Genomic DNA, 130,388 nt, shown 5'->3' with positions numbered 1-130,388 from the left:
GCTTACTGTTCAGGGCACCCCAAGAGAGCATCACAACACTACAAAAGCACTTTTTTTTTTCACTCCTCAGGCCTTTTGTGTCCCTGATGTGGACAGGTTTGGCCAGTTATCAACTCCTTACTCAAGCCAGCCCCAAAATACCCTTCTCTAGCCCCAAAACACGAGCCTGCCCCAAAATACCCCTCCTAGCCTCCCAACCCCATCCCACCGCAAAATGCTTCTCCCTAACCCCAAACGACACCCCCAAAACACCCCTCCCTAGCCCCCATAACCCCATCCTGCGCCAAAATACCCCTCCTAGCCTCCTAACGCATCCCACCACAAAATGCCTCTCCCTAATCCCCAGCTACATCCCCAAAACACCCCTCCCTAGCCCACAAATCCCAGCTCCAGCATACCTTTCCCTAGCCCCCAGCCAGCCCCAAAGCACCCCTCCCGAGGCCCCAACCCCAGCCAGCCCCAAAGCACCCCTCCCTGGGCCCAGTCTCCACCCCATCAGCCTGACCCCAGCCCCCCTGTCTTATCAACGCCTCTCCATCCCCGCTCTTTACCCCCAAGCCCCGCCCAGTCTCTCTGCTGACCCTACCCGCACACTGCAACCATTCTTGCTTCCTTCCCGCTTTTTCCTGGCTGGGATAGGCCTCCCGCTCGCTCGGCCCGCCCCTTGCTAGCCACGATTGGTCGTTCACTCTCGGGTAGCTCGCAAGCCGGCGCTGTGGTAGGTGCTTTGGGAGACCAGGCGCGCTCCGTTGGCTGGAGGGGAGAGAGTAGCAGGTTCGGTTCAGCCGGCGGTGTGAGTGAGCGCGGGCCAGCCGCGCACTCGGCTATTGTTGCCAGAACAGCTAGTTACCGGGGGGCTGCCAGGACCGCGGCGAGAGACAGGCCCAGTGGCAGCCATGAGCGGCGGGGTGTACGGGGGAGGTGAGTGCCCGCCCATGGAGCGCCACCTCCGAGCGCCTGCTGCTGCTCCCCCAGGGCTGTTCCCCACCAGCCGCCGCCCGCCCCCCTCCGAGCCCCTGCCTCCTGCTGCTGCTCCCCCAGGGCTGTTCCCCACCAGCCTCCGCCCGCCCCCCTCCGAGCCCCTGCCTCCTGCTGCTGCTCCCCCAGGGCTGTTCCCCACCAGCCGCCGCCCGCCCCCCTCCGAGCCCCCGCCTCCTGCTGCTGCTCCCCCAGGGCTGTTCCCCACCAGCCGCCGCCCGCCCCCCTCCGAGCCCCTGCCTCCTGCTGCTGCTCCCCCAGGGCTGTTCCCCACCAGCCTCCGCCCGCCCCCCTCCGAGCCCCTGCCTCCTGCTGCTGCTCCCCCAGGGCTGTTCCCCACCAGCCGCCGCCCGCCCCCCTCCGAGCCCCTGCCTCCTGCTGCTGCTCCCCCAGGGCTGTTCCCCACCAGCCTCCGCCCGCCCCCCTCCGAGCCCCTGCCTCCTGCTGCTGCTCCCCCAGGGCTGTTCCCCACGAGCCGCCGCCCGCCTCCCCTCCGAGCCCCTGCCTCCTGCTGCTGCACCCCCAGGGCTGTTCCCCACCAGCCTCCGCCCGCCCCCCTCCGAGCCCCTGCCTCCTGCTGCTGCTCCCCCAGGGCTGTTCCCCACCAGCCTCCGCCCGCCCCCCTCCGAGCCCCTGCCTCCTGCTGCTGCTCCCCCAGGGCTGTTCCCCACGAGCCGCCGCCCGCCTCCCCTCCGAGCCCCTGCCTCCTGCTGCTGCACCCCCAGGGCTGTTCCCCACCAGCCTCCGCCCGCCCCCCTCCGAGCCCCTGCCTCCTGCTGCTGCTCCCCCAGGGCTGTTCCCCACGAGCCGCCGCCCGCCTCCCCTCCGAGCCCCTGCCTCCTGCTGCTGCTCCCCCAGGGCTGTTCCCCACCAGCCTCCGCCCGCCCCCCTCCGAGCCCCTGCCTCCTGCTGCTGCTCCCCCAGGGCTGTTCCCCACGAGCCGCCGCCCGCCCCCCTCCGAGCCCCTACCTCCTGCTGCTGCTCCCCCAGGGCTGTTCCCCACCAGCCTCCGCCCGCCCCCCTCCGAGCCCCTGCCTCCTGCTGCTGCTCCCCCAGGGCTGTTCCCCACCAGCCGCCGCCCGCCCCCCTCCGAGCCCCTGCCTCCTGCTGCTGCTCCCCCAGGGCTGTTCCCCACCAGCCTCCGCCCGCCCCCCTCCGAGCCCCTGCCTCCTGCTGCTGCTCCCCCAGGGCTGTTCCCCACCAGCCGCCGCCCGCCCCCCTCCGAGCCCCTGCCTCCTGCTGCTGCTCCCCCAGGGCTGTTCCCCACCAGCCGCCGCCCGCCCCCCTCCGAGCCCCTGCCTCCTGCTGCTGCTCCCCCAGGGCTGTTCCCCACCAGCCGCCGCCCGCCCCCCTCCGAGCCCCTGCTGCTGCTCCCCCAGGGCTGTTCCCCACCAGCCTCCGCCCACCCCCCTCCGAGCCCCTGCCTCCTGCTGCTGCTCCCCCAGGGCTGTTCCCCACCAGCCGCCGCCCGCCCCCCTCCGAGCCCCTGCCTCCTGCTGCTGCTCCCCCAGGGCTGTTCCCCACCAGCCTCCGCCCGCCCCCCTCCGAGCCCCTGCCTCCTGCTGCTGCACCCCCAGGGCTGTTCCCCACCAGCCTCCGCCCGCCCCCCTCCGAGCCCCTGCCTCCTGCTGCTGCTCCCCCAGGGCTGTTCCCCACCAGCCTCCGCCCGCCCCCCTCCGAGCCCCTGCCTCCTGCTGCTGCTCCCCCAGGGCTGTTCCCCACCAGCCTCCGCCCGCCCCCCTCCGAGCCCCTGCCTCCTGCTGCTGCACCCCCAGGGCTGTTCCCCACCAGCCTCCGCCCGCCCCCCTCCGAGCCCCTGCCTCCTGCTGCTGCTCCCCCAGGGCTGTTCCCCACCAGCCTCCGCCCGCCCCCCTCCGAGCCCCTGCCTCCTGCTGCTGCTCCCCCAGGGCTGTTCCCCACCAGCCTCCGCCCGCCCCCCTCCGAGCCCCTGCCTCCTGCTGCTGCTCCCCCAGGGCTGTTCCCCACCAGCCTCCGCCCGCCCCCCTCCGAGCCCCTGCCTCCTGCTGCTGCTCCCCCAGGGCTGTTCCCCACCAGCCTCCGCCCGCCCCCCTCCGAGCCCCTGCCTCCTGCTGCTGCACCCCCAGGGCTGTTCCCCACCAGCCTCCGCCCGCCCCCCTCCGAGCCCCTGCCTCCTGCTGCTGCTCCCCCAGGGCTGTTCCCCACCAGCCTCCGCCCGCCCCCCTCCGAGCCCCTGCCTCCTGCTGCTGCTCCCCCAGGGCTGTTCCCCACCAGCCTCCGCCCGCCCCCCTCCGAGCCCCTGCCTCCTGCTGCTGCTCCCCCAGGGCTGTTCCCCACCAGCCGCCGCCCGCCCCCCTCCGAGCCCCTGCCTCCTGCTGCTGCTCCCCCAGGGCTGTTCCCCACCAGCCGCCGCCCGCCCCCCTCCGAGCCCCTGCCTCCTGCTGCTGCTCCCCCAGGGCTGTTCCCCACCAGCCTCCGCCCGCCCCCCTCCGAGCCCCTGCCTCCTGCTGCTGCTCCCCCAGGGCTGTTCCCCACCAGCCGCCGCCCGCCCCCCTCCGAGCCCCTGCTGCTGCTCCCCCAGGGCTGTTCCCCACCAGCCTCCGCCCGCCCCCCTCCGAGCCCCTGCCTCCTGCTGCTGCTCCCCCAGGGCTGTTCCCCACCAGCCTCCGCCCGCCCCCCTTCGAGCCCCTGCCGCTGCTCCCCCAGGGCTGTTCCCCACGAGCCGCCGCCCGCCCCCCTCCGAGCCCCTGCCTCCTGCTGCTGCTCCCCCAGGGCTGTTCCCCACGAGCCGCCGCCCGCCCCCCTCTGAGCCCCTACCTCCTGCTGCACCCCCAGGGCTGTTCCCCACCAGCCTCCGCCCGCCCCCCTTCAAGCCCCTGCCTCCTGCTGCTGCTCCCCCAGGGCTGTTCCCCACGAGCCGCCGCCCGCCCCCCTCCGAGCCCCTGCCTCCTGCTGCACCCCCAGGGCTGTTCCCCACCAGCCTCCGCCCGCCCCCCTCCGAGCCCCTACCTCCTGCTGTTGCTCCCCCAGGGCTGTTCCCCACCAGCCTCCGCCCGCCCCCCTGCGAGCTCCTGCTTCCTGCTGCTGCTCCCCCAGGGCTGTTCCCCACCAGTCTCCGCCCGCCCGCCCCCCTCCGAGCTCCTGCCTCCTGCTGCTGCACCCCCAGGGCTGTTCCCCACGAGCCGCCGCCCGCCCCCCTCTGAGCCCCTACCTCCTGCTGCTGCTCCCCCAGGGCTGTTCCCCACCAGCCTCTGCCCGCCCCCCTCCGAGCCCCTGCCTCCTGCTGCTGCTCCCCCAGGGCTGTTCCCCACGAGCCGCCGCCCGCCCCCTCAGAGCCCCTGCCTCCTGCTGCTGCTCCCCCAGGGCTGTTCCCCACGAGCCTCCGCCTACCCCCCTCCGAGCCCCTGCCTCCTGCTGCACCCCCAGGGCTGTTCTCCACGAGCCTCCCCTGCCCCTTCTGAGTTCTTGCCTGCTGCACCTCCAGGTCTGCTTCTGAGCCCTTGCCTGCTGCTGTATCCCCAGGGGTGTTCCCCACAAACCTCCCCCCCCGCCGCTGCCTCTTGCTGCTCTCCCAGGTCCCCCTCCAAGCCACTGTCTGCTGCACCCCAGAGCTGTACCCTATGAGCCTCCCCAGGCCCCCTTCCGAGCTGCTGCACCCCCAGGGCTGTTCCCCATGAGCCTTCTCCTGTCCTCCTCTGAGCCTCTGTCTCCTGCTGGTCCCCCTCTGAGCCCCCGCCTGCTGCACCCCCAAGCCTGTGATCTAGTTTGTCCGTTACATTTGCTGTCACTTCCCACAAAGGTTTGGACTGTCTGCAGCTTCCCCACCCCCCATCCATGAACTTTTCTGTTCCACTCTTCCCCTGCAGCTCTTCCCCACTTAATGCTGCTGCAGTTTCCCAAACCATGAGCCTCCTTGCAGTCGTTCTGCTGCAGCTCCCCATTTCCTGCAGCTCTTCCCCTTCCCAGTTATTTGCTGCTGCTCTGGTGCACAAAGTGACAGCTTTGCTCTAAGCAGTTCTCTCAGCTGAAGTACAGCTGTATTGCTCCACCCATGAACACCTCTCTCTCTGTTACAGCTCTGCTTTATAAAACTTAGTTTTCCCCACGTAGTTCTTCCCATCACAGCTATAACTCCATTCAGGTTTCTCTGCTACGGAAATGCACAATGCTTCAATATACCTTGAAAGTTTTCATTAAAATGAAAAGCCTAACTAGTTTGAAGGCCTTAGTATCTGTCTTTGGTAAATTTCATTAAAGCTTTTCCTACTTCTTAGAACTGTCAGACAGCCAGATTAGTGGTGTCAGGCAACATTTGGTGCTGTTACGTTGCTGGTGGGAAATTCAGGTTAGCACTACAAGAATAAAGATTTATTTGGAAGCCAAAGTATTATAGTCTTGCACCGGAGCATCTCCTGTACCCAGCGCTACAAGATTAAAGATTTAATTTTGCCAACCTGGACCCCAATCTTGTTGAGCCAATACAGAGCCTCTTTGGGGATCAGTGCTTAAAAGAATGAATGTATTTCTTAATTTAAACACAAGTGTCTATAGACTGTTGCATCTAGTTTTAACTTTTTTTCTGATTAATTTCTAATAATCCAAGGAAGTAGAGGCCCATGTAACTTGCTGTGTGGGTAAATCATAACACATTCTGAAAATCTCTTCCAGAAGATGGTTCAATATTTTTTTTACTCTGCAAAAATTGCCTTTTTTGTTTATTTTGAATGAAAGTACTTTATTGATTATTTAGTTAAAATACAGCTGCTTTTTTGGATCACTCTTGTGCAACTTAAATTTCTGATAGAAAATGTTCTGTTCTTTGCCAATTTTAAATCCTGGTTAAAAGTTGTGGTGGTGATTTGCACACATGTTTAACAAAAAGTATCTTGGCTTGTACATTTTAGCTGGTAAGCACAGTGATTTTAGTTTTTGTTACATGACTGTAATAATTACTGACTGCCTGTTTACTAATAATTCTTACAGATGAAGTTGGGGCTCTTGTTTTTGATATTGGCTCCTATACAGTGAGAGCTGGCTATGCTGGTGAGGACTGTCCAAAGGTAAGAGTCATTGTGATTGTATAAGATTAAAATGTAAAAAAGTATTATACGAGCTAGCAAACAAGTTCTGAGTTAGTAGAAAATGTTTTTTAAAAAAAGTATAGCTGAAATGAAAATAGTACTTTAAGTAAGTAAAGTACACACTGTGTAATTGCCATACCCTGCCCACATTTTACATTGCAGGTTGACTTTCCCACTGCTATTGGTGTGGTACTGGAAAGGGACGATGGCGGTACCCTGATGGAAATAGATGGTGACAAAGGCAAACAAGGGGGTCCTACTTACTACATAGACACCAATGCACTGCGAGTTCCAAGGGAAAACATGGAGGCTATTTCACCCTTAAAAAATGGAATGAGTATGGTGCTCTGTCTTTTTCTTCTTGTTCTTAAAATCTGATCACTAACTTTATATTCAGCTGCAAAGTTACATCTGTCATATACAAAATATATTAACATTTCATTTGCATGAATACTCTTGGCCTAAAAGTGAAAAACATTTTATTCTAAAGTTATTTTAATTATCAGGCTGTGAACATTTGCTTGATCTGAGGAAAAACTATAGAGGTTTTCCTCCATGTAATGGGTTGGAATGGGTCCCATCTGATGATGGTGGTGGGGAAAAAGAAGGGGATGAATATTATCGGCACAGTAAGCAGTATAGAACTTTGTGAAGCTGCTGAAGTGTGTGAATTTTTAAGACTGCTGCTCAGTAAAAAATTGGTTGGTTGATCTATGTTTTTAGATGACTCACTTAACAATGTGTCTTTCTGAAAATGCAATAATATTGTCTAAACTTCTGCAACTGCTTTAACATTTTTACAGTTGAGGACTGGGATAGTTTCCAGGCAATTTTGGATCACACATACAAGATGCATATTAAATCTGAAGCAAGTTTGCACCCTGTCCTAATGTCTGAAGCACCAGTGAGTAAAAGCATATTTCCTGTTTTGAAATGTCATAATGAACAAATTGTCATTGGGATTTAGGAATGTTCTAGTCTTGTCTGTACAAACTTTATACAGAATTGTAAGTTAGGAGTGCTGAAAATTTTTAGAAAATTAAGAGGAGGTAACTAGAGCCCTGTGCGGATACAAAATTTGTATCCACATCCAATCTGCAAACATGGATATAAATCTGATGTCTGCAGATTTGCAGGGCTCTAGAGGTAACAATTTAAAAATACTCTGCCGGATTCTTCTCTGTGTTTTATTTTTTGTTAATTTATTTTTTTGTCAGTAACTTGAAATGATAACCACTCTTATGATATAGTACATATTGCCCGCTCTCTGCTCAAATGAAGATCGCATATTTCAAGCTGGATTTCCTCTTAGAGCCTTTGTTTTGTAATAGCTTTCTCTTGTTTCTTGGGGAGGGTGGGGGAAATGTAAAATTGTAGGTGATCTTTTATTATACTAACTAAAAATAGAGATGTTTTTGAAAATCATTCATTACATCAAGCCCTTCAAAAACAGAACCAGGGGGAGTAATACATATATTGGCAAAGCTTTTACCTTGGTTCTCTGGATTACTCAGTGGCTTCATAGATCAAATAAAAATGTAGGAGTAAGAATTTAAGTAGACACGTAGACTGCAGTTCCCCACCTTACTGTGCTCTAGATTACAAGGCACAATACAGGAATCGAATATAAACCACAGAGGGTGTATACAATGAAGATGAAGCCTCCTTTACATACAATTATTGCAAATAAAATTTTTCCACATTAATGTATTGAAAGTGGTGGCTTGAAATGGTCTGGATAGGTTCAGGTAGGGGGGATTGAATTGAGAATGGACGCCTTTCACTTTTCAGCTAGCAGTTGAGAGGCACTTGGATATTACAGGGAATGCATGCTATAGAAGTATAAACAAAAATAAATCCACCCAAGGCTGGTACTAAATTCAAGTTGGTGGTGTTTTGAAGGCTGTGAAATGAGTTCTTGGTTTCACTCTAGTTCTCTGTGTATAGATGTCCACGTAACAGAACATACCACCACAGTTGATCTACCTGAAACTGTCAAGAAAGCAGCTACTAAATGCATAGGGAGACTATGCTACCCTCCTACTCCTAAACATGATCCCTCTAGGAGGGTTGAGGTTCAGTGATGGAGTATGGAGCAGTCTGCATTGGGGGTTGCCTGTTCAATAGTTAAATGAAGGTCTTCAGTCGGACTCCTAACATGAGGGCTAAACTCACTTAACAATTAACTTAGAAGAAGTTCACAGTAAAATGGGACTTCCAATCCACAGGTGTGTCTTAGCACATTGTGTTTGCCTTTGCTTCAGTAAAGCTGTGGTAAGATGCTTTGAAAGCTGGGAAATCTGAGTTCAGTTTTCTCCCTTGGGCAAGCCACTTTACATCTGTGTACATGTACATTTCCTCATGTAAAACAGGGGTAACACTTATTTCACAGGAGTGTTTTGGGCTCTTTCATAAAGAGCTTTGAGATTCTGGTATGGAAGGATTTCTAGAAATTTATTATTTTAATAGCTTAAAGTTGAACCCCCTAGAAATGCATGCTTTTAAATTACAGAAAGTCCTCCTGTGTTTGTGTATGAGTCTGCAATGAAATGCTTGTTGCACAAAAAGTGAATTCTCATCTAACGAAATAAAATTCCAAGAATATATATATTTGTTTTGCTTTATGTAACTTTGCAACTGCTCTTAAACTACAACTGTAATAATCCTAACTTTCTTTTTATATCTTTCTGGCATCCTGTGAGCATACAGTAATAAATATAATGGATCTTGATGTAAACATAATATTTCTGTTTTGTCTGTTTACCTATTTTTTTTCTCTTTTGTAGTGGAATACCAGAGCAAAGCGTGAGAAATTGACAGAACTGATGTTTGAACATTACAATATCCCTGCTTTTTTCTTGTGTAAAACTGCAGTTCTTACAGCGTATCCTTGAAATGTTGATCCATGTATTTTTCCAAGAAATAAAGCAAGCTTCTTCAATGTGGTGGTATTAGAATAAGATAAGTTACTCTTTTCTTTCTAACCAAAATGAATATTTCGTTACCATCCATATGGCTGATGTGAACAGGATAGGATAGCTTCCACTTCTGTGTGTTCTCCTTAATTCTCAACTTTGAAAACCCCTTGGTGTGATTCCTGTCCTGGGAGACAACATCTTCTAGTGTATATTTACAGCCTATGCTATTTGTTAGAGCTCAGTATGCCTAAAATGGCTTTGCTCAGATTACTAAAATGCAGTAATTTCTGTCTTCTGCAACAGAAATCTTCTGAGATCACTGATTAAGCCTTACACTGCATTATGTAAATATCTTAAGCTAACATGTACATTTTAATAGGCAGTTCAAAATCTAAATAAAATGGGAAATATTTTATTTAGAGATTTCTGCAGAACACTTGTTTGATTTTTATATAATTTCTCATCCAAGGAGCTCAAAAATCAGTTTGCAACCATAAATAAATTAAATCTTAACATGTATGCAAGGTTGGTACTTATTACCCTTATGTAGAGGGGTAAATGGATGAACATAGCAAGTCACTTGTGAGGCTAGGAATAGAACCTTTAGGGTCCTCGTTGCTAGTTGTGCTCTAACTATTTGACAAAACTGTCTTCCAAGTAAAAATTCTGTCATTCTCCCTAATCCTTTTGATTAGCTTTGCTAATGGTCGATCCACAGGCCTGATTTTGGACAGTGGGGCAACTCACACCACTGCTATTCCAGTGCATGATGGATATGTACTGCAACAAGGTAAAAAGTTTCACAGATGTAATAATTTATATACTGTGGTCATCACATTAAGAAATGTGTTTTATTACTAATATTAAAAGAAAATGTGGTATCTTTGAAAAGGGAGAAACTTGTGTTTGTGGAAGGTGGGAGAGGGGCTATTTTTGTTTCAAATGAACAATTTATTGCAGACATTTTGTTCTGTAAGGTTTTGAACGTAGTCCAAAATTCTATTTATATTTTGTAGGCATTGTAAAATCACCCCTTGCTGGAGACTTTATTACTATGCAGTGCAGAGAACTGTTTCAGGAAATGAACATAGAGCTAATCCCTCCATATATGATTGCATCAAAGGTGGGAAAGTTAACTGGATTTTAAAAGTGTTCATTTTTCAGAGTGTAGATTGTTGACTGACTGTGTACTTTTCTACAATCACAGGAAGCAGTTCGTGAAGGATCACCAGCAAATTGGAAGAGAAAAGAGAAGTTACCTCCGGTCACGAGATCTTGGCACAACTATATGTGTAATGTAAGTAAATCCTTTCTTCTCCCCTGGCCCACAAAGAGATCCCATTTGCTACTGTATATTCCAGGAAGCTTTATGTGTGAGAAAATTAGAAAACTTTCTGCCTAAAAAATAGGAGAGGACATTCTTCTTCTTTTTGGGGGTGGAGAGAGGATAAATTTTTTAAAATCAGTTTAGCTGCTCTTTCATCTTTAGAATATAATTCCATCAGATAATCTTTTTGTCTCCTGTTTAAAACTTGCGAACCCTGAAAATTCTAGGGCATTAGGGCTTTACTTCCTGGATAGGCTTGTAGGAGTGGTTTTAGTTCGTGCTGATGTTTACAGTTAGATCTGATTTTTTTTTTTTTTTAATTTTAGTGTGTCACAATAAAATAGTTACAAGGGTAAAAGCATGGAGCGTGTATGTATCAAATCTTGGGCACTCATACTTGCCATCGCCTTTAGTGTTCCATTTTTTAATGCAATACAGAAGATCATTGCATGTGATGGGATAAGTTCCTAACTAAGGAGTTACCATACTGGGGTGCACCTTTGTAATCCTAAATCAGATTTCTCCTCCCACAATTCCTTTGTGGGGAAACTGAAGCTCTGTCTTGATAGTCTGCAGGTCTGGTCTTTCGTGTTGTTGCAGTGATATTGCTGAGCTCTTGGTTCTCCACTAGTTAAATCTTCAGCTCTCAATTAGGCTTTTATCATCCAATCATATTCCCAGACAGACATCGCCAATGAAAATCCATGATAGCTGTGATCAGTCCAGCCTTCATTAAAAATTCCTGAGGGGAAATATTCCGCTGTCATTATGGGAGGTGCCCTAGTTTCTGACTTCTTTAAAACCTATTGTGCTTGAAACAATACCTCTTATGATTGTGAACAATCCTTAGTTTCTAAGGATTTAGTACAGCAAATTACCTATGTACTGAAATGCATTCATGGCTTTTTAAAGAAGCTTTGCACATATTTTGTGCACTCAGTGTTTTGATTCCAAGTTTACTTGCTTATTGTTTAAGGCTTTTGTCCAGTTTCACATTTATATAATTCTAACATAGTACTGAATTCTGAACTGGAATCCTAATAACACCTTTTCCTTTTATTCTTCTCTCCATAGTGTGTAATTCAGGATTTCCAAGCCTCTGTCCTCCAAGTGTCAGATTCAACCTATGATGAACAGTAGGTCATTGTATCTTTGTAAAACTAGTAGTATGTGTATGTCAAATGTATTTATCAGAGTAGGAGTCCATGGTTTCTATTGTAAGGCTTATTGCAAAAGTATGATGTTACCCAAAATCATTTATTTTTGGAGTTAGGAACACTGTGAATAGCTGGATTAGAGATTACACTTGCCATGCCAATGTGCATAAATTCTAATAACAATCAGAAAGATTGCCAAAAGTACAGTCATATTAAAATTTATTCTATAGAATTCTTTGTTTATGATGCTGTTTAGACTATTCACTGCATTGTGATTTAGCATCTTTACTTTCTGACCAATGTTCTGATCAATATCAACCTCCAGGGTAGCTGCACAGATGCCAACCGTTCATTATGAATTCCCCAATGGTTATAATTGTGACTTTGGTGCAGAGCGTCTAAAAATTCCTGAAGGACTATTTGACCCTTCCAATGTAAAGGTAAAACCATGAAAGTAGTACATTAAAATTTGCAGACATATACTTTATTATGAAGCCCTTCTATGCAGCCTTTCCCTTTATATGTGGTCACAGTATGTTATGATGGCACAAAGCATGAAACTATGAAGCTATGTTTGTATTTACACTGTATGCTCTCCAGGGCTACCTATGTTGGGGTGCGGTCATAGAAATGCAATTCAAGATATGTGGTTTTCTTTAAATAAAACTCGTGGTGCTGAGATCATGGTGATGTGTGAAATAAAAATTTAGATAAATTAAAAGATTTGTCTGCAGAACTTTTTAGACCCTTGTTCATTCACTGCTTTAATGGGCCTTGCTGTTTTGAAGCACTGATTTGTGATTTACTAATTTTGTTCCAGGGCTTATCTGGCAACACAATGCTGGGTGTTAGCCATGTTGTCACCACAAGCGTTGGAATGTGTGATATAGACATCAGACCAGTAAGTGTTAGTCAGACAGAAAAATATCTATGCTTAAAATAATTCTTGTGTGGTTACAATATATTTTAGCTATGAAATTTACTGAAGAGGCATGGACGCTTGCCATCAGTTAAAATGGAAATCTTGACCTCTTGAGGTTATGCTTAGGTGCCTATACATTATCATCTACATGTTGTGTAGCTATTAGGGGAATATGCAGATAAAACATAGATGAAGATAGTGTTTCTCAAACCATGGGAACAGCTAAGTCAGATTCTGACTTCTGTTGCACTGATGGAAATGCAGAGACTCCACTGAAATCCTGAGTTACTCTTGTTTCACACTGGTGTAACGAAACAGATAAATAAAATGGCATGTTAAATATCCAGAGTTTGATGACTCTACAGTGTGCAGTGGGTAGCTTCAAACTGTCATTTTATGTTTATAGCTTTTTGTGATTATTCATCCCCAAATATCTGAAGATTAAATAGTTTCTGATATTAACTCACTGTATGGTGCAGGTGGAAAAACAGAGCATAAAATTAAACTTCTCCGTTTTTGCTTCCACCAACACCATCTGTTGAAGAGCATGCAACATTCGGCTGTGTGCAGTTCTGATGTTGGCTGCACATGGGTTGGTCCATCCATTGCACTTCCTTAATTGCAAAGTCAAGCTGGCTGGGTAGGCTGTGTTCCGTCTTTGGCAACTGTCATATTAGTGAATGGAAATAAAATATTGATACTTTTTTTCTAATGGGGGAAAAAATCCTTCCTTCATGTGTTCTTTGTGGATGGTATATCTAGTTGTGCATTCTTATATCTCAGTGTGGGGTGGGGGGGGAGATAAGGGGGAGGTGCACGCAGAGGAACATGAAAACAAGCTGATCTAGAAGTACTAAAGGTTAAAACAGTAAATAAAAGCCATTTAGAATCAGTCATCAAACTGCCTTTTCCCCCAATGTATCTTTTAAAAGTGTTTTTTACATGGTAGAATACTGATTGTACTAATAATGGTGTAACTTTGTCTAGATGTCAAGTGTACTTTTACTGCTGATCATATATACTCATGGCATTTTCTTTTCTCTATATTATGAAAACAAACAAATGTTTCCAAAATATATTCAGAATGAACTCTGTGTGTCACATTTTTCTCTTTCCAGGGCCTCTATGGCAGTGTGATTGTAGCAGGAGGAAACACTTTAATACAGAGTTTTACAGACAGACTGAACAGAGAGCTCTCTCAGAAAACTCCACCAGTAAGACAGCTTATTAAATTACTGCTTTGGGTCATTTTTTGGTCTGTTTTTTTCCTTGTACATGCTGTTGCATGGTATGCACACCCTGTCCTCCTTAGGGTAGGTTGGGGTAGTGATACCACCACAGTGACGGTTCTTAGGCTGAGAGCAGCACGGCCTAGAGGCCGGAGTCATTATGGCAGCCCTCAAATACAGGACTGCGTGGCCTAGTGGCCAGAGTCAGGGAAGTGGGCCACCACCTCAGGGTGGGTAGCAGCCGGGTAGGGGGACCCAAGCCCTTCCTGTCCACTGGGTCCCAACCCAGGGCCCTGTTGGTGACAGGAGTGGCCATCACCCAGTCAGCAGGGAATCCTACTGCAACACACTGACTTTGCTTGGTTGTTAGATACCACTCCCTCCACCTTCCTGGGCCATTTCCTACCGCATCTCCCATGGGTAGCAATCCATACAGTGCCTGGGTCTTCAGGTTCCCTGGCGGGGGTAACTCCCTGGAAGTCCAACTCCTGGGGATCTGCTGGAGATAGCAGTCAACCAGTCTGGTCCCTGGGTTCTCCGGTTCCTACAGTCTCTGTAGCAGCTCCTAGCCTGGAGCCTCCATCAAGCATCTTCTCCCCTCAGTAGTCAGTCTAGAACGAGCTGGGCTGCTCCCTTTTATACTGAGGCAGCAGTTAGAGCATGCCCAGCACAGTCTGAGAGGCGGACTTCTGCTGCCCTTAATGTAGAGTTAACCTTCTATTGTCCGGTGTGGGGTATGCACACCCTGTCACACATGCCTATACAGGCACTGACTGCTGTATTGCAGCTTTGATTTCATTAGGATTATGCAGTGGCCATGGAATGCTTTTTTTTTTTTTTGTAAAAGGCAGAAGTGAGAGATTCACTGAAGTGTTAGCACTTCCATTGTGTTTCTAATTCTCAGTTTTTTTGCAAATGTAACTAATCTGGTAAATAGGTAGTATTATCCAATTAGTATGTATTGGGACAACTGAAGGTCAGATGTCACAATTATGAAGGCTACAAAAGTAATCGGTGTAATCGTCAAGATTGGAACATTGGGGCTTGCAGGCAATCCAGTCTTGTGCTCAGACTGTTTGACCAAGCCCCTTTTTAGCTTTAATGACTAAAGCGGGGTCACAAGTTGCAGACTGTTGAAAAAACGTATCCTGTTTCAAAGAAACTCAATGCAATTTGAAAACAAGTAACAGCATGAAGCAGACTTCAGCAAATACTTAGCTAGTTTTAAAATACTGCATGTCTATCTCTACTTTCAGATAACGATTCTGGTTATTCTGGGCTGTGTAACTATTCCGAAGCCATGATAATTTCCCCTAATCATCGCTCACTTCTGTTGTGTTGCAGCTAACCCATTTCCAAGGATATTTCACTGATTCAGTTTGAGCTCATATTAATATAGAAGATTTTGTTCTCTGTGGATTGCACACACAAGTCACAGGCTACCAATAAACAGCAACCTGCTACTTTATTTAACCTGTAATTTTGGGAGCACTGGACTCCAAAGTGCAAATCAGACAAGCTCCACATTAGAGAAAATGTAATAGAACTACCGTATATACTCGTTCATTAGCTCATTAGTTTATAAGTCGACCCCCCAAGATGGATAGGTTAAAAATAGTAAAAGCTGTATGACCCTTTCATAAGCCGACCCTGTATTTCAGGGGTTGGCAATCTTTGGCTCCTGGCCTGTCGGGGTAAGCCACTGGTGGGTTGGGACGTTTTGTTTACCTGGAACATCTGCAGGCATGGAGCCCCTCAGTTCCCTGTGGCCGCGGTTCACTGTTCCCAGCCAATGGGAGCTGCAGGAGGCGTGTCCCGCAGCTCCCATTGGCTGGAACGGCAAACTGCAGCCACAGGGAACCGAGGGGCTCCATGCCTGCAGACGCTCCAGGTAAACAAAACGACAGTGTATTAGATATTCAATTCAATGATTTCATAGAGTTTAAAATCATCAGATTTTGGTGTAGACTTGTTTATAAGCCAACCCCCACTCTTTGATGCGTCACTCTTTTACCAAAAATATTCGGCTTATGAACGAGTATATACGGTAGTATCTTTGACCTGTGTGTCAACAAATGAATTAAACACTTTGAATATTTGTCTGTAATGCAGTCCTAAGACCTCTTCCTCCCCATCCCCTTCAGGGGAAAAGTTTTGAACCTTCAGTTGAGCTACCTATCAGTTTGACCTTGCTAATGTGTATTTTTTTTCTCTGTTCAGAGTATGCGGCTGAAGTTGATAGCAAACAACACAACAGTGGAGCGGAGGTTCAGTTCATGGATTGGTGGTTCCATTTTGGCTTCTCTGGTCAGTAAACATACATAGCTTTGGGAAGGGATGCTCAGCAGCATCTTTAGCTGAAAACCTAATTCCACAGGAGTCTTATTAGTGATGAAGTGAGCTGTAGCTCACAAAAACTTATGCTCAAATAAATTGGTTAGTCTCTAAGGTGTCACAAGTCCTCCTGTTCTTTTTGCGGATACCGACTAACACGGCTGCTACTCTGAAACCTGTTGTTAGTGATTTGAGTTTCATAGCAGCTGCTGCTCCTGTAGTAGCTCTGCTGAGCATGGTGTGGGAGGGGAGAAACCTGATGATAAAATAATGAATACTCTGTGCATAAACCTAAAGAATCTTAATTAAGCTCCTTTCCTTGCCCCCAGAGGGGAAGGAGGTGGAGCTCCTGAGGTATTCTCTTGCTGGATCTTTAGAAAACTACACGCCATCTAGAGCATTCTAAAAGTACTAAACTTGAAGGATCAGGCCCAAAAATACATCTAAAAAGCAAGTTGCTGAGCACACATGAGACAAGGCTAGCAGGGAGTAGTTTAGTAATATCCAGAGAGGGCGTGGAAGCAACAGTTCATGTGACAATCTTCCCTAGTTGCTTAACATGCAAAACCCAGTTTAAAGATACATTTAGATAGCTGGAGCCATAGTCCTGTGCTGCATCCTGAAAAATATAAAGGCTGGTTTGCTTTTCATGCGGTCAGAGCTAATGATACCCTAGGTACAGCACTGAGTTGTTGTTTTTTCCTGTTTTACAGGGTACCTTTCAACAGATGTGGATCTCTAAACAAGAGTATGAAGAAGGAGGGAAGCAGTGTGTAGAAAGGAAATGCCCATAGACCTCACACTGTGAGAAACTGCTGCCTTCCCGATGCTCCTTATGTTTCATAGCTTTAGTGTACTCAGGAATGGGATGGAATCTTTTGTAGAAAGTTTACACAGTTTTGGTTTTTTGCATACTTCAAGATCCATTTTTACAAACCTTAGATATTGTTTAAAAGGCTTAACTGGTCCTGTCACAGAAAATGGATGTTTTATCCCTTGAAATGCAATAACTCTTATAAGTATTTTATAATTTTGTATAAATGTCTATTTTCTCTAAAAATCTTTTCCTGTGGGTAGCTTTACAGGTTAGCTGGTAGATGCAATACTTTGAAATGCCCTTGCATCAAATTTATTAAAAAAAAAAAAAAATCTTGTCTACTTTTACAGATCAGTCTTCCTTGTTGATATGCTGTCCTTAACAAATTACTCTAATTTCTTTTAAAAAAATAAAATGGTCCTGTTTTCACACTTTGAGCAACACTGTTTTTCAGCAAGCATTCATACTCTTCTGTAATAAATAATCCAGATGGAAAACTATTTTTTATACTGAAATTTATCTTAAGCAGCCCAGTTCAACATAAATTGTGAAGCTGTTGCAACAGCACTAGTCTTGTAGCGGAAAATGTTCTCTTGATACTTTCCTCTTTCATGCTGTACTATGAAGTAAAGGCCTAGAATATAGGCTGTGTATAAATTTGTTTCTAAAACTACTATGAATAGAAGTGATTTCATTTCAGTGAATATTTGGCATATACAGTGCTTTCCACCTTCAGAGGTATGAGAATGTACTTAGCTTAGACAACGTGTGTGATCTAGGTAAGTAGTGTCCTCATTTTAGAGATTGGGAACTTAAGGCAGAGAACAGTAACTGCCTAAAGCCACAAAGGAAATTTTGTGTCAAAGCTTGGTCTACAACTTGAGACCACCTGGCTCTATTCTGTATTTCGCCTCCACTCCTGCCATAATGAAGTTTTTGGTCCTGAATTTTAAAATTCCCATTTGAAAATCACTACCTTTTTGTTCTTTAAACAATTTAAAATAGCCATATGAAAGCTCTTGACACCCTAATGATTAGGTTTACAATCTAAATGATAAACCAATACCATAAAATAGTCATACAGGAAATAAATGAACACAACTAGCCAATAACTTAAAATCAAAATGCCCCTTCATCTCCCAGGAACAGACCCCTTAACCTCCCTGCATGCCTCATCAAGTAAATGACTTTAACAGCATGCCTTGATGGTCATCAGTTGGGCTATTTTGGATCAAAGGGAGAGACCAAGTTCCAGATTCTCAGGGCTGGTGGAGAACACTGCTAGCACTGCCCTCTCTCGAAACAAGGCAGGATCCAACTCAGGTACCTCTGACTGCAACTGCAGTATGGCATACAGAGAGGGGAGATCATTCTGGCAGTCAGGGTGGGAGAAACAAACTAACTAGGAGAAAGTTAAATGGTGAAAGTAAACAAGACTCTTATAACTGTACAACCACATTCAAGTGCCATTAGTGAAATGTCAGGATGTATGCTGGCAAAAAGGTGAGATGAAGTTGACTTATTATTACTTCCTAAGCTTAAGGAGGAAAACACTGAGGCAGAATGCCAGAGCCTGTTTGTTGTGTGTAAATAATGGAATAATTTATACCCCTCAATCAATTATAGAGTGAGGGAAAGCACACTGTGTACTTTCTTCTAAGGACAGAAAAAAAATTATAGTATAATTAAAAAAATCACTCATCTGCAAACAGTTAACTTGTGGCTTTCTCAGAGCAAAACCAATTCACCTCCTTAAAAACAAACCACTCCCTGCATTTTTTGCTGTTCATCCTTTATGCTACAGGGGGTATTTAGGAAGGCTAATTTTTTCTCAGGTATTTGATTCTATCACAGCCCATCCTATTTTATTCCATTACTTTTGTAGGTGGTGGTGTTAAATGTAGCTAGTTTTGTGGAAGGTTATCATGTTTATAAACAGTGATTCTGCTTTAATTTTGTAAAAGATTAAATGAGTGGCTATTGGTATGCAACTCAACTCCTGTTCACTGTGAAATAGAGTACTAAAGATGAATAAGCTCATGTCTCACCTTCTCTTTCTAGGTAAAAGTAGAGTTTCACTTAGACAGGAATAAGTTCTCTTCTGCCTTGACTGGGACAATTAATTGAATCTAAGGTGGTTGTAGCTGCATATAACATGGTTGAATCTAGCCACATTTGTCCTTTCCTTCAAAGCTACTTCTTTCAAACAGCTACTACTAACTGCACTCTTAATTTTTGATTTATTTCTTAACTAAACATTCTGGAAGACTGAAAGTCTTTTTTGTAAGGGAATAATTGCCTTCTGTACAGATACAGATTTTAGGCAGCTCAAGTTACATACACATTTTCAATGCTGTAGAATTAATTTGTCCCCTGTCAATTAAGTCTCCATAGTAGATCCCTGTACCAGTTGTATTCAATTAATTATCAATTAACAGCTAACAAATGCTTCTGCTACAACCATATGAAAATATTTCACTTTTCTAAATATCTTTATTATTATACCTAAACTTTAATTAGCAATGTTGTCCTTAACTTGTTACTTAGATGTCAAGTGTTGTGCTACTAATAATATAATATTTGAAAGCTTTCCCCTGCCAGGAGCTGAGTTAGGGCTGCAGGCTCTAATGTGATAAAGCAAAGAGCCAGTAACTTACAAAAATAAGTATAAGGCTGTTAGAAAATGCGAACATTTCCACTGAATCTACCAAAGATAACCAGGAATCTAGCCTATGCTATCCTCAAGCTACTCCCTCCTTACTAAGAAAACTTGGACACAGCTATTAAGCCAGATTTAAAATTAATTTGAGAGAGAACTTCTCAAACTTACCATTACTTTCTGTAGAGATATTGCTCTTGAGCTTTCTATTCCTTTCCTAACCTACTTGATTTTACTATAATTTCCTGCCTAATGCATTTGTTTTGTTGTACTTAAATAGGACAGTTGAGTGCATTGGACAGCTGCTATAGCTTGTATAATATGCTACACTAAGTGTTAAGTGCAAAAATAAAGGGAGAGAAGACCTTCATTAAAAGCTAAAGCAGACATGTCTACAACTGCCTTGATTGCAATCTCTGTCTTGCATATGCTTTTTTACTGTTAAGCATACAGGTCAGCTTTATAGTAAATGACACAATGACGCAAAGCATTAATTTTCATCACCTGGCTGATAAAATATTACTTTTCCAGAAATCAGTTAAATGACTCAGGACAAGTTTATATTGTTTTGCTCTGAAGGTCTCACAACCCAGATATGAATTTTATTTTTCGGGTTGAGGAGCTTTATTTGGGCAGGGAAAAAAAAATCAAAGAACAAAAAACCCTCACAGGCAGCCCTGTTCTTTATCTGCTGCCCACTGAAAATGTTCACACTACATGCCAGTCACATGTAGCATCTTAAGACTACTGCAGTAAAACTATTACTTGCATCACTCTTCCAGCTTGATATTAATTCTGTGATTGTGCAGCAAGGTGAGGGAATTTCTTTTGTAAAAGGAGCTGTTTCTTTTTTTCTAAGCTTTTCATCCTCGCTTGTTTTTTCAAGTGTTGTTCTATTCTGAGTCTGTAATGAAGAAAAATAAGCATTAATTGTTAAATTTCATTATAGTCTAACACATTTCTCCCAGTCATATCACTTATGCCTAAATTTTGAAGATTTTTTTGTATCACTTTATTGAATTTCCTAAGACTTTCATAACTTTTGAACTGGGTACGCTGGCTTCCATTAACAAGAGTTCACTTGGAGACTCAAGTTCAGCAATCAGTATCAAGAATTTATATCAGAGGCTTGTGCTGGCTTCAAGACCTGGGCCCAGCCAATACCAATAACAGTTGCTATGATGGGTAGAAGCTGGAAATAAAGAGGAGAAAAGGCCCCTACTTTATATTAGCAATAATGAACTAGGCCAGGTCCCCACTGCTCCAAGTCTTATGAACTCACCTTTTATTCATGCTTTTCCCCTGCTAGTCACAGGGAAAGGGCAGTTCTGCCATAGCTCAAACATGAAAAGTATATTTCATGCAAATTGTTTCAAATGCTTTACAGTAATATAAGATGCATGGTATATGTATGAAGTATAAATGTCTGAAGTGAACAAATTAAGAAAGCAGCAATGAAAAATAAAAGGAGAAAACAGGCTCCCAGGGGGAAATACATGAAGTTGTTTTTAGTTTACAGAAGCTGCAGAGAAGATGTTTCTCCAGTTAATCACCCCTCTAAACCAGGAAACATACCAGTTCCTGACAGTGGTTTTCAGTAACGGGAGTACATTCCCTACATTGTGTTTAATAATGAAACAGTGGACATAACTGATTTCAAACAAGTCCTTGATACTGTAAATACAACAGATTAACAGTTCAAGATGAAGTAGCAACAGTGAAGGAGTTAAGTTGTTTTAGGAAAAGAGTTACCAGTAGAGATATAGTCCCAGGTCAAAATAATAAGCAGGAACTGGGTTAAGTTGCTTTGTGGTAGTGTGCAATATGAGATCTTTTCTAGTGACTAGACTGGAGCATGTTTAGATGGATACTAGGAAAGTCCAGACAGGAGGATTATCAAGGTATGGAGAATGGATAGGGTCATCAAGACAAATGTTGTATAGGAAGTGAAAGGATTTAGTATTAGCCTGAATACAAGAGAGTTAGAAGTCCAGTGAAACTGAGGTTGATAGGCTGGTACATGGGAAGGACGAAAGAATTGACCATGAAAAAGAAATGGTGCAGAGTACGTTCAGTCTTTGCCATCCTGAGTTTGTCAGACAGTTGCAAGCTTGACTAGAGGGGCAGAGATTGGGATGAAGATGGCATAAGGTTGAGGGAGAAGAGAAGGGACCAAGAATGGAACTCTGGAGTAATGTAAGAGTGAAAAGGAGAGGAGATGAAGCCACCAAGGGAGCTGCTAAAGAACTAGTCAAGAAAGCATAGAGGAGAGAAGTGAGAAGGAGGGGTTGGGTGACAGTGGCAAAAGGAGCAGAAAAATAGGATGGATCAAGCCCTTATAATACATGGTCAGAAAGACGCCACTGGTTACATTAGCGAGAGCAATAACAATATTAACTTTCACTGCTGTTAGCAGAAATAGTCAGCCATCGTGGGTACAGTAGCACAGTTTTTTCCTCCACTCTGAATCCTACAGGTAACAAGTGTGGGGGGGTGTTCATAGGAGAAAAAACCTTGGCTGCTTTGCACATAAAATAACTTTGGAGTACAGAACAATTTTGCAGGTGGATAAATTTGACAGAAAATGGGATCAGAAAGGAGTAGAGCAAGCTATAATTCAGAATGACTGATAGATGAGGCTTATAAATGGCTAAGTAGCCCATGCAGTTCAATCTGCAGAAGTATAACAAGGAAAAAACATTTTGTAATCTACATGCAAACCATCCTAATTACAGATGAGTGTGTGGCATAGGAGTGATTATGCATCAGAACCATCTGCATAATATCTGGCAGCAGTAAAAAGGCAAATGATCTCAGGATTTTACCAGAGATTCTGACCATAATTAAGCAGCTGGTGTTGTGGAACTGTTAGGCAGATAATAATAAATAAGGTAACATTCAGATTATTATATACAATTCTGGGTCAGCATGGCATGGCTGAGATGGGAAGAGTGCCACTGAAATCAACCAAAATACCATACAACTTAGTTTGTATGAAAGAAGCTGTACAAAATTTTGAAGCGATCAGATTCAGGGTTATATAAGCTATGGCCAGACTGAATTTATTAGGAGACTAGAGGAATGGTCTTAAGCATTTTATCATAATTAATATGCATAGCACCAAATGTAGGGCGGATGCTTTGTGCAAATCATCATCTTTGGAATTCTAACACTGCATGAAACTATAAATTAGAATGCAGGCAGGGTTGACTCATTCCTTCATCTTTCTGAGAGAAGTAAGCTCGAGTTCCATGTAGTGTGCTATGTGGGCGGTCTTTGAAATTGGTCTTATCTCTGCTCTGTGTATATTAAAGAGCCAGGGTACTTTCAAAAGAATAAAGATATGGCCTGGTATACATGGCTCAGATTTTACCATCACACACTTAGCGTGCTACACATCTGGAAGGGATTCATTCATATTATTGGTAAAAGTCTTCTGGGATTAAAAGTGCTCTGTAAAATATTACCAGCCAAAATTTCTTTAAGCAAAGTCAGACCCAGAAGATAAATGGTGACAACTTCAAAGAAGCTGGGATACAGTATAAGACACCATGTCATCTCCAACAGTTATTCAGCTGTACCCAGAACCAATTATACACTAGGAACGTGACTTAATGACTGTGTTCACAGAACTGGGACCTCTTACAGACGTGCTTAGCTTTAAACAGATAAATAATCCCACTGGTTTCAAGGGGACTACTCACATGCCTAAAATTAAGCACATGCCTAAGTGCTTGCAGAATCAGGGTCTTAAACAGTTTTTGTTCAGTGTCACCTCTTCCCCATCCTGTAAAGGAAAAAAACAATCCACAAGCTAGAAAAAGCAATAAGACTGTCCTTTACAAGGTTCGAAGACCTAGACTAGTACACAACAAACAGGGTCAGAGAATTTTCCTTTCCATTTCAAATTACCTGATGAAATGTTTTACACGTGGCGAGTAGAAGAATTTCCTCCTGTTGTATTTTTTGTTTAGGTACCAAGGTATTGGCCACTCTTTGGCACTGTACCTGCCAATGACATACAAATTGATTACAGTATCATCCAGCATTTAGATTGCTGCATCTCAGTAAATGGATTGTAACGAAGCTGCTCTTTTTTGTTCAAGTGGGTAGGTACTGTTGTCTAGTCCAGGGGTTCTCAACCTTTTTCTTTGAGGCCCCCCACAACATGCTAGAAAAACTCCACAGTGGCAGGGGGTGTCTCAAGGCTCCAGACTTCAGCCGCTGGGCGTGGGGGAGCTCGGGGCACCAGGCTCCTGCTCCATGGGGCACCGGGTGGCCCTCCATAAGCATAGTTTGACTTCCATTTTAGGGGGCCAGCTCTGCACAGCAGGGCCCAGGGAGAGAGCACCACCTCCACCCCTTGACTCACCTCAGCATGCCACCCAGCTATCTGAGTTTGGGGGGGAGGAGTGTGCAACCAAAAATTATAACTCAAAGAAGGTGGAGGGAGGTTCTTTCTCTATCTCCTCAAACTCCTGTCACTCCAGTGCAGAATACAGAAACTGTTTCTCAAAATGCTATTACACTGAAGGTAAAATCCTGGCCCTATTAAAGTTAGTGGGAATTTTGCCATTGACTTTGATAGGGCCAGGATTTCACCCTGAATCTAAGTTTACTGGAGTTTATTGGATATAGTCTACTTTAATTTACAGAGTTTACAAACAATTTAAAATACTTGTCAACAATGATAGGAGATCCTGAATCCATCTACATGTAGTCCCATCTACACTGTAAGTCCTATAGTTTTTGGAAGACTAGGTTACATAGTTGCCCCTGAACATGAGGGTGGCCATTGGCCAGGTCCAGTTTTCAACCGAAAAGCCTGGTCAAAAAGGGGACTTTACGGTTTCTGGTTACAAAGGGCGGGGGAGGCATCCTACTCAGCCAGGGAAGCCTCCTACCTGTGTCAGGCGGCTGCAGCTCCCAGCCCTGGCTCTGCAGAAAAGTCCCTCCTGACCCAGACAGGAGGTGGGAGGCGGAGCAAGCAACAGGGGAAGAGGAGCGAACGAGGGGCAGGGGAGGTTCCAACACTCCTGCTGGAGTGTCCGTTTTTTAAATAATACAAAATTGGCAACCCTACTTAATACAGTGGTCTTGCAATGCAGCTGAGAAAAGTCCAGGTCTATAGCACAATTTGGAAACACTCTGAACTCATCGGCACAGCAAGACTGAACCATATTTCAACCACGTCAGGGGACTACCATATTGTAACCAGGTCCCCCAATACAGTAAAACTTGGAATATAAATGAGACCAAGCTCTGTTTGCTGTTTATCCGGTGATTTATCCATGGAATTGCGAGAGAGTGGTTACCACCACCCCAGCACAGCTAACGGCTTAGCAAAGTTGCCAATGATGAAACACATCCTCAAAGGTATTAATGTTGTTTAGTAAATATCGCTTGTTCTTGATAAGGTTACAAAGATGCTTTTTCCACAATAGACACGTTATCTGACTCTTTTTCTGTAAGATGATTCTGGTTTTGATAGTACTGATACCTCCTACAGCTCTGCACATATAGAACAGTAATCCTCTTTCCCATACCAGTAGGTGCGTCCTAAGAAGTCATTTCTCCACTCGCCAGGTCGTGGGTTTTCGTGGCCTGTTTGTAACAGCCGCAGAGCAACTTCTCTTTCTTTAATAACTAAGTCTATTCTTCCCATAGACTTTTCCACCTGAAAACAGAATAACCATTTCAACATGACACTGAAGCCACAATGTTGGCTTCTGATCTGTGCTTAAACTGAGGAACTTTTAGTTTAGGTGCCAGCTGGCTAAGGCTCAATCCAGACAATGAGTTGATGCTGGTAGGTTGTGGAAAACAACTGGAAATATGCAGATTTTATCTGCATTTCTGACAGAGTTCATGGAAATGGTTTGTCAAGCTGGTTGGCAACTTGGGGTCTGGTTAGAGACTCTGTTCCTATTAGATGATCAGAGAGCAGCAATGGCCAAACTATAACATTTGACCAGAAGCTTCTCAACACTTTTCCAGCTAGAAACCTTGTTACCATGGTTCATGTGTGAGTAGATGAAGTCTGTAAGGTTAAGGTAGGGAGAGAAATGTGTAGGCAAACAAGGTCAGAAAACTGAAGGCAAATGTTAGAGAAGGAGACACTGAAAGAGAGTGAGAGAAATGAGAAAAGAACCAAGAGGTCAGAGGTTCATAGAAGCCCAGGGAAGATAGAAAACAAAGGAGTTGACGGCAGAAAGTTCAAGGATAAGCATATGGGTGGGCTGCAACCTGGGCCAGGAAAAGATACCAGAAATGACTGTGAAATCAGTTTCAGTGGAATGAAAGAGGTGATTTAATATGAATATGATTTAACATAGACTCATAGGAGTGGAAGGGACCTCAAGAGGTCATCTAGTCCAGTCCCCTGCACTCATGGCAGGACTAAGTATTATCTAAACCATCCTTGACAGGTGCTTGTCTAACCTGCTCTTAAAAACCTCCAATGATGGAGATTCCACAACCTCCCTAGGCAATTTATTCCAGTGCTTAACCACCTTGACAATTAGGAAGTATAGGAGGTGAGAAAGGCTTTGGAACAAGTTAACTTTTACATTGCTACCCTAAGCAAAATGAATCAGGAACATAATTCTGGGAACTGTCTTTTACAGGTTTGCAAACATTGCATCTTTCACACAAAAAGTTTACCTGCAGTGATGTTTTTAGCTTATATGAAAAAGTTACCTTTTCTAATCGTTCCGGACTTGGCATAGGTAAACTCTGTCGCTTTGCTTCTTGCTCTAGAGTTAAAAGCATATTTTTCTCTTTCAGTAGGACATACCTGGATCAAAGAACATAATAGTACAATACGGTCAGAAATTAGAGTTAAGTTTTAGTGCTAACATGCTTGTAAATTATTCACTTAAATAGTGATTCTCAACCGCTGGGAGTACACGATTTTGTGTCTGGTACTCTGGGCTCCCAACGTCAAGTTAAAAAGTCTGGGTTTTTTTGTTTTGTTTTTCTAAATTCCTTGCCTATGTTACTTAAGTTGTATTGCTAAAGATTTTGCAATGCTAACCATCTGATTTACTTTTAACAGGGCTTTTTCCCTCTGTGATTTCACAGCACCTTACAAAGGATGGGTAAACACCATTATTTCCTGTTTTTACAGTTGGAGAAACTGAGGGACACAGGACTAAAGTCATTTATCCCAAGCTCACATAGTCAGTGGCAAAGGCAGGAATTAGAACCCCCTGTGTCTTAACCCCTAGACCCATCCTCTGTCCATGAGATCACACATTTTTATATAAACCTTTTAAAAAACATCCTTAACTGATGGGCCACGTTGGACCCTTCTGCACTGGAGCCTAATTCACCACTTCTACCTGCAATACACTGTACATACTCTGACCAGAATTAGAACCCCAGTGCAGGTTAGAGTGTGCACAACTGAGTGGGAAACTGAGTTCACTGGCTAATACAGCCATGTCTTTCATATGAAAACGGGCACAACTGCCCCAAAAGGATAGGAAACACTGCACTAAAACACTTACCAAAGTTTGTGCAAATCTTCATTACTCTTGTTTCTTAGATGTTTTGCATGCCACTCATCCCCTGTAAAAACAACAGCAACAAAAAACAGTGATTTAATCTAAAAATGATCCATTTTCTAAAAAAATATTTCCACCTGCACACCACGTTGATTCCCTGGAAAGAATGTCAAATTACAAACACCAATTTTTGCAGCTTTTTCCTTGTAGATGACATTGAAATACTGACCAGACTCAATCTTGCTTAGAAAACAAGACCATGCTCAAATGTGAAAGAAACTGTACTGTTCCCTAATACTTGTAGCAGGCATTCAGAACTAGGGAAAGTTGTAGGCAGAAGCAGAGAGAGAGACAGACAAAAGCAGCTTTAGGGATATTATCGTTTTCGTTATTCGAATAAAGTTCCTTGTTCAGAGTTAGAAGTGCAACCCTTTCTGTGATCTCACACAACATGGTTGAAGACTATATGCTGGGCTACAGGGCTTAGATGTTTTGCCTCTGCTCTGCATAATAAATGTTCCACTTGTATTAACACAGAATTAAAATAGAAAAAGCAAATGAATATACAAGAAGTGGCATGACATATTGCCACTAAATACCTTCTAAAATCCTGCATATTAATTTGCATATTTTTAACAGCAGAAGTATATCAAAGACACCAAACCCAAAAGGTTAAAAATAACTCACCAGATTTAACTACAGTTTCTCCCCAGTTTTTTGGGTCATCGAAAAACTCCTCCAGTCCTTTCCGTGATAAAGTAGTATGGAGAAACTTACACTGATAGATGGGCTCTACTTTAGTAGTGTTCTTATGGAGCAGATTCAAGGTTAATCTGCAACAAAGGTAAAGAAAAATATATATTTGATTAGGAAAAAGAAAAATCTGCTAAATACGAACTTTGCCCTCCTGTCCATTGTCATGGACACCTTCCTATTCTGATTGTAACAAGTTTTCTATTTGCAGGTTCTCCAACACTGGAGGCTGCAGGGTCCACTGGAGACAGAGTCAAAAGACATGGGTCAGTTCCTGGCTCTGTCAATGTCAGACACGTCATCTCTATTTTCATTTCTCCTCTCAGTCTGTGTGTGTCTTGTTCTCATTTGTTTATAAGCTTCCTGAGCAAGGGATTGTCTCTTATGCGTTTGAGTAGTGCTGAGCACAAAGAGGCCTGGATCATGATTGAGACTTCTAGGCACTACTATGAAACAAATAATAAATAACTGGTAAAAACAGCATTTACGAAAAACAAGAATGACATGCAGAAACAAAGCAAGTACTGTGTTTCATAACACTAATATTATGTGCAGGAAGATGCCGTTATTACAAAAAATGCTGAAGGACCTTTAACATCGACATAGAGCTTCTGTCTTTAAGGTATCACCTGTGGAAACTCTAATATTACCTGGAAATAACTAACTACTTCAAACTCTGTCAAGAACCTATTTTTCAAGGGAGTATAGCTACTGCAAACCTAATGTTTAGGCCAGAGGTTCTTAAGCTGTGGTCTGTGAGCTCCATTCAGGTGGTCCATGGATAGTTCCCTCTAAGGTGCGCACCTTAGAGAATGAAGGGCCACCCACCTAATTACTGGAGCCGCACAAGCATGGCTCCACTAATTAGGTGCCTGGACCCTGGAGAAGACACACATGTGAGAGGGGGCAGTGGGGTGAGAAAAGGGGGTGGGGAGGAATTTGGGATGTGCAGGGCTGTGGCGGCCAGAGAAAGAGGCGACTCTCCCCAGCTCCAGACCTGCAGCTGCCATGGAAAGACGGCCCTCCTTTCCAGCCCCAGCTCGGGGAGAGAGGGAGAGACCCCCTCCTTTCCAGCCCCAGCTCAGGGCCTGCCGCAGCGGGGGAAAGAGGGCACAGCCATCACATTAGAAAGGTAAGACTACTGATATTAAAATATGAGTTGTGTGCTTTTATTTATAGAACAAAAAAACAATTATTAAGATTTTTTTATATAGTATTTTTATCCAAAGTGCTTTACAATAGTTAGCTAATGGTACAAACAATGTTTGGGAAGCTCCTTAAGTGGTCCGCCAAGACCCTCAGCAATTTTCAAGTGGTCCACAAAAAAAAAATGTTTGAGAACCACTGGTTTAGACTATCAAGTTATCCCTCTCGTAGTGACTAAATTTGATAATACCCTAAATTGATATTCAGGGGCCTTTGTGAAATGAGTTGGTAATATGTCTAGTTCTAGTGAGCAAGTTCCATCACAGCCGGCATTCTTGTTGGCACTCTCAACAGCAACTGTAGTAAAGAAACTAGACCTTTCTGATTTTATCGGCTGAACAATAAAGTAATGCCTCTGGCTACTAGCATGGAGAAAATGTTTGTTACAAACTTCATTATCTTGAAATGCAAGCTTTTAATTTACATGCCTAAATGTGCACTGGCCTGCAAAACCCCAAATTAACGGACATCAATAGCAAATCAGGGAGTCCCATATATTGGCAGATTAATTTCTTTAGCCTGTATTTTTTTGTTAATATAATGTCAATTTTCAAGATTTGTTATTTCTGATGTCAGTTCACAATAATAAAGAGAACACCTATTTTGTGTGGGATGGAAGTAAGTGCGGGTCAAAAAATTAATGTAATCCCTTCTGACAAGGTACAGCTAAGACATATTCCACAGTTTTCTGTAGCGTAACTTGGATTCCATTACAACCAGCTGTACTAAAATCTAAATGTAAAATTTCAATACATTATTTTGAGAAACAGATGAATGTTTCTCAGATATTAATCATTGTGAAATCTCACTAAGTACCAATCTGGGTTTAGTCAGAGCTTCATCCTTCTAAAGAGAGGGACAAATTATCCAAAAGAATGAATGCATACATAGTCTTGCTTGCTGCATGCGTATATTAAAGACCGTATAAATTATTATTCAAGAGGAGGACTTTGCCCAATGGCAGTTTCACACCTGATTGTCCCCAGGAGGAGAATGAATTTCATTAGCACTTGGTGAAACTATTCCTTCATTACATAGCTGATAAACTAGATGTTGAAATATTATGGGGATAGGTACCGTAAGGACCTGAACAGAATATAGTAAAGCTCTTTGCAAACAAATAGACTGAAGATTTTGCTGTCATTTTGACAGTGGTTTTTAGAGGCGGTCCATTAGGAGCTGGATTCTAGTTGCCAATTCATTTCAGAGAGGCCAAAGCACAACATCCAGCATCAATCTGGTGCACCACTCTTCTGGGCTGGATTTCGAGGGATGAACTGCCCTACGGCTGCTAGGCTTACCACATTGTAAGGGCCATAATCCCATTCACTGCAGGCTCTGCGTGCAGAACATTACTGGCACGCTACATCAGAATGGCCCTAGGTTTGCCACAAAGCGTAGCTATTTCCAATGAACAGAGTAGCAGTCGTGTTAGTCTGTATCCACAAAAAGAAAAGGAGTACTTGTGGCACCTTAGAGACTAAAAAATTTATTTGAGCATAAGCTTTCGTGAGCTACAGCTCACTTCATCTGATGTTGTCATCATGAATAGGTAAGAATATGAACAAGAGGCTGCTAGGCAGCTCTCCAACACCACATTCTACAAGCCATTACCCTCTGATCCCACTGAGGGTTACCAAAAGAAACTACACCATCTGCTCAAGGAACTCCCTGAAAAAGCACAAGAGTAAATCTGCACAGACACACCCCTAGAACCCCGAACAGGGGTATTCTATCTGCTACCCAAGATCCATAAACCTGGAAATCCTGGACACCCCATCATCTCAGGCATTGGCACCCTGACAGCAGGATTGTCTGGCTATGTAGACTCCCTCCTTAGGCCCTATGCTACCAGCACTCCTAGCTATCTTCGAGACACCACTGACTTCCTGAGGAAACTACAATCCATCCGTGATCTTCCTGAAAACACCAACCTAGCCACTATGGATGTAGAACCCCTCTACACCAACATTCCTCACAAAGACGGACTACAAGCCGTCAGGAACAGTATCCCCGATAATGTCACAGCAAACCTGGTGGCTGAACTTTGTGACTTTGTCCTCACCCATAACGATTTCACATTTGGGGACAATGTATACCTTCAAATCAGTGGCACTGCTATGGTTACCTGCATGGCCCCACAGTATGCCAACATTTTTATGGCTGACTTAGAACAACGCTTCCTCAGTTCTCGTCCCCTAATGCCCCTATTCTACTTGCACTACATTGATGACATCTTCATCATTTGGACTCATGGAAAAGAAGCCCTGATTTCAACAATTTCCATCCCACCATCAACCTCAGCCTGGACCAGTCCACACAAGAGATCCACTTCCTGGACACTACAGTGCTAATAAGCGACGGTCACATAACCACCACCCTATACCGGAAACCTACTGACCGCTATACTTACCTACGTGCCTCCAGCTTTCATCCAGACCACACCACACAATCCATTGTCTACAGCCCAGCTCTACGATACAACCGAATTTGCTCCAACCCCTCAGCCAGAGACAAACACCTACAAGATCTCTATCAAGTGTTCTTACAACTACAATACCCACCTGCGGAAGTGAAGAAACAGATTGACAGAGCCAGAAGAGTACCCAGAAGTTACCTACTACAGGACAGGCCCAGCAAAGAAAATAGCAGAACGCCACTAGCCGTCACCTTCAGCCCCCAACTAAAACTTCTCCAGCGCATCATCAAGGATCTAAACCTATCCTGAAGGACGACCCATCACTCTCACAGATCTTGGGAGACAGGCCAGTCCTTGCCTACAGACAGCCCCCCAACCTGAAGCAAATACTCACCAGCAACCTCAGACCACACAACAAAAACACTAACCCAGGAACGCATCCTTGCAACAAAGCCCGTTGCCAACTGTCTCCACATATCTATTCAGGGGACACCATCATAGGGCCTAATCACATCAGCCACACCATAAGAGGCTCATTCACCTGCACATCTACCAATGTGACATATGCCATCATGTGCCAGCAATGCCCCTCTGCCATGTACATTGGCCAAACTGGACAGTCTCTACGTAAAAGAATAAATGGACACAAATCAGACGTCAAGAATTATAACATTCAAAAACCAGTCGGAGAACACTTCAATCTCTCTGATCACTTGATTACAGACCTAAAATTGGCAATTCTTCAACAAAAAAACTTCAAAAACAGACTCCAAGGAGAGACCGCTGAATTGGAATTAATTTGCAAACTGGACACCCTTAACTGAGACTTGAATAAAGACTGGAAATGAATGTGTCATTACACAAACTAAAACTATTTCCCCTTGTTTATTCCCCTCTCCCCCCACTGTTCCTCAGACGTTCTTGTCAACTGCTGGAAATGACCCACCTTGATTATCACTAAAAAAGGTGTTTTTTTTTCCTCTCCTGCTGGTAAATAGCTCACCTCACCTGATCACTCTGGTTACAGTGTGTATGGTAACACCCATTGTTTCATGTTCTCTGTGTATATAAAATCCCCCTACTGTATTTTCCACTGCATGCATCCGAGGAAGTGAGCTGTAGCTCGTGAAAGCTCATGCTCAAATAAATTGGTTCGTCTGTAAGGTGCCACAAGTCCTCCTTTTCTATTTCCAATGAACACACTTTGGCCCAACAGGCCCGTCAGCCTACCAAAGACCAACGGCCCCTTTCCTTCAGCTGTTCAACGGCCACCACTGCCCCCGGCCCTCAGCCGCCCCCGGCGCACAGTGCGCGGACCGGGCCAACCCCAGGGCCCCCAGCTCAACAACCCAAAACGCCCGCCCAACGCAGCCCCCCCTGCCACGGCCGGGGGTCACCACATGCTCCACACCCCCTTCCCAGGCCAGCTCACCTCCCCGCCCCACGGGAACCAGTTACCCCGCTCAACGGGCCCCTACCTGGGAAAGCAGGCGGCTGGCGGGGCCTGTAACACTCCCGAGACCCTCAAAGCGCTGAAGAAGCGCCGGCAAAGGGTAGCCGCCATGATGCCCACAATGCCTTGCGCCACCGGCCACTTTCGGCTGCGAGACCGGAAGGAGAGGGCTTTACGGGTACAATTACAGGACAACGTGCCCGATTCCAAGATGGTGGCGCCACGGCTTCGATCTCATTGGGGGTAAATGGCCAGCGGCCCCGCCCCTTGCCAGTTTCACACATGGCCGCCATGAGCCTCCTGCTGCGGGCCGCGGCCGCTTTGGGGACTCGCAAAGTCCTGTTCAGGGCGGCAGGCGGGGCACGCGCCTCGTTGCTGGGCAGAAATGTCGTGTCCTCCGGCATCATCGGTATGGAGCCCCCAGGCGGGGGGAGCTCGGTGTCCTCTGTAGTGGGGTGACCTTGGGGAGCGGGGTGGGGGCTCTGGGGACCGGTGTGTCTGCGGAGGGGGCGGGGAGCGCGGGGGGTTGGGTAACTGGGTTTCCTCTGGGGAAGGGGGTACTGTAGGAAGAGCGGCTCCTCTGGAGAGGGGGGATCCCTCTGATGGTGGTGGTGGTGGGCTCTCCTTTGGGGAGGGGCGAGGGGGGCCTGTGAGGAGAGAGGGGGGTTTCCGCAGTAGGGAGGGGGGTTCCTCTTTCTAGTGGTTAGACCATCAGTCTGGAGGACCTGGGTTTTATTCCTGATTCTGCCACTCGAGTTATGTGACTGATTGTGAGATCCAGGCCCATGGGTACCAGCTGGCAAAGGGTTCCACTCCTATCAGGCCTGATAAACTCACTGCACCTAATACACTGCTTTCATAGTATTTGTCTATGAAGACTTTCATGTGAGGCTTTAAATGAAAGCCAGGATCATGCTGATCATTAATATCGTTGTGAAATGTACAAACGCTACATAAAACGTTACGTATGTGTAATGAAAATGTTTTAAGGTCTGTGTCCAAGGCAATGCTGACAAACAGGTTTTGGGTCAGACAAAGGATGTTGATTGGGATTCACATGTCTCTCTTTTCAGAGTAGCAGCCGTGTTAGTCTGTATTCGCAAAAAGAAAAGAGTACTTGTGGCACCTTAGAGACTCAAAGAGAATGCTCAAATAAATTGGTTAGTCTCTAAGGTGCCACAAGTACTCCTTTTCTTTGTACGTGTCTCTCTGTTGGCCATGTAGATTAAGCACTGTAAAGCAAAACAATGAAAGCTCTGTTTACATATGGAATCAATAGGAAAGGTGCATACAAGAAAAGAAAACAAGCCATAAGGCTTAGCCTGGCCATGTGCAAAGACAGTGAACTTTGGGACTGTGAGTAGAAGGCAGAAAAATCCTTCACCGAGGAAGGAAAAGGGCAGTGCTTTTGGCATTTATGAAAGAGGGATCCCAGCCTTGTTGGTTGGAGATGCTGAAAGAAGGCTTTGGTTGAGAATAGACTGCTTTAGACAGGACGGTAGCCTGTTAAATTAAGTGTAATCTCTAAAGTGTGTTATAATTTTGTTTTATATGTAACTTTTCTGTTTCCATTGTCTTTACTTGCTATCACTTAAATCCTAGCCTTTGATAATAAACTTATGATTGTTTTCACTGTAAATATATCTCAATGCTAAGATGTTATATAGGAGCTGACTTTCAGTTAAGTCAAACATGTGTATATACTGTCCTCTTGGGGATAGCGAACCTGATATTTCTGTGAGTGTCCAGTGGTTAAGGGCTGGACACTACAGGGAAATGATTCAAAGAGGACTGCAGTGCAAAGTAACAGCTAGCATAAGCCCAGAGAAGTGATGTTGGGTGGCTGAAGGGCTGGCCATGTCAGAGACACTCCCTGCCTCTGTGAGGGGGAGACAAGGTGACACAATCCTGGGCACCCTTAGAAAGGATCACAGTGACCTTGGGCAAAATACTCATTTTTGGTTTCCCTTTGTGAAAAGGAGCTAATATGATCCTGTGTTACGGGGTGGTCTTTGAGAACTGTAGATGGGAGCTGCAAGTTGTTTAATTTTTTCTTGAAACAGCTAGCTAGGAGGCCTTCTGGAACATCTTCAATTCAAGTCTGTTGTTAGGGACAGTTGGTTGTGTTGTATGCTGCTGCTACTCTTTCCTCTTGCATGTTCTGTTGCTAAAGGTATTTACTTGGAAATGGAGAATTTTCTCATTACTTTAGTCTTGTAATGTGTACCAATGAGAAGGTCCTTGCACTGAGCCACATTGAACCCGCTGGGATTCTTTGGTGGTGCAGAGATCTGCTCATGCTGAGCTAGTGGCAAGGTTGGAGCCTAAATGTCCAGCAGGCCCCCCCGCTTAATGTGTAGTACAGCCAGATATATAAACTTCCTTTTCAGTATCTTAGTCCTTGTGTCTACCTGCTGATTTCATTTCTGTTCATAATGCAGTGCAAAACTGAGAGAGCTTGTAGTCATAGGCGCAGGTGTCCACTTAAGAGTCAGTATGTCACCTCCACTCCTGTTCCACGATTGACCTGGGGGGGTCAAAATTTTGGCCACCCCAGCCGAAACCTAGTAGCATGCTAGTGTGTGAACTTACCTAACTGTAGAGATTTTTATATGGAAGATTCTTGTGCAAATGAAATTTTCTTCAACTCATCTATTTTCCCTCTATGACTTGCTCCATAGAGAGAGTTTTATCTTGGAATATCACCACTTCTGTAACATACAATTGGGGCTAGCTCTAGGAGTCCTGCTGTCCTAGGCAAAACAATAAATACCCTTACTAGCCTGCAGTTACCCACCCCTTACTGAATGTTTTACTACTTTTTTTTTTGCCTGCATTGCAGAGCTTCTCCTGTACATAATCACTGCAAATAGGAAAAGGACATAATAATACCCTGGTTTAATTTTGCAGCTCCAGTACGACATGGAAGCCATGGGAAAAGAATGTTTGTCATCACGCCAACAGATTTCTATGATAAACGATTTCTGAGCTTGCTGGTAAGTTAATTTTTTGTTGTTGCAACTCTTAATGTAACTTAAATAATTTGTAAATGATGGACTGTGTTTAAGGCATTAATACACTCATTCCTATTATTTACAATGCAGTAGTATCCCAAACATATCAGGCACTAGCCACACAAACAAGATTTCCTAGTCCCTATCACGAAGAACTTGCCATTTATAAAGACAAAGATGAGGCAAAGGGATATGTCATACCAGCCAAGTAGTCAGGATGGTGATTGACATCTGTTATGTTAGTGACCTTTTTTCTTTTTTAAATTGTGTGTGTAGTATATGTAAACTAACTATCTTCAATTGGCCCCTTTTAAGCTATTGTTAGTTAACTGCTACTTTTTTATTGTTACTGCTTTAAATCCTTTCCTGTTGTCTTTTTTAATTTTAACTGTCATCTGTTTTCCAGGTTTAGTAATATTTTAGCTCTTGGCTGTTTTAAGTCTTGTAAAACTTCTCCCAGTCCAGGAGCCCCCCATTACTACCCCATAATAAGTGTACCTCCTTCCATCCAGCCCACCCACACCGGAGATTTAGGCTCTGTAGCCCTGATCCAAAGCCCGTTCAAGTCAATGAAAGGATCAGATCCAGTATGTGGGGGAAATAGTCAGTCAGGTGGGACTTCATGGAGTGAGGGCAGGGGTCTATATGACCTCACTTATGCCCTGCAATCACTGATCATTGTATCTTTTTAACAGATTTTATATAAAATATTAATTCTCAGCTTGCAATGGTTTTTTTAAAAATTGCATTTTGACTCAAGTTCAGTCAAAGGTAGTTTTAGTGCTTCATTATAGTTAATCAGCTCCAGGCTTTGAGTAATATTGTTTTACCTAGCAACAGTATTGCCTAGTAATTAGAACAAGAGACTGGGATGGAGAATTTATATGTTGCATTCCCAACTCTGAAACTGATTCAAATTTATAATGTTGTCAAGTCACTTATTTTCTCTGGTTTCAGAGTAACAGCCGTGTGCTGGAAATGGCCCAACTTGATGATCACTTTAGATAAGCTATTACCAGCAGGAGAGTGGGGTGGGAGGAGGTATTGTTTCATGGTCTCTGTGTATATAATGTCTTCTGCAGTTTCCACAGTATGCATCCGATGAAGTGAGCTGTAGCTCACGAAAGCTCATGCTCAAATAAATTGGTTAGTCTCTAAGGTGCCACAAGTACTCCTTTTCTTATTTTCTCTGTGGCTCAATTTGCTATGTTGTAATGATGGGATTAATACATGTATCACCTGGGTCTTGAGGCATGTTTACTGTTTTCTGAAATGCTTTGAGATCCTTAGCTGGAAACACTAGTATTCCAGTTGCAATAATAAATCATATTTGATGTTATACAGAAGAAATATTGTGGAAGTTCAGATTTTGGTGTTCTAATACAGGAGAGATAATTGTAAGAGTAACTGAGATTTGCAGAAGAAGTGGTTTATTTTTCTGTCAGACTGATCTGGTGTCTTTTTCTCTCCCCCTGCTAAATAGAGATTCTATATATTATTGCCTGGGATACCAGTAGCAGTACTTATAACGTATGTCAACATCTTCATTGGTAAGCACTTCTGTGATGTTTAACCAAGCTACATTGTTAAAGTTGGATAAAGAAAATGAAATAGATTGGATAGTAAATTGAATTTCTTCAAAGGATTGCTTGGAAGACCCTTATCTCTAAAACTGGCTTGGTAACTATGGGTCATGTTTAAGGCTGCATGTCTGTCATGGAAATCACGGCTTCTGTGATTTTTCCGTGACCTCAGTGACTTCTGCAGCGGCTGGTGCAGTTGGCTCTGGCAGCCCCTGGGCCAGCCATACCAGCCTCTGCTGGGGCAGTCTCTGGCCACCGCTCCCTCTCTCTCTCCCCGTCTTCCCCCCAGCAGCAGTAGTTTGGGTGTGGGAGGTGGCTCAGGGCTAGGGCTGGGGCAGGGTGTTGGTGTGCAGCCAGCATGTCCCTGTAGTTCCTAGGTGGAGGGGCCAGGGGGCTCTGCGTGCTGCCCCTGCCTGCAGGCACCACCCTCACAGCTCCCATTGGCTGTGGTTCCTGGCCAATGGGAGCTGCAGAGCCAGCGCTCGTGGTGGGAGCAGTCCGTGCGGAGTCCCCCTGGCCTTCCCTCTCCCTAGGAGGTGCAAGGACATGCTGGCTGCTTTCGGGGAGCCGGGTAGGGAGCTTGCCAGCCCTGCCAACCCCCTGCTCCCCAGCACCAGCGGGGGTTCCGGGCCGTGAATTTTTGTTTACTGCCTGTGACCTGTCCATGACTTTTACTAAAAATACCTATGACTGAAACGTAGCGTTAGTCATGTTATGTAAAAATATACTGAAGGGGAGAATCCAGTAGCTGACCTAACATCTCTTCCTTCTCTAGCTGTTCTATAAAATGCAGGGAAGCTTCGGAGAATTGATCAGCAGTTATACATGTGTCTATTCTCCATTTGATATTCTTGTAGAAGTCATATTTGCATCAGCGATGTTTATGTATGTGCGCAGCAGAGCAGCGCACATAATGAAGAGGATAATGTTTTCTGTCTCAATTTAAATGTATACCTTGTGCATATTCCAAGATAAGTGTACAGAATATGCATTTAACAGGACACTGCCAATTTAAAATCAAAATTTTTCCTGACTTTTCTTTTGACCCTACAATGTAATTAACCTCAGATTGCGTTAATTGAAAGATCAGAGAAAAATGTATTTAATTTTTTTTCATGATTGTTTACCTTGTGATAGCACTTTGGGTACAGTCAGTTTCACTCTTTCCTCTGTATAGTCAGTCATTTCTTTTTGTTGTGTGGGTTAAAATATAGGCATGTGTATCTGTAGAACAGAACTGGCGGGAGGACTCAGAAGCAGGTATAGTATCTGAAACTACTTCCAGACTGTTCCAGCTCACTTTTATTGAAACCAAATAGAATCAAATTGATAGTATCTCTTTAAATACTTTGTTTGTGAAATGCTCTTTAATTGGCCTTTATTGGTATAAGGAAAGTAAAGTGTGTTTCTAAAATGTCAATAGTATTGAACATCCCTCCATTTTCTGTTGTCAGGTGAAGCTGAACTTGCAGAGATTCCAGAAGGTTATGTTCCAGAGCACTGGGAATATTACAAAGTGAGTACAAAACTATGAAAGGGATATGGCATTTCCAGTACACTCCTCCTCATCATACATCAATCTTGGGAGGAAAATATTTAAAATGTGTTGGAAATATTAATGAGGATATCTGCTACTTTATGTGATTGGATCTTCATGCAAATATACAGTTTTCAAATTAAATACATGTTATTTTATTAGATCTTTGTTTTTGGTATTCTAACAGTAGCAGATGCAACTGACCTGTAATGTACATAGCTGGGTAAATAGTAAGAGCACTGTACGTGAAGTTGTGAACATAAAATCCATAAATAACAAAAGCACTCTTACCAAGTCAAGATCTAAATCTCTTTTCTGGTCACCAGTCCATCGGGGTTAGTTTGTTTTGTTTTTGTTTTTTTTAAACATTCCCCTGAGCTCCAGGTCTTGAGATACTACACTTTAAAATTACATTGTTTATCCCATCTGAATGCCTTTCAACGAACAGCAGGAAATTCATACTTTTATAGTAGGACTGTCAATCGCAGTTAATACCTGTTATTAACTGAAAACAAAATTAATGCATATGTTTTTTAAATGGTGTTAATCGCATACATCTGGCTGGGGAGGGAGGCATCAGCTGTGGAGGGACCTGACAGTGTCCGGTCAGGCACAGTAACGCCAATCTGCCTCCGGGGGGGGGGGGAGGAGAGAGGAGAGGAAGTTGCTCCCATCCCGGCTCCAGTGGAGAGATAGGGATCCTGACCCTGCCGTGCCCCAGTGCTCCCAGCTGGCCCTTTGCTCTGGAGATGGGCCTGCCCCTCCACGCACTGTGTCCCAATGCCTCTAGCAAGCCCTTCACTCCAGGGACCAACCTCCCCCACACACTGTGCTCCATTGCCTCCAGCTGGCCCCTCGCTTCAGGGACCGATCCCGTCTCCCCCCATTTTTCCCCCATGCTGTGCCCCAATGCCCCCAGCCGGCCCCTTGCTCTGGGTACCGACACCCTCCCCCCCATGCCATGCCCCATTGCTCCGAGATGGCACTTCACTCTGCAGGGTACCCCATAGAGAACAGGGGCCTGCTGAGCTCAGCCTCCCTGCACTAGCCTCTCCTCCCATGTTCCATGCCGAGTCCCTGTGGTAAAATACACCCTCTCTTGCAAACAAGGGCTCACTCAGCTGAAGGGAGCCCACCTCGCTCAGTAAAAGGAGGTGAGCCTGGAGAGCCCAGTACCAGAAACCACCGTTCCAGAAGCAGCAGCAAGACACCCCCTCCTCCTGCACAAGTCATTTCTTGCTCCCTCCCCCCCACCACACACACATCGTCACTCCCTGTCCTCACAGAACCTCCTCCTGCACAAGTCATTGCTTCTCTCCCCTCCTCCCCCCCGTCACCCATCCTCCTCCAACACTGAATGCAGATTTCTAAGATGAAACTCTCTTCCTGTTTGGACAGGGAGCAAGCCTGGCAAGCTCAAAAACCCAATCCAACAGGAGCAGCATCAAGAATTCACCCTTCTCCTGCACAACTCACACCCCTCCCATCTCCACAATACTGACTTTCTGAGATAAAAAAAATCTTACCCCTTCAGTAAGCCAAGATGCCGCTAAAGGAGACACATGATACAGGCTAACCTAGCAGCAGCAGGAAAAAAAGCCGCCTGCACAATTCACTCCCCTACTGAATGCTAAAATGCTGAGGTAAAATCTTTCCCTATCCTCGGCAAGGACTGAGTGGACTTGTAGGCTATAAAGTTTTACATTGTTTTATTTTTGAGTGTAGTTATCAAAATAATAAGAATAATGTCTGTAATTCTGCACTTGTAAGTTAAACTTTCATGATAAAGAAATTGCACTACAGTACTTGTATGAGGTAAATTGAAATACTATTTCATCTGTTTTACAGTGCAAATATTTGTAATAAAAAAGTGAGCACTGTACACTTTGTATTCTGTATTGTAACTGAAATCAATATATTTGAAAATATAGAAAACACCCACAAATATTTAAATAAATATGATGTTCTTTTATTAACAGTGCGATTAAAACTGCAGTTAATCGCTATTATTTTTTTAATCTCACGATTAATCATGATTAATCTTTTTAATCACTTGACAGCCCTATTTTATAGTATTTGTCAGCAGTGAATCAAAGTCCAATATCTCACAACTTTTCAGAGTTAAAAACAAAGATTTTTTTTATGCCATCAGAAAGCTGAGAATCACAGCCCTAGTGGCTCATGAGATGTTACTTTACAATTGTCACTGATTTTTTTGATGTAGCTATATTTTTATTTTTGTTTTTAACTGGCTAATGATTGTACATAGCAATACACAGACCTCTATCTGACTAGTTCAGTTTACACGGGGATTGAAAGATTAGACAAAAGTTTCCATGTGCAAGCAGCACTTAGTATAAAGATTACTGAATCTTTACAGTAATAGGTTTGGAGTCCATTTTATGGAGATTATGGTAGCAGTTTTTGATTAACTCTATTTCACCAATTGTCTGTCTTTGTTCTTAAAATATGAAACACAGATTTTCCCTCATTTTAACTGTCCTCTTTTTTTTTTATTCCACAACAACCTATTCTATTGCATGTTATCTTGGATAATGTCAAAAATGGCAAATGGGTAACTTTTTTTGATAGGCCCTGTCAAGGTTCCTCCCCCACTCTGAACTCTAGGGTACAGATGTGGGGACCTGCATGAAAAACCTCCTAAGCTTATCTTTACCAGCTTAGGTCAAAACTTCCCCAAGGTACAAAGTATTCCACCCGTGGTCCTTGGAATGGCCGCTACCACCACCAAACTAATACTGGTTACTGGGGAAGAGCTGTTTGGACGCGTCTTTCCCCCCAAAATACTTCCCAAAACCCTGCACCCCACTTCCTGGGCAAGGTTTGGTAAAAAGCCTCACCAATTTGCCTAGGTGACTACAGACCCAGACCCTTGGATCTTAAGAACAATGAACAATCCTCCCAACACTTGCACCCCCCCTTTCCTGGGAAATGTTGGATAAAAAGCCTCACCAATTTGCATAGGTGACCACAGACCCAAACCCTTGGATCTGAGAACAATGAAAAAAGCATTCAGTTTTTTACAAGAAAACTTTTAATAGAAAATAGAAGTAAATAGAAATGAAGAAATCCCCCCTGTAAAATCAGGATGGTAGATATCTTACAGGGTAATTAGATTCAAAAACATAGAGAACCCCTCTAGGCAAAACCTTAAGTTACAAAAAAGATACACAGACAGAAATAGTTATTCTATTCAGCACAATTCTTTTCTCAGCCATTTAAAGAAATCATAATCTAACACATACCTAGCTAGATTACTTACTAAAAGTTCTAAGATTCCATTCCTGGTCTATCCCTGGCCAAGCACAGCATACAGACAGACACAGACCCTTTGTTTCTCTCCCTCCTCCCAGCTTTTGAAAGTATCTTGTCTCCTCATTGGTCATTTTGGTCAGGTGCCAGCGAGGTTACCTTTAGCTTCTTAACCCTTTACAGGTGAGAGGAGCTTTCCCCTGGCCAGGAGGAATTTCAAAGGTGTTTACCCTTCCCCTTATATTTATGACAGGCCCCAATTCTGCAAAAATTTACTCATGTGCTAAACTGTATTAACTGTGAGTAATCCTGTTTAAATTAGTGGTAGTCATGATAGTGAAGTTAAGTACATAAGTGTTTGCAGAATTAGGGGTATAGAGCTTAACATAATTTTTAATTACACGTTATCATGGTAAATGGGACTAGAAAGAATATTTAAAAGTGTGGTCAAATTTCCCTGTCATTATTATTTGTGGGGGTTCTTGCGTGGAAATTATATGAATAATCTAATAGTCTTATTTTCATCTCTTCCAGCATCCTATAACTAGGTGGATTGCTCGTTATCTCCTTGACTCTCCTGAAAAGGAATATGAAAAAATGTTGGCCATAGTTGATATTGAAGCTAAAAAAGCTGACCTAAGGTAAAGATAGGATGGGTTTGCTGAAGCTTTTAAAAGCCAATATGTACTGTACTAAACCATTTCAATTATGATACAATAGTCGAATTTTTCTCTTCAATTGGACATCTGATCAGGGCTTGAAAAATCCTCTGGCCCTTTGTGAGTAAGAAGCTTTTCCTGGCAAATATTGGTTCTAAACCATCCGTTTCTACAGAATGTAACTTTAGTTTAAAAAAAATAATAATTGTAACGATAACTCTTCAAACACAAACCAAGTGTAAACCAATGCAGTTTTATCTTCCTGAGTCAGGAGACAGACAATTGCTGTGCCTCTGCTAATGCTTGTAGATTTGGTCTGGTTTGTTGCTACTGTCCAGAAAACCAGGGGCACCAGTGACATTGTCCAGTATCATGTTAGTCTCATGCTGCTGTTGCTTGGGTAAACTGAGCACTAACAGAGGAGGTGCTAAGCTTCTTGGAATGTTGCTCCTAGACTTTCTTGGTGGAGCCCCTCCCACCTTCATCTTTTACCAGATACCTTCCAGTGAGAAATAACCAGGAAAGTTTTCAGTTCATGATTATGAAGGAGACTACTGTCTATGTTCAGAAATCTCATCAGGTTTTTTATTTTTATTATTATTATTTTATTATTTCTTCAGCTAGTTTACTGAAAAACCAAGTAAATATAATGAAACACAGTGATGGAATATTTAAGACCATGGATAAATCTTCATATTTGTAGTATTGTTCCCATGGTCGTCGTAGAATATAGAGGACCAAATGAAATGCTGATGTAAGAGGAGATGACTCCTTTGATATCAGTGTTTAGTGTGGCCCATGGAAGATGATAAATTACATGCTGAATTTGACTTTCATTTTCCATTTCTTATAGGCTGAAGGAATTAGAGGCACGTCGACTAATGAGAGAGAGGGGAGATGGGCCCTGGTATCACTATGAGACCCCTGATAAAAATCTTATTGATTATTCTGCTAAAGCAACTCCTGACAATTAAGCAGTTAATACACTGTTTCAGAAGGGCACCCACAAATAGCGACTGAATAATGTAATGTGTATCCTGTTGTTACTTGCTGACTTAAATAAAAGTATTCTATTTCAGTATTTTTCAGTGTTGAGTCTAGTAAGTTTTTAAATGGACAAACTTGTTGCTAATCATGTACAGCTTTAAAATGTGTACAGGTAGAGAGAATGGCTCTCATGTCAGTTGCTAATAGTTTGTCTGTTTCCCAAGGGTGTCAGTAGGTAATAATACTGGTTTTGTAACATGTTTCTCCCCCCCCACTCCACGAGGATGGTGGTCACCAGCGCATTTCACACAGGTTATCAAACAGCCAGACTGACCTGAGCTAGATTGGGACAAGTATCTGAGAGGTGAAAGACTCTATTCCATTACTAAACCATCTCTCATATATTCCCATACCTAACTTTAAATGAATTGTATGAGAAAATAAATCATAACTTTATTTTTTATGGATAGTAATAAATGAAATGGAAGTCAAAGCACTTTTTAATATGTGAAATATTTCATAGAATGTAAATTAAGTGGTGTTTTGTTTTTTTTTATTAGATCTTCAGTTCTTTGGAACATCTCAGATCCAAAAGCCCCATCTCCATCACTATAGACAACTCCACTATCTTCCCTGCCAGTCAGGCTCACAACCTCGTTATAATAGTCTTCACACTCATTTCATATCCAAACTGTGGCCATAGCCTTTCATTGCTTCCTCTACATCCCTACAAATAACCTTCCTCACCACTCAGTCCATGCTACTCTCCTCTATGAATATCTTAATTAGCTTCTTGCCTTCCTCCTCCGTTTCAAACCTCCCACCATCGTCTTTAAGGCTCTGCATAACTCAGTGACAGTCTGCCCTTATTTCCTCCTATCTCCAACCATTTCCATATCACCTATGGTCTTTCTAAATGCCCCTTTTATCTCTTTCTTCCCCTTGTGTCTAAACCACCTTCTGAGCTTTGGGCGCCCTCCCTGTAAAGCCAATTCCCTCTGAAAGATACTCCTTCCACAATGCTTTTCAACAATGCTGTGTGGCTTTTTTTTTCTTTAAGCAACATTTAAAAAAATCTGCAACCTCTGTTATGTTCTTTACTATAATTTGTCTGAATCAGACTGTAAGCTCCATTGGGGCAGGGAGTGTCTTCATCCATACAGGGCTGAAGACCCTGTCGGTGCTCAATAAATGCATTTATATTTAAGAAACTCCTACTACAGAATGATACCTTTTAAAATGAAAAATATCTGGGGTAGATAAGGTTATAGTTTAAGGTAACTGAGTATAACACACAACTAATACTTTTTGTCTTCAAAGTGATTTTAAACCCAGCTAATCCTCTCACTAATCCTGGGGAGTTACATATTATCCATGTTTTACAGATGGTGTAATTAAGGTAAAAGTTGGGTGACTTGCCCAAATCCACAGAATTTACAGTATTAACAGGCTACATATTATTTGTATTATTTATTAGATGCTGTTTTGCCTTGTGACATGAGGCAACTCAGTCTTTCCACTTCCATCTCTCTAATGCCACATTTCTTGCTCCATTTTAGTCTTTTTCCACGACAGCAGTATTTTTCCTCATTGGTTTTGTTATATGTCATCTGTTATCCTCCTCTTTTCCATCTTCCACCAGGTAGTATCCAGTCAAGAATTTGACTAGGAGCACAGTTTTTTGACATCCATACATGTCCAAACCACGTCAGCCTTCTTTCTTCAATCATTGTCTGTACAGTATGCTGTTCAATCCTTCATAACAGATCAGCGTTGTTTACTTTATCACACCAGCAGACACCAATTACTCTCTGCAAGCATCTCTGATGGAATTCCTTAAGTTTCCCGTTGTGGCTTTCTAGCATTTACGAAGTTTCAGAGGCATATAACAGTGTTGGTATCACAATGGCATTGTCTAAGTTTATCTTGGTTTGTGTGTGAATCTCATATTTTCCAGATATTTGCCGGTCTCAGGCTCCATCTACCTTCCCAATTCTTGCTTCCACCTTGTGGAGTTGGCTATGGGCGCTAATTGTATTTCCAAGAATGACAAACGTGTTAACCGTGATGTATTTATTCATTACTGATCACATACACATCGTCATTCCTGTCTCCTCTTTCAACAATCCTAACTTTTTGGGAGTGAGGGGAGAGAGTTCAGATCTCAAAGGGAAAGGCTTTCAAAAGCATCTAAGGGATTTAGGAACATAAGTCCTGGGGCTCGTGCTCCTATCCCATGTGTGCTTTTGAAAATCTCCCCCAAAGTTTCTAGATGGCAGGCTTATGCTCTATCATGGAACTATTTTTTTTTTTTTCATGCATGGGAGGGACTTGAATGGACAAATATTAAAAACTTAATTTATGCCATAACTGATATATAATTCAGCATTTATTAATGGAAAAAATTAAGTATTAACATTCTGTTCTCAAAAGGGAGAAGCTTTCTGATTCTATCAAACACTTGGTAGGTGAAAGAGAAAAGTAGACAATTGGTTAATGAAAGCTTTTTAAATAAATGTCCGAAGAGCAAGAAACAAGGTAAAAAGAACTGTATTGATAAACATCAGTTAATAGTACACCTTGAATCAATGTCAAAAGAATTGATTGTCTTCAACTGTCTGATTATGCAGCTATTTGAGGGTATAAATTTAAACATTAAATGGGAATGGCTCAAGAAGAACAATAGTTTTCTTTAAGAACATAATGTAAGAGCGAGCATATTGCATCAGACCAGTGGTCCATCTAGGCTAGTATCCTGTCTTCTAATAAAGGCTGGTGCCAGATACTTCAGAGGAAATAAACAGAACAGGAATTTATTGAGTTATCCATCCCCTGTTCTCCAGTCCCAGCTTCTAGCAGACAGAGATTTAGGGAGAACCAGAGCATGAGGCTGTGTCCTAGACTCTCTTGGTTAATAGCCATTGATGGACCTATCCTCCATTAACTTATCTAATTCTTTTTTGAGAATCAGTTATACTTTTTCTTTTTCACAACATCCCGAAGTAACGAGTTCCACAGGTTGACTGTGTGTTGTGTAAAGGACTTCCTTCCTTACGTTTGTTTTAAACCCCGCTGCCTATTATTCTTGCCACTAGGGGGAGGTATTTCCTCAAAGTCTGATGCCACACACTTTAGTCTACTCAAAAAGAAGAGGAGTATTAGTGGCACCTTAGAGACTAACCAATTAATTTTAGTCTACTGTATATGTATTCCCCTAATTTTTAAACCCCTTATCAGCAGTGGATTTTTTAAAAAGTGCCTCTCTCATTTTGGTATCTTGAAGCCATCTGCCATTAGCCACTCTAAAGTCTCCCCTTTCTAAACAGAATAAGCCCAGGTCCCTTAGCCCTGTCTTATATTTTCATACTGCCGATCATCTTTGGAGCGTCTGCTGCAGCCTTCCTGAGACAATAACCACCCGAATATGTACAGCTGACCAACACTGCATAGAATATTCCAGATAAGTGCAACCTTGTTTGCCATTTTATATCCTTGCAGAGTATTGGAAAGGTTCCTATTGGCTTTAGTGACCTTTGGATCAGGCCCTTTTTGCTCTGCCAGTTTTATCACCTTCAGGTAAATAAATAATGATTCAAATACATAGTTCTGATGTAGCACTTGTCATCAGTAGATCTCAAAGTACGTTATAAAGGTTAGAAGGTTTATCCTCATTCATATCACTTATATGTATTATATTATGAGTAACAGAGGTCCTAAGACGGACCCCTGAGGCCCTGTATGCATAAGTCTTTTCTAGTTTGAAACACATCCATCGATGGTGTGTCTCTGTTCTTGCTTTTGAGTGAGGCCTGGTCTATACTACAGAAGTTATGTCAACGTAAGGCAGCCTTACATCGACCTAGCTAAGCATCTACACCAAAATGTAGCTCCCACTGACGTAACTCGCCCACTGCACCGACTTAATAACTCCACCTCCTCGAGAGGCGTAGCACTTAGGGCAACGTAGTTAGGGCAACACAGTGTAGTGTAACATTGCGTCACTTACGTTGAATTTAGTGGCCTCAAGGAGGTGTCCTACAATGCCTCACCATGACCACTCTGGTCAGCGTTTTGAACTCCATTGCCCAATGACTAGGTATGCAGGAACACACCCCTCCCCTTTTAAAACCCCTTGCATTTTTGAATTTCCATTTCCTGTTTGTTCAGTGTGGAGAGCTCACCTAGCAATTCTCAAGCATACCTAGCAACCACCCAGCTGACCAGGCCGGCTCCAGGTTGCGGACAAGCTCCTGCCTCGAGTACACATGGGGTGGTGGATCTCCTGGGTCTGTGAGAAGAAAAGGATCTGCAGACACAGCTCTGATCCAGCCGTTGAAATGTTGATATTTCTGAGAAGATCGTTTGTGGCACGGCAGAGAAGGGCTACAAGAGGGACATGCAGCGGTGCCGTGTGAAAGCTAAGGAGCTGTGGCAGGCATACCAGAAGGCCAGGGAGACTAACAGTCACTCTGGTGCAGAGCCACAGACATGCCACTTTTATAAACAGCTGCATGCCATCCTTGGCGTAGACCCCATGATCACCCCCAAGAGTCCTGGGGATACTTTGGGGGAGCTGGAGTCATAGGCCCCCACAGTGAACAGTGAGGAGTAGGTGTTGGACAAAGAAGAGGAGGAGGAATTCGGGGGCCAGGAGACTGAGGCATCCAATGGCACAGCAAGCCAGGACCTGTTCTTGACTCTAGAGCAGTCGAGCCAGTCCCTACAGTCCAGCCCGGGGACAGCCTGATGCAGGGGAAGGAACCTCTGGTAAGTATGCAGTTTGCTTTGACATTGCAGGTGTAATTAAAGACATCTGTTCATTTGCTCTTTTTTAATCATTTAGTCTTTTTAATCATGAAGAGGTAGTGAAATAAACAAGTACAGTTAGGCAGAGGCAGGCACTGTTGCAGCATCAGGTGTGTTGTGCTTGCAATGTTAATCACAATAGTGCAGAACTGTGCAGGACCCATGCTTCTCACAGAGATGGCAGATGTGTGGGTTTGCCGGGCTTTTGAAAAGAGGCATGAAACATTATGGGATGCAGAAAACTGCATCATGGGACATTGAAACCATGTTCCCAGTCACCCCGCGTGACTTGATTGCCCCTATCAGGCATTGAAAACCCTTTCCAAAACACCCTGCTGCTTGATGGTGGTGAGTTGCACAGTGGGATAGCTACTCATGGGACACTGCTCTCTGCATCACTGCAAACACTGGTAGTGAGATTGTGCACTGCGAACACAAAGAGCGTAGTGTCGGCATGCAAAAGTGATTTAATTACTGTGGCAGCTGTATGTCGACGTAACTTAGGTCAACTTATTTTTGTAGTGTAGACTTGCCCTCAGTTTCTTATCTAACATTCATTGGGCTTGTCTACATATAGATGTGCCACTGTAGTGCTTCAGTGTAGATCACTACTTACACCAGTGGCTAGGTGGATGGAATAATTCTACCATCAACCTTGCACTGTTTACACAGGGACTTAGGTCAGTTTAACAATACCACTCAGAGGGGTGGATTTTTCATCCCCCGGAGCAATGTAGTTATGCCAACCTAGTTTTCTAGTGTAGACCAGGCCAACAGTTCCTCTAATTCCAAGATTGTTTGAGACAGATTCTGATTTCAGGCCTGGTCTACACTAGAAAGTTAGGTTGGTTTAACTATGTCGGTCAGGAGTTCGAAAAATCCACACCCCTGAGCGGTGTAGTTAAGTCAACCTAAGTCCCTGTGTAGACAGTGCTACATTGACAGAAGAATTCTTCCATTGATCTAGCTACCGCCTTTCAGGGAAGTGATTACCTACACCTACAGGAGCATCCCTTTCATTGGAGTAGGTAGTGTCTACCCTGAAGGGCCATAGCAGTGCAGCTACAGCAGCACAGCCGTGTCACTGTAGTGTCTTAAGTGTAGACAAGCTTTCAGGTACCTCATTGTAAATCTAGAGTAATTCTGTGCACACATTCTGCCATAAGTATTTCACACACAGTTCCCAACATCACCACTGGATAGTTTGTTGAAAAAAGAACCACATACAGACTATAGCAGTGAGCTCACACTAACCATGTCACAGCTCTATTTCTTTATCCTTTGATCTAAATGCTCTGATTTCACTTGAAGATGCTCAGTGGTTTCTTTTCTCTTGCTGTTGATGGGTGTAATTAATAGTTTATTGTGTGTAACTTTGAAAAACTAATTATTTCAAATGTTTTCTGCAATTTGCTGCTACTCATCTTTCTGCTCCTGTTCTCCAATCTTCATAGCATCTTTGCTGCCTTTCTCTACTTCATCAATATCCCTTTCAAAATGAGAAAGAGCAGAAATGAAGTGAAAGAGAAGAAGGACAGTCTTGTGGTTAAGGATCTGGACTGGGATTCAAGGAGATCTTCCTGCGTGACCTCAGGCAAATCATTTAAATTCTTGGTGCCTCACCTGCCCCTATGTCAAATGGAGATCATACTATTTCCTCTTCCTCACCCTTTGTCTGTCTCGTCTATTTAGATGGTAAGATCTTATATATAGTCCAGCCCTGATTTCTGCACCCTTTATTCAGTGTTTGCAGGGTAGGTGGCACCAGCTTGTTCAGTAAAGAGTCAGGACAGCAGCATCAGTCAGAGTCAGCAGAATCAGCTGCATTAGTGAGAGGGTCATTTCATTATGCTCCTCAATTGTCCATCCCTTGAAGTCCCTCTTCCATCTCAAGAGGGTCAGGAAGTTCCACTCCAGCCTCCTTCCTTCAACCAAGAAGAGATCCCGTATTGTAGTCCATAAGCTGAAGTCTGGGAAGGCATCAGGGATATGTTACATCACTTTTGAGTTGCTGAAGACAGGTGAGAGTATTGCTGTACCATAAGCTCTTCTAGGCCATTTGGCATATTAATATCATCCCTAATGACTGGAAGAAGGGGATTACTCTGTTCAGAAAGAGTGATAAGGTAAATGTAGCAACTGTAGTGGTATGACGCTGTTGTCCGTTCCAGGGAAAGTCTTTGCTTCCACGTTAATGTCTCAACTCAACAATACATGCTGTGGCAAAGCCCAAGATACTCAGGGCAGCTTTAGATCTGGTCAGTCCACTGTTAACCAGCTCTTTACCTTGAGACAGCTTTTTGAGAAGATGGCTGAATGTAATAAGCCGTGCACAGCACTTTCTGTAGACTTCCATAAGGCCCTTGATTCAGTAGATCAAGCAAGTTTGTGGGATCCAGTGAGGTGACTTGGTGTCCCTGGGACAACAGCATCATTGATAGGAGAGCTCTATAATGGAATGGAAAGATGCATTTGAGTCAATGGCAGAAACACCGCATGGTTTCCTGCCTCCGTGGGAGTTCGGCAAGGTTGTGTTCTGTCACCATCATTCATCGTTCAATATCAGCACTGACTGGATGATGGATAAACTTGAAGAGGCAGCGGTTGGTGGGGTAAAGCTGAATGCCATTCTGCTTTGAGATCTCTAATACGCCAATGACATTGCCTTGCTGGCTCAGTCTAGTGAACCACTGCAGCTGATGGCCAGTCAAGTAAGGCAAGAAACAGTGCACGTTGGTCTGGTTATGAATCCAGATAAAACCAAGTCCCTGGCCATTACCATCAAGCAGCCTCCAGCTCCAGGTTACAATCAGCTCAGTATTAAACTGTCTGGGTGAGACACCATTAATAGACAGTGCCAGAGTGTGCTCAGAAAATGTGGACACTTGTCTACCAACAGCTGCTGCCATGTTTCAGCTCCTTTAGCGGCCTCCGTGGGGACACTGTGATATCAAGCTTGCTACGAAGTTCCAGATCCATAGAACCCCAGTTATCCCAACTCTATTGTGTACTGATGTGAAATGTGAGCACCGAGGAAGGCTGAAGAACACAGGATTGACGTTTTCAGTTCTCACCATTGTTGCCAGCTGCTCCTTATTAAGTGGCAAGCCAACAACAGAAATCAGGATATTTGATGCCAAATCCAGCAACTGCCTCCATCAGCACTGCCTCATGCACAGAACAGGGTGCTCAGCTCTGTACAAGACACAAAATGAAGACCGTCCCTGGGCTTACAGTCAGACCTAGAGGAGGCAGGATGTCTGGCCCAACCCCAGGTAGGAGTAAATTGAAAAAATGATCAGCTCAAAGTTCTTTAACCGATGATATTTGGTTGCCAGAGTCAGCCCTTCCACTGCAGCTGATGTTTTACAGCACGGCTAACAGAATAGCCTTGTCTTTCCCAGAGTTTAAAGCCAGAAGGGACCACTAGAACGAACACCTAGTCTGACCTCCTGTGGAATGTGGCCTGAGAGTCCTGTGATTCCTGACCAGTGCTTCCCTGGGCCCGGGGTCAAGGAGAGATGTTCTAAGGATTTGCCGGCCCAGCTGGCTGGCTGTTGGGGAGTAACAAGGGGACAGTTAAGTCCCCTACAAAGAATTAGATAGATTAGATTAGATAGATTCTATCTAATGCCAATGGTCCCAACTTCCCCTCCCGGCAGAATGAGGGTGCAACAGCTCAGGGGAAGGGAGCTGAGGGATTCCCAAACCCCTGCCCCAGCCGGCTTCCCATGCCCCTCCCCTCCTTGCTGTCCACCCTCCCCGCCCTTCGCATCCTCTTCTGGCACTGCCCTCCATCCATCCTCCCCGGGGCTCCTCCTCTCCCCCGCCCCCTGGGCTCCCTCCTCGCCAGGACCCCGGGGCTGCAGCTGGGGCCGCTCCTGCTGCCCTTGGATTAAAAATAGCATCTTCCCCCGCTCCTCCCCCGGGCCCGGCTGCGCTCGCTCTGCCTTCCCCTCGCTCGCTGGCGGTGCGGCCGGCCGGCGCGGGAGCATGCAGCGGGCCGCGCTGTTCGGGAGCGGCAGGGATGCGCCGATGGCTGCGGGGGACCTGGGGGAGCTGCTGGTCCCCTACATGCCCACGATCCGCGTGCCCAAGTCAGGGGACCGGGTCTACAAGACGGAATGTGCCTTCTCCTACGAGTCCCCGGTGAGTGCAGCAGCCCCGCCGGCTGCAAACCCGCCCCACTGCATCCCCCCCACCCCAGGCAGGCAGCAGACCTCCCCACTAGGCAACAAACCTTCCCCCCCCCCCCCGGCCTTCTCCCCTAGGCTACAAACCTCCCCCCTCCCGCCTTCCTCCCGGGCAGGCAGCAAACCTCCCCCTACCCCAGGCAGGCAACAGACCTCCCGCCTTCCCCCCCACCCACCCCCCGTCAGGCAGGCAGCAAACCTCCCCTCTCCCCCCAAGGCAGGCAACAGACCTTCCCCCCGCCCCAGACAGGCAACAAACCTCCCCTATTCCCTTCCTCTAACCCCCTCCCCTTTCATACTCACCCACCCTGCTTCATTTCTCTTCTGCTGCAACCTCCCTACTGCCTCAACCCCACCCGCAAATCTCCCCCTTTTCCCTGCTTCCTCTACCGCCCTCCCCCCACCCGTAAATCTGTGCCAGCCCCTACTGCACCTTCCCCTAGGCTGGAAACTTGCCCCCTTCCCAGTTGCAACACCCCACCCACCCCCACTCTTTTCCAACTCCAGGCAGCAAACCTCCCACGGTTATATGGCTATCATCCCCCCTCCCCTTCTCCCACTCCACCTGCTGCATTTCCCCCTCTTAGACTGCAAGCCCCTTGGGTAGTCCCCCAGGCCTCCAGTGCTGTAATCCTGGCTCTCAGCCACCCCCTTGGGCTGTTAACTTCCTCCTCATCCCCAAGTGCAAATCTGCTTCCCAACTGCCTGGAGGGGTGGGGGAAGGGATGGGGTTGTCTGTCTTGGGAGCAGCTGAGCTCACCAAGACCATTTGAATTGTGAGGGTGGGTGGGGAATAGATGGGAAGGTGCCAACTCGGGTCTCCCCACTGTATGATTTCAGAGGCATTGCAAAGTGCAAGGGGCTTTGAGATGCATATATTATTTTAAGTAGAAAATTAGTTTTAACCATCTCTTTTTCCAGACAAGGGTTTCTGGCTACTGAATGTGGGCTTCCTTCTTTGCAATCCAGCTTCCCTTAGTCCTTGTGCTTCCCAGGCTGGGGTTTGTTTTATTTTCCAATCACAGGCCTCTCCTGATTTATAACTGGTCTGTTGCAGCTGAATAGATCCTTCAGCACAAATCAGTAGCAGATTGTGTGTGGTGCTAGAATTTCCTTCCCTTCCCCCCAAAGGGAATTTGACGTAATTGATTAGACCCAGATTTTTTTTTTTCCTGGGCGATTTTGCTATTTTCTGGACGACCCAGTCTGTGCAGGTCACTTGCAGGGGTTATCTGGGTACATCTCATGTAATCAATTCCCTGCTATTGTAGGGGCCGCAGGCTTTATTGTACTTCGGTCCTTCCTATTCATAACCTGTAGCACACAATCATTTAATCTTCTCTGGGCTGAAATACTTTGGTCTAATTTTTGTTGTTGGGCTTAGTGTGTCCGTGCTGGGGGGTGTTGGTGGCCTGTGATATACAGGAAGTCAGACAGATGATCTAGTGTTTCTTTCTGGCCTTAAACTTTGAGGCCCTCAACAATTTCCTAGGGTCTATGTGCTCTTTACTGAGTTGTTTTAGCTTTCACACAGATAATGAAAGGGGCAACGAATGTTCTCATTCACATATGTTAGTTGGCAAATGCACGTGGATGGCTCTGTTTTCCTGCTGGATCTCTACTTATTCTACTGTTTAGGTCATCTTTAAGATCCCCTCAATGTAAAGGATCCCAGTCAACTTGAAAATCACAGTTTGGCCTGAAACTTGTTTACCGCCAATAGTTGCAATTAATCTAAAATCACTAAAACTGAAAGAAGTTAGTAAAGTGTCCCTCCCGTCCCCAGCTGGTTTCATTTGGTGTCAAATGAACACTGGGTGTATGGTCACTTTCCCTCTTTACCATGTGTTAGTGAGGCCCTAATCCTGCAGTTGGATCCATGCAGGTGATGACTTGAGCCCTTGCAGAGCACCAGACTCTCAAAGGTGCAATTGTTCAATTGCAGGATGGGATCCTTAATCATTTTGGCCGATATCCCCAAATATATTTAGGGGTCTAACACCCATAGATTTCAATGGGAAATAGATATCTAAATACCTTTTAAGGATCTGACCTTTCTCCCTTGTTGAAAAATAGCCTATAAACGTTAACAGTGGAGCAGAAAATCCCTTAATTCTCAGTACAGGCTGTATTTGAAATGAAAGTTTTTTTGAAATTGTCTGATATAAAAAATAAATTCAAGTTGACTGTGTCCCTTTAAATGTCATTACCCATAGATGGAGTGAATACTAGATATTGAAATAAAGTTGAAGTCTGTGATGAGAGAGAGAGAGAGAAATCTAAAGGACATATGGAATCTGAACTGCAGGGTTTTCAGTTTGTGCTGCTCTGATTTTTGGATGTTTAATCCTTCTCTCTTTGATATTTCTTTTTAATTTGGAAAATCAAAAGGGGCTTCAAAGGTGACTCAGCTGTCTGGTGTTCATCATGTCTAGTGGGAGGCAGGTTATTTTTACTCACATACTTCAGATCTCAAGTGTCACCCAGCAGCCTTCTCTGTGCTGGGATGTGTACTGCTTAAAGGGCCAAATCAGACTCTACAACAAAGATATTAAATATTATATGGTCATTGGGATGGAGTGAGGGGGAGAGAGACACAAAACCAATGTGTCACACTATTCCCCTTAAAATTTACTGCTTGAGCTAGTATCTAACTAATGTTGAACCTCTGGGACATTATTGCTTGTAAGAAGTTTCTGTTAAATGAAAAAACCTGGCAAATATCATTATAAATTAAATGGAAAATTCAAATGCAACCTCATATTGCACAGCAAAAATATTTAATTATCACCTACAGGAGGGATTTACAAAGGTGCTGCACTCCCATTGACAGTGGGAACAGAGTTAGGCCCATGCTTTTGAAAATTTCACCTGATACCATTACAAGACTCCTTGTTTAAACAAGTTTGTTGATATCCAGTGGGCCAAATTCTGTCATTGTCTGCACGCAGGCAACCCCAGTGATTGAAGAATCAAGCTCAATACCTGTTGTCCAATGTTCCAAAAGTTCTGGAAACCCTTTCAAATCATACCAGTCCTCAGACTTCTTTGGGTAGAAGATTTATTTCAGAATCCTATGCCTTACCTGTAAAATGACTAGCATGATGCTAACTGGGTGTAATTTCTAAGACAACTAATGAAGATACTATAAGAGATAAAGCAACCCAAATAGTCACTTACAAACTCTGAAAATGATAAAACTTCATTCTCCCTGTTTCCTTTTTGAAATAGGAGTGTAGGCGGTAATTGTAGCTCAGTGTACAAACAGGTTATTGTCTTGGTTAATGGAAGACATTTGCCATGGTGTGCTTTGTGTTGGGTTGGTTTGCTAACTTGTTTTTGTGTGTGGGAATGTATAAACTCCAGACATCCAGCTTTTTGTTGATGTGTATATCTAGCTTAGAAAGAAGAATGTAGGGTTGCTTCTGTAGTATTAAAAAAAGATAAACATTAACAAAATATCCCTATCAGTTGTGTTACCTGCTGGCATTTTTGCTACTGGTTACATTTTCAACCCAAGAGACAACTATTTTCCCCTATGATTTTCAATCCCAGTTAATATTCCCACATGTCCTTGCATTTTTTTCTAACTCCATTTGCTCCATTTGTAACTGTTCAACAATTCACACACATTCTATATGGAATCAGCTCTTTTGTAAGATTCCTTGTTCTGGCACTTTTCTTCAATACAAGATTTCATTCCCAGGGTTTGTCTCATTGTCACCATAAAACTGTCACTCATAAACTGCACCCTGGATTTTTTCTTTCCCAAGAAAGAAAATTTCCTGGCTATTATGGGACCTTGTCTTGCTGTCAATTTATTCATGGTTTCTGTCACGGGAATAAGAATGGGAATAAGAATGGTCTAATGCAGTAGTTCCCTAACTGGGGTTTGTGAACGTCTGGGGGTTCGTGAAGTATTACAAGGGGTTCTCTGGAAAAAAATTCCCTAATGGCAGACAGAGCTGTCCCTACAGATCCCGGGCAGCACGGGGCCAGCAGCCTGGAGCCTTGGGGAAGTCCAAGAGCTAAGCAGATCAAAGCAAGCATATCTATCATACTGGGGAGATTTCGACTTCAAGACTCCTTATAAGAAATGGAAAGGGAGGTAGATATTTTTTGCTGTTTTTAACATTAAATAGGCAGCTAGTATTGTTTTAAAAATTATTATGAAGAACAAGTTTAAGCTTTGTTGTAACGTGCGTTGTTTGCCTGGACTGCTCAAGACCTGAATGCTTGTGTAGAAGGAACTCTTTGAGTTGGCTTCTTAAATACCTTCATGCTGTTTCACATTTGATACTCCTTGATGAGACATAGGAGCCTTGTATTATAACGGGCTTATTCAAAGCGATACAAGCTATGAAAGTGAGATCTTGGAAGATAATGTAATAAAAATACTGTAATGATGAATATTAATAATAAATAGTGTGTAATAAGTGTATCATAAAAACAAATTTTATATTTCCAAGATCACTGCTTTTATAATTTATACTCAGGTAAAGGAGAAAATCCCTGGAAATATTCATTTTTAGGAGGGGGTTCGCGAGACTTGACATTTTCGTGAAAGGGGTTCACAGGTTGTTAAAGTTTGGGAACCACTGGTCTAATGGTTGAAGCTCAGGACTGGGAGCCAGGAAGTAGCAGCTCTGCCACAGACATGCTGTGTGATGTTGGGCAAGTCACATAACTCTCTGACACTGTTTCCCCATCTGTAAAATTGAAATAATATTGCCAAACTTCACAGGGGATGATCTGAGGATTAACCTGCTGAAGTCTGCAAAGCACCATGAGCTCTAGAAGGTAGAAAGTATTATTCTAGTGGAGACAGGACACTGGTTAATTATTGGAAACAGCAGTAAGTTTTGCTAACACTCTCAAGAAATATGGAGCCTCATTCTCTTTTCTAGTTTTTAGTCTGATTTTCTGTGGTGAAAATCTGAGCATAGTTATTTTTTTTATTATTTTACAAAGAGTGCCGTTTCTTTCGTGATTTCAGAGCTGTGAGCATATGAAAGATCCAAGGGGACATTTAAGATATTTTCCCATGCAGTATTAGCCCTAATCAAACAATTTGTCATACGGATGACGTTTTCAGGGGGGGTGATCAGATAGGATTCAGTGGTTCTGTTAAACAGCTCTGGGGTCTGAAATCTACAATCAGGGCTGGCTCTAGGTTTTTTGCTGCCCCAAGCTCCGAGGGCGCAACTCCCCAAGTGAAAAAAACAAGAGGGTGGCTGGAATGCCGCCCAAGCAAAAAAAAAAGGACGGCCGGAATGCCGCCCCTGGAATTGTGTTGCCCCAAGCACGTGCTTGCTTTGCTGGTGCCTGGAGCCGGTCCTGTCTACAATCTTCTTCCTTAAAGCAGGATCACATTCCAACAAAACCTGCTACGTTAGAACTGAAGAAACATTTCTACATTTTTGACAGCCATGGTGACATTCTCAAGGCACGTTAGCTGCAAAAGAAATCACTGGCTGCTCTCAAGATAACTAAATAGAAAAAGACCCTTGTCATGTCTTATTTTTTAACTAATATTTATCTGCTAACAAACTTCTGCTTTGCCTTGGCAAATCCACCTCTGATGCTTTGCCTTTCATTCTTTTCCCTGGAATTCTTAAGGAAAGGCATGCTGTCTACAAAATGCTAGTTGCCTAGTGTGAGTATGTGTGATCATGTCTCCCTTTAGTGGCCAGCCCTGGCAAGTATAATAGCCTACTGCTTTGTCGTAGCCCAAACAGTAGCAGCCTGCAGTTTTCATTCTCAAGGTCTGATGTTGAGTCCACTCTAATGACTGTGGTCTCTGTATGCGTGCAGCTGTGCTGTGTTATGTTAGGTTTCCTACGTCCATCAATTTGTCAGTTGTGACTTCTCTTCCTTTGTTGGGAGCTGAACTTGATACTGCATTATTTAGGGGAGGAGGAAAAGCTATATTTAAATAATCTTTAATTCTCTGCAGCACGTCCAGTGAGGCACCAGACCCTGCCATAACCAATGGATGCAAAACCTGCAGTCGTATCTCCACTGCTATGATGATCAATATCCCTCACAATACACCTTTCAAGATCTATGAGTCCTTCACATGCCTATCACAACATGTAGTGAACCTCATCCCATGCACTAAATGCCCCAGTAATAACTATGTGGGTGAAATGAGACAATCACTACATGCTCAGGTGAACACTCATAAAAATGATAAAAGACAAAAACACCACATCACCCGTGAGCAAACACTTTTCACGCATAAGGGGGACATGTGGGATCAAGTGACCCCCCCCCCAACAGATTTCTGCTTGGCTTGCTGGGGGAGAGGGAGAAGGGCTCTGTCCTTCTCCTGCTGTGCCTGCTGCCCCCCCCCACCACGGCATGTTCAGCCTCTGTCCCTGGCAGCCGGGTGGGGAGCGAACGGGGTGGGACCAGTCGCTTCTCATGCTGGCTGCTCCGGTCCCTGCTCTGTGCAGTGTAGTGGCTGCCTGCAAGAGCCCAAGTGGGGAGGCGGGGGCTTCCACTCCCCGCCCGGGCCTGGCTGCCAGAGACAGGGACCGAGCGAGCGAGCTGTCCCCTCTCCCCATGGCACGTTTCCGGCTCACTCAGCCCCTGAGCCGAGCCAGGTGGGGAGTGGGAGCCAGGAGGGGAGCTCCCCAGCCGAGTTCTCTCAGATAGCCACCTTCAGTTGCATGAGAAGCGGCTCTTTCCTTCTCCCCATCCAGACCTAGCTGCCAGGGGACAGAGTCTGAACATGCTGTGAGGCAAGGTGGAGCAGGAGAAGGACAGAGTCCCCCCCTCCCCACAGGTAGTTGGTGGGGTGGGGAGAGCACAGCAGTCTCTGGCCTGGGCGCAGGGTGGGGGGTTTCTGGGGAAGGTTCTGGGAGCAGGTTCCTTGGCCTCTGCTCAGCCACAGATGGCCCCAGCTGGACCCAGAGGCTCCCTGATCCTGGCTCTCAGCCCCCCCACCCCAAGAGCTGGTGGGATTTTCTGCCCTGACCCAGGGAAGTGGGGCTGGAAGTTCTTCCCAAAGGAGACGCGTGGGGTGGTCACATATCCTCCCCTATACATTGTGCCCCCCCTCGTATCAGGAGTCATGAGTTGTCAGTCACTCCGTATCTGACCTCTCAGTGCTCATCCTGAAAGGAAACCTGCACAACTCCTTCAAAAGGCCTGCCTGGGAGCTTAAATTCATAATTTTGCTAGACACTAAAAATCATGGACTCAATAAAGACACTGGATTTACGGCTTATGACAACAAACCTTCTTTGCCCTATGGCTACAGAAGTATTGCCCACTTAAACTTGAATGGTCTCTTGCAACATGTGTTAACTCTTTATGCTTAACAATCTGTTTTACCTTAACTGTAGCTCACGAAAGCTTATGCTCAAATAAATTGGTTAGTCTCTAAGGTGCCACAAGTCCTCCTTTTCTAGTTGTAATACTCAGAGTACCTTTCCTAGACCTGAAGAAGAACTCTGTGTAGGCTTGGAAGCTAGTTTCTTTCACCAACAAAAGTTGGTCCAATAAAGATATTACTTTTTCTCTCTACATAAGTATTGTTATAAGCTGGGAGAAGCCTTGCTATGGGTTAGGTTAAAACCTGGTTCAAGCTGATGTGTGAATGAGTTCTCCATTTAAGATAACTATAAGGGACAGTTATGGGACCACACCAAAACAAAACCCAAGGGCTTGTCTATACTGAAAAGGCTACAGTGGTGCCACCGTTGTGCTTAGGTGAAGGTGATACGTACACCGAGGGGAAGGCTTCTCACATCAGGGTAGGTACTCCACCTTCCCAAGAGGTGGTACCTATGTCAATGGGAAAAGCCCTTCCATTGATATGGTGCTGCCAACACCAGGATTTAGGTTGGTATAACTGTTGCTCAGGGGTGTGGATTTTCCACGCCCTTGAGCGACATAGTTATACCAACATAAGTTGCTAGGGTAGACCAAGCCTAACAGAGTCTGCCCAGAAACTAGCTGTAGGGCCTGCAGGGGTGGAGGGTTCGACTGGCTTTTGTGACCACCTTGGGACTGGGTGTAGATGTGTGAGAGAACACACAGAAAGAAACTGGGAAGAGAGAAGACTGTCTGGGAGTAGGGAGAAAGCAAGAAAGCCAAGCAGTAGCCTCTGCCTGTGAGCACAATTGTGACCCTGGAAAAAGCTAGAGAGAGCCTTTGGTTCTGGTGTTGGCTAATAGGGCTTGGGGGCCTGTAAGCAAGAAACTTCTTTTTGTTCTTGGTTTCTTCTGCATTCAGAGGCACAGGACTTTGTACATTCTTTGTAAACAAACAAGATTGCATCAAAGAAGAATCTGGCTGCCACCAATTTCTGTTCCCAACTGGATCACCCACAGAGCGCTGAACTTTGATTAGCCATTTGGGTAAAAAAGGTTAACAGTGTTATTTATATAGAGCAGGGGTTCTCATGCCCCCTCAGGGTCATGCCCCCTCAGGGGGCTGCAAGGTGGTTTCATGGGTGTTGTGAGCTGTCAGCTCTGTGGGGCTGACAGCCCCGAGCTCCCATTAAATTAAATTACCCCCCATTTTTAACTTATAAGTGGGAGGTCACACTGAGATGCTTGCTGTGTGAAAAGAGTCACCAGTACAAAAAGTGTGAAAACCACTGATACAGAGCTATAGGTATGTCTTGTGCACTGCATAAAAGACAGGATCCCTGCCCTGAAGAACTTGCAAACTTGGATAGGCAAAACATGACACAGGGAGAGAGGACATCCAAAAAAGGGGTGGATATTGGAGTGTCAGTGTGTTATGTTCAGATTTTGCATATCTTAGACATATCTGCTCTGAACATTAGATCTTCGCATGTGAAGTATTGTAAATGCAGTGCAAGCTACCCGTCTGACATAGATTGTTAGTTTGGTCCTATAGCTCACTTCCACTGGTTGCAGAAAGGGATTTGTTTTAGCAGCACAAAGCTCAGCCTCATTGCAGCTGGAAAATCTTGCTGCTGATGACAGCTTCTAATGTAGATCTCGCTGACTTGGTTTTGGTAATGGCTATATTAGGAGAATTCCCAAAGGGCTAGACTGCCCTATGCTTTGCTGTTTATCAGACAGTACAATGCAGACTGAAGTCTTTTAGTGAGTGTGTAATTGGCATCAGTGATCCTGTTGCATGTAACTTTCTAGTAGTAACTGTTTTTCTAGTCACTGGCTGTCCCTTAGGTTAAAGTATCTCGACACAGATATGAAAACCATTGTCTGTTTTTAATGTTGGGGGGCAGTAAAGCAGAGCAAAAGGTGACAAGAATTTAATAAATCTGGACATTGCTCCAGACAGATGATTTTGGTTGAGCTGCAAGGTGGCTTCTTTTTCCTGTGCTGGAATTACTGATGTGGTGCATTGCTTGGTTGCATGTGTCAGATTGCAAAGTATGAGCAACGAACCTTGTTTAGGTATGGCTGAAGGTCTTTAGTTAGGTGGTGGGGCACATCAGGGACCACATTTTTATTTTCATTGCGCTCTAGGAAGATATTGTAGCTTACACCTGTCTGATGGATGAGTTCTTTGCTGCCTGGCAGTGCACTTTGATACTAAAGCTAACCAGATGGTCACTGCTACACCAAGTCTCTAAAATAGCCAAGTATGAGTAGAATTTGCAGGGATGACGCACGCAGCAGCTCCCATAAGAGAAACAGCCATGCTGCTTTGGCTATCCACCAGCCTGGGGTTTTCCTTACATAGCTACACAAGGACATTATAAACACAGGCAACGGTGTAAATCTGGGTATTACCAGCCATCAGCACCATCATTATTATTGATTGAACTGCAAGAGAGCTTCATGTACCACGTGGTTATTCAAAGGCCTTCAAATGTCCTTTGGACAGTGGTCCCCAAATTGTGGGGTGTGCCCCCCTAGCAGGGCCCGGCAGGGCCTGGGCCAACCCCACATGGGGGGCGGGGCGGGAGCGCTACCCAGCCCTACTCTGCCCCCAGCTCTGCTCCGGCCCTGCCCCAGCCTCTGGCTGCAGCTGTGGCCCCAGCTCTGCTCCAGGCCCCCAGCTGCGGCCTCACTCCTGACCGCTGGCTTTGGCTCCAGCCCCTGGTTCTACTCCTGGCCCCCAGCCCCGGTTCTGGGCCCAGGGGAGCGTGGACACATTCCATTACTGGTAAGGGGGGGTGGGGAAGTGCAAGAGGAAAAGTTTGGGCACCATTGCCTTAGGAGGACTAATATCTGCTGGATCCCATGGCAGAATATAATTTCTGTTCCTGTGTCACAAGTCATGTGTGCTCCATGAGCCTCCTTTGTCTTGCCATCAGAACTACCCAATAGTATAGAGGCCATAGCTCCTGCTTGTGAACATGCCTAAACAAATTGCCTCAGAATGGTGAGTTCTCTAGTTCCGTGAGAGGAACTGCTTTGACTTATAGAAGCGAGCAATCTTTAGAATGGTGGTTTGGTTTCATTTCAATGTCTCTGTGTAGATGCCCTCTATCAAATGGAACATAGGAATTTCCACGCTGGATCTGACCCACTGTCCATCTAGCCCAGTATCATGTCTCCAATGGTGGCCAGTACCAGGTACATCAGAGGTGGTGCAAGAAACCCTCAATAGGCAGTTATGGGGTAATCTGTCTGAAGGGAAAGTTTCTTCCTAACCCATAATACCTAAAAGTTGATTTAAGATGGAAACATAAGGGTTTATACCCTTTCCAAACCTCTTGTTTATGTTAGCAATATGTACCATTGTAACTGGATATTCTTATCAATAGAAATGTCTGATCCTTTGTTGAATCCTGCTAAAGTCTTAATCTTAAAGATCTTTTGTGGCAATGAGTTCCCCAGGCTAACTGTATTGTGAGTGGGAATGTATTTCCTTTTAACAGCTTTAAATTTGCCACCTTTCAAAGAGCTGAATGTCTTCTTGCTTCTGTGTTATGAGACCTGATGAACAGAAGTTCCTGATCTCCCTTCTCTCCAACATTTGTTATTTTGTATACACTGATCACAAGATATAATAAAATGTTCTGTGTGTATATAAATCTCCTCACTATATTTTCCACTGAATGCATCCGATGAAGTGAGCTGTAGCTCACAAAAGCTTATGCTCAAATAAATTGGTTTGTCTCTAAGGTGCCACTAGTACTCCTTTTCTTTTTGCGAATACAGACTAACACGGCAGCTACTCTGAAACCTAAAATAAAATAGTGACTCTGTTTAAAAAAAGCAGGTGGGAAGTTCTAGTTTGGACTAGTCCAGTTGCTAGTAGCCTTGCTCTTAGTCTCCTCCTGTCTTTCATCTTCCCCTTCCCCACTCATTTGTTCTTGTGTCCCTCTTGTCCTGCCTTTTATTTTTATCTCTTTTTTCCTGCCCCCCACTCCTGTAGTTTGCTTGTTTTCTTCTCACTCTGCATTTCCATATGTTTTTCCTTTCATCCCTCATTTGTGTGTCGTGTTCTTTACTACTTCATTTGTTTGTGTCTGCATCTTGATTAATCAAGTGGCAGGCTTGTGTCTGTGTTCTTTCCCAATAGCACTTTGACGAGATTCCAGCACCCAATGCACAGTTTAAATACTGGTAAATTAATGCAAGTTACTGTATCTGGTATACTGGGGGGCTGGGATGCATGTTTTTTTAATTGTGCCAGGGGCAATCTTCATGTGCCGCTGTATTCATTCGCTTTGACATGATTTGCGTCTATTGTTCCACTGTCAGTAGCAATGGAGAATATGAGACACCTGCTTTCTTTTTGTTCCCCATTGTAAGCTATTATGTATTGTTCAGATGATTATTAAATGCTGAAGCTTCTGCTATCTTTTGACCTTTTAAACATTTATGAAATAAGAAGGCTATCACTTCATTAAGCTATTGTCAGGTTCCTACATTCTGGATATTATAGAACTGCTCTTTTAACCCTTCCAAATACAGTAAAGATTGTATTATAGCTGTACTCTTTTACAGCAGGAGATTTTTGGTTGGCCACAACCAGACTTGTAATGGAGATCACAGATGATCTCTCTCTCTCTCTCTCTCAGGAGGACCCTAAAATGTTCCACTGGCTCATCATTTCTGTAGGGATAAATCTTAGTTCCATTGAAGACTATGGCAAAACTCCCATTGATTCCATTGGCTTTAGGATTTGTCCCTTAATGCAAGAAATCTCAATTAGAGATTAGTTGTTGGTGGATAATCCCCTGGTAACTACTATTATCTCGTAACATCTGAGGTAATTATTGGGGATCGTGAGTATTAATGTATCCTTTTTCCTCTTTCCTGTGATATGTACTGGTATGTTTTACTATGTGACTGTTCACCATGTTAGCGGCTCTGTAACAGCCACATGTCCTTATACATTATTATCCTAGTCATGTCAGGAAATGAAAATGTTAAACCGTAGATTTCCCAAGGGGACTGGATGGCTCAGGGATTGGTAATAGGATACAGGTCACGGGTTCAAATCCGAAGCAGGTTGGTAGGGACTGAAAGCCATTAGCATCTGATAGCTGTTGGTATCCTGTGTGCTTGAAATGAGATGGTGATCTCATGCTGGTTCCTTGTGGATTAGTGTTTGTGTTCCCCAGCCCTCCCATCACCAGTGTTCTTGCTCCATCTCCCTTCTCTCTCCCCAAGGTTTGAAAGGAGGTGGACCCTATCATGCTTTGACTTTATATCTCCATGGATTCCCTTCCGTGAAAGCCTCTTCCAGCCTTTATTTTAACACAAAGTACTGTCTAAATGATGATATAAGATAATCTTTCTAGACTGTCTGCTTTTTGGAGCAGGGACCCTGCCTTCCTCTGAGTTTGGAAAGCACTTAGCACACTGTGGTCACTCCTGCAATGTAAATGATGAAGAACAGTAAGCAGTGTTGTAAGGAAAACTTCCATTTACTCCCACTTTGTGGGTGCATGTTGTTAAAATCCTTCCCTGAATCTTTAAGGGAAGATTCTGCTTGTGAGAAGGCTGCACTAGTCTCTTACTAGAAGGTCCTTCTAGGTCAGGATCAAGGTCCATTGTCTGAGCAGTGGGTAGAAGCTTCCACCTTAGCACTGTCTTAGAGCCAGGGCTGGCCTTACCGTGAGGCAAACTGAGGCGGCTGCCTCAGGTGCCAGACTGTGGGGGGGCACCACTAGGACCCAGAGTTTCAGAATTTTGGCCCAAGTGAGGGGGCATGGGAGGCGTCATTTGAGCTCCCCTCCTCAGGTGCCAAAATGTTGTGGGCCGGCCCTGTTTAGGACTTTGAAAAAGTAAAAGAAAACACTGTCTTCAGATGCTCCATCCCAGAGTTTACACTGATCCCAGTGCATGTTGGGACAGGACTTTGGTTGTTTAGTTCAGGCTGAGAGGATACTACAGTAGCAGGCATGATCAATAAAACTCCTCTTTATGCACCTCACTACTGAACCTTCATGGTTTTGTTTGTAGAGAGCTCCTAGTCTCTGGGAACAGTGTATTGTTCTTGTTTGCAGATAGATAGTGTGCTTGAGTCTCTAGCACCTTTCACCAAAACAAAAATGCACTCACATTAAAAAAAAAAAATCAGTGAAAAAGATTTTCCACCATAGCCACTTAGAAATCTAAGATGAATGTTCCCTACCTCCAGGACATATGGTATTCCCTATAGGTGAAATTCACCAGCACAAGGCCAAGGCTCCAGTTAGGCCTTCAGAATAGGGCTTGAATGGGCATTAAGTGGAGCAAGGCCCTGGCTGACTGCACAGGGGTGAATTTCATATATCCAAGAGCTCTAGTCCTTACCACTAACACTGCTTTACCATGACTGTGTTAGACTTTTGAACACAGTGTCTTCTTCTGTTCAGGTTGTGTGAGAGAACAGCCTGCCTGCTTTTTCTAGGAGAAATAACTCTCCTGTTAGTAACCACCAGCTAACTTACGCAGCTTCCACATTTAGCATATGTCCTGAAAATGTCAAATAGTTGCCATAGCCTTCTTAGCAAAAGAGCTGAGTGCTCTCATGGAGTCGCTCCGGGGAAAAAAGAGAACGAAGTGTCTTAGAGAAAACAGAATTATAAACAAAGTTCCCGAAACACCTGTTAATTGACAATGGGATATATTTTTATTTAGGCTGAGCATCCACAGGCTTCTTTTAACTGGGATGCAGCCTTGACTTTTTGTGAGAATGCTTTAGCTGTGGAGATAATAAAGGATGTAAAAGAAAAAGTACAAGGAATGACTGCATATGTGAGGTGGCTTCCATGTTTCGCATACTAAAGATCTATGTGTGTGTTTGTCTGCAAAACTCTATGCCAGAGGTCAAATGAGGCTGTCATAATGGTCCCTTCTGACCTTAAACTGTGTGAATCTATGAAAACATATACTGGGGATGATTTTAAAGTAAATAATTATTACTACTTTATGCATCAGTGATGTCCTGGGTGGTTCATAATGGTAGATGCAGCCCTTGCTTCAAAGGTCTTGATCATTTAAAGTTCAGGGGGGTTGATGTTAAATAGAATCAGGGCCGTCCTTAGGCATATGCGGATGTGTAGGGTACGTGAAAATTTGGGACACCACCGGCACGATAGGCGCCGACATCTCATCTTGCCAGGGGGTGCTTGACCCCCACCACTCAGCTCTAGGCCCTGCCCCTACACCACTCCTTCCCCCAAGTCCCCGCTCCACCTCTTCCCACCCCTGCTCCACCCCCGCCCTGCCTCTTCCCCACCTCTTCCCCCAAGTGCGCCCCATCCCCGATCCTCCCTCTCCATTCTGGAGCTTGAACCCCGCGAATCAGCTGTTTGTGGCGCTCTGGAAGCGCTGGGAGTGAGGGGGAGTTGTTGGTAAGTGCATGGCCACCGGCGCTTGAGAGGCGAGGGGGGCAGAGGAGGGGAGCTTGGCATTGGTGGGTGCTCCACACCCACTAAATTTTCCCTGTGAGTGCTCTTGCCCCAGAGCACCCACCCACGGAGTCCGCACCTATGACCGAGACAGCAGGTAAGAGCGGGTCGGCTCTTGCACACCCAGCGCACTCTGCAGTCGTCTACCTAGGCGGAAGGCAGGGGCCATATTCACATAGCCGAATGCACCAGCATAGGGGCACCAGTATAGAGGCAGTATAGGGGCACCCCTATTCACAGAGCCGAATGTGCTGGCATAGGGGTACCAGTTGTGCCGGCATAGGGGCACCAGTTTAATAATACTGCATAGGGCCCCATAAATCCTAAGTTTCAGAGTAGCAGCCGTGTTAGTCTGTATTCGCAAAAAGAAAAGGAGTACTAGTGGCACCTTAGGGACTAACCAATTTATAAATTTATAAATCCTAAGGAAGGCCATCGAGGCTGGAGTTTCTAATGTTTTAATAAATTTTATGGTAGAAATAGATTTCTCTTATCCCCATTTATTGCCAGTTATTTAGTGCCTGATACAGCAGATCTGGTATCAGGCACTAAATAACACAGGCAACTTTAGCACCATCAGCCCTTCAGAGTGTTCTTCCAGCACCTCAGGTGACTTTGGATAAAACAATAACTCCAAATTTGGGAGAGTACATTTAGTCCTGTTTCCTGTCTATAGTTTTGATGTCTGGGTTTTTCACATATAAGAGATACAAGAACATACTTATCCCTGTAACAATTTATGATCAAGAATTAAGTGCATGTTCCTTATGTGTAACATTTTGAAGCCATTGGTGACTCTTGTTGCTTGATATACTAGCAGTATCTAAGCTAGCTATGGGTGACTTCAGCTAGTGGTGTTTCCAGAGATCAGAAGTGAGATGTTTTGCCGTCCTGCAGTTCAGAATGCAAGCAAGATCAAAGTGCTTTTAAAAGACCGCCCTTTGTTCTGCACCACCTACATGGAACAATAGACTACTAGAAAGGGCTTAAAAAATGTGTCTGATGCCTACTAACCAGGTGACCAGACCTGTTAGCAGCACAGTTTGAATGATTTGGGACGGAGCTGGTGGCAGTGGGATTCTGGGGCAATTCCCTGGCCAGCGAGCCATCCTCAACACCCAGCTACTGGCAAAGGGAAAGGTGCTGGGACTCCTACTGGGTTGCTTTACCTGGACCTCCCTTGGGTTTAGTCTTTCTAAACAATTTCAAGAGGGTGTAACTCATGATTCTTCTCTGCTATACTTGCTTTAAGTTTCCTTACTTTATGATTAGGGCCAGTACCTGTGCCTGCCTCTGTTCATAGATGTCTCAAACAGAAGCAGAGCAAAACTGAGATGATTCTTACCAATTTCACTTTGCCCAGTGGGTTCTAGACAGGTTCTACTTGTGAAACAGACCAGAATCTTGTTAGTGACTCTTTTACAGCTTGGGAAAGCAATGAGCAAGAGAAGAAGCACTGAAGTGGTCAGCCAGTTTTCACCCTTAGGAGGACAGCTGTACACCAGTTCCCATTCAGAAGGTTATCTTTGTAGCCATAGGGCTAGACACGTTATTATTTAAAATGAAAGCTTAGATTCTGCTGGTATTGATGGCTTAGTAGCCTCCCCCATCCCCCAAAGGGCTCACATTCTCCAAGGGATACCTTCCTCTTGCAAAGGATGAATAGTTAAATGGATTTTTCAAGGCCTGCTACTAGACATCAGGTCTTGACACACTTAGGCTATGTCTACACTACCACTTACGTTGGTATAACTTACACCGCTTAGGGGTGTGAATAAGCCATCCCCCCTGAGCAATAAAAGTTACACCAACCTAACTGTTGGTGTGGACAGCGCTATATTGGCCGGAGAACTTCTCCCGCTGAGGTGGCTGCTGCTGCTTGTTGGGGGCGGAGAAATTAAGTCAATGGGAGAACTCTCTCCTGTCGGCTTAGAGTGGCTCCATTAGAGAGCTTACAGCTGCATCGGTGCAGTTGCACCGCTGTAAACTCTTTAGTGGTGCAGTCACTGTGGTCCAATCGGCTGCTAGTATACATTGTCACATGGTGTGGAAGATTCTTAAAAGGAAGACAATTCTCTTTGCTCTATAACTTAATATGTAAGTGTGTGATATGCTAATGTGATAAGGGGAAGGTGCAAAAGGTTGCGGTTCCTAACTGTCTCTGCTTGCTGGTGTCTTTCTGTCCCATTCAGTTCCTTCTATATAGTAACTTTTTCCTATTATTCCTTTCAGGATTCAGAAGGAGGTCTCTATGTGTGCATGAACACGTTTCTGGGATTTGGAAGGGAACATGTTGAAAGGCACTATCGAAAAACAGGACAGAGTGTATATATGCATCTGAAACGACATGTGATAGAGGTGAGATTTCTAGCTTCCAGACCAGCTATTCAGATGGTTCTTATACCTCATATGCAACTTTAGATAAAGTATCTGGGAGATGGGCCAAACCTGAAATATCAAATCTGACTCCCTTTGAAATTTGGGCTGGGTAGAGGTCAGATTTAGATCCTTGGGTTCAAACTCAACTGTGCAATTTTTATTCAAACCACCAGGGGCCAGATTTTTAAAGGTATTTAGTTACCTAAAGATGCACATTGGTGCCTATGGTGATTTCCCATCATCCCCCCTCCCCACCCCCCAAAAAAAAGAAAAAAAGCACCTAGGTGTCTAATTCCCATTGATTTTACTGGGCACCTATGCTCATCTTTAGGTGCCTAAGTAGCTTTACAAATCTGGACCAAGAGGCCTGTACATTGGTTCTGGTTCAGATATATTTGGAATCTTCTGAGAACGAGGGTTTTCATGAGATTTTGGCTCAAGCTGGCAGAAATTTACTCAGAAGAGTGAACCTTAGTCCTCATTTGCGCTGTAATCCAAACTCTAGCCTGAAATGGACCCTAGATCCAAACACTGCTTCCCAGATCAATCTTTTATAATACAGACAAGCTTCCTATTAGATATACGTCCCTACTGTTACTGGGTTTACTATTGATATAAAATGTTAAGGCCAACTGTGTTTGTGTGCGCACATGCATATCTTTGTTTGGTGTTTGTATTCTAATACAATGGGCTGTTAATGAACTCTGACCCAAACAGAGTAGAAGGTGTGGTTTGGTTTGATGTGCCACTCAGTTTACTTTCCAATGTAGCTTTGAATCCTTGGGTGAATTACTGGGACTGAGATAGTTACTTAGGGTGGGACAAAGAGTGCTTCCTGTTGTTCTACAGCAGTGATCTCTTTGGCTGATCAAGGATCTCCCTTGAACTTGGAAAAAGATCCTGTCCATTCTTACTTTATCAGAAGAGTGGTGGCTGCAAGTTCGGGTGAGTCGGTGTATGCTAAAAATTAGGGAAATCCTCTTGCAGAAGATTCCATGTCCCTGGGCAGTTGGGAAATAGCTACATTTCCATCACACTGTTACTGTAAACTTGTGGTAGACTGGGCAGGTTCTAGCAAATGTTCTTTTGGTGAGTGGATTTAGTGCTTGTGAAAGGTAAATGCACTGACTAGAGCCAGGTGGGCAGAAGTCCTATTCAGGCTTACATATGAGTATCACCCCAAGCCTCCAATGTCCTTGTTATTCTTACAGACGTATTGGAACATAAGCTTTCATGGGTGACTACCCACTTTGTCGGATGCATGCTTATGCTCCAATACGTCTGTTAGTCTATAAGGTGCCACAGGGCACTCTACCGCTTTTACAGATCCAGACTAACACGGCTACCCCTCTGATACTTGTTATTCTTGTCGTGAGAGAGTCTGCTAGTCTTGCCAAAGTACGTGGGAGGTTTCAGTATAAAGCCAAATTGGGGTTAAAATGGGATCTCCAAAATCCCTTTGCCTGTTGTGTTGACAAGGATTTGAACCAAGATCTCTAGAGATGGAAAGCAAGTACACTGATGTTCAGCTCAGTGTCAAAGTAAACATAAGCAGCTAGATCACTGCAAAGACACTCTTCGGCTACTGAGGAATCTTGGGGCTTCTTTGTGGGTTGCATCTTGGTAGGACATTGGGAGAACTCACCTGCCAGGTTCAGCAAGATTGGGGCAGTACTTGGCGAGTGGATTATACAGTGGTAATTGATTAGGCAGTACTCTTCTGTCCACCTAGAGCCTGTTATGTAATGTTAATGGCTGCAGTGTTCCACCCCAGAGGTGGCTGAATATCCATAACTTCCAGAGTTTGTAACCTACATTGGGATTTTTCTGAATGAGAGGGGACCTATAAACTCACAATTCGATAATATTACTATTTCTCTGAGAAACAAGGGATGTCTAGCACAATGCCCCTATGTTAATTGTGTGTGTGTGTGTATGTACATGTGTTTAGATATGTCTCCAAAGGTTTAGATACAGTGGGGCGAAAATGAAAACTACTTCTCTGCTTCACTTTTGCTGGACAACATCATAAATTCATACATGTCTTCATGTTACCGTACTAGATGTTCGGCCTTAGGACATTAACATTAATTAAATGAGTTAATTGGAACTATAAAAATATAATTGAATGGGTCTGTGATCCACACAAGTTTGCAAATGTGTTATCTCGAAGTCTGAAATGACCCCACATTTTGTCTACGTTCAGGAAGACCAATGTCCATGTTTCCTGATGAGTGCTTGTACCCTGGTGCAGATGGACAGGCATTTGTGTGTTGCTCCTGGAAAGAGTAGTTCAGGTCATTCAGGTACCCAGAGATATCAGCAAGGTTGGCTAAGCCTGCCACCCATACCGGATGATTGAAGGCATCATTAAGGAGAAACTTGCGATCCTTTGTGAGGACCTGGACTTCTCTGCTCTTAAAACAGCTTGTTGGGATATTGCTACCTTGTGGGAGCCACTTCCCTCCTGTGGAGTTGCTAGTGATGGGGCCCCATGTCATAGCAAAACAATGCCAAATGTTGAGAACCCGTTAGACTGCCTCTAATGAGGTTCACTTTCTTGACAGCTTCATGAAGGACCCAGCACAGGTTCTCGGATGCTTACTAAGCACTAGGGCTGTATGAGACCGAGAAGCCATGCGGCACTGTGTGCAGTGACATTGGATGGAGGTGACCAGGTTGCTATTCCTGTCTCTCATTGCCTTGGTATCAGCCCTGCAGAATGTGGAAGTCTTCGTCACTTCCTGAAGTGTCTGGGATAAGTATGTGTGTCCTGGCACAGCTTTACAGAAGAGCAAGGGGCAGGTCCTCCACTTGTGTAAATTGTCGTAGTTCCGTTGGTTTCAGTGGAGCTATGGCAGCTTATAATAGTGAAGGATCTGTTCCCAGGTCATCTTTCATAGAATCAATGGGAAACGTATGTCACTGGCACTGCAAGCTGTGCAGCACCCCTATGGTAGCAACATCGGTTGACTCACCACATTGAATTTTTGCATAGTTATTTTTTTTCTGAGCTTTAAAAACCAGTTACTCTTCTGCAGCCTCAATGGCTGTGTTGCCAGTACTGTGCACAGCAGAGATATAACACAGGCAGTGTTCAGCTGGATGCTCTCTCTGCCTTAGCCCCCGTGACTTTTGAAACCATTGCGCTGCATTGGGAAGGGTAATACATGGCAGGTGCTCAGATACTAGATAGCGATGGGCCCTCTTGCGAGAACATAGATAACATGGAGGTTCATTACACAGATCTGCGATTCATAGAGCTGCCAAATAAGGTTCCTGACACTTAGTACAAGTAACATGGGGAGACTGACATAGCACTGCTATTACTACTTCACCCTGACTCTGCCTTTTGTTGGAGGATCTTCAAATGCTTTACAAATATTAATTAATGCTTGTAACAGCCTGTGAGGGAGGAAAGTTATCACCTCCGGCTTACAGATTGGCAAAGCAAGGCACAAACTCCCTGGGCCTGCTTCTTCAGAAGTGCTGAGCGTCCACCACTTCAGTTGAAGCCAGTGGGAGCGGCAGGTGTTTGGCACCTCTGAAAATCAGGCTGAGATATTTAAAGGTAGGGAGCCAAAAATGGAGGCACCCAAAGTGAGTGGTCACTCTCGACAATGTTGGTCTTAATGTCTTGCTCCAGGTCTCACATGGAGTGGTGGGAGTTCAATCCCAGCTTTCCAGTGTGGTGGTTGCACCACTGAGATAATTTGGAGTGTGTGGGGTGAGGGGAGGAGGCAACCATCTGTTCTGTATGTTGCTGCTTATGGTAGTAGATCTGGGATATTTTTTAAGAGTGAGAAAATGTGTTTCTTTTCTGTTTGTCACTTACATTGCATTGAGAAAATGAGCTCGTTTTTAATACTAGTGGCCACTCCCCTTGCCTACAGGGTGAATAAATAAAAAATCAGTATGATAAATCTGAACGGTAGGTTTTGTTGTTTTGATAAGTGTAACCGAGAAACATTAGTTGGTGTCTGTTCTTTCTGATAATGGAAAACTTTTCTATGGGGTGTGAAAGCTTGTTGATGATTCTAGCCAATCTCTTTGGCCGAAGCTTTATTTACGTAGCAGAAAGAATCACCCAAAATATGTGAACTCTTCGCCTCCTTGTCAGCAGAGACAAACACATGAACCCTTCCTAGGTTGACAGATTCTGGGCCTGTCTCTTTCCACCTGTTGTATCCTAATTTTACTATTTAAAAAAAATAATAAAAAAGCAACAAACTTAAAGGAGCATGACATTATGGTACATGCTGTAAAAGATACGCTGCTGGCACAATAGCCACAAAAAACTAATCACTAAAGAAGTTTTAACAGTGCATGGTTCTGAATAGCTTAGAAAGAGTTGTGCTTGCATTTGCTTTTATGCTTATGGTGCTGCCGGTATTCTTCCCATTGCTTTGTAAAGCACTTTGAATTGGCAAAAGCACTACCTGAAATTGAAATTAGCTCTATCGCTGGAATATCTGTCACACAGCTGTGCTCTGCTCTGCTCTGCTCATAGGTTTTTGCCATCTTAAAACTAAACCAGGCTGCCTAGATAGGTTTTCTGCATAGCACCTAATGCTTACAGACCACTGTGATCACTCTCATTCACTTCAGTGGGAGCAGGCTCAGGCCCTCATTGAGGAGGCATTTATTTTAGATTATTTACTTCAGATAACAGTCTGTTATAACACCCAAAAGGGCCCCGGTGGCCCACCTGGATTGGTAATGGGAGGCAGAGTCTTTCTTCTCCGGGTCATCATGTCCAGTCTGCGTCCAGTCATTAAGCACTCTTGACATCTGATGGTGTGGGAGTAGGTGTGAAATTACGTGACGGTCCCATCCAGTTCTTAGGGTATGTGTGTGTGTCATTACCAGTGCTATCACAATCGGTCTGCTGGCAGAGGGGAGTAAGTGGACATATAGAATAAACTACTCTGACTTCCAAAGGTGGTCCCACTGGATCAGGGTCAAGTCCCATTGGCGAGGGATATGAAGGAAGCGTATGCTTCTGCTGCCCCTGCTGTAGGTGTTCTATGGTTAAATAGAGGACGTTGTTGTTCAGGGATGTCAGTCTGGCACCTTTTACCAGTACTAAATTTGTACCTGTGCATCCCTCCCCCCGAAAACACGCCGAACGCACACTGACCCCTCTACCTGTCGGGGGAAGCTCCGGCATGAGGCTGTTGTTTGCTTATTTCAGGTTCACAGGTTAGATTTTTAACTGTATATTTTCTTTTTTTCTTTCCAGAAGGTACCAGGCGCATCTGGTGGAGCTTTACCAAAAAGGAGGAATGCAGTGCTATTTTTAGGTATTGTAGATAGCTGCTCTCACGCAGTCCTTGTGTCTAACCCCAGTGCATGTGCATTTGGGTACACCTGCCACTCCAGCATGTCTGCCTTATTTTGTTTTGTTTTTAAAACTGTTCAAAGTAGAAAGATTACAAATTTGTAAGTGTCTTCCTTTTAAAATAAATTATTAATGATCATCCCAAAACAGCCTCACAGATATTCTCAAACTGCTTAGGGTTTGTTAGACACCTGTCTGTCTACTTACATGTGCGCCATCACCATAGTATATTGCTTTTATAAAATGTGAATTTGGATTAACTGCTTATATAGGGCCAGTCTGGGGATCCCTGATTCCTGCTTGTGAGCAGTTGCTCTCAGGAGTAGTCCCATTAACTTCTGTGGAACTATTTGTAACTGCTTATGAGTGTGGGTAAGGGGTCCCCATTCTGGTCCAAAGTGAATGTAACTGTACATGTATACTGAACTTCTTTTAATAATGCTTACACAATTCTATCTGCCTGACATGTCTCCCTGATGTACACAAAGCAAGGAAGTGAGGGAAAGCAAGGGAAACCCCCAATGAGTTTCCTTCATCTGCCTCTAATCATCTTTCTATCAAACCCTAATTTTCCTAGATATCAGTTGATTTATGCATCAGCCAAGAAATCTTAGGACCCCATAAACTCCTTCATTGGGACCCTACAGTATCAGCTCCACTCTACCCACTTCTGGGGCTTTTTTGGTGCATTTTCTGTGTATTTTTTTTCCTTTTCATGTCTTTCATGGGGTGGAGAGAGAATAGAAGCCATAGTCACTACTGAAAGTAGCTAAGTAATTCTTCCTGAGGTGAGGGGGTTAAATGTTTTCATAGCAAAAGCCAGCTTTCTGATAGTGGAAGGGGGAACAATAGCTTGGCATCCCACTGGAGTTGCTTTGGTCTGTGGAATGTGTTGCTGAGAGGATTGTGATGGATTCAGTCATTTTAATGGCAGGAGTAAGTTCTGAAAAAGGCTCCTGGAGAAAAGAAAAGAAAGGGGAAGTTAGTGAGAGGAGAGTAAACAAGTGAAGTTCTCTTCTCTTCCCCTTCCCGGCCCCCCCGCCGTAAGAGGAAGGTGCTGTTAATGAGGAGTTGGCAGGCACTGGTTTAAATGCCAGTTGCTAGCATTTCATATTTAGAATAATTTTCAATTATCACTAAACGATTACAGAGTGGCTGCATAAGCTTCCGAAAGAAATCAGACTGCCAAGCAGGGCTGCCTTGCAGTGTTAGTAATGCAAATGTGAATGAGATGCACACAAAAAAGGCTCATAGAAACACAGAACCAAATTTTGTTATTGCTAATTTACTGCGTACACATTTTATATAGCTTAGAGAGGGTCAGTGATTCACCATTGCTCCTCTGCCGTTTGTTGCTAGAAGAGGGGTTTGTTCCTGCTCTTTAAATTGTGCCCTTGCATCTGACTATTCTGCTCCCATGCTGTTAGAGCTGTTCCAGATGTTCCAACAGCCTTGGTTCCAATTAATCCTTGAAGGCAGGGGAGTTACACCAGTGATGAATTTGGTCCATTGAATTGTCACTGTTTACCCCAGGACCTTATGGATCTGAGACATCTGTGGAGATTCTGCTCTCCTCTGGGCAGTGTGCTCCTTCATAATCCTCTGCACAGCTGTTGCTGCTTGGGGATGAACTGAAACTCTCTTGATACTGTCTCATTTTAATCCTTTAAGTGGTGTTTTTACAGCAGTGGTTAGCACCTGTATAGCCCTTTGTAAAGTGCTTTGAGATCTATGGATGTAAAGGTGAGTAAATAAATATGATTATCCCCATTCACAAATGGGGGAACTAAAGCACTGAGGGGTTAAGTGAATTGCATGAGGTTGCACAAGGAGTCAGTAGCAGAGGCAGAGTAGCAGAGCAGTAGCCATGCTGCCTCTGGATGCTTTCTCATAGCTGGTGTTGAGTTGCCAGATGTTCCATCTTTACAGAACTTTAAGTACTGCTTTTACTTGCTCATTCCATGATAGAGGCTGACACCAAACTGGCAGTGATTGGTCAGCCAATGCATATTCCTAGCCAGTCTGGGCTCACACAGGTAGTAGGGCTGCAATAGATGATCAAGTGACCTTCTGAGATAGGTTTTGGGTGTCTTGCTCTGAGTGATTCCTAGCAGCCCCAGTGAAGCTGGCTTTCTGTACAGTCAGGCTAGTTTGGGCACCTGTTACTCTGCTAGTTATAATCCTCTTTGATATACGGCTATTAAGGCTATTAAACCCCTTCCAGTCTCCTCTATTAGAAACACATCTTTAAAAATCTCATAGAATGGCTTCCAGAACTGCTGCTATCATGAGAATAGAATGGAAATGAAGAAATCTGAAAAAAGCGTAGGATCAAACCATTGAGATTCTCCTTCCCGAAACACTGAAAAGAGCCATGGTAGGGGGTGCGCTGCCAATTGTGTGAGTTAGAAACAAAAATTAGCCTAAGAAGGGAATAGAGAATCTTTTATTTGTGAGTTTGCAAAAATGTCCTTATGTGAACTTTATGTGTGAACGTCTCAAACTTTCCCTGATGACATCTGGTTAATTGCTTGGGTGAACTAATTTGGAGCCAACATGGCTAGTCTTCCAGACCATAAGCACCTTGCAGGCAAAATGTGCTTGAGCCCTGTTTTCAGTAAGGATATCTTTAACTTGTCTATTTATTTTGCAATGTTACCGCCTTCTTAAAAGGGTTCAGTCATCTAGCTTGTGGCTCAATATTTAGATTTTGTGTTCATGTAAGTGTGATTGTACAAAATACAGAGACTACTCTATGAATAGAAATGGTGATTTGAGGATTTAAACATTCCCCTGTAGCTTTGTGAACTTAAATACAATAGAGGTGTGCCAGCACATGAGAGCCAAAAGCGAAACGGGCTAAGAAGTGAGTGAAATTGTCACTTTCTAGTTTCATTACCCAAACTTAAGTGAAATTCAGAAAGGTGGACAGACAGCATATATAGTGAAAAGAAAATAAGAGTTTACAAATATTGCAGTTTTAATAATTTGTTGTTTTAGATAGAGCCATGGAAGTAGGAGCCCTGACTACAAAACATATTAACAACCATACTTACATAAAATCAGTATAACTAACCCTAACATTATTAGGAATACAACTAGGGATTTTAATTTTGTTGGCTTAGTTTTCTTTGCCTACTTAACTTGTAATTTTGAAGAAAATCCATAGTACAGTGGGAGTGGAAATAATGATTATATTAACCGCTATGGTGTTAAACTGAGGTAAATACCTCATAGTAAAAAATAGTACTTAATGCTTTACATCTTCAAAGCACCGTGCAAATATTATCCAGTTTATAGTTAGTGATTTAGTGGATCCTAGTGAGAAGCATTGTAAAGTCTCAGTTGTGCTGCAGTTTGGTTTCCTGTCACCAAACAGGATGAAATGGCTGTAGAGTATATTTATTATTTATCTATTCTTTTATAGCTTTGCTAGTGAGCTTGGTGCTTTACAGACATGTCTGAAGACGAATCCTTGTTCCAAATGGATCGCTTATCTGAATAGACAGATGCTGCATTCATGATAATTTGGGGGCAGCTGGAAGGAATGATTTGAGGTTCAAGGGCTTGAGCCTCTGCCATTCAAGGCAATGGAATCTGGATTGAGCCCTAAATGAGACTTGATTTTCAAGACCCCTTTGTAGGGCCTCAATATCGGTTGCGAACTCATTGATCTGTGTTATGAGGGAGCTCTCTGTCTCACACACAGGCATCACCACGCACACGGTGGACATCCTGTTTGGGGGTCCTGCCTGGGATCTAATTATGCCACTATTATTAGTGCGTTCAGTTGGTAACTCATCTGAATCTAATCTGGGCATGTCCAGTCAAGTGTTTCTCCCTTCTTTTCCCTCTAATGGCTTAGTTTACGGCACTCTCTGCCACCAACAGCCCACTCAGCTGCTGTTTTCAGTCAGCCAGCGGCAGTGCACTTCTCGCTATCACTAGAGTGATGCTTATGAGCTGGGCCAGATGATAGCTGAGTAAATTTACCCTGCTGACTCCTTGCCCAAAATAACAATCCCAGCCTGGCCTCCACTTAGAGCATTGGTTATTTTGCCTTCCCTTTCGTCCTCTCCCTCAGCACGCTCTTTGTGACCCGTGGGTGCTCTGTTTTGTTGACTACAATGTTTAATTATGCCTATGACAGCCTCATAAAGCTCCTGGTCCCTTAGAAGGGAAATACATTGCCCTGTGTGGGTTCAGCATCAATGTAGCAGCCTTTCAGAATTGCTGTACACCAGTTGTCTGGTGCCTGTGTGAGACCTCAGAGCTAAAGTAAACCCATTACTACACAGGGGTTCCTGGGCTCATGGTATTCAGGCATCTTGAAGTGTTGCCTTCACCTGGGAAGGGATTGTGTGGGAAAGTGGCTTCCCAGCATTCCTTGCTACTCAAGTTACATTGATTTCTAAATAAAATTTGCTCGATTTACAAGTAAAAATAGATTTTTCTCCCCTAATTGCTGGCTCGGCAAACCTAACCTAAGTTTTGAAATTCAAGTGGGTTCTTCCCTGCTCACGCATAATCCCCAGTAACAATTGTGGAAGGCAGATTCTGCCTGCAGTTACTCCAGGGTAGCCCTGTTCTCTCATAATAGAACATAGTTAATGGTTCTGTTGATCAGATACGAACTCACCGTCTCTCAGCTTTTTTGGCTCTGCAGGGTTATTGGAAATAAAAAGGAAGGAGAATTTATTTTTATCACTGAACTAAACATCTCTGAACGTGCACAGGCCAGGGTTTTCCAAAGTGGCTAGTGATTTTGAGATGCTCAAGTGACCCCTTTTAGAAAGGCCCGGCTTAAAGTGCTGAGAACTCACCCTCTGAAAATCAGGTCCCTTTAAAATGTTAGTCACCCAAAGTTAGGCACCCAGAATGGCTAGTCAGTTTTGCAAATCTTGGCCACATGGAGCAGAAGTGTTGAGTGAGATGGTGCTGATTTTGCATAGTCCCTTTTCAAAAAAACACAAATTAAATCTTCATTCTTTCGCTAGCACTGATGGAACAGTGTATGTCTTTTTTTTGTCATGCTGCCTTGAAGTCAGTATGTCAGGCTTCTGAGGCGATTGTGCAGAGAGAATGTAATTTCCTGGTCTTTTAGCAATCTGAATGGCATGAAGCCTTAAAAGATAAATTAAACTTCCCCTTTTCCCTTTCTTCACTGTAGCTAAAATGGTGGGATACTCCTAAGTGCGTCATTACCCTCATTGTCAAGGGATTGATTGCTAATGGGATACGGAATCTTTCATCTCTAGGTCACCGGTTCAAATCCAGGTCAGGTCAATGTTATTGGCTTGGTCAAAATGGGCTGCTTGGAGTGATGGTGTCAGTCTGGTTCTTACACCCAGAAGAGCCGTGCCATTGCTATTTGTATATAGCAGATCATTAATGCTAGACCAGCTGATCATCCTTAATGTCTGTAAGGTGAAGAAATAAAAAATATCAAAGGTCTTTACAGATGTCTAAAGGTATTGGCAATGGTCAGAGTAAGCCAGTGGCTCTCAACCTTTCCAGACTACTGTATCCCTTTCAGGAGTCTGATTTGTCTTGCGTATCCCAAGTTTCACCTCACTTAAAAACTATTTGCTTACAAAATCAGACAAAAATACAAAAATATCACAGTACACTATTACTTAAAAATTTCCTGACTTTCTCATTTTTATCACATAATTATAAATCAATTGGAATATAACTATTGTACTACATTTCAGTATATAAAGCAGTATAAACAAGTCATTGTATGAAATTTTAATTTGTACTGACTTCGCTAGTGCTTTTTGTGTAGCCTGTTGTAAAACCAGGCAAATATCTAGATGAGTTGATGTACCCCCTGGAAGAACACTGAGTACCCCCAGGAGTACATATACCTCTGCTTGAGAACCACTGAAGTAAGCCATCCTCCAGTGCCCTCTGGTGGCTGATTGAAATGCATCGTTACAGGCTCCAAATGGGATGACTTACCTTCTCCACACCTATGTTGATATATGCTGGATATTTTAGCTGCTTTCGGGAACTGGAGCATAACATTTCTGGAGTTACCTAGAGACACTGTGTGTTTAAACTGTTTAGCCTTATGGACGGTGGCCACTTGTCAGTGTCTTGGGCATTACTGAACTTCAGCATGGTTTGGTGTCACACACCTCCGTGGCTTGAGGTTGTTCAGTTTGATTTCTCTTTAAGAACAGATAAGTTATTTTAGGTGCATTCTGAAAAAGTTTAGCATTGTGTTTGGATCCATAGAATTCCTTCAGAATCAAGGGTTGAAATGGGAAATGTTAAAAACGTGCTGGGTTGTAGTGGAGTTATTGGGTGATCCGTAGTAGACTGTTGTGAAAATGATTTTTAAGGAAAAGGATTATTGAGAGAATTGGCTAGCCAGGGAGTTGGTAATGGGTTAGTCTCTTCTCTAGATCATCTGTTTTAATCTAGCCCAGATTGTTAGTGATTAAAGGTTGCTGTTGGCTGTCTTTTCAGACTATGTGCAGTGGGTTGGTGGGGTTGGGCCAGTTGTTATTAGACAAGTGGTCACATTATTAAAACCCCAGTTGGCACTAACTGATCCTGGTTTGGCAGCCTCAGCAGAGAGCCAAGGACTCAATGGAGCCTGGATTATTGTTGTCCCTAGAGGTGATCCCTCCAGGTCCGATTGAGGTGTATTAGTGTGAGAGTTTGGGAGAAGCTCCTAGTCATTCTGTTTATTCTGTGACTGTTCTGTGGATAAGTAGAGGGTGTAATTTAACTCATGCACCTTTCATCTTCACCTTACCCGAGATTTCGTACATTCCACATGTGCAGTGGTTGATGCCAGTGCTTGTTTAACATTTAAGTAGATTAGTAAAAATTATGTATGTACCTTGAGAACAAATGAGGGCCAACCTGAGTCAGCTATCCACCACCTCAGGCCAGATGTTCTCTTCTTCATGTGACAGTAGAAACCTGATGTCTAGATGGATTCTGCTTCCATCATGTTGATGGGAAAATGTCCATTGACTTCCATGAAAACTGCAACACTGTCATGTTTTTACTTGTCACTCTCCTTACACTGCTCCTTTTTGTGGCTTCATCTTATAAAATCTGCATAGCATAAAGGAAGGGAAATGAAAGATGATAAAAGCACCCAAATCTCATGTCAATATTACTGCTTGTTAACCCAGTTAATCTTGAGCATTTAGTTTCCTATAGTAATAATACTTGGGACTTTTCGGCTGTGGATCTCAGTGTATCATCTTCCGTATTCATATGTGTCCAAGAAGGCACCAGGAGAGCAGGCAAATGGTCACTGCAACACCCATCAGCTTCTTTTATTCTACGTTCATCTGTTATTGGTTAGGAAGGGAAGTTAGTTCACCTTACCCAAATTGCTCGGTATCGTTAAGTTGGCCACCCACTGATGGGCAGATCACAGCCAACATTTCCCCAAGAGGCCCTCTGCTTTTGTGCACTTCCATTTTGGGGCATGTGGCATAATGTGAGGCATGTGCGTCTTGATTTTCAGAGCTTCTGAGCAACCACAGCCCCAGGGGCAGAGAATGGGAGGTGCGGGAGTGAATAGTAGGTTCATGTTCTCAACACCTCTGAAAATCTGGGGGGCTCAAGTCGGGGCCCCCAAAAATGAGGCATCAAAATTAAAAACTACTTTTGAAAATGTTGACCTCCGCTTCTCTGTACTTCACCTTCCTCATTTGTTCGTAATACTTCATGGGGAATGATGTGAGACTTCGATTATTCTTGTCTACAGGGAAAAGTGTTTTTGCTAAAATCGAAGGTGTGAATTTAAATTATATAGCTATACAAGTATAAACCCCAGTGTACACGCTTTTATTACAGTACGTGTGCCTTTTTTGGTTTAGTTCATGTTGCATGGGAAGGCGTTTAAGCTAAACCAAAGAAAGCCACTCTATATTGGAATAAGTGTGTCCACATGGAAGGTCACTCTGGTATGACTATATTGATATAATGGGTAAAACTTTCCAATACAGACAAAGCCTCAGTGTTTGTAAAGTGCTTTGAGACCTAGATGAAAGATGCTACCAGAATGCATTATGTTCTTGTTCTTAATGAGTAACCCAAAAGAATACCAGGATCTTATCTACTTCCCAAAGTGCAATGTCCGTAACAACACAACGATGGCTGCTGTACTCAGTGGCCAGCGCAGCTGTGATTGTGAATGAGTATTAACTCAGGATGGATACTTTGTTCCTCAGCTTTTCCCCCCAGATAAATTGTCAGATTTCAGTCTAAACATTTTTTTAGTTTCCTTAACAGTTTATCATCTCCTTACGTTCTCTCTCTCTCTTTTGCAGATCTAGAAACAAATGGCGATTTAAACAATGATGATTTTGAGTATGAAGATGAAGCCAAACTCGTTATATTTCCAGATCACTATGAAATTCCATTACCAAATATAGAGGAGTTGCCAGCACTGGTCAGTGAGTGTGTGCTACTGGTGGCAGAGTAGGAATTGACTCCAAGTTCATTTTTTATGGATACAGGGGTTTGTTTGCTCATGTGTATGTTGGTTATTTTTACTATCAGGGTCTCTCTCATCCCCTGCATGGGGAAATTAGGCAAAGGGGAGGCATTTGAAAAAATGTGACTTACTCCATCTGTGTCATGCTTCTGTTTTACCGTCTTCCTCTTCCTGGTTCACTCCACTTATTCTGTCTTGTTCTATGGCCAATGGTTTATCTCTTAGAATCATAGTAATGTACGACTGAGGCAGGACTAAGTATTTATCTAGACCAGTGGTTCCCAAACTTTAACAACCTGTGAACCCCTTTCACGAAAATGTCAAGTCTTGTGAACCTCCTCCTAAAAATGAATATTTCCAGGGATTTTCTCCTTTACCTGAGTATAAATTATAAAAGCAGTGATCTTGGAAATTTAAAATTTGTTTTTATGCTATGCTTATTACACACTATTTGTTATTATTTATTATTTATCGTTACAGTATTTTTATTACATTATGAAAACGGCAACACTCTTCCAAGATCTCACTTTCATAGCTTGTATCACTTTGAATAAGCCCATTATAAGACAAGGCTCCTATGTTTCATCAAGGAATATCAGATGTGAAACAGAATGAAGGATTTAAGAAGCTAACTCAAAGAGTTCCTCCTACACAAGCATTCAGGTCTTGAGCAGTCCAGGCAAACAACGCACGTTACAACTTACAAAGCTTAAACTTGTTCTTCATAATAATTTTTAAAACAATACTAGCTGCCTATTCAATTTTAAAAACAGCAAAAAATATCTACCTCCCTTTCCATTTCTTATAAGGAGTCTTGAAGTTGAAATCTCCTCAGTGTGATAGATATGCTTGCTTTGATCTGCTTAGCTCTTGGAAGTCCAGGGTCTTCGGGCTGCTGGCCCTGTGCTGCCCAGGGTCCCTAGGGACAGCTCTCTCCGCCATTAGAGAATTTGTTCTGAGAACCCCCAGGGGTTCATGAATCCCAGTTTGGGAACCACTGATCTAGAGTGTCCCTGACAGGTGTTTGTCTAACCTGTTCTTAAAAGTCTCCAATGATGGGGATTCCACAACCTTCCTAGGTAATTTGTTCCAGTGCTTAACCACCCTGACAGTTAGAAAGTTTTTCCTAACATCTAACCTAATTTTCCCTTGCTGCAGTTTAAGCCCATTACACTTGTCCTGTCCTCAGTGATTAAGGATCACAATTTATCACCCTCCTCTTTATAACAACGATTCATGTACTTGAAGACTGTTATCATGTCTTCATGCTTTGCCTTGATTATCTGTTTTTGACCCCTCTCTTCCTTCTTGGGGCACTTATATAGCCCTCATCACTATAGTATCTCAGAACCTCACAATTAATATATTTATCCTCCTATCACCCCTATATGGTAGGGAAGTGCCCCATTTTACAGATCGGGACCTGAGGCACCGAGAGACTAACGTGGTAACTTGCCCACAGTCACACAGGAAGTTATGGCAGAGCAAGGAATTGAACTCAGGTCTCCTGTGTCTCAGGCTAGCGCCTTAATTAGCAGGCCATTCTTCTCCTTTTGCTCCCCTACCCTTTCTCTCTATTGTATTCTCTACTTCCTTCCCTGTATGTCCTGTCTCTCCTTTCTTCTCCCCCCAAAGCTGTTCTACTGGAGGGATTTCAGTGGGGAGAGGACAGTGGCCTTATGCATCACCTCTGGGTGGTGGAACAAAGAGTAAAGACTGTGCTGGGAGAAGTGGACCCATGGTGTGTGGAGACTAGCTTTTTGACAGTGTTGAGGAGGTTAGAGAGGGGTGAAGCAAAAGAGACCAGGGCAGTTAAGAACAGATGGCAGAGTTATGCAGGGTCTTGCACGCAAGAGCGAGAATCTTGAACTTTGAGATGGAGAAGGGGGAGCCGGTGGAGGGATTCAGAGGGGTGAGGTTAGATGGTGATGGGCGAGGAAGAGGATCTTAACAGCTGTCTTGTTGGACTGGAGAGCGGCAAAAACCCGGGGAGGCAGAAATGTTGAAAAGAAGTGTATGGGACAGTCCAAAGCAGCAGAGAGGATGAAACTGGTGATGAGACCCTGAGATCTGGCTAGGATGCGGTTGCTAGAGACTTCAGAGAGTGCAGGTTGAGTGATGTGGAAAGCGGAGGCAGCAGGATGAAGCTGGAGAAGCAACAGAGTCTACATGTGTAGATAAGCATTCAGTGAAGTTGGAGGAGATGGGGGCTGGGGTGGTAGTTAGGGAGGTCAGGGGTCTGGTTGCTGAGGCAGGGGGAGAGAAGGCCTGCTGGTATTGAGAGAGGAAGTGGGAGGTGAGTGTGTGGGTCAGTGAAGGCAGGTGGTAGTTGGGTTGCTGAAGCAAACTGAGGGATTAGAACATGCTACAGAACTTGGCACCAGTGATGGGGAGAAGGTGGAGGGCGTTCAGGGAGGGAGGAGGGAGATTCTGGCGATCCCAAGTAGAGAGAAAAGAGAGTTTAAGGAAGCTGCAAACAGGTGATGGGGATTGAAGGCTTGGGAATTCCCCTGCAGCAGATGTGAGGGTTGGCAGTGCTTTGTACAGAAGTACTGAGTCATGTTGAGAATTGACTGCTGCATCTGTTTCTGCATTTTTGTTCTGTTATCTGCACTATCAAAGAAAGGCCCATGTTTTCCAAAGGACACTCGGTTTTGGATACACTATTTGAGGCATCAAAGGGCTTAATATTCAGAGACTGAGAAACTCCAATTCCCATTGACTTCAGTTGATGTTGTGGGTGCTCAGCGCTTCTGAAAATCAGGAACAAGATGTCTCAAGATGGGTATCCAAGATCAGAGGCCACTTCGGAAAGTTTGGGCCAAAGAAAAGCCCCAAACCTGCAAACAGTTACCCACCTGCTGAACTTTAATCACATGAGTAGTTCTATTGGATTGGGGCCTAAGAATGTAACACATAAATTGGAAGATAATCTGTTTTTATTAGCTTGGCTCAAGGGTTGCCACAGGCAATAAATCAAATATTTATTTACAAAAACCCACATGTTCTTACACATGTTATTAATAATTCCTTAGATAATGTATTAGGTATTCTTTCAGTTATAATAATTTAATTTACACTTTGAAGTTAATGCTGTTGGTTTGTCGTTTGTATGCCTCTGTGCTGGGACAATGAAACCAGACTTCTGAGTTTCATTTTCTGGTTCCTATAAGTTATCACAATGCTGCTGTAATGGTTGGGTTACAAACTCTGCATGGAAATGTTTAAAATCGAAGCAAACTGGTTTCATTAAAATAAAAAAGCAAAATTTAAAAGCATTTCTCTTGATACTCAGGTTTGTGTTTTAAAAGAAAAGGATACGCAATCTACATTTGGGCTCTAAGCTATTTCACAGTGTGTCTTTATGGAGAAACCTGTGGAGTTACGGGTTAAAGGAAAGCATTCTTATGCGATGTGTAAACTCATTAAAAAACCCACACTACACGGGTATGCTGTGTATATATGGGTAAGAGTTGACAGCTTGCAAGCACCTTAGCTAGTTTAGAGAGTATAAGAAAATGTCCTGTTATCAGCTGTTGCAGAGAAAACACACTGTTTATTTTTAAACCAGCATATTTTATTGTGGTCCCTGACCTGCTATAAAATGAAGAAGCTTGTTGCACCTTAGAGACTAACCAGTTTATTTAAGCAATTTATTGATGCAGCCGATGAAGTGAGCTCTAGCTCACGAAAGCTTATGCTCAAATAAATTGGTTAGTCTCTAAGGTGCCACAAGTACTCCTCTTCTTTTTGCGAATACAGACTAACACGGCTGCTACTCTGAAACCTGACCTGCTATAGTAATGATGGTAATGGCTGTCATTCCGCAAAGAACTTGTGTGCATGTTGACGTCATGTTATGCATTTGCTTCAATATCTTGCTGATTCGGGTCCTTAGTTCTAGCCAGATCCTTGAACTGGGCATAAACATTGACTCTGAGTTCCTTTAGGTTTGTTGCTACCAGTTCTAACACCAAGCTAGCATTAGCCCTCTCCGGACAATGGCCTACTCAGTTCTTTCAGGAGAAACAAAGAACCATCAAGATTTTTTCCCTTGGGAAATAAAGGAGACTTTTGCTTGTTTTTCCAAATATCCTTTTCAACTGGAAACGTATTTGTTATTTTTTGAGCCAGAACATAGAGGTCCTGATTCTGCCTTCAGTCATACCCAGCTGATGGACTTTACTGGGGCTGCACAGATGCAACTGAGGGTAGAATGTGCCTTGGTCTATTTAGTGGCTTGGGAACATGAAGAGAGTTTATTTACAAAGGGGGAGACTTTCAAAGGCACAAAAGGCAGCTAGGTGCCTTACTCCCTGTGACTTTCAATGGTAGCTAGCGCCCCTTTGACAGAGGCTTTTCAGTTTTGCCTTCTAAGAACTGTCAGATGGGTTATTTTTTGAGTTTGACCTCCCTGCTTTATTTGGCTTCATTTTACAGGTAACAATAGCTTGTGATGCAGTCCTCAGTTCAAAATCTCCCTACCGAAAGCAGGACCCGGACTCGTGGGAAGAAGAGCTACAAGTATCCAAACACGCCAAAACGCTTGTACAGATAGACAACGGCGTTAGGATCCCCCCCAGGTAGGGCGCCAGGGTTTGTTTGTTTGGTGACCAGCGCGCTTCAGAAAAAGGCTCACTGCAGGAGCTGCCTGTGTTTTGTGACTTTGGAGGTCCATGTGGGCAACGCAAGAAGCTGGTCCTAAGCCAAATGACCCAGCTGTGAGACTCCCTTGTACTCCACGTTGGTAGATGGTGGGCTTTTGTTTATGGACTCAAACGTCAGCATTTTGGGTTGTAGCACTGATCACTTTCTTTTGCTTTACTTTCAGTGGCTGGAAGTGCTCGAAGTGTGACCTGCGGGAGAACCTCTGGCTGAACCTGACGGACGGCTCAGTGCTGTGCGGGAAATGGTTCTTCGATGGCAGTGGGGGAAACGGACATGCACTGGAATACTACAAAGAGATGGGCTATCCCTTAGCAGTGAAGCTGGGAACCATCACTCCTGATGGTGCAGGTTAGTTGCCAGGTGATTTGTGCGCAGCTGCAAAGAAACCAAAATATACAACATACATCACAGCCTCTTTTATAGCCCAGAATAGCTGTATTTGTTAATAAATCTCTGTACACATCACACATTTTGGAGCAGCTGTGAGAGATGCAGATTTCATGGGGCAGATCCCCAACTGGTGTAAATTCACATAGCTTTATTGGTGCATCACCGATTTACATGAGCTGGAATAGCCAAATCTCGTGTTATGTTGCGCTGATTTCCATGTCTGACAGCTTTTCTGTGCTTATGTTTCTTGACAGAAAGTGTTAGCTCAGCTGTTAGCTTGTGTGAATTGGACCAGAACTAGAATGAGTGAGATATATATGTGGGAACACATATTGTATGTTGATTTGTGGCTTTACATCTTTATGCTCTTTTAGTGCCTGTATATAGCCTAAATGTGGGTAGGAAATATCCTATAAATGTACTATCCATAGTAAATTGAGACACAAATATATGTGTATTGGGAGAGAAGGAAACAGGCTCTTGAAGAATGGAAGGTACACAATGTTTGTGTCACTCTATGTGGTGACTAACATCATTTTTCATATTGGATAGCAGTAGGTTTAAGGAACAGATTTGTTACAGTTTCTTAAAAATTGTATAATTTTTTGTATAATTGTAAATGTTCCCTAGTAAGATGCAGGATTGATTTATAATACATATGATTTACGTATACTGGAAACTTGGTTTGCTTGAAATGAAAAGGAAAACCTAAGAATCTGTGAACCTTGGAAAAAATTCTGTTTGAAGAGAACTCTAATTTTGCATCTTTTCTTCTTGCATTTCCTAGATGTGTTTTTACTGCTGGGAAAACATGATGAAAACAGAATCTTTGTTTAGAAGTTTACTAGATTATAAGGTCAGAAGGAACCATTATGATCATCTGGTCTGACCCCTGCCTAGCGCAGGACATAGAATTTCATCCAGTGATTCCTGCATTGATCCCATAACTTTTTATTCGTATTAATGAATAATCGTCTAGCCCGCAGACATGATGTGATGCTTGTTAATTTTTGTAAAGTGCTTCAAGATCCTCCCAGGAAAGGAGCTATATAAGTGGTGGTGGTCAAGTATCCTCTGACATTCCACTGTGTTGCTGTGGAGAGGATTATGGACTGTGGGGATTAGACAGGGGATAGAAGCATGAAGAGCCGAAATTCCTAAGCAAAGAGATTCTGTTTTCATACAACTGTCAGGAGGAAGTATGAACAAAGAATATGATTATGCACTAGAATTTGGTTTTTAGTGTTCATGGCTGTATGGATGAAAAATGACTTCCAAAAGCCATTTCCTGTAAAAAGCTGATATATTTGCCCCTTGTATTTGTAATCCACATCAGTGAGGATTTGGTTGTAAGACATGTACCTTACATTTAAATGATCAGCTTTTCCTTGATTCCATCAAATGAGGGAAAGAATTTTCCATGCTTGAATACCACTCAGCTGCAGGGAAAGGACACTACAGCCCGCGGGAGTGCCTGATTGAACCTGCTGTTGTATTAGAACACCTAGCAAAATTCACTCCCCCATTCCCAGATGGAGAATTTGATTCCTTGTGCATGTCTGATCTTGGAAGTTCAGTGTTTTAACGACATGAATGTAGACATTGGTCTTGACCTATCCCCATAGCAGGATTCTACACTGTCTGCAAAAGAGTCTCTAAAGAGAAAGTTTGTCACTGGTTGTCGGTGCTCTTGCAACAATACGAGTTTCCTGTTGCTCTTGTCCTTCCGCCCTCATCCTATCATCCCTCCTCTCTGTGGCCTCTCTGATAACAAAGGGCAGACTGTCATCCTTCCTCTCTGAATGAGGAGCAGCAGCTGTTCTGCATGGGTCTTTGTTCCTGATCTGTCTGAAGTCAGCTCTGGCTTCCCTTCAGAAAAGATTCTCTCCCTCCCCACTTGCTCACTTATTAATAAAACACTTCTCTTTATATACAAATGACAGCGATAAATGTAATAATTTCTATAGGGCTGGACTGTAACCCTACAATCCAGCCTGAGTAGGGGACAGCATGTAGATGCATTGCCCCACCTTGTTCCAGGGAGGGAGTAATCTATCAGCCCTTTTGCTGGCACAGATTGCTTCCCCTTTGCACCAGCACAGGTGTGCCAAGGCTCCACCCACTCCCTGCCCACCTCCCCAGGATGAGAGTGGTAGCCCTGGGGTGGTCCGTTCCCCTCCTCCTTCCCTGCAGGCTCCAATGATGCAGGTAGCACATGCTCCTTGCATGCTATTATTCTCCCGCTGCATGGATGCACGGGAGGTCTCAAAACTGAACCCATAGTGTCTTCTGGGGATTTCAAAGCACTGTACAAATAGCAACGAATTGCATGAGACACCCACAAAGCAGGTGGTATCACCTCACTTTACAGCCCAAGGTCAGATGGCAGATCTGTGGCTGAGCCAGGAATTGAACCCAAGTCTTCTGATTCCCTGCCAAGGGCCTCAAATGCAGTACATTCCCAGATGCCTGTTTGTCTATGCCTTTCAAATTCCTGTACTGTGGGACAGATTCTGCCACCTCTTTCAGCTCTCATAACAATATAGTTGTGTCCCATTTTTTCTCCACATCTTTTAAACTGGCTGCAGGGCTAGAGGTAGTAATGGCTGAAAGCAGCATGCCCTGTTTACCACAGACACAGGTGTTGAATGAGCTGCTTCATGGATCCTTTGCATTGGCTGTCTCTGTCATGCAGTTCTCTAGGGCCTCCCTATGCAGCCAGCTCTCTAGGGTCAAACAGAGAGTCCTGCACCCTGCGCCTGTTACACTTTACCATGGAATGGAGTGCTGCATCTGCAGCTAAATAAATTTTTCTCATCTTCTCTTGTTTCTAGTGTTTCTGTGGGGATCATCAGGATATCTTTCCTTCCACTCCCCTCCACCATTTCCCACCGCTGTGAGCCTCGCTTTTCCTTGCCACCATAATTGTTTCTTTTCTGACCCACCTCTGTTCTGAATCTACTGTGATCTGCTATACCAATGTGCTTCAGACTTGGCCACAGGGGCCCTCTTCTCCCTGGTCTGGGATTTGCTGCTCTTGATTTTGAAAAAATGAATTCCTTCTCTCTCCTCTTCTTCCTCTCTTCTCTAAAAGTCACCGTGATATTTTGTAGTATATTTAGCTGCACAGTTGAAGGCGTTGAACCCATGAAACGAGAGCTGGGATTGAGCAAAGATTAATGGCTCACGTGTCCAGGTTCCATTTGTACTATTCTGCTGAGCTGTGGTTTCAGGTAACAACTCTCTCTCGATCACAAAAAAATTGTCTGAACTAGGGAAAATAAACTCCCCGCTTCCATGTTGATAAAGGCAGTCACCCTAGATGTGTGTGTGTAATTTCACTCTGAGAAGCATTTTGAACTTTACAGTCTGTTTGGCTGCTCATGACTTAACCATAAGAGTATGGGAATGTCGTGAGCTCCTGTATATGGATGAACACAGACTGTCTTCTGGGACGCTAACGCTCTCACAATGGAATTCCGGCAGAGGGACATGCTAAAGCCACACAAATACCAGCAGGGTCACCCATGACTAACGTTAATGGAGGGAATGCTGGACTAATCAGACAGAGTAACTTAAGGGCCACTCCCTGGCTCAGGAGGCTTAACAGGCCAGTAACTTGACTAACCTTTTTAAAAGCTGCATTAACTCTTAGGTTAGGTAACTCTTAGGTTACTGGCTGATCCCCAGCACAAAGGAAATAGTTGCAATGAGGTCAACACAGGACCAGGACCCAGGTATCTAAGCTCTTGGGGGGCTGACCAGTTGTTACAGTTTCATTCAAGTTGCCAGCTGACTCTTTGCTGATGAGGGGAGAAGATCTCTAGCTGCTAGGAGATGGGGCACGCTGAGGACTCTTGGGAAGGGGTACACCTGTCCTGAACTGCCTTCCCCTGTGCTGGCATCTCCCCTAACTTGTTCACCTAACAGGACCTCTCTCTCCCTGCAGCTGGTTCCTGCCCCTCCCTCAGGCAGGGATCTGGCAAGCATGAGGCTGTCAGTGGAGGGCAGGGGGTATTCTGCTGGTTGGGAGTAAAGAAGGGCCAGGGAACTGTGCTGGGTCCTGTAAGGTTCTGGGGAGAGCTGGGGAAAGGGCAAATAGGCCTCTTGCTTGGGGCAGGAGAGAGAGATGATGAGAGGGCTGCTGGCTGCAGTGTGTCTCATCAGTGTGTCCTGCAAACATCATTTACTTTTTCAGAAAGACAAAATCTGCACTGTACTGAACTCCTTGACGGGGCTCGCCTGGTAAATAGTGAACAGTGGGACCTTCCCTTACTTTCTGTCCTCTCCTCAGATTTATTAAACTCCATTTCCTTGGGAAAATATTGTCACTGGAGAAACAGTGCTTCTCCTGTCAGCTCGAGCTCTGTCCTGAGATAACAAACGAGCACAGTGTTCTCACCCTGCCAGGGCAGACTCAAGCCCACATGACCCACACTAGCATGCCTGGGCCATGGATTTCCCTGCTGCACCTGTTTTTGTGTGGGGGCCAGGGGGTTGGCAAAGGAGATTCCTGTTCAGAGCCCAGGAAGCCCAAACAGTTACAGAAAGACAAGGAAAGACTCTCTGTCTATCTTAGATACTGCAGAGATGGGGTCCATAAAGTACCTGACTGTTAGTGGAAATGAGGCTCATCTTTGTGGGAAAGCTATGAGCAAAGGTGTGAATTTAAACCAATATAGTTACACCAGAATAACCCTTATTCCAGCATAAGTGTCCATGAGGTGAGTGATATCTACAGAAGTACATCGAGTTAACTGGTAAAACTTTCCCATGTAGACATGCCCAAGGCATAGAGAAGTTAAGTGACTCTTGCCCAAGGTCACATCGTCAGTCTGTGGCAGAGCAAGGATTTGAACCTAGGTCTCCCACCTCCCAAGTTTTGTCTGATCAAGGAATCTTGGTCCAATGTTCTTACTAGTTTTTTAGTAGTTACCCTATTCAGTCTCGCTTTAGTTATTGCTGAATGGTTCTTTAGGGGGTTTGATGGAGCTTTATACATTAAAACTAATATTCTTACTATGGGTATTCTCTAAAGTAAAATGAAGATTGCTTGCCATGTGTGTAAAAAGCACATTTTGGCATTTTAAGTGTGAATTTTCTCTGTCACACATTCTTACACTGGTATCCTGCAATCAATTATTTTGAGAACTAATGCAGTCTTGTAATCAGGCTCATGCAATTTTTACCAGTATGGTATATGGGTTTATATAAATCTGGCATTCCATAATAGCATAGCATACCTTAGGTGTGTCATATCAGTCCCAAGCCTGACATCCAACCATCTTCGTCCACCAGGGAACCGATATAACAACCCAGAAATGCAGGTTGAAACGTTTTATTCCTATTATGGGAGATATTTTATAGATCTGTTTATAACAAGTTCTATGAACTAGGTGTGGTCTATGCAGTTAAGGATAGGAATTGTGTTGGCAGACGTTTAAGTAATGTAGGTCTCACTAAACCTGGAAGTATCTAAGATATTTCTGTGGCCCCCCATTATCTCACAGTCTTACAGATTTATAGATTCATAGCCAAAAGGGACCGCTATGATCATCTAGTGTCTGAGCATGTCCCACAAAATAAATCCTAGAGCATATCTTGTAGAAAAACATCCAGTCTTAAGTTAAAAAATTGTCAGTGATGGAGCCATCATGACCCATAGTAAGTTGTTCTAATATGTAGCCTCATTGACACTCATGTGAGCAAGGGCACTGCTATTATCCATAGGGAGAACTGAGGTATAGAGTGATTAAGTGACTTGCACAAGTCCACACAGATAGTCTGTAGCAGAGCTGGAATTTGAACCCAGGTTTCTCACATCCTAGGCTAGTGCCCTAACCACTGGACAGTCCTTCCTTTCTCAAGCATAATGATGATTTTCTGAGGCCCTCCTGGGTTATTATTACAAAAATGTTTACCTTTGTTTGTCATTGGATGGATTTCTCTATGCTCCTTGATCATTCCTGCACCACAACAGGAATAAGGGCAAAGAGGTTCTCCTTGTGCCTTTAGCAGCAATTGCTGACTGATGTAATATCGTTAGTAGTCAATATGTCCATAGTTCTAGTGCCTCTCTGTCTGTCTGTATCTAATGTCTGCACATGCATATGTACAGGTTCACAGAGTTTCAAATGATCACACAATTTGAAAAGAATTTCTTATGTTGAAAATGTAAATTTGCTGCATAACCGATGTTTGTGTGTGTTTTTGCTTCTTGCATTTAGTACACCTCATGTTTGTATTGCTTTACTTTTGAAATCACAGTAAACTCTTTTATTTTTTATGAAACTTTAAATTCTGTGAAAATATAAACTTTGTTTTAAGAGCACTTAATAATGTGATTGTATTGTGGAGGGTAAGAGACCTTCCAACCTGTATAACTCTGTATATACTTTTGCAGGTCATACATAAATGGTGATACTACCAATAGCCCAGTCTGTACAGGTGGTACCATTCTTAGAATGTTTTGTTGCCTTTCCTAAGTAAAGCCAATAGGTAACATTCTTTGCATCATCACATTTGCTTCTCTCTGTTTTGTAGATGTCTATTCTTTTGATGAAGAGGATGCAGTTTTAGATCCACATATAGCAAAACACTTGGCACACTTTGGAATTGATATGCTCCAGATGCATGTGGTAGGAAACTCATTTTTTATTTAGAGTCTCTCACATTCTTCTAACCAGGAAAAAGTAATTTATCAGTGCAAAATAAAATCTGATTCCTAGAGCTAACTGCCTGAGATTGTAATGATTGTATTTAGCTTGGTGAAGAATACTGTCAGCTAGTACATGTTGATTCTCTGGGCTCTAAATCAGTATGTCTACACTGCATTGTTAACTTGGGACTGTGGGACCCAGCCTTGTGGACTGTTCCCAAGCCTGCATTTGAACGTTCACACTGCATTGTAAAGCTGGGTTTACAATTGCTGGACCTGGGTCTCTCAGCCATAGAATCATAGAATCACAGGACTGGAGAGCACCTCGAGAGGTCATCTAGTCCAGTCCCCTGCACTCATGGCAGGACTAAGTATTATCTAGACCATCCCTGACAGGTGTTTGTATAATCTGCTCTTAAAAATCTCCAATGATGGAGACTCCATAATCTCTCTAGGCAATTTATTTCAGTGCTTAACCACCCTGACAGGAAGTTTTTCCTAATGTCCAACCTAAACCACCCTTGCTGCAATTTAAGTCCAATGCTTCTCATCCTATCCTCAGATGTTAAGAAGAACAATGTTTTCCCCTCCTCCTCGTAACAACCTTTTATGTACTTGAAAACTGTTATCATGCCCCCTCTGTCTTCTCTTCTACAGAATAAACAATCGCAATTTTTTCAGCCTTCCCTCATAGGTCATGTTTTCTAGACCTTTAATAATTGTTTTGCTCTTCTCTGGGCTTTCTCCAATTTGTCCACATCTTTCCTAAAATGTGACGCCCAGAACTTGACACACTACTCCAGTTAGGGTATAATCAGCGCGAAGTAGAGTGGAAGAATTGCTTCTGGTGTCTTGGTTATAACATTCCTGATAATACATACCAGAATAATGTTTGCTGTTTTTGCAACAGTCTTACACTGTTGAATCATATTTAGCTTGTGATCCACTGTCATCCCGAGATCCCTTTCTGCAGTACTCCTTTGTAGGCACTCCTTTCCCTGTTTGTATGTGTTTACGGTTGCTGGAACTGGGTCTCTCAGACATGCTAATGTGGCCATGCTGCATTAAACAGACCTGACTTGGACCTGCAGCTTGAGCTGCGTCCACACTGCAAAATGACAGGGCTTGGACCCAAATCACAGCAGGACTCAGTCTTGGAACCAACCCCCTACCAGGGTTTTAGGACCCCAGTCAGACTGATTTGTGTGTGGACAGAAATGGGGGATTGAATTCAAACCTGAGTCAGAGCCCAGGCTTAGTGTGCTGTGTAGACATACCTCCTATGGTTTCAGGAGCTGAAAATTACCTTCCAATAGGATTCCTTCCTTGTCTGGAGTTTCCAAGCTTAACTTTCAGAGGTTAGTGTGTCACTACCCACAAAAATAAGAAAATCCTCTAAATAAAAGAGAGAAGAATATTGAGATGTTTTAATTATGACGAGTAAATTTTTTAATTTCACAAATACATTTAAATGTACAACAGGTTTTTTTTAAGAGTAAAAAGTCAAAAGCCGCCAAAGATAAGTGGAGCAAGTAGCTAACAATCAAATAAAAAATAATTAAAGGGAAGTTTGGTCAAATTTGGCCCCAAATTTAGGTGTTGTGTATGTGTATGTGTGTATATATTTACCTTCAGCCTTGGAGGCAGTATTGTATAGCCTAAAGGATAGAGCACTGGATTGGGACTTGGGAGAATTACATTCTATTCATGGCTTTGCTACTGACCTGCTGGGTGACCTTGGGCAAGTCACTTCCCCTCTTTGTGCCTCACTTTCGCCATATGTAAAATGGGGATAATGATACCAACCTCATCTGTAAAGCACTTAGAGCTCTATGAATGAAAAGTGCTATATAAGAGGTAGGTGCAGTCTTGTGTCAGTGAATGAGAACCTGAAAATGAAATGGGTCTGAAGCTGACTAGTCAGTTTCACTTTTGTTCACAGTCTGTTTTCATTGTCTGAGCTGAGAGAAAGCAAACAGTAAACTGCAAAAATAACAGTAAAAAGTTAAATTTCACTTTTGAAAAGTTCTCCCAGTTCTAATTATCAAAATATGCTGTTAATATTGGTGTAGAAACTAGTTTATTTTAATCATCACTTTTAGTAATGGAAAATGCCTATTTTACTGAGGACACATGAAAATTTTGACTTCAGTGGGACCTGGATTTCACCCAGTGACAAAACTCCCATTGACTTCAGTGGGTCCAGAATTTTACCCCTTGCCTTCAGAGCTGCCAGTAAAATGCCTAACACACTGGTGATCTACTGCTAATAATATATAATGGTGTTGTGAATGGTGGCTGCAAATGTAGAGACACCAGAGGTGTGAGCAAGAGAAACCTTCACCATCACCAGCTGAGGTCTCTCACATTTGAGCTAAAGGAGCACTATTTTAGTTGTGACTGAGGAGCAGGCAGTTGTATTCACTGGGACCAGCATCTGGAGGAAGAGATGTTCACACATACTTAGCCTGTGTATAGCAATAGCAAGAAGCTGTTGGTGTTTTGATTCTGAACATTCTTCCCTTGGGTTGGAACTTGTTTACTTTCATTTTGAGTTGGTTATTCCATATTATAACATGGACAACTAAGTTGGTTTGTAATTAATGCATCATAGTTGCAGATATATTTAAAAAAACAAACCAAACTCCTTTGCATTCAGACAGAGAACGGCCTAAGAGATAACAACATAAAACCAAGAGTCTCTGAGTGGGAAGTGATTCAGGAATCTGGTGTGAAGCTAAAGCCCATGTATGGCCCAGGATACACTGGCATGAAGAACCTGGGAAATAGCTGCTACCTCAGTGCTGTCATGCAGGCCATTTTCAGCATCCCAGAGTTTCAGCGAGCGTAAGTAATTCTCAGCAGTGCTTTGCGCAGGCTCTGATGTCACAAATCTATTATTTATGTAATCCATATAGTATTTCAGTGTGTAACTCTTCTTGTAAATGGCTGTCTTCCAGCTTTTTCAATGGCTTGACAGAGAGTGCTTACAGACTAGGGAGGAAGAGGTCCAGGACTCCTACTGCTTTTGAAGTCAAAATCGCTTTTGACTTCATTGATGTAGGATTGGTCCCTGGCTCATGAACTTCAGCCTGGTCTGCATACAGTTTCTGTACTGGCATCTATTTATCTGTGGTACTTGAATGGGCTCCCATCCCCCCTAGTATCGAAGTGCTTTACCATCTTTAATGTATTCATTCTCTCAACACCTTTGTGAGGGAAGGAAGTGCTGTTATCCCCATTTTACAGATAGGGAACTTAGGCACAGGGTCTTCCCTGAGGCTAAGTGACTTGCTCAGGATCACAGAGGAAGCCTGTGGCAAAGCAGGGAATTGAACCTAGGTCTCTCAAGTCCTATGCTAGTGCCTTAACCACTGGACTGTTCTTCCTTTAGAGGCACAGTAGTATAACTATGTCAGGCATGTGATTTTTGTCCCCCAATATAATTAGATCAGTACAATCCCTAGTATGGAAGCAGTTACATAAAGGTGTAACTTTATGGATGTAACTTATTTCCTTTCCTGCACAGGAGTAAACTATGTCTACACTGCACTTTCGTCAATAAAACTTTTGTTGGTCAGGGGTGTGAAAAATACACACCCCTGACCAACAAAAGTTTTACCAATGAAAAGCGCCAGTCTGGACAGCGCTTTGTCAGTGGAAGACGCTCTCCTGCCAACAAAGCTACTGCCCCTCATTGGAGGTGGTTTTATTTTGTTGTCGGGAGAGTTCTCTCCTGCCGACAAAGAGCGGCTACACTACGTGTACACTACATAGCTACACTATGAGCAGCACAGCTGTGCCTCTGTGAGGTGTGCAGTGTACACACAGCCTAAGCTATACTAGTGTAGGCACATTTATACCAGTATAACTGTGTCCACACTCAGAATGTTATACCAGTATAACTACATCAGTAGTTAAACCAGTACAACTTTTGTGTATAGATGGCTTAAAAGGGAGATACATATCTTACCAGCCAAAGCTGTTTCTTGATAAAAATCTCAGCTTTGCAAGTGGGTTGTTTGTTTAGTTACTTTCCTCTGCTGAGTGAGAAACAAATGCTGCTGTTTTCAGTTCATTTAGGAAATTTCTCTTTCTTATTTTATATCTCAGAGTTTTTCTTGACAGTCAAAGTTGAGCACTCAGCATTCCCAGGTGAACAGCCGTTTATAGTTGTTCGTGGAGAATTGCACATAGTTGAAGATAAAACTCAGCATGTTCCTTTGTATGCCAACGGAAGTAGTGTATGTCTTGAAAGTGACACTCTCAGATCTTGGACATCTTCCTAGATTTTCATGTAACCCTTGCCTTCTGGAAAAAAAGGCGGGGGGAACATGGAATTTGTTTTTATTTATTTACTTACCCATATGGAGTGGTGTCTGCAGATTCATTAACTCCTTCACTGCAGGACCCTGGTGCCAACTTCCCTGACTCAGTTTTAAATGTAATATCCTGATTGACTTTGCCAAGTGCGGCTGCTTTCAGCAGCATGATTGTTGGACCTGTCTGGAGCGTTTGGCATCACTGACATAGTGAAGATTTTTAATGACGGAAGACATACCAGGCTTAACTTGGACATATTCTTTCAATGTGGCCCTACATCTCTGGCAGATCTTCGTTGTGTTCTGATGAAAACTGCCAAGCTCTGCACACTGTGGGAGCACTGAATGGACTCACATACTCTTCAGTGCCTGTTGAAAAGGCACAAGTTAGTCTCTCTCTCTCTCTTTGAAACTGGGCATCAGAAACTTCTTGTCAGACTGCAGACCTTACGATTTGTATGATGTATATCCAGAATTCAGTTAAAGAGCCATTGATTAGGAGCCAGGAACTCATTCGTTCTAATCCTGACTTGGTGCACTTGGGCAAATCACTTACTGTCTCATAGAGGTTACTTATCTCAGAGAGATGTTGTGAGACTTAATTAGTGAATGTCCATGCAGTACTCTGATGAGAGTAAGTGCTACGGTTCGTAAGTTTGCTGTCAACCTATCCATGGTGCTTATATGGCTCCCATATCTGTAGTTGAATGCCTCACAATCTTTAATGTATTTATCCTCACAACACCTTGTGATGTAGTGCAATGCTACTATCCCCATTTTACAGATGGAGACCTGAGATACAGAGAGACTAAGGGACTCTCTCAAGGTCACGCAGGAGGTCAGTGGCAGAGCAGGGAATGGACTCCAGATCTCCCAAGGCCCAGCCTAGCACCCTAACCATTGATCTATTTTTCCCCTCCACTTAGGAGCTTCTAAAGCAGAGAGGGATTGTTTGTTTGCATCGTGGTGGTGGCTTAAGCTTGTCACTATAGAACTCTCCCAAGAGATGAAGTTTGCTTAAATATCACTGCAGTACAACCTGCTAGGGCATCCTGGCGTCTTAGCAAAGGACCCAGATAAAGTCACCTATAATCTTTGACCATTTCTCCTTTATTCTTACTGCCCAGGTATGTGGGAAACCTTCCGAGAATATTCGACTACTCCCCTCTAGATCCAACACAGGATTTCAACACGCAGATGTAAGTGCCAGGTTCCTATTATTAAGCATATTGAGCCAAGGATGCTACAGCAAACTAGCTGTAAATAGTAGGAGAGCATCTTGACAGGGGTTGGGGAGAAGGACAGGGGAGGAGGAATGATAGTCATATATTCCAGCCTAGCTAATTGAAGACAGTAAAGAGATTTCAAGGAGTTAAAGTTATTGTCAGTTTCTTTTCTCTAAACCTGCAGGAAAATCTTTGTCTTTCTGTTTGTTTTTCTTCCCCTTCTCCCTACAGGGCTAAATTAGGACACGGCCTCCTTTCGGGCCAGTACTCTAAACCACCAATGAAATCTGAGCTTATTGAACAGGTGATGAAGGAAGAACACAAGGTATTTGACTGAGCATTTGCAGCCTTGTAACTAGGTAAAAGTGATGTCCTGAGAAAAGGGAACAGGTGCTGGCTATTGGAGAGCGTGGGGGTGCAGTTGATCCCATGTGGCATGTTTAGCAAGGTGTAATATGCAAGATTCCCCTCAGGAATCTATTAGTCAGCAGCTATTTGTGCAAAGTTTTAAAGGGACCAGGTTTTTTTTGCTAATAGGATATTCTACTGCTCCAGCTGTGCCATGAACTCTTGTGCACATTTGTAAAGGGACAACAGAAGGCTATTTTAGAGAGCCCTAAATACTTGGGACTGAACTCCTCAACGTGGCTAAAGCTCAAAATGAAGGATAATGACCCAAAGGACCTGATCCTGTCACCAGTGAAATCCAGGGCAAAACTCCTGTTGATTTCAGTGGCATCGGGATAGGTTCCAGTATGGTGAACAGAAGAATATTTAATGGTACAGGAGACTCTTGTCTCTGTAGGACTGACTTCTTTATGGTAAATAATGCAAATAATGCAATTCTATGGCTTCTGTTTCATAATTCACCACTTCTGATTAGTGATGGGCCAGCCTAGGAGATGGCGTTCAGATCTCTGTCTAATCTGGAGTTAAGATGGGGCATAGTTCATATCTAATGGTGTGGAAAACTTGTCAGATCACAAAATGTCTGCTGTCTTCTACCCTGGAAACACAAGAGTAGAGGTGGCTTTCAATACCCTCCATCCTGCTGCCACTGGAGTTTCAAGGCGGTACAATTGTGGCCCATATCTATTTTATGACATAAATCATTTACAGTAAGAAGAACTGATAGCTGCTTTGTGTGGAGTGGAGATCAGTTTGGGTCTAAAATAAAGGCAGTCATAGAGAGGCATAGAGAGTGCATTACAGTCAAACATCTGTAATATATAAATGACAAAAGGGGAGAGAAGGATTTTTTTCCTAGCCTGTCTCACATAGGATCTCATCCATCCATAATAATGAGCACTCGTAGTGTGGAACTGACCTTTTATAGCAAACAGTGGAGCCACATAGGCAGTAATTTTGCAGTAGCAGAGACATTTTGTTTGTAGTTCCTGAAAGTCCAATATTGTTCTTGTCTCTAATCTCTGGTTTGCTGTTGCATCGTTCCTTTGTGGCATGAAAGTCAGATCTTTTTCTAATACTGCATAAACCATTGCTCCTTTTTCAGTTTGCTTACCAGATATCCAGAGCCAGCCAAGGTTGGTATTGCTGTGTCCACCTACCTCCATATTAACTTATCTGCACACTCTTCTCTTTACAGTGGGTACCTTACGCTTTTATTCACACAACAGTCAAGCAGCCTATCAAGCCTCCTGTATATCCTACTATCCGTTGATCCTTATCACATCAGTCATTTTTGAACATGACCTATTAGGCTCAGTTCTTGTGTGAGCAAGGTTCACGGGTGCTGTCTGGTCCCTGGTAAATAAGGGGCATCAGCTAATCTCCTCCGTCGTCTTGCACAAGTGCTCAAGGGAAGGTTTACGGGAGCTGGTGAGGTGGAAGAGAGAGAATGACTTTGGGGACATCATTTGCTATGGGGCAAGGAGTGCAGTTGCCGCCCCCCAAATCTTGTTACAGTTCCCCCCTTGACTTTGGACAGGGTCTTTATGAAAGCAAACCTTCCTCTTCCTCTTCTCCCCTCCCCCTCACTTGAATTTTTCCCCCAAACTGTGGGAATTTGCTTGTTTGCTTTCTGATGGTTAAATTATTTTACTTTCTTGTTACAAACTCTAACCCACAGGGATTCATAGAATCATGGATTTTAAGGCCAGAAGCCGACCTCCTGCATAACACAGGCCATAGATTTTTTTATCTAGGGTGGGCCCTGGCTGGCTGTTACGGTTATTTTTTGTTGAATCATTCCACCAGCTTACACTTATTAACAGCCAAGGAGGAATCCAGGATGGGGTTCCATCAGCAGTTATTCCCAGGGCAGCCAAAGGGTGGTGCTTCCAGCAGGAGTGAGGAAGCCCTTTGCGAGTGGTGTGGACTTGCAAAATGGGGCATTGCACACCGTGTTCTAAAGAGGGAGCCCAAGAGGGGAAGTTTGGATTTCGATCTCAGCTTTCCCAGGGCTCAGTTGGGGGCACGAAGTTGTGAGGCTCTTGGTTGGGCCCATTACAATGTAAGGTGTGAGCTCTGAAACGTGTATCCAAATCTGGGGAAAGAGGGTGCTAGGCACATGTTTGGGGCTCCAGTTCCATCCCATGTTAACCGCCATGTTCTCTTGCGTTATGTGGCATCGCTGTTTTTTGGGCCCCTCATTGACCACTGGGCAGAGAAGTTCCCTCTCTTCCCCAGGAGCTTCTCTACAATAGACTGGGGCTAGGATCATCTGGGCATATCTCACCGAATCAGTTCCCTGCCACTACAGGGGCCTCAGGCATTAGAGGCACCTTGATCTCTCTTGTTCTCAGTCTGTGGCTCACAGCCATTTAATCTAACTAGTCATTGGGCTCACTATATGGGGACGTTGGTGAACTTTAATGGCCTGTGTTATACAGGAGGTCAGCTTAGAAGTTCTAGTGCAGGGATTCTCAAACGTCCTTGCACCGCGACCCCCTTCTGACAACAGAAATGATTACATAACCCCAGGAGGTGGGAGCAAGAGCTCACCCGAGGCCTGCTGCTCTGAGCAGGGGAGCCAAAGCCTGAGCTCCACCACCCTGGACGGGGGGGGGGCCAAAGCCCAAGGGCTTCATCCCTGGGTGTGGCGGGGCCTGTAACTTGAGCCCTGCTAACCAGGTCTGAAGCCAAAGCCATGGTGGGGCTTGTGTTTGGGCTTGGGCTTAGAGTGGCTGGGGCCAGCCCTGGCTACCCCACTAAAACTTCGGGGTCCCGACCCACAGTTTGAGAACCACTGATCTAGTGGTTCCTTTTGGCATTAAACTTTTCGAAACCATGGACCACAGTTCATCTTTCCTCTGTCTGCAGGGGGTATCATTAATTCACGTTTCTCTCCGTGCCTCCCCCCACCCCTCTTTCAATTCAAATCCTAGTGCTTCTAGGCTTCCCCTATTTTCTTCCGGCAATCCCTGTTGGTGGGGTGAGTTTGTAGTATCCTGGAAGCAAGCTCTTAGCTACCATGAAAATACAGTGCTGTCTTGCCAGGCATATGCTATAGAGGTTTATATCTGTGCAACTGTATAACCTCAGGTTTCAGAGTAACAGCCGTGTTAGTCTGTATTCGCAAAAAGAAAAGGAGTATTTGTGGCACCTTAGAGACTAACCAATTTATTTGAGCATAAGCTTTTGTGAGCTCACGAAAGCTTATGCTCAAATAAATTGGTTAGTCTCTAAGGTGTGCCACAAGTACTCCTTTTCTTTTTGTATAACCTCAGTTTACTTTGATGCTGTTTTGGCAGTTAAATTTTGGATCTAGTTTGTATTCGTGTCCCTGCCAACCTTTGTTACCTTGAGCCCAATACAGAACATGAAATTTAACCAGAGGCCAACCCTCCCTCCCACCAAGGTGGGATGTTTGGAAACAAAAGGTCAACTTGTAATAGATACTGAAGATACTGTATCTGGAGGGGAACTTTCTTTCTTGGAAGAAGCATCTATGATAAATTCCAAGATGTATTTTTAGATCTAACAGAAGCTGGACATGCTTTTGTCACAGAAACAGTGACAGTTGCCGTAGTTACCTATATTATACCCCTCACCATCCCCACTTTCTGATGCTACAGAAATTTCACCCTACCCGATATTCTTATTTAAAAGGGAATTTGTCAGTAGACAGATTTTGAACAAAGGTGGAATCTCTGGTTTGCAACTGTGGTTTGCATAATCTAAAATCATATCTCAATGAATGCTTCTCCTGAATGATTGCTTTGCCAGTGGTTTATTCCTAGGTTTACAGAAGCTTTGGTGAATCTTGCTTGCCTTTCATTTATTAAAAGTTAAGAACTAACGTTAACGGTTCATTAACACTGAGAAATGGAGGACACAATTTTCAAGAAGTACAACACTGCAGTGTTAAGATGTCCACAGCGACTAACTTGTTGCATAACCTATGTATGTTTAACAAAACAAAGGGTAATGTGTTAAGTTTCACATTTAATGGGAGGAGGGGGATTAGAATGAAAACTGCATCTCCACTTTAGCTACAGCATTTGCTACTGTGAATGTTGTAATAAACTATCCAGAGCTTTCTGCAGAGTAACATTCGGGGCTAATCTCTGCCAGTTAATTAAATATAAAGAGCTCCATCCATGGGCACAAAAGAATATGCATTGTTCATAATTTAGTAGATTCAAATGTCTTCCTGTTTAAGCAGTTTTTAACATGGTGTCAGGAGTGAAACAGTTTTTATTGTTTTAATTCTTTGTTGTACTCTGGCCTTGTTTCGAAAATTGGTGGGGTAGACATTTCCCACTCTCACTCCCTCTGGTGGAGCTGTACTGGTGGCATTACAATGGTGGGAATTTTGTAGATTAATGCTACTGTAGACCTAGTGCACATTTTGCCCTCCAAGGTGTTTGCTCTGTCATTTGCAATGAATGAGTGTAATTGCATAGGGATTTTTGGCCAAACCTGTAAGACAGTTTCCTTAACTTCTGTTTTTTGTGTGTGTAACATGAATTTCACATCTTTAATCATTAGCATTTTCCACTGAGTGCAAATGGGCCTTTAACATCCTGGGTCTTTGGAATCCAGCCATAAACTGATGTCAGTGGATGCCGCCTGTCACAGCATTTGTGTGAGATTTTGAGCGGTTAAGTCCGCTCTCTATATCTAGCTAAACTGTTTTGCAGCTGTTGATGAGGAAAGTATGCCCAGTAGTCTGTAAATATTCTTGATTCTGTGGGGTTAGAACCCTCTTTCCACTACTGTAAAGCAGTTTAGGAAGAGCAGTGGGTTACTTGGAGCCATGTCAACATAAAAAAGAGGCCCAAAGTCTATAGAGTCCCCAGCAACTGATCTTTCATTTGGGACTTTGCCACTGATCTTGTCTTTTGGCTTAACGTGGTCAAGCTTCCCTCTGGTGGAAAGGGCTTGCTGTGTGTGTGAGATCCTCGTCTCGAAAATACAGCACATTTGCACATTTTTCTTCTCGCTACTCAGATGGTCGAATAAAAGTTGCATTTAAATGGCAATGGGGCTTAATTCCAAATTCAGTGCACCAAAAATCTGGGCAAGCCTGATTGGGGCCAGGCAGTTTGCTTGTTTCTAAGCCCTTCTGTCGTAGAAGGAAGCAGGGTATATAGTTTCTCCTTTGATGCAGAGCAGTTGAGGACACCACTATGATGCACAACCCAGTATTCAGAAATTCCCAGCACTATTAAGTCTCTAGATGTTTACAGAAGCCCTTAAAGAGCCTCTTAGTGTAATGATATTATTGATGTACTGCCAGCAGCTGAGCAAGCATTGTAAACTGAGGCCTGGTTCAGATCTCCATGGATCTAAAAGGAGTTAGTCCTTGTTTATACTGGTGACGCTGTGATCAGAACTGGGCCTTCGGAGTGAAAGTTTCCTTTAAAAATGTGTCATATTTCATGCTGCTTCTCCCATATTATAATGGGATGGTAGCACCACTATACTTACTTATTTACTAGCCAATTTTTCCAAGTGCTCTAAAATACACACGCTTGCTTGGATTGTCTTGAAAATTATTGTGCCTCGTGGGGGCCCAATCTAGGATTAGTGGTCAATTGGTAGAGAGGAAGCCTCCTTGTGCCCTTCCCCCCTGCCCACAGGTGGTCCCTACTCATGCACTATTCTTTACCGTAATTTCCTCAAAATACCACCATTTCCTCAAAAAACAAGGGAAATTCACTGTCCAAAAACTTTAACACAGAATTAGGGTTGACGGGCAGTGCCTCATTCCCTTCCAGAATGCCGGATGCACCTGTGCTCAAACCTCTGTAAACCAGGAATTACAGAGTTAAGGTTCACACTAATCCCAGTCTGCATCCTCTACTCTGCCCAATTTGAGTGAGGCCCCAACTTGCCCTTGTCAGACATCCTAGCACTCTTCCCTTCTGGAGGATATGGGGGACTGCAGGGACAGAGCACACGGGCTGCAGGCAGGGCCGGCTCTACTGTTTTTGCCGCCCCAAGCAGTGCGTTGAATTGCCGCCGCCGCGACGGCTGGACATAGAGGCCGCCGCTGATTTGCTGCCGCAGGCGGCTGAAGATAGAAGCTGCCGCCGATTTGCCGCCGCCGCGGAAACACCCTAACGGCACACGGACTGCCACCCCTTGCAGATTGCCGCCCCGAGCACCTGCTTGGAACGCTGGTGCCTGGAGCCGGCCCTGGCTGCAGGTGAAGCTGTCAGACCATGTTCTCACTAAGTTGAAGTCACATTTCGGGCAGGGTTAATGAACACCAGCTAGCTGCATCTGGCCTAGATTTGGCCTACTCTGCACAAACCACCCCTGAGTTGCCAGTTGTTACCACCTCTGGACCCTTGTCCTCAGGATTCCCTCTGGAACAACACCTGCACTTGCTTCTGTCATGTAGCGTGCTGTCTCATGTAAGTACTGTTGTAAGCACTCCCCGCACCAATCTATGCAGCTGTGCTGAGTGCAGTGAAGGGCAGTTGGAGTGTGCAGATAAATGAGAGAGTTCTGTTGGTCACAGCACATAATTTAGTTATTCCTCATGTCTTCTTATTATAAGGCGGCCCTGGCTGAAGCATAATTACAGTGGCTCCACAGGAGCTCTGGCCAGCTTTAGGGGACGTAGAGGTGGGGTGCGGCTGATGTGCACCCTAGTTCTTTGTTTCCTGGTTTTCAGAGATGTAAGTATAGGTGCATTTGCTGTTCTGGTCAATCGGAATGCTGCATTTACAAAGCTTTTAGGCAGTGGTTTAAGAATCAGATTCAGGGGCATGGCTTTATTTCCTGTGGCACTTTGATTATGAAATCTAACTTTTAAGGTTCGAGCCAGTGTGTAATTCTGACCAATGTGCACGGAAGTGCTTTTCAAAAATATTTCTCTCTTCATTTGTTTTTAGCCTCAACACAATGGAATTTCTCCTCGAATGTTTAAGGCCTTTGTAAGCAAAGGGCACCCAGAATTCTCCTCCAATAGACAGCAAGATGCACAGGAGTTTTTCCTGCACCTTATAAACCTAGCAGAGGTGAGAAAGTGTTCACTACTTCTTCTCTTTATCTCTGCTTGACATGTTAGGGGATCAGATTTCAGAGAAACAGGACAGTATGTGATCTCGTCTTTTTTTTACAAACCCTTTAAGGCCTTGGCTAGATGAGAATTGCACTGATCTAACTAAATCAGTTTCTAAGCCAGTGTAAAAAGAAAAGGAGGACTTGTGGCACCTTGGAGATTAACAAATTTATTTGAGCATAAGCTTTTGTGAGCTACAGCTTGCTTAGTACAGTTGATACCATTTGAGCATCATTAAAAAAGCTATGAGTGCTATAAGCAAATATGACTGTCGCTTTCAACAGCTACCCAGTATACAGTACAAGTTGTCAATATATTTATAATTATGAAGACTGTGAATGTTAAATGGAGCAGATATTATTATTATTCCACATATTTATATCCTCTTCTGGAGCAGATATATCACCCTGTCTAGCTCCCTGACAAATATCAGTTGTATGTTATTGAATCATTATGGGGAAGATGGATTCCCATACTGAAAGCAAAGTGTCTGTTGTATGAAATGTTACTCCCATTAAGCTGCAGCTCAGTTGTGCAATGCAAAAGAGTCAGCACTAATGCTAATACTTTCTTCAAAAAGAAAAGGAGTACTTGTGGCACCTTAGAGACTAACCAGGAAATTGACAAAGGAGACAACCAATTACAATTTAAAGCATAACCTCCCCCCAGGATGAAGGGTGTTTGTTCATGTGTTACGCTCTGTGTGAAGTTATTCAGATCTGTGTGCATACTGTTCAATGTCCCAAACCGTGTACACTGATTATGGGGGTGGTGAGTAGATCTTTTCCTGTGAGTGCCTGAGAACAGACATTCACTTGCATAACAAAGAGAAGATGTATTATTTGAGTGGCATTCCAGCTGGATAATTAACTAAAATTGGCTTGTGCTGTTTCAATGCAGTTCTCAGAACATAAGAATAATAATCTGGTTGCTGAAAGGATTCTGTAAGGCACATTCCACCTAACATATTTATTGTAACCTGCCTTCTTCCTGCTCCCTACCTTTCCTTTCACTCCATGCAGCACACCTATATTCACGCCCCCATTCTGCAAGTTACACTGTGTGGGCAGACATCTGTGTCTCCTCACAGATGTCAGTGGCAACTTCCAGGCTCATGCAGGGGTCTCCCAGCATGGACTAACATGTGGCCCTTAGGGGGTGAGCTCCTTGGGGCAAGGGTGGTGTCTTTTGATGTCTGTAAAGCACTTTGCATACCCTGGGCTCTGTGATGCTACTCAAGTGATCAGGTCTGATCTTCCCTGCAGAGAAACCGCATTGGCTCAGAAAACCCCAGCGATGTTTTCCGGTTCCTGGTGGAAGAACGCATACAGTGCTGCCAGTCTAGGAAAGTCCGATACACAGAAAGGGTAGACTATCTCATGCAGTTACCTCTGGCCATGGAGGCAGCAACGAACAAAGGTAAAGTCAAAAGGGTGCTGGTAAGCTCGCTTGTTGGTGCTGTCTGTCTAAAATCAATAAAGGAAGGCTGATAGGGGATGGGCTAGGGTTAATATAATACTATGTCCCTGGGTTGGTTGGCAGCAACCGGGATCTATCCTGGGAGCTCTGAATCTTGGAACATGATCATCTGCTACTTGGGCTAAAAGACCCAGTTCTGTTAGCTAGGGCTGTAGCAGGCGCATTCAACTTCATAAATGGCCCATCCACATTGAGTTGGTGGTGGGCTACATAGAAACTGATCAAGAATACAACATTCCAAATGGTCTTGCATGCCTCCAGGGTGTGCATATGTGTAGACTCAGGGCCCCAGGTCTGCCTGAGTATTTCCAGAGCATGGGGAAGGTGCTGCAAAATGAAGACGACTCCTCTTTCAGAAAGCCTTTGACAAAGTCCCACAGCAAAAGCTTTTAAACAAAGTAAGCAGCCGGGAGATAAGAGGGAAGGTCCTCTCATGGATCAGTAACTGGTTAAAAGATAGGAAACAATGGATAGGAATAAATGCTCAGTTTCCACAGTGGAGATGGGTAAATAGCATGGTCACCCAAGGATCTGTACTGAGACCAGTGCAGTTCAACATATTCATAAATGATCTGGAAAAGGGTTAAACAGGGAAGAGGCAAAATTTGCAGACAATACAAAATTATGCAAGATAGTGAAATCCAAAGATGACTGCAAAAAATTACAAAGGGATCTCATAAAACTGGGTGAATGGGCAACAAAATGTCAAATGAAATTCACTGTTCATAAATGCAAAGTAATGCACATTGGAAAACATAATCCCAACTCTACGTACAAAATGATGGGGTCTAAATTACCTGTTACCACTCAAGAGAGAGATCATGGAATCATCATGGATGGTTCTCTGAAAACTTCCACTCAGTGTGCAGCGGCAGTCAAAAAACCTAACAATATGCTGGGAACTATTATGAAAGGGATAGAAAATAAGACAGGAAATAGCATAATGCCACTATATAGATCCATGGTATGCCCAAAGCTTTAATACTGCATGCAGTTCTGGTCACCTGATCTCAAAAAAGATATATTTGAATTGGAAAAGGTACAGAGAAAGGCAATGAAAATGATCAAGGGGTATGGAATGGTTTCCATATGAGAAGAGAGTAAAAATATTAGGTTGTTTGGTTTAGAAAGGGATGATCAAGGGGAGATATGATCATGGTCTATAAAATCAGGAATGGTGTGGAAAAAGTGAATACAGAAGTATTATTTATGCTTTCACACAATACAAAAAACCAAAGATCACCTGATGAAATTAATAGGCAGCAAGTTTATTGTAAAGAAGAGGAAGTACTGTTTCATATAATGCACAACTAACATTTGAAACTCACTGCCATGGGATGTTGTGATGGCCAGAAGTATAACTGGGTTCAAAAAAGGACTGGATAAGTTTATGGAGGATAGATTCATCAATGGCTATTAGCCATGATGGTCAGGGATGCACCCCATGCCGGGAGTGGAAGATGGAGTGGATTGCTCCATAATTTCCCTGTTTTGTTCACTCCTTGAAGCTCTGGTATGGGCCACTGTCAGAGACAGGACAGGACCACTGGTCTGACTTGGTATGTCCTCTCTTTTATTCTTATGTTCTCTGGAATGCTTGGTTCAGTTTGCTGTGTTCAGTCCTGCTTTAATCTGCCACCTAGGTAGATAAAATGCAAATTTTTTAACAATGAGCGTAATTAACTATTGGAATTAGTATGCAAACTAGATACCATTAACTTGGGTTTGAATAGAGACTGGGAGTGGCTGGGACATTACACATATTGAATCTATTTCCCCATGTTAAGTATCCTCACACCTTCTTGTCAACTGTCTAAATAGGCCATCTTGATTATCACTACAAAAGTTTTTTTTTCTCCTGCTGATAATAGCGTATCTTAATTAATTAGCCTCTTACTCCACCTTTTCACGTTCTCTGTATGAATATATATATCTTCTTACTATACGTTCCATTCTATGCATCCGATGAAGTGGGCTGTAGCCCACGGAAGCTTATGCTCAAATAAATTTGTTAGTCTCTAAGGTGCCACAAGTACTCCTGTTCTTTTTGCAGATACAGACTAACACAGCTGCTACTCTGATAACTATTGGAACAGATTACCACAGGAGGTGCTAAATTCTTTGTCACATGGAGGTTGGCTATCTCCTAACAGACCTGCTCTTGTTGAGCCATAGTGTGATGCAGAAATGATGCAGTGTGATTCCCAGGTCTGTGTTATGCAGGAGGTCAGACTAGATGATCGTTTTGATCCCTTTGGGCCTTAAAATCCATGAATCTACAACCACTTTTGTTCTTTTCTGGAATAAGAAACTGATGAACATTAGGAGACAAAATTGAACTTTTGTGACACTGTAGGCCTGGGGGTCTGGATTTCCTAATTGCAACCCATAAGACAGATTTCAAATGCCATGGTGACTTCTGGTGAGAAATATCCCATGTCTTGGCACCATAAAGGGTTGAGTCGCCTTTCAAGAGGAGGGGGCTTTCCATTAAGGGAGGCTGATGTGAGCCTAATCTTTGAAAAATATTGCAGACTTAGTGACCGTGGCTGCATAGATCTACTTCTCAATATTTTAAATATTCCTACAACAGCTCAGTATTCAGAGAGAATCTTCTCTTCTACCTGGGCCTTTCTTGGGTCAGATGCTGCAGTTAGGTGGGACAGCTCTTCACCGGGGTTTGTTACAGTTCCTTCAGGGTCATCTAGTCCAAACATTTTGCTTAAATTTATTAGGAAACAGAGGAATGCAGTTGACTGTTATAGAAAAGTGTCATCACTTTCTTTTCAATTGCAGAATAACAGAAATTGCTTATAAAGAAACAGCAAAACTTACATTTTTAAACACTTGTGTGGCACTTTTGTGACAAAGCTGCATCGAAAACGTGAACACAGATTTTCCTCTTGCAATGTAACTTATGTGTATGGATTATCTGCACAGTCACACTGATGGTTCTTCATAGTCAATATTTATTTATGGTAGTGTCTCAGTTGGCTGTCTGGGCCCAGTTGTGCTGGACAGTGTGCAGATATAGAAAACAGAAAATCCTTGCTCTGAAGGGCTTACAATCTAAAGACATGAACAGCAAAAGGGCAGAGCATATGTAACGCCAACAGACCCCAGAGGCAGGATCGAACTTGGGACCTCTGGAGTTTAGTGTATGAGTCTCTACTGCATGAGCTAAAAGCCAACTGGCGGTCAGCTAGAGCTGTAGAACAGGCTCATTAATTGCTCGCTAAGTGGTCTCGGTGCCACTAGATGGTACAGAACACCACACCCAGAAGGTATGTGGGTTACGCATAGGCTACAACATACAAGCAAATGAATGTGGGGAAGAATTAGCCCAACTTTTTCAGTTACATGTATTCTAGGGGTTCTTTTTTTGTTTTCTGGATTTTAATGAGCTGGAGAGTGAGGGAGTAGGGAAAAGAAAAGAAAAAAAAGAGGAATAGCTGCAGCTTGTCTCCTGTCAAGCTAGACCAGCAGGCTGGGTTTTGTTGGCATCATGGTAGAGGCGAGTTTGAAGGAGGGAGTATGAGGTGGTGGCTGTTTGTATTTTATCGGGGTGTTTTCCCCATGAATGAGGAGCAATGGGAGAGAAAGTGCAGTGGTAGGTAAGGGAGAGGGTGGTTAGGAATGGCGGGGAGCATTGGTAGAGTGAGGATGGGGGTTCATATAATGATAGGCTGTGGTGAAGTTGTGCAGGGCCCTAAAGGTAAAGACAAGAAGTGTGTGTTTGATGTAGAGGTGAAGAGGGGAACCAGTAAAGAGACGCAAAGAGGGGCCCTGTTGTGGTTGGTAAATTTACCTTGGTTTTGCTGTTCTCCACTGTTTCTTTCAAGATTTAATAGATTTTAAGGTCGTAAGAGGCTATTTGAAAACCTAGTCTGTCCTCCTGCATAACAGGCTGTAAAATTTCAGCCAGTGGTTCCTGCATGGGGCCCGTAACTTGTGGTTGAATTAGAACATGCGTTTTAGAAAGACATCCAGTCTTGATTTGAAGACTCCAAGGGAGGCATTCCTTGGTAATCTGTTCCAACAGTAAATATGTTCTGTTGAAAATTTGCATCTTATTTCCAGGAGTTTATAGCTCAGGAGCTTTTAGTTTTGACAATTTCTGGTATGACTGGCCATCACTGGCAACGTAAGCACTATAGTCCTGCCCAGTATATAACCCTGACCAATCAAGAAAGCACAATGGATGGCTAGACCAGCAACGGTTTTCAGAGTCGGATTGAGCTGAGGAAGTTGGCAGGGAGGCATAGCCATTTGTACAGAAATAAAAATCTTGCCACGAAGAATTTAACCACTTGTTTTCAAGTGTTCACACTGCCCTGTCCTCTGTGTGATCAGAACCCTGCTAACCAGAAATGTGTTTAAAACATGGCTGTGATCCTGATGCAGACAGGATCTTGGTGTCTCCTGGACATATTTAGACCCATATAAAAGCCCCCCTCCCAATTTTTTTTTAAATGATAGTTTTGTATTTCAAAAGCTGGTGAGAAGTAAGACTGCAGTGAAAGATACTGTGGCGGATAATTGTTCATGTAGCCTTCAGCGTCATGTCTGCTTCTGATCAGATGAATTAATTGCCTACGAACTGAAGAGGAGAGAAGCAGAAGCTGCTAGGAGACCTCCACCAGAGCTCGTCCGTGCCAAGATCCCGTTTAGTGCGTGTCTGCAGGCCTTTTCTGAACCAGAAAATGTAGAAGACTTCTGGAGCAGTGCCCTTCAAGCAAAATCTGCAGGAGTTAAGTAAGTGTGTGGTTCCATATTAAAAGCACAATATGTTCATAATATAGTTTAGTTTACCACTTGGCTATGATACAGCAAGAAATAGACAGTGATGCAGAGTCAGTTATGGATCAGGATTGGTGATGAGGCTCATGAATGTCAAAGGTGCAGATTAGTACAGTTCTGCCCCAGTAAGAAGTGTAGTTTCCCTTTCAAAAGCTTGTAATGACCCTCAGAGCAACAAATAAATAAATCATCTTTGTTGAACTTCAGGAATCATCTTCATTTGGATGTTTGTAGCAAAGCTTGTTGTTACTGTTCATTATTTATTGGTATTACAATAGCACTGAAGAGCCCTAGTTATGGAGCAGGACACCATTTGCTTGGTGCTGTACAAACAACAAAAGCCACTCCTTGTCCCAACTTGCTTACAATCTAAGTATAGACAGCAGATGGATACAGACAGACTGATGGGGGAGTACAAGGAAATAAGGAGATAATATTGGTGATAGGCAGGGGTCTCCGCCTGCCAGCAGCCTAACTGTTGTCAAGTTTCTGTAGGCATCGTGAGAAGGGAGAGTTTTAAGGAGGGATTTGAAGTTGGATAATGAGGTAGCTTTGTGGATGCTTATTGGGAGTGTAAAACTTAGTGACTTGATAAGTTTCTGCCCACCTTTAACCTGGGTCCCATGCAGTAGCTAGTGGTAGAGATCTATGTTTCCAAACAAGAGACCAAGTATGAATCTCTGTCCCTTGTCTCTTGTTGTCCAGCTTTGTCTGAAGATGCTCTAAAGCACCACATGCAGCCCCTAGGCAGAATAGGGTGGAGCAAATGGAGGTAGAAGTTCTTCCTTGATCAGGCTGTAGGGATGAAGATTTCAAATTGCAGAAAGGGCAGGACTAAAAATTTGGTTTCTGATATATATGTCTGAATTTCAGCCAAAATACCCCAGCATGCCTATCAGTGCTGTAGAGTTAGGATACGTTTGTAATACTTAATTATTGTTACTTATATGGTGCCACTTTTCATGGTGCTTTACAGGCAAATATAAAGAGGAGGAACCTGCCTCCATGCGGTTTACAATCTAAAGTCAGACCAAAAATGTAATAAAAAGGGCTTGGACACAGAAAATATTGGGTGATCAAAGGAAAATAGAAGGAAGGGTAGAGCCATAGGGGCATAGCTTTATGCCAAGAAGAAGGGTTAAACAGTTGGGGTATTACAGAAGCTTCAGTTTGTCTTCAATAGGCCCGGCAACTGGTCTGTTTTGGTAGACTGCCTTCTATTTTTAGCAATGCCAGCAATTGGTGATACTCTTTAGTGCACAGTTTCACCAACTGCACCATATAGAAAACAGGCAGACAAACACACTTGGAGGGAAAGAATGAAGGAAAAACCAAAGTGTTTCATACATTAACTGTGAGCATGTCCAAAGGTAGTAAAGAATATTCTGCTATTCTAAAGAGAGGCAGGATGAGGTTGTATTTAAAAACAAAACAAAACAGGTCTTCAAATACATTTGTACAAAAATAAAGAAAAATGCACTTGTTTTCCTTAATTTAACAATTTGCAAAAATAGTTAGCATTCATATAGTCCTTGTCATCCGTAGATCTCATTTAGAAACAGCATTGGGGTCTTTGGGTGCTTGTAGGTAGATTATCTAATAGCCAATGTTCCTATTTGTAAAAAGATAAAAGTCATTTATATATATATATATATATATATATATATATATTATAAAAATTACAGTGTGAACACATAGCACTGAAAATTTATCCCCCCAACAGGGAGGTTCCCAGAGTTTGGGTTCCGGTCCAAGAGCTCAGGCTGTAGCCTGAGCCTTAATGTCTACACCACAATAAAACGGCCCTTTAGCCTGAGTCCCATGAGCTTGAGTCATCTGATATGGGCCAGCCATGGGTGTTTAATTGCAGTGTAGACATACCCACAGGTGTAAAACTTTTCATGTTAATGTGGCTGAGACCGTGGTCTGAGGCATCGCAATCTGTGTTCCGTAATCTTGTTGCTCTGTTTTATTAACATAACTTTCTTGTGTTTCCCAGAACATCTCGTTTTGCTTCATTTCCTGAGTACTTGGTAGTGCAGATAAAGAAGTTCACCTTTGGCCTTGACTGGATACCCCAAAAGCTGGGTATGTATCTTGCATGCTTTCCTCTCCCTCATTTGGTCCAGGTTCTCTTGGAAGCCTTATGTGCATTGGCGAGTCTTGAGTTTGTAACAAAATCCAGTGGGCTCCTCTTTTCACAAAGGGCCAGACCAGAACCCCAGATCTGTGGCATAAGAAGCCAATTTTACGTTGTCACTTTTCATTGTAAAAGTGTCTTTTAAAAAGTGTCCTGAACTTCTCATTGGTGACTCCGACTAACAGTTTAAGGGAAGAGAATCGTGGCTGTGTTTGTAGTGTGGGTATTGAGTTCCCCTCACTGTAGCATGTAAATTGCAATACAATGTACATGTGCTGGAATGCATCAATAATCTTTTCCTGTCTGGGTTTGCAGATGTTTCCGTAGACATGCCAGACCTACTAGACATCAATCACCTCCGTGCCACAGGACTACAACCAGGAGAAGAGGAACTTCCCGACATTACTCCACCCATTATCATTCCTGACGACCCCAAAGGTACTGTCCTCTACCTCCAGGATCTCTCCTTCCATCCCGCCTTCCTCTGCCTGGATAGTTAGTCTCTTTTTCTTCACCTCTTTGCTGGTTCATGTGAAGCCTCTTTTTGGATGCCATGCTCCAACTGTGCAGGCACAGAAGCATGGCTCTATGAATGAATATAGGGTGTAGATAGGATTGGGACAGACCAATAATAATGCACTGCTGGCCTGACTTTTTTTTAGAGGTGCTGAGCACCCACAGCTCCTATTGGTTGAAAATCAGTACATGGATGCTGCTGTCGCACCTCTTCAGAAGCCCTGAATTAACTTAATCCTGTTGATAGTATAAGGAATTCACACTGTTTTCTGCAAGAGGGTAACTGAATATTTTAATTCCCTTTTTCACCCTCTCCACCCTGTCCCCAGCTTGTGTCCTCAGTCTCTCTAGAATCTTGACAGGTGTCTAGTATGTACATCTAGGAGAGTCTGTAGGGCTTGACTCTAGGACTTTCAGTGGCATCACTCAGAGAGCACTTACTTCCTAGTACCCCTCTTATTAGTATTGGTGTTATTTGTGTTATAGTAGCACCTCAGAAGTACCCGAGGATTAGGCCCCATTGTACACATGCATAATGAAAAAACAAGGCCTGCTCTGAAGAGCTCGCACTCACTGGGGTGTAGTAGATATAGAGGGGCCAGATTCAGCCTTTGAGTACAGGCTCATGGTTCCCATTTAGCCTCATAGAATCGTCATGCTTACTTATTCTAGCCCACAGGGAATGTAACTTCAGCTCGGATGCCTACTGTGGAATCAGTGGTGGGTGCCAAAAGTGGAGTGGAAATTCAACCCAGTCATTTCTTGCTTTTGGGGGCATGTACATCTGAACCTACTTACCAGGGTTTTTGTGCTAACTGCCATATAAAAACCAGTGATAAATTAACCTTGGCATGACTGTGCCTGAATAATAATCATCTGATGTGTGCTCACTGGTTTACAAGGCATGATCCTTGCCCTCAGGAGCCCTAAATCAGGTAATAAGGTTCTCGTCTTACCCAGTCCCAGCACCATCTATTAGCATGTATCAGACCAACATTGCTTGTTGGTGGTGTACTTGAAGGGGAACAGTGCACTTCTTCAAACCAGATTCCTTAATCTGCAGCACAACTATGCTTAACACACAAGGGGTTATGTAGATTAATAGATTCCAAGACCAGAAGGGACTATTGTGATCATCTAATCTGACTTCCTTTATAACACAGGCCATAGAACTTCTCCAGAATAAAACTTCGAAAGACATTAAATGTCCTTCCATAGGTTAAGTCTGAAAGTCTGCCACTTCTTTATTGTAAAGAGCAAGAATCACTATTTATTATTCATATTGCAGTACACTGAAGAGCTCCAGTCATGAGCCAGGACCCCTTTGTGCTAGACACTACTACAGATGTTTAACACAATGTGACATCTTCTTGAAATAATCCATTTCTAGATCAAGCCTGTCCAGTAAAAACAATATTAGAGCTTGCTTCCTCCCCACTTCGCCCTGACAGTGAAATGTTATGTAGCTAGTAAATTCACTTTATTATCCTATGACCTTAGACACAGATTATTGAAATTTGCTTTATGATGACTCGGGTTTTGGTGTTTAAATATTTAATGTGATACTAGAAGGAATGATGCTACTCACATTACAGGATTGGCTCATTTATTTACTTGGGTATTAATAGTGCTGTTACTGCAGTGAGCTTTCCAAACATGGAAGAATGCCAATCTCTAAAATGTATTTTGGTGTCAGAGTAGAGGAATACACATTACACAGGAATACACAGTGATTTCAATCTTGTTTCCCCTCTCCAGACTACTCCCCGTGATTTACCATGGCTTTCTGGGCATCTGGGCCTCATTGAAACTTGCATTTTCACTTGTAAAGGCTAAAAAAATTGGAGCTTTACCTTTTATAAATGAAAATAAAACTTAAGACAGCTTTTGCTGCCTCACTTCATCCATTTTGGTCTCCCTACATCATGGCTTCTTGCTATGAGGTTTACTTACAGATGGAGTTACCAGAGACATTGCATTCTCAGGTTCAAGTAAAACTTCTCAATGTGTCCACTACCTCATTTTGTTAGTCTTGTGCCCTCTCAATCCCAGCTTCTTGCTTTACATAAAGAATCAGCTAAGCATGCCCATCCTGTAATGTCTGGGTGTGCAGATTACATTTTGGGGAAAGAAACAGTTCAGTTTGATGGTACAATATTCACAACATCATGGCCTTCCTGGTTTAAATGGGGTTAGGCCATTAATTATCCCTTTTATTATTGGATTACAACACCAGTGATGCTCTACTTTAAGCATAAGTTTATCTTTGTGACCTTCCATCAGTACAGTGCACGCTGCCCTTAAGACACCAGACATTTTTATTACCTACAAAATTGGCCCTCTTTCTTTCCAATGTAGAGTGTAGCTGACTGTCATGCAAACTCACTTCTTCTCCTTATTTTTCTTTCTCAATTTCCAGATCGCATGATGAACCATTGGATGGAGCGTATGTATCTCATTTTTCTCCCCAGCACGTTGTGCTGAGATTTTGGCTGTTCAAACACATCCACATGCTATAATCAATGAATGGTAGTTCTGTCTACACAGATATGCATGCCACTTTTCTCTGTGTGCATTTACATAACACTTGTTCCAGTGTTGACTTGCACGCATTTGGGTATCTGAAGGACCCATCATAGCAGTGTGGTGCCCAACAATGAGCAGCCACAATTTCTGGTGTGAAGTCCGATTTTTATAACTTGGGGTAAATTCACTTTGGACAAAATCTTGGCGTAAAAGATTTGAGCCAGATGCACTTTGTTGTCATTGTTTAACTTAAAACAAAGTTAATTGGAGTGGAAGAAGTGCTCTGAAATTACATGTGTGATATTTTTTTTTGGAGTTTTATTAGTAGCAATTTAGGATAGTTTTAGATTTAAAAGCTCAATTTTCAAAATGTATGTGGGCCATGATCCAAAGTGCATTGAAGTTAATGCTAACGTCAATAAGTGTTCGATGAGGCTCCAGTTTAAGAGGTTGTGAGTATGTTTTTCAGAGAGATGCCACTTAGTATTCTTTAAACATTGTTATTGTCCACGCAGGGCTCATCTAAACTGCAAATGGGGAAGGGAATTGCTGGGGGCGGGGGCTGGTTATAAAATTGTTGTCCCTGATCCTGCTACATCATAGTTGTAATTTGTGTGCCATGATCTCACCTTAAAAATGATCTATAACTGGCCCAACACCTTGGATCTTTGCTATAAAGGATACACCTATATTTGAGTGGGAGGTCTGAGTCCCAGCTCATATAGACATATCCACGCTAGCTCTGCTCGAGCTAAAAACAGCAGTATAACTTGAGTGGCAACTCGGGCTTGCTGCCAGAGTACATACCCAGGTGCTAGCTTCATGTGAGATACTGAACAATAGCGATGCTTAGTTGGAACATTTTGGGGGGGATTATATATTTTTTGTCTTCATATCACAGTGTTGTTCTGTGCTCCGCTGTTAAAATGCAACACCACCACCAAAAAGAAATACATTATATTTATATTTGAAAAGTAGCTACAGAGCAGAAGCAGTGGCTGCTTTTCAGATAGGGTGAAATTCACACCAGTACAGAGGGTTTACATAAAGCTGTCCCTGTGACTTATGCCCCAGGTCTTAAGTGATATGGGAGGCCTTAAAGAAACTCTGAACAAAGTGAGGAGCAGTCCTCCTCCTATTGACATCGATGAGAGTTTTGCCACAGTCCTCAAAGGGGCTAGATTGATCCTATCATGTGTCTTTTATAATTTGCTGGTCTGGAGGACTTTAGCCAATGTCTCAGTAGGCAGACAACTTGACCAAAAAATGAGAATTATTTCCAAACAGAATGTCAGAGTTGCTGCTTGTAAAAACCGTTATAGTCAGAGAGAGCTACAATACTCAGAGAACTGAGGCGTCTTCACCAAGTGTCACTGCTGCAGATAAGCTACTTGTGCTCTATCTACTACATCAGAAGTGGTGTCATTACAGAACTGACTGTCCATGTACCGGCAGTGACAGATCTAGTACTCTTAGAAACTGCAAATCTCTGCCAGGCCTGCACTTCAGTGGTGGGTGACTTGTTTCTTATAAATGCTTTCTGTAAAGCACTTCGGGAGTTACTCAGGGTGAAAGACGCTCGGTGTAAATCGTTAAGATAAAAAGCTATAAATAAATCACTAATTGCCATTATAGCCATTTGCATAAAGCTGCTTTTTTTTTAAATGGGTGTTTGTTCCCTGCAGTGTTAAAACTACCCCAGTGATGCAATATATAGGAAGCAGCACCATATACAATAACAAATCTTACAGGAATGGACTGATTTTGACTTTACGTATTCGAGTATCCTCTCTTGTAGCTCCAGATATTGATGAATCTTCAGCGATGCAGCTAGCAGAGATGGGTTTCCCCTTGGAAGCATGTCGGAAAGCTGTATACTATACAGGAAACATGGGTGCTGAAGTGGCTTTCAACTGGATCATTGCACACATGGAAGAACCAGGTCAGTAGTCTCAAGGGTTTGAATGAGACCTCGCTCTGCTGTGCATCTTACTTGGGTCAATATAAAGTGTAACACCGTGCATGGCAAACAAATCCTATCGTATCCCTTTGAAAACTAGAGAACACACACTTGTCATTCTCTTAATGTGCCATAATGTTGGTAGGAGTAGTACTCATTACTATACACCTGATACAGAATCCAATCCTCTGAACACACACCAGGCACCCATTGCCCGGAGAAGGCACAGCACACCCATGTTGCACCAGAAGTGGTATCCTGTCCCCAGTGATAAAGTAGCTGGTGCTGAAAAGCAATGGTGGGTCTACAGCCCCTTGCTGCTGGTCTTGGGATCAGAGTTGGGTATGCAGCTGTATGCCTAAGAAGTATGGGTTGTCTGGCAGTTGGATTCCATGTTGGGCCCTGGTCTGATAAACCTGGCTTCTTTATTCCCTGGATGTACCACCATGTAGCCTTGCTGTAGCACACTGAGATGTTCCAGGCACCACAGTGTGGAAGAATCCACATACATGCCTTTCCCATGTGCATATTCATCTTCCTACTTTTTTGAGCCTTCTATGCGCCTGCTGTCCAGATTTGGCCCATAGAAATGAACTTTACACAGGTGTTGTTGCTATTCTTGAGCTTCCATTCATTGTTTGGTTATGTATTGATGGGGTAAAAAAGTGAACTGTTTGTCTTTTCCAGATTTTGCAGAGCCATTAGCTATACCTGGCTATGCGGGAGTTGCTTCTGCCGGAGCAGCTGGTCTAGGGGCTATTGGGCTAGATAACCAGCCTCCAGAAGAGATGGTAGCTCTCATCACCTCCATGGGATTCCAGAGGAATGTAGCTATTCTAGCACTCAAAGCAGCAGTGAGTCTCCAGGGTGATCAAGAGAAATTTTGGTTTATTTTTTTTAAGGATGAAAAGACACATATGCAAGGAAACTCATGAGATGTGCTCATGAAGGAATTCAGAATTTTCTGGTGGATGTGGGGAAGCAAGGAGAATGGGGTCTTGAGGCAAGGTTGGCCCCCAAGATAGGTTGTGACAGGGGTGAGGAGCAAGGGTATATGAATTTCAGGTGAGTATTAATTTGGATGTGACAAGAAGGGAAATATAAGAAGCACTAGACTCTCCTTCCTAGCTGTTCTGAAGCATTCTGGGTGCATGAGAGCAGTGTGTCCTGAGGATGGGGAGCTCCCCAATTTCTTTCTTTGGGGTGTTTGTTGAAGAGTTGCAACCCCATCTCACATGATGGTGTTCTGACTCACCACCCACAGTTATCCAGGTACAGCGATCTTGTGGCCCCTAAGAGACCCACCGTGAGAGAGGAAAGATCTCTTTCTGGGTGCTGGAGAGGTGGGAGACTTCACCTTTGTTTCTCTTTATATCTGTTCTGTGCCTCTCCACCTCCATGTGGGATGATAACCAGGGAGGAGGGGGAGTTAACACTGGGCTCTTCTGCCTTCTTTTCTATGCTGTAATTTCCCATTTTCCATTAATACTAATACTTCCTCAGACAGCAACTTCTGGGCTGCACTGACTCTTCCCAGCCCAGTTGCTGGGCTCCCATCCAGTGTGATGTGCAGGAGTGCTCCAAGCAGCGTAGTCACTCACAGATGACAGTTTCCCTTTCACGTGTAGTTCTGTGGCTTGCATAATATTTGTGATCTGAATTCAGAACCACAGGATTAGGTCAGGGGTGGCCAACCCTAGCCTGAGAAGGAGCCAGAATTTACCAATGTGCATTGCCAAAGAGCCACAGTAATATGTCAGCAGCCCCCGATCAGCTAGCACCTCCTGCCCACCGGCAGCCCTGCTAATCAGCACCTCCCCATCCCTTCCTGTGCCTCCTGCCTGCCGCAATCAGCTGTTTCACAGTGTACAGGAGGCTCTGGGATGGAGGGGGGAGGAGCAAGGATGCAGTAGGCTCAGGGGAGGGGGCGGGGGCCTTGGGGTAAGGGGTGGAGTGGAGACAGGGCCTGGGGTTGAGCAGTGGAAAGTTGGCACCTGTAGCTCCAGCTACAAGCAAGGAGCCACATATTAACTTCTGAAAAGCCACATGCAGCTCCAGAGCCACAGGCTGGGCACCCCTGGACAAGGCCATTGGCTTTCCCTCTTATTCCTGAGCCGCTGAGTAGGCTGTATGCTTGCTGGGATGCTACCTTCAGTGCCGTAGCATGGGTGGCTGGCACTGTCGAAGAACAGTGCAATTCAGGCCTTTCCTAGACAGATCACTTACTCTTTCCTGTGACTTCCCAGGACCTATTGGTTGCATTGGCATGGTACCTAGGAGTCCCAGTCGTAGACTAGGACCCCATTGTGCTAGGTGCTGTACAAACACAGCACAAAAAGACTGCCCCTGTCCCAAAGACCTTACAACCTAAGTGGTAAGCAAACCTTCTGTTCCAACAAGGGAATATGCCTATCAAATTAGGTAGAGGGCAATTACAAATGTCACCATTCCTGCATTTTGTGTGTATTGTAAACTACTATTTTGATTTAACAGGGATTGAAAGATCTAAACTGGCTTCACTTTAAATCATTTATTAGAACCAAAATCCCAATCCCAGCCTTTTTTTATCCAGCATGGTGGGGGAGGGAAGGTACATTGGAAATTACAGCTTTGGAAACCAAATACTTAATGCTGGCTCCAGCTAAATCATTGTGATTATTTATAGGACTGATACAGCCACTTTTCACATCAAATATAACTTTAAAAGCCTGTGTGCTTAAATTAATACTGTTATCCTGTGTAATCCAGCACCCTATCATTATTGGCAACAGCATGTAGAACACTGAGCAAACTCCGTGTGGTGCTGAAAATGCTGCAGGGAATCATTTAGTACTAAACGAATCCAAGGTCAGGAGACTTGCACAGTGGGTGCTGAATGCTCATTTTCATAGAGGCAGTGTGTATAGCTCAAATGTACTGAATGCTGTTGATCTCAGTCCTTCTTCTACTTATTTAAAGATCAGTGTTTGTATGGTAGCTACAATGTTGGTGAACGCACTAATGGCTGGTGTTTTGCTCATTTGACTTCCAGAATAATAATTTGGAGCATGCACTGGACTGGATCTTCAGCCACCCTGAGCCCGAGGAGGAAAGCGAGTCTGCTTCAGATGTGATGGATATGGAAAATAATGCTAATGCCAACATCCTTGCAGAGGCAGGTTCAGAGGGGCCCAGGATCAAAGATGGGTCTGGAAGTAAGTTCCCCTCAAGCAGTGGCTTTAGTTATCATGCTGCAATGTTGCACCCTCATCTCCATCTTATATATTATACCTAGAGCTCTTCTCTCTCTTGCAAAAAATTAGCTTCACTGAGTGTCTGGAGTGATGTCCAAACAATCTGTTTTTATTCCTGTCTGTGCCACTGTGTGTGTGAGAGAGAAAAACCTTGGGCAAGTCATGTGACTTATTTGGGCCTCAGCTTCCCCATATGTAAAATGAGGATGACTCCAGCTTCTCAAGGCTGTTGAGAGGCTTAAGGTTTGCAAAGTGCTTTGGCGTTCTTGGATGAAATGTGCTATAGAACTGCACAGTATTAGGATTCCCATTCTTATCTCCAGACCATTTGATGAGTCACTTCTTTCTTCACTACTGCTTCTGTGAGAGGAGAATCTATGCCCCACTTACAATAGCTGAAAATTGCTCTCAGGCCTCGTCTACACTAAAGAAGTGTAATGGATTTACCTCGGCTATCTAGTCACTCTAGGGCACGTCCCTGACATGGGCACATGACACCAGTGCACAGCAGAATTTATGTTGGTATAAAATACTTTGGTAAATTACCAGATTAAACTGGGCTGGTGCAGCCAGCCTGGGGTTGCATTGATGTAACTCCATTGATACTTGGTTCATATTTCCTTAATGTAGGCAGAGCCTTGGAGAAGGTTGATTTTTGCCTGCAAAAGGGGCAGGCAAATTCAGACAAAACCTCCCAGAATCCTGTTGCCCTCATGTCTACATCTTGGCAGGGGGTTAGACTAGATGACCCATGTGGTGGTCCCTTCTAACCCTGTGATTCTATGTCGCAGTGCAATAAACCTCATATTCTTGTGTTGGCATTAATACATCTGCTTTCAAGGTGCATCGCCGCCTGGAAATCTTGCTGTCCCCAGGGTCATTGGATATCCTTTACTCACCTATTCTGCATAAAATATAATTTCCGTCTTTCATTATGAGGGGGAAAAATACAAAAATTCCATGCCTAGAGGGAGGAGGTCCCTAAAAACTAATCAACCTAAGGATTCTGCTGTTATTACAAGCCACTTGAAGTCTAGGTCTTTTTGTTGATATGTAATCTGATGATTCATTTAATAGGAATCATTATCCTACATATCCATGCATGACTTCATTGATTTCTCTTCTGGTTTTCCTCTGAGAATCTCATTGTCAGAAGTAATAGAGCTAAGTAAACCACAAGATGGGGCTATTGTACAGCAGCCAAGGAATCTAAAGAAGGCAAAGAATGATAATAAATCCAAATGCACTGGGTTACTATAGCACAATGAAAAGGAGTACTTGTGGCACCTTAGAGACTAACCAATTTATTTGAGCATGAGCTTTCGTGAGCTACAGCTCACTTCATCGGATGCATACCGTGGAAACTACAGAAGACATTATATACACACAGAGACAATGAAACAATACTCTCTCCCACCCCACTGTCCTGCTGGTAATAGCTTATCTAAAGTGATCATCAAGTTGGGCCATTTCCAGCACAAATCCAGGTTTTCTCACCCTCCGCCTCCCCCACACACAAAGAAAACCTGGATTTGTGCTGGAAATGGCCCAACTTGATGATCACTTTAGATAAGCTATTACCAGCAGGACAGTGGGGTGGGAGGGGTTATTGTTTCATCGTCTCTGTGTGTATATAATGTCTTCTGCAGTTTCCACGGTATGCATCCGATGAAGTGAGCTGTAGCTCACGAAAGCTCATGCTCAAATAAATTGGTTAGTCTCTAAGGTGCCACAAGTACTCCTTTTCTTTTTGCAAAGACAGACCAACACGGCTGTTACTCTGAAACCTATAGCACAATGGTCATCTTAGGATAATAAGGAGCATTTAACATTGCCTTTCTAAAGAACTTTAATACCCCCACATTAGCAACAGCAGTGTGTATGTCCGCTACACCTGTCTATTTCTGTCCCCCAGGTTATCGTCACTTGTAATATTCTTACAAAAACAATCTAAAGACCACATCAAATAATTATTTAATTTTGTTTCTCTTGTAGCTTTTTAATAAGTTTTTAATAACAGCTTTCAAATAATACTTCACTGTAACTATTACAAATGTTACATAGTAAACGCCAGGTTTGATTATCCCAATGTCTTGGGGACAGTGACTATATTTAGAGTGGAGGTTTACAATGAAGAACATGGGAATTAGATATGTGTAATCAGACTTCGGAGGATGTGACCCTGTTTTGACTGTCTGGGGTTCCAATAATATACTTTGAGGCAGTAAAAGGGCCTCAGAACTCCCTCTCTGGATCAAAACCCAAGTCATTCCCATTATTCAGTTGTTTGAAGGAGTGTAATCTGTTTAATTTTGGTCATGGCTGTATTTAGGCTTGGCAGAATTCAGTTTTTTTAATAATTTCACTGGATAATTAATACTGATGGATATTGTTAAGATCCTCACCCCTCAATTTTTGTCAATTTAAATTTTCACAGTTTTTGGAAATTTTGGGGGATGGAGTCGGGAGGGGAATTTTAGACAATTATTGAATGACGTTAGATGTTGAGATTCAAAAAGTTAAATGAAATAGTTAAAATACAAATTGTCAACATCACATGTCAAAATATATGAAGTAAATATCCTTACATTGACAAATCATACCTGTTTTTACTTGTGATTTGCTAGTCCACTCCTAACAAGCCTAATTCAAAAGTCTAAATCTGTGGATTTTGACTCTAATATGTTCTCAAACAGCATTTTTCTTCCTTTTGCCTATTTGTAAATTTAGATTATGTAAATATAAATATATATAAATATATGTTCATCAATTTGTGTGCATATGGTGAAATCAATATTTACCAATAAGAATTTAATCATTCCAAGTCTAGGTATACTGTGCGGCATAAACAAATACAGAATAAGGTCTCCATCCCTGCTGTGCACAAAAAGCCTTTTCTTCAGTTGTCCTAACAATGAACTCTTTATGGTTTTCTTCCTGTTGAGAAGCCATGCCTGCATAATATGCTGAAGCTGTTAAAATTATTATCCAAGGGCTTCCCCCAAATTTTAAGAATTATGTATGTTTGTGCGGATGATGGGGTTAAAAGCCATACGGAGGACTCAGACCAAAGGCTACTGTAGGATATAGTCCGTCTTTTTCATTTAATTTAGAGGAGCTCAAACATTCATATCCATGAACTTAACTAATTCGTGTGCAGAGCCAATTTTCACCACCCTTTGACCAGGCTGTATCTAAATAGCATATCTTACATTTCAGTGATGTCTTGTGTGCATCAAGATTGAAATCCATACCCTTGCCCTGTCCGTTTTGTCTTTCATAGATTTGGTCATATGTTCATAGGTATAAGCTGATTCAGACAGTGTTGTGTGTGCACAGACATGTGTTGGTTTGTGCTGCATTCATGTTTGGTGAAGGTAAGTGCTACACGTGAAAGGGGACAACTACTGCTGGGTTAATAGAAAGTGTTTTTTGGGATGTGAGGTCTGAATCAAAGGTGCTTATATATCTGAAAATGCTTCTCTGTTTAAAAAAAATTGTCTCTTGGCTTTGTGCTGTGGTGTCAGCAATGGAGGAGTGATATTCATCATCTCTGATATTTCTTATGCAGGGTATGAGCTCTTTGGGTTCATCAGCCACATGGGAACATCCACAATGAGTGGCCACTATGTTTGCCATCTCAAAAAGGAGGGAAGGTGAGTGGCTTTGGGAAAGGAAGGAAAGATTTGGTTTCTGGATGGCAGGCAGGTCCTGCATTGCATGTCCTCATACAAAAATATACGAGTGTTTGTTGTCACACAATACATTTCTGTTATCTCATTCAATCAGTGGAATGAAGGCTACAAATGTTATATAGAACTGCACTTGGTTTTCCTTGTAAGTGTGTGTGTGTGCATGCTGAGGCTACTGTAATCTATACCAGGGACTGGGCTGATATAGTACCTGGTTGTCTTTGTAGAGAGGTCTGTGTGCACGCTGGGGCTATTCTAATCTGTACCAGGGACCCGGCTGATGCAGAACTTGGATTCTGTTGTGCTTGCCACCCACCCCCTCCTCCTTAGCTGTGCATTGAGCACCCTAATTTCTAGCAACTGGAAACCATCTCTGGTTTGCCTTCATGCCCTTCTCCTTTCTTAATTACTTAATTAATAAGAAGCCTGCTTCACCAATCACTTTGATTTTCATTGTGCCTCTTGTTTGTACGTTGTCTGATTAGATTTTAAGCTTTTTAGGGTAGAGATCTGGGAAGTCCTTAGTGTCTTGTTGGTGCTCTATTAAAGGAACTAATTACAGCACTTTAGTCCTCTGGATACTCATCTTCCTATTTTCATTTCAGATGGGTGATCTACAATGACCTTAAAGTCTGTGCCTCAGAACGACCTCCCAGAGACCTGGGCTATATTTACTTCTACCGTAGGATACCAAGTTAGGCCTCAAATACGTTATTTGGCCTTAAGAAGCCATAAGCCTTTTTAATCTGCCAAAAAAAAAAAGTATAAAAAATTAAAAAAACAAACAAACCTTGGACTGCCAAAAAGCAAAGGAAAACATGGGATATTTATAGTTTATTTAAAAACAGTCATTTGATGCCTTCTTAAGTGTTAGCAGGGAAATTTCTATTAGGTGGTGATGTACTGTAGGATATTTTAAATTGATATCCATTAAAGGATACCTTAAAACCATGCAGATTACTAATGGAGTTTGCAACTAGCTCATGGAGAATATGCATTTGTTTCATAACTACACTACAACCCAATTTCTGCCCTGTGGTTCAGCTATGTTCTCAGAAGACCTTTGGGGAATGTACATTTCTACGATAGTAGCTGCCCACTGCTTCCAACTGGAGAGTCCACACTGGTTCTGGATGTCACAGATTTGCCTTTGCTTCATGTATAGTTGGAGGGGGAGAAACTGTTTTCCATCACAGAACATGCCTCAGTCACGATATTATTTTCAGTACAATAAGGAATGACTTATATAGCTATGTATATTAGAATGTAGTGATACAGAACGTTTTGTTTTGCCTCCTTGATGCTTGAAATCAAAACACACCAATGCAAAATTTGGAAGCTGTTAATCCCTTGTCAGTGCCCGCTGCATTATGCCAAATAGAAATGGTGGGTTTTATTTTATGTATTGAATGTGGGTTTTTTTAAACTCTTCTTGAAATCCTGTTGTGTTTTTTAAATTATCCCAAGAGATTCAGGATTGCAAGTGGCTGAAGGAAACCAATAT

General features: G+C 43.6%; 4 protein-coding genes across 4 annotated transcripts; 3 read left to right on the top strand and 1 right to left on the bottom strand.

Annotated features, from left to right (window-relative positions):
* The first annotated feature begins 768 nt into the window (after positions 1-768).
* On the top strand, positions 769-17,415 carry ACTL6A (actin like 6A). The gene is made up of 14 exons (XM_077826717.1): positions 769-921; positions 5,941-6,017; positions 6,201-6,375; positions 6,842-6,942; positions 8,825-8,922; positions 9,652-9,746; positions 9,973-10,079; positions 10,164-10,253; positions 11,358-11,419; positions 11,766-11,880; positions 12,261-12,341; positions 13,481-13,576; positions 15,812-15,898; positions 16,639-17,415. The coding sequence occupies exons 1-14, from the start codon at positions 897-899 to the stop codon at positions 16,717-16,719; spliced, it is 1,290 nt and encodes a 429-aa protein (XP_077682843.1). The 5' UTR covers positions 769-896; the 3' UTR covers positions 16,720-17,415.
* Positions 17,416-19,939: 2,524 nt separating this feature from the next.
* Positions 19,940-32,887, bottom strand: MRPL47 (mitochondrial ribosomal protein L47). Its single transcript, XM_077827063.1, has 7 exons — positions 32,766-32,887; positions 27,597-27,742; positions 26,913-26,973; positions 26,101-26,197; positions 24,948-25,078; positions 23,314-23,409; positions 19,940-20,305 (listed from the first exon to the last, which is right to left on the bottom strand). The coding sequence occupies exons 1-7, from the start codon at positions 32,849-32,851 to the stop codon at positions 20,191-20,193; spliced, it is 732 nt and encodes a 243-aa protein (XP_077683189.1). The 5' UTR covers positions 32,852-32,887; the 3' UTR covers positions 19,940-20,190.
* A 103-nt stretch (positions 32,888-32,990) lies between these two features.
* NDUFB5 (NADH:ubiquinone oxidoreductase subunit B5) lies at positions 32,991-43,887 on the top strand. Its single transcript, XM_077827013.1, has 6 exons — positions 32,991-33,149; positions 35,651-35,736; positions 37,238-37,304; positions 38,792-38,853; positions 42,682-42,788; positions 43,660-43,887. Exons 1-6 carry the CDS (start codon positions 33,023-33,025, stop codon positions 43,778-43,780), a joined length of 570 nt encoding a protein of 189 aa, XP_077683139.1. The 5' UTR covers positions 32,991-33,022; the 3' UTR covers positions 43,781-43,887.
* Positions 43,888-69,845: 25,958 nt separating this feature from the next.
* USP13 (ubiquitin specific peptidase 13) lies at positions 69,846-129,583 on the top strand. The gene is made up of 20 exons (XM_077826314.1): positions 69,846-69,959; positions 75,223-75,283; positions 83,628-83,749; positions 88,235-88,377; positions 88,626-88,810; positions 95,396-95,490; positions 98,170-98,357; positions 100,960-101,031; positions 101,290-101,383; positions 108,369-108,494; positions 109,804-109,957; positions 114,598-114,772; positions 116,817-116,905; positions 117,273-117,395; positions 119,893-119,919; positions 121,798-121,941; positions 122,647-122,813; positions 124,991-125,153; positions 128,764-128,848; positions 129,490-129,583. The coding sequence occupies exons 1-20, from the start codon at positions 69,861-69,863 to the stop codon at positions 129,581-129,583; spliced, it is 2,406 nt and encodes an 801-aa protein (XP_077682440.1). The 5' UTR covers positions 69,846-69,860.
* The last annotated feature ends 805 nt before the right edge of the window (positions 129,584-130,388 follow it).

The sequence above is a fragment of the Eretmochelys imbricata genome, chromosome 9 (assembly GCF_965152235.1).
Source record: "Eretmochelys imbricata isolate rEreImb1 chromosome 9, rEreImb1.hap1, whole genome shotgun sequence".
NCBI lineage: Eukaryota > Metazoa > Chordata > Testudines > Cheloniidae > Eretmochelys > Eretmochelys imbricata.
This window is presented reverse-complemented; position numbering and strand designations above follow the sequence as displayed.

Excerpts from the sequence above, each read along its gene's own strand:
- ACTL6A (XM_077826717.1), top strand. The coding sequence starts at position 897 with ATGAGCGGCGGGGTGTACGGGGGAG. Across the intron at positions 9,747-9,972 it reads TGGATATGTACTGCAACAAG|GCATTGTAAAATCACCCCTT; the intron begins GTAAAAAGTTTC and ends TATATTTTGTAG. Across the intron at positions 13,577-15,811 it reads TCTCTCAGAAAACTCCACCA|AGTATGCGGCTGAAGTTGAT; the intron begins GTAAGACAGCTT and ends TTCTCTGTTCAG.
- USP13 (XM_077826314.1), top strand. The coding sequence starts at position 69,861 with ATGAACACGTTTCTGGGATTTGGAAGGGAACATGTTGAAAGGCACTAT. Across the intron at positions 83,750-88,234 it reads TAGAGGAGTTGCCAGCACTG|GTAACAATAGCTTGTGATGC; the intron begins GTCAGTGAGTGT and ends TTCATTTTACAG. Across the intron at positions 95,491-98,169 it reads ATATGCTCCAGATGCATGTG|ACAGAGAACGGCCTAAGAGA; the intron begins GTAGGAAACTCA and ends CTTTGCATTCAG.
- MRPL47 (XM_077827063.1), bottom strand. The coding sequence starts at position 32,851 with ATGGCGGCTACCCTTTGCCGGCGCTTCTTCAGCGCTTTGAGGGTCTCG. Across the intron at positions 26,974-27,596 it reads AGAAACTGTAGTTAAATCTG|GGGATGAGTGGCATGCAAAA; the intron begins GTGAGTTATTTT and ends TTGTTTTTACAG. Across the intron at positions 20,306-23,313 it reads CGTGTAAAACATTTCATCAG|ACTCAGAATAGAACAACACT; the intron begins GTAATTTGAAAT and ends TCTTCATTACAG.
- NDUFB5 (XM_077827013.1), top strand. The coding sequence starts at position 33,023 with ATGGCCGCCATGAGCCTCCTGCTGCGGGCCGCGGCCGCTTTGGGGACT. Across the intron at positions 37,305-38,791 it reads GTATGTCAACATCTTCATTG|GTGAAGCTGAACTTGCAGAG; the intron begins GTAAGCACTTCT and ends TTCTGTTGTCAG. Across the intron at positions 38,854-42,681 it reads AGCACTGGGAATATTACAAA|CATCCTATAACTAGGTGGAT; the intron begins GTGAGTACAAAA and ends CATCTCTTCCAG.